Below are 116,081 nucleotides of genomic sequence, written 5' to 3' on the forward strand. Positions count from 1 at the left end.
ATAGATCTCACGTATGGAAAGGCTGTCAGCACAGCCTTATCTGTTGAAGCCAAATACGCAAGTTCTGGGAAGAATAAGGGATTCGGTGGTGAGAGGCCTAATCAGGGCCAGGCGAAGAAGCAACGGTTTGTGATCCGACCTTCAAACCAAAATCGCACTTTTTCTCGTCCACCCTCATTCCCCTTCAAGCAGCCTATCATTATTCGCCCCAACAATACCCCCACTACCCCAAATCAGCCGGGTGCCCCAGGCACTCGATTCCCTGCCTTGCCTAGTTCTTCAACTGGGTGTTTTAATTGTGGCAAGTCGGGACATTTCATCAAAGACTGCCCATATCCTAAGCAAAGTCAATCAAATGCTCCGCAAGGATCTGGGAGATCAACTCAGCCCAAAGGAAATGCTGTGGGGAAAAATACAAAGAAGACAGGGCATGTATATTACACTCAAGTGGCCACTACACCGGAAGGAGAGCCGGTGATGATGGGTACGTTTCCCGTGGCCAGTCACCCTGCAATTATTCTTTTTGATTCTGGTGCTTCACATACATTCATTAGCAAGAAATTTGTGGAGCAACATCATATTGCATGCCATGAATCGAAAGAGGGATTTAAAATTCATTCACCTGGGGGACACATTTTTACTAGAGAAGTGGCCTATGAAGTGCCAGTAACAATGGCCGAACGGAACTTTCCTGCTAACATGATTGTTCTGAAGGGCCAGGATATAGATGTAATTTTGGGTATGAATTGGTTAACCCAACACAAGGCAATTCTCAATACTGAACTCAGAACCGTCAGGTTGAGCTATAATCAAGAAGAGATTCTTTTGACTCTCCCCGTAACCAATCCAGCCAAAGCTTCTGGTAGAGTATATGAAGCCATTGTACCGGAGATCAAGAACATTCCGGTAGTATGTGAGTTTCCAGATGTATTTCCGGAAGATTTGCCTGGACTGCCCCCTGAAAGAGATGTAGAATTCGTAATTGAGCTAAAGCCCGGTACGGCTCCCATCTCCCGAAGATCGTACCGTATGCCCCCTAATGAGTTGGCGGAATTGAAGATTCAATTACAAGATCTACTGAATAAGGGATTCATCCGGCCAAGCTCGTCCCCATGGGGTTGTCCCGCCATTTTTGTTAAGAAGGATCAAACCCTGCGAATGTGCGTGGATTATCGACCCCTGAATGAGGTCACTATCAAGAATAAGTACCCTCTTCCAAGGATCGACATCTTATTTGATCAACTGACTGGGGCGAGGGTATTTTCCAAAATTGATCTCAGGTCGGGCTATCATCAAATCCGTATTCGGCCCGAGGATATACCGAAGACCGCATTTACTACGCGGTATGGATTGTTTGAATACCTGGTAATGTCTTTCGGGCTCACAAATGCTCCTGCCCACTTCACCTATTTGATGAACTCGGTGTTCATGCCCGAGTTGGACAAGTTCGTGGTGGTCTTCATTGATGATATCTTGATATATTCTAAGAATGAAGAGGACCATGCCCAGCATCTACGGATTGTATTGACGCGCCTGAGGGAACATCAGCTATATGCCAAGTTCAGCAAGTGCGCGTTCTGGCTGGAAGAAATTCAATTTTTGGGGCACGTGTTATCGGCTAAAGGAATTGCGGTAGATCCTAGCAAGGTCAAAGATATTCTGGAGTGGAAACCCCCAACCACTGTTCACCAAGTCTGGAGTTTTCTTGGACTAGCTGGATATTATCGCAGATTCATACCAGATTTTTCTAAGCTTGTGAAGCCAATCACAAGTTTACTGAAGAATGACATTAAGTTCAATTGGTCTTCTAAGTGTAATGAAGCCTTTGAGCAATTGAAGACACTATTGACCACTGCTCCGGTATTGGCTCAACCGGACATCACTAAGCCTTTTGATGTATATTGTGATGCATCTGGCAGTGGGCTCGGCTGTGTACTGATGCAAGAGGGCCGAGTAATTGCGTATGCTTCAAGGCAGTTGCGCCGACATGAGGAGCATTATCCAACTCATGATCTGGAGCTAGCTGCTGTGGTTCATGCCCTGAAGATTTGGCGTCACTATCTGCTGGGAAATATCTGTCACATATATACAGATCATAAAAGTTTGAAGTACATTTTCACCCAGTCAGAATTAAATATGAGGCAAAGACGATGGCTTGATCTTATTAAAGACTATGAACTGGAGATCCATTATCACCCAGGCAAGGCCAATGTGGTGGCAGATGCACTGAGTCGTAAGACTTCCTGCCACTGTCTTATGGCGAAGATCTCCGAGAACACTTTGTGTCAGGAAATGGAGAAGCTAAATCTGGGGATAATCCAACAAGGGACTCTAAATCAGCTAAAGCTTGAGTCAATCATTTTGCAAAGGATAATTGATGCTCAAAAGGATAATCTGGGTATGAAGCACATACGAGAAAAGATAAAGGCTGGAGTAGCCAAATGTTTCAAGGAAGACGATCAAGGTGTGATATGGTTTAAAAACCGCATAGTAGTGCCAAAGAACGAAGAACTCCGCCAGCAAATTCTTGATGAAGCACATCTTAGTCGTTATTCTATTCATCCCGGAAGCACTAAGATGTATCAAGACTTAAAACAACATTACTGGTGGACAAAGATGAAGATCAAAATTGCACGCTATGTGGCTAAGTGTGACACTTGTAGACGTGTCAAGGCCATACACATGAAAACTGCTGGTCCATTACAATCTTTGCCAATCCCAACATGGAAATGAGAAGACATCAGTATGGACTTTATTGTGGGACTGCCCAGGACCGCAAAGGGATATGACTCTATTTGGGTTATAATTGATCGACTTACAAAGATTGCTCACTTTCTGCCGGTCAAGACAGATTCCCCGGTTACTGTCTACGCCCAATTGTACATTGCCCGTATTCTCAGTTTGCATGGTGTTCCAAAGACCATTGTGTCGGATCGTGGACCTCAATTTGTAGCCAAGTTTTGGGAAGCACTTCACAGATCCTTGGGTACTAAATTACTCCACAGTTCGGCTTATCATCCTCAAACCAGTGGACAGACTGAGAGAGTGAACCAAATACTTGAAGATATGCTGCGGGCATGTGTTCTGGACTTCTCACCTAAATGGGATGAATGTTTGCCTTTGGCGGAGTTTTCATATAATAATAGCTATCAAGAAAGTATCAAGATGGCACCTTTTGAAGCTTTATATGGACGACAGTGTCGAACTCCGCTAAATTGGTATGAACCTGGAGAAAGATACTTCTTTAGGCCTGATATGGTGAAAGAGGCCGAGGATAAGGTTTAGAAAATTATTTATAATATGAAGAAGGCACAAACTCGGCAGAAGAGTTATGCAGACACACGGCGAAGGCCCTTATATTTCCTGGAAGGAGACTATGTTTACCTGAAAGTCGCACCAATGAAAGGTGTATCGCGTTTTGGGGTTAAAGGGAAGCTTGCACCCAGGTACATTGGTCCATTCCTGGTGCTTGAGCAATGTGGACCAGTGGCATACCGACTTCAACTACCCGAAACATTGTCTGCTGTGCATAATGTGTTCCACGTGTCACAATTGAAGAAGTGTCTTCGGGTTCCCGATCGAACCATTGAAGTGACTGATGTTGTCCTGGAACCAGATTTAACATACTCGGAACATCCTATTCGAGTTCTGGATCAAAAGGACAGGGTTACCCGGAGAAAAACTCTCAAGTTCTACAAGATACAGTGGAACCAGCATTCTGAGGCTACATGGGAAACCCAAGACTTTTTAGATAAGAATTTCCCAGGCTTTTTAGCCTCTTGTAAATAGTAAAGTCTGTATAGCTGTGTAATAAAGAAGTGACCCCCACACCACCCTGCCTTGTACCAGAAATAAGGAAATAAAAATGTGATGTGTTTCCTTTACCATTACCTACCCTAGGATTTTTAATCTCGGGACGAGATTCTTTTATGGGGGGAAGGATGTAACACCCCTGGTGTTACTGTAACTAAAACTTGAGCATGGCATCATAAGCATTGGCATTGCATATGTTTGACACATCTAGAGTGCATTCACTAGGCAAAAATTTCAAACAAGTTGTGTTGTTTTAATGTTTTGCAAATAGGACCCTGGATGGGAAGCTTTAACCCTAAATAGGCATTAAAGGGGTAAAACTTAACCTAAGATGAGAAAACCTAAAAGCTTTAGGGTAAAAGTCATAAAATGACCCTAAGAATAAACTTGAATCACCTTTATACCCCTGGGATACCAGAAACCCTAATTGGAACCCTGGAAAACCCTAAAACCAAATCCTAGGGACTTATGTGCAAAAGTGTTCAACCTTTGGACTAAAGTGTAAAAACTACTATGTTTAAACATATAAAGTCATTTGGTTCACAAATATGTGAATTTGCAAGTTGAACCCTAAGTTTTGGGCTTATTTGCAAAAATCACCTCTTAAGCACTATAGAGCCTAAGTCTGAAATTCAGTTTAGTTGGTTCAACTTTGGAGCCCTGCATCTTCTGAAATATAGGGTTTTTGCCCTAGGTCACCACACCAATTTGTAAAGCAATTATAGGAGAGCAACTTTGTTTAAGGGTTCAAGTCATGTTCTTGTGCAAAATCTAGGGATAATCATGCTCAAAATCTGGCTATCAGGCTGTTAAGGTCTGAATTTTCAGACTAACAGTGCACTACAGGAACTTTGGGCACAAATTCAAGCATGATTTAATTGGAATTTGGCTATAGTTGTTATGGCAACATTGTAGCTGGAACATTGGTCTACAATTTTGTTGCAGAGCCTTGGATGAGTTGCTAAGGAAAATTTAGAGAAAATGTGACCTGAACGTGCTCTGTCAGTCGCTCTGAATGGGGTATTCACCATGGTACAGTAAAAATACCGGATCAGGCTGCCAGCATGGAACTCTCACCGCCGACGATACCTCCGCCGTGATTCGTGCCGTTGCCGGCCCGACTTGTGCTCGGGATGGGCAGATAAGGGCACACGGTAAAAGATCTTCGCCGACGGTGAGCTGGCGATCACTCCGGTGACCCCCGTGGCCCTCTCTCCCTCTTTGCGGCTGAGCGGATTAACTCGCCGGTGACCGCCGCTTCCCGGTTGTGCGCCGCGTGTCCAAGCCTTTCCACCGCGTCGCCATGACTCCCTATACCCGTCCCATCGTCGACGGGGAGGTTGCCACGGCGGTGGACACGAATTCACCGCGCCGCTTTCTTCCTCATCTCCGGCCGCCAGCACAGCTCGGCCGAATTGATCACCACCGCCCGTCCTCCCTATAAATTGAGCCCGTGACTAGCTCCGTGAGGTCGTCAGCTAACTAGCCACCGCTAATCGGCCACAATCATCCACCAGTGACCTCGAATTCGCGTTTTCCCCAAATCTCTTTCTGCCACCGTGAAACAAGCTTCACCGTCGCCAGCCATACTCCGGTTAGCTCCTCCCCTCTGCTCTCTTGTTTAAGCCTTCTTATGCGTCTACAATGCTTGCCGAGCCACTGAATTGAACTAAGAGTCCTCTGGTCGCCGGGAACACGACCGTATAGCCGCCATGCTCACGGCCACCGTGGCCAGAGCTCCGTAGTTGATCATTAGCCAAATTAATTTGGGGGAAAGGCTTAGGGTCGATCCAATTCGGTGTCTGTTGCTCGGAGAACTCAGCCGTTGCCCCATTCGGCCGGTACAGGTGCTCGCCGGAGCACGGCCGCGTGTGAATGGCGTCGAGGACGTGTCGGGTGAAGGAATAGAAGTTGGAGGGTGTTTCTGTAAACAGTCAGCGACTCATAAAAACAGTATGGGAACTTGTTTCCTGTTATCCAGAAACGCGGGGGCCGTTCTGCAAAACCGCCAGGGCGCGGGCGCGCGCGGGCGCCTTTCTGCCTTAGCTGGGCCGCCTGGGCTGGATTCGGCCCAGTACTGCTCATCTGTTTTTCTTTTTCTTTTGTCTCCAGAGCCAAAACAATTATAGAAAATGGTAGAAAAATGCTAAAATTGTGAAACTAATTTTCCTAGGCTTGTTATTTTCCCTATAATTTAATAAAAATAATTTTGTGATTTTTAGTGGAAATAAGAAATTTTAGGGTATTTAAAGTAGTTAAAAGTATTAGTTATGGATTTTTAGAAAATAGATGGTAAGCCCAAAAATGCCCAAACTTTTTGTGGGAACTTAAAACAATATTTAGAAGCCTTGGGTAGAGTTTGAATTGATTTGGACCTTGTTTGATCACCAAACCCAAAACCACCCCCCTGCCCTATGAACTCCTTTACCGACTCCGGAAACCCTAAGTTCCCGGAATTCCGTGAAGGAAAGTTATATTCAAGACATAGATAATAAGTTTATATTATCTTTGCATCCTCATGAGCATCCCATGGCATCCATTCTTATACATATGTATGGTTATGATTAGAACGTGAAGAAGAGATAGAAGTCACCGAAGACAGGACACCACCACCTTCGGATTCGCAAGCAGGCAACTGCTTCTACTTCGATATCTGTGGATCCGAACCCGAATCACCTGTAAACGAAGGCAAGCCCCGGTGCATTTGCCACCTCCCTTGATGTTTTTAAAATCCTTCTCACTTGATTGTTGCATTAGGTGATAGTAGTTGATTGATAAAACAATTCCTGCATTACCTTCCTTGAATTCGATTACCTTCCTTGATTACCTGTTTTACAAAAGATTTTTGATGCTTAGCCTTGCTTTAGAAAAACAAAGGTTTTGTTTTTTACAAAAGATGTTGTGGCAAAAGTGGGAGGGTTGCTTTCAAAAATAAAACTTGATGGTGAATCCATCATGGCCGTGATGGATTCAACATCGGAAAAGATGTACCTCTGCCAGGTACCAAGTTTTTGGGTTAAAAAGATTAAGCTGAGACCGGGCGGGTGACTTGCACGAGAAGAGAGTCTCGGTGTAGTGTCTCCGTCTGAGTCGATTAAGGACCTTGTCGATGTAGGCATGCTGACCGAGGACCCTTTAACTGGTCACATGCCTCGTCATGGGTAAGCCTTGCCTCGGGTAGACTAAGGCCAGAATAAGATAACACGAAATGGGCGTGGAGCGGTGGCGGGAGTAGCGTGTACCCTCCGTAGCAAGAGGCTGGACGGTGGTGTATCTGTGCTCTCGGTTTGCGTGAACCTGATCTGGTCTTAAGAACCCCGGTGGCGGGTTGACATATGCAAGGGTTAAGTGCTACATATGTCGTGTGATTGGAGATCCTCAGCTGAGTATAATCGATTCGGATCGCCGTACCTCCGCGGTTATGGAGACTTGGCCACTGACTTACACGTAGCATTCCACTAAAGACGATGGGTTTCTGTTGAAAAATTGGCTAGTGCAGGACCAATGATTGAACTAGGGTAGAAAGAACTCTAGTGACAGGTAACTCTACTTAACTTGACAAATAAAATTGGATTTTTAAGGATCCACTTTAGTAAGCATTTCTGCAAAACAGAGTCTTTGATTATTGAAAAGCCTTACCTTGACTTCCATATAACCAGCATACCCTTGAGAGTCTTTTCTTTAGTCGGGTAAGACTTGCTGAGTAATTCCATACTCAGGGTTTATCCCTTCGTTGTTTTTAGGTGAGGAAGTAGCAGACTTTTGCTGCTTCTGTGCCAAGGTGGTTCCCAAAGAAGAGAAACAAGACTGAAGTGTGGGAGGACTCGGTCCTCCACATAGGATCTTTTGCTTATAACTTACTGGGAGGAGTTTTGTGCCTCCCTTGGTTTGTATAATATTACTACTCAGCACTCGCCTTTTTAGTTCTGGTCTGTAACAAAATAACTTAAGCTTGCTTTTGAAATAAATGTAATTTATGTAATCGCTTCTGCATTTCTTTATCTCCGATGTTCTGTAATGTCTGCAAGACGGGTGAAACGTTCCTGGTGAGGTAAGGAAAGATACCGAACTTGTCAAGTGACTTAGGAACATCTACAAGGTGTCTGATGTCTGCTAGACAAGGACAACTGTAGGTGGGCCTAATTACTTGGGAGGTTCCGTCACAGAAATGGCCCTTATCATCAAGCGGTTCAAGACGACGCTAAAGGGTCGCAAGGAGCACCCCAACAAGAACAAGACGAAGGGGAAGCGCTCCTGCTTCAAATATGGTAAGATTGGTCATTTTATCGCTAATTGTCCCGATAATGATAGTGGCCAGGAAAAGAAGAGTGGAAAGTGGGAAAAGAAGAAGAACTACAAGAAGGCGAAGGGCGAGGCACATCTTGGAAAGGAGTGGGATTCGGATTGCTCCTCGTCCGACTCCGACAACGAAGGACTCGCCGCCACTGCCTTCAACAAGTCATCCCTCTTCCCCAACGAGCATCACACATGCCTCATGGCAAAGGAGAAGAAGGTATGTACTCGAAACAATACTACTTATGCTTCTTCAAGCGAGGATGAGTCTAGTGATGATGATGAAATAGACTATTCATGCTTATTCAAGGGATTAGATAGAACTAAAATTGATAAGATTAATGAATTGATTGATGCTTTGAATGATAAGAATAGATTACTAGAAAAACAAGAGGACCTTTTATATGAAGAGCATGATAAATTTGTTAGTGCTCAAAATTCTCTTGTTCTAGAAGTTAAAAGGAATGAAATGCTTTCTTGTGAACTATCTACTTGTCATGAAACCATTTCTACTTTAAAAAGTGTTAATGATGATCTAAATGCTAAACTAGAAGTAGCAAATAAATCTAACTCTTGTGTAGAACATGTTATGATTTGCAATAGGTGCAAAGATTTTAATGTTGATGCTTGTAGTGAACACCTAGTTTGCATTTCTAAATTAAATGATGAAGTGGCTAGTCTTAATGCCCAACTTAAGACTAGAAAAAGTGAATTTGACAAGCTAAAATTTGCAAGGGATGCCTACACGATTGGTAGACACCCCTCAATTAAGGATGGTCTTGGCTTCAAGAGGGAAGTCAAGAACTTAACAAGCCATAAGGCTTCCATCTCCGCCAAGGAGAAAGGGAAGGCCCCTATGGCTAGTAGTGCTCAAAAGAACCATGCCTTCATGTATCATGATAGGAGACATTCTAGAAATGTTTATAGAAGTTATGATGCTTTTGATTCTCATGCCATGGTTGCTTCTAGTTCTTCTATTATGCATGATAGAAATTTAGCTAGGAGAAATGTTGATCACATGCCTAGAAGAAATGTTGTTCATGTTTCTAGGATATTAATAAATGAACCTTCTACAATTTATCATGCTTGCAATGCTTCATTTGCGATTTGTAGAAAGGATAGGAAAGTGATTGCTAGGAAACTAGGGGCAAAATGCAAGGGAGATAAAACTTGCATTTGGGTCCCTAAGGATATTGTCACTAACCTTGTAGGACCCAACAAGAGTTGGGTACCTAAGACCCAAGCCTAAATTTGTCTTGCAGGTTTATGCATCCGGGGGCTCTAGCTGGATTATCGACATCGGATGCACAAACCACATGACGAGGGAAAAGAGGATGTTCTCTTCCTACGTAAAGAACAAGGATCCCCAAGATTCAATCATATTCGGTGATGGGAACCAAGGCAAGGTTAAAGGCTTAGGCAAGATTGCAATCTCAAATGAGCACTCTACTTCTAATGTATTCTTAGTTGAGTCGCTTGGATATAATTTGTTATCCGTAAGTCAATTATGTAATATGGGATATAATTGTCTAATCACAAATGTAGATGTGTCTGTCTTTAGAAGAAGTGATGGTTCATTCGCTTTTAAGGGTGTATTAGACGGCAAACTCTATTTAGTTGATTTTGCAAAAGAGGAGGCCGGTCTAGATGCATGCTTAATTGCTAAGACTAGCATGGGCTGGCTGTGGCATCACCGCTTAGCACATGTGGGGATGAAGAACCTTCACAAGCTTCTAAAGGGAGAACACGTGATAGGTCTAACTAATGTTACTTTCGAAAAAGATAGACCTTGTGCAGCTTGTCAAGCAGGTAAACAGGTGGGAAGCTCTCATCACGCCAAAAATGTGATGACAACATCAAGACCCTTGGAGTTACTTCATATGGACCTCTTCGGACCCGTCGCCTATCTAAGCATAGGAGGAAGTAAGTACGGTCTTGTTATAGTTGATGATTTTTCCCGCTTCACTTGGGTATTCTTTTTGCAGGATAAATCTGAAACCCAAGGGACCCTCAAGCGCTTCCTAAGGAGAGCTCAAAACGAGTTTGAGCTCAAGGTGAAGAAGATAAGGAGCGACAATGGGTCCGAATTCAAGAACCTTCAAGTGGAGGAGTATCTTGAGGAGGAAGGAATCAAGCACGAGTTCTCCGCTCCCTATACACCATAGCAAAATGGTGTGGTAGAGAGGAAGAACAGGACGCTTATAGACATGGCGAGGGCGATGCTTAGAGAATTCAAGACCCCCGAGCGCTTTTGGTCGGAAGCCGTGAACACGGCTTGCCACGCCATCAACCGGGTCTACCTTCATCGCCTCCTCAAGAAGACTTCGTATGAGCTACTAACCGGTAACAAACCCAACGTTTCGTATTTCCGAGTTTTTGGGAGTAAATGCTACATTCTAGTGAAGAAGGATAGGAATTCCAAATTTGCTCCCAAAGTCGTAGAAGGGTTTTTGTTAGGTTATGACTCAAATACAAAGGCATATAGGGTCTTCAACAAATCATCGGGTTTTTTTGAAGTCTCTAGCGACGTTGTATTTGATGAGACTAATGGCTCTCCAAGAGAGCAAGTTGTTGATCTTGATGATGTAGATGAAGAAGATGTTTCAACGGCCGCAATACGCACCATGGCGATTGGAGATGTGCGACCACAGGAACAAAATGAGCGAGATCAACCTTCTTCCTCAACAATGGTGCATCCCACAACTCAAGACGATGAACAGGTTCATCAAGAGGAGGCGTATGATCAAGGGGGAGCACAAGATGATCATGTATTGGAGGAAGAAGCGTAGCCGGCACCTCCAACCCAAGTTCGAGCGATGATTCAAAGGGATCATCCCGTCGACCAGATTTTGGGTGACATTAGCAAGGGAGTAACTACTCGGTCTCGATTAGTTAATTTTTGTGAGCATTACTCCTTTGTCTCTTCTATTGAGCCTTTCAGGGTAGAGGAGGCCTTGCTAGATCCGGACTGGGTGTTGGCCATGCAAGAGGAGCTCAATAACTTCAAGAGGAATGAAGTTTGGACACTGGTGCCTCGTCCCAAGCAAAATGTTGTGGGAACAAAGTGGGTGTTCCGCAACAAACAAGACGAGCACGGGGTGGTGACAAGGAACAAGGCACGACTTGTGGCAAAAGGTTATGCCCAAGTCGCAGGTTTGGACTTTCAGGAGACTTTTGCTCCTGTGGCTAGGCTAGAGTCCATTCGTATTTTGCTAGCATATGTCGCTCACCATTCTTTCATGTTGTTCCAAATGGATGTGAAGAGCGCTTTCCTCAACGGGCCAATCAAGGAGGAGGTGTACGTGGAGCAACCCCCTGGCTTCGAGGATGAACGGTACCCCGACCACGTGTGTAAGCTCTCTAAGGCGCTCTATGGACTTAAGCAAGCCCCAAGAGCATGATATGAATGCCTTAGAGACTTTTTAATTGCTAATGCTTTCAAGGTTGGGAAAGCCGATCCAACTCTTTTTACTAAGACATGTGATGGTGATCTTTTTGTGTGCCAAATATATGTCGATGACATAATATTTGGTTCTACTAACCAAAAGTCTTGTGAAGAGTTTAGCAGGGTGATGACTCAAAAGTTTGAGATGTCGATGATGGGCGAGTTAAGCTATTTCGTTGGGTTCCAAGTGAGGCAACTCAAGGATGGGACCTTCATCTCCCAAACGAAGTACACGCAAGACTTGATCAAGAGGTTTGGGATGAGGGACGCCAAGCCCGCAAAGACTCCAATGGGAACCGACGGACACACCGACCTCAACAAAGTTGGTAAGTCTGTTGATCAAAAGGCATACCGGTCTATGATAGGGTCTTTACTTTATTTATGTGCTAGTAGATCGGATATTATGCTTAGCGTATGCATGTGTGCTAGATTTCAATCCGATCCAAGGGAGTGTCACTTACTGGTTGTGAAGCGAATTCTTAGATATTTAGTCGCTACGCCTTGCTTCGGGATCTGGTATCTAAAGGGGTCTACCTTTGACTTAATTGGATATTCGGACTCCGACTATGCTGGATGTAAGGTCGATAGGAAGAGTACATCGGGGACGTGCCAATTCTTAGGAAGGTCCCTGGTGTCATGGAGTTCTAAGAAACAAACTTCTGTTGCCCTATCCATCGCTGAGGCCGAGTACGTTGCCGTAGGACAGTGTTGCGTGCAACTGCTTTGGATGAGGCAAACCCTCAGGGACTTTGGCTACAATTTGAGCAAAGTCCCACTCCTATGTGATAATGAGAGTGCTATCCGCATGGCGGATAATCCTGTTGAACACAGCCGCACAAAGCACATAGACATCCGACATCACTTTTTGAGAGACCACCAGCAAAAGGGAGATATCGAAGTGTTTCATGTTAGCTCCGAGAACCAGCTAGCCGATATCTTTACCAAGCCATTAGATGAGCAGACCTTTTGCAAGTTGCGTAGTGAGCTAAATGTCTTAGATTCGCGGAACTTGGATTGATTTATAGCATACATGAGTTTATGCCTTGATCATATTCCTTAATGCATTTTGTTGTTTATGGTGCTCAAGTTGTACAAGCACTCCCCGGACCTCACAAGTCCATTTGCAAGTGATGCACATATTTAGGGGGAGATGTGCTACAACTTGACCCTTTGAGACTAACCATGTTCTTGAGTTTGCTAGATTTAGTCTCAAAGGAGGTTTGAAAGGGAAAAGGTGGACTTGGACCATGCAAGACTTCCACTGCACTCTGATGAAAGAGTAACTTTTTCCAAGTTCATCTTTGTACTCTTATTGCCTTTTTACTCTTAGTTGAAGATTTTGGTGAGGCAATAGGGTTAAAGGGCCAAAATTGATCCCGTTTTGGTGCTTGATGCCAAAGGGGGAGAAAATAAGGCCAAAGCAATAAATGGATCAGCTACCACTTGTGAATTTTGAAAATAGTAGAGTTAGAGTTTTTGTTTGTCAAAATACTCCTATTTGTCTCTTATTGTCAAGTTAGTCTCTTGTGGGGAGAAGGCTTAATTATGGGAAAAAGGGGGAGTCTTTGAATCCTTGATCAATTTCTCGTGAAATATCTCTCTTTATGTTTCAACATGTGTGTTTGACTTAGAGATAGGAAATTGAGTTTGATTTGCAAAAACAAACCAAGTTGTGGCAAAGAATGATCCATATATGTCAAATTTGAATCAAAACAATTTTGAGTTCTTATTTGAAGTGATTTTGCACTTGTTCTACTTGCTTTATGTTGTGTTGGCATAAATCACCAAAAAGGGGGAGATTGAAAGGGAAATGTGCCCTTGGGCCATTTCTAAGTATTTTGGTGATTTAGTGTCCAACACAAGTGCCTAAGTGTTAAATGGTGGACAAAGTACAAATCAAGTATAAAGGTATGTTTCTCAGACTTAGTACATTGTTTTAGAGACTAATGTATTGTGTCTAAGTGCTGGAAACAGGAAAAATCAAGTTGAAATTAAAGATGGCTTTGTTCAGCCAAAGTCAGCTCTGTCTGGGTGCACCGGACTGTCCGGTGCGCCAGACTGACTCAGGTGAACTTGCTGCTCTCGGAAAGTGATTAACGACGTACGACTATAATTCACCGGACTGTCCGGTGTGCACCGGACTGTCCGGTGAGCCAACGGTCGGCCAGGCCAACCGTCGGCCGCGCGATCCGCGCGAGACATGTGGCCGAGCCAACGGTCGGAAGGGGGCACCGGACTGTCCGGTGTGCACCGGACAGTGTCCGGTGCGCCAACGGCTCCAAAGCGCCAACGGTCGGCTTCGCCAAAGAAGGAAAGAAATCCGCACCGGACAGTGTCCGGTGGTGCACCGGACTGTCCGGTGCGCCAGGCGACAGAAGGCAAGAAATGCCTTCCTGGAATGCACTCAACGGCTCCTAGCTGCCTTGGGGCTATAAAAAGGACCCCTAGGCGCATGGAGGAGTACACCAAGCATTCTCTAAGCATTCCTAAGCACCAAGACTTCGATTCCGCGCATTTGATTCTTTGTGATAGCAACTAGAGCTTCATTTGAGTTGTGAACTCGCCGGGTTGTGTTGTGAGCTCTTGTTGTGACTTGTGTGCGTGTTGGTACTCTGATTTCGTGTCTTGTGTGTGTTGCTCATCCCTCCCTTACTCCGTGCTTCTTTGTGAACATCAAAGTGTAAGGGCGAGAGGCTCCAAGTTGTGGAGATTCCTCGCAAGCGGGATATAGTAAAGTGAAAGCAAAACACTGTGGTATTCAAGTGGGTCTTTGGACCGCTTGAAAGGGGTTGATTGCAATCCTCGTCCGTTGGGACGCCACAACGTGGAGTAGGCAAGTGTTGGACTTGGCCGAACCACGAGATAAACCACTGTGTCATCTCTGTGTTGATCTCTTTGTGGTTATCGTGTTGTGCAAGTTCTCCTCTCTAGTCACTTGGCTTATTCATGCTAACTCCTAATCAAGTTTTGTGGATTAAGTTTCAAGTTTTTACAGGATCACCTATTCACCCCCCCCCCCTCTAGGTGCTCTCAACAGTCCGGTGACCCATCGGACAGTCCGGTGAATTATAGCGGAGCGCGGCCTCAGAAACCCGAAGGTGAAGAGCTTGAAGTCGATCCACCCTGGTGCATCGGACATGTCCGGTGGTGCACTAGACAGTCCGGTGCGCCAGACCAGGGTTCACTTCGGTTTCGTTTGCTCCTTTCTTTTGAACCCTAACTTTAATCTTTTTATTGGTTTGTGTTGAACCTTTGGTACCTGTAGAATATATAATCTAGAGCAAACTAGTTAGTCCAATATTTGTGTTGGGCAATTCAACCACCAAAATCATTTAGGAAAAGGTTTGACCCTATTTCCCTTTCAATCTCCCCCTTTTTGGTGATTGATGCCAACACAAACCAAAGCAAATACATAATTGAGCTAGTTTGCATAAGGTGAGTGCAAAGGTTGCTTGGAATTAAACCAATTCTTACTTTTACTAGATATGTGTGGATTGCTTTCTTTCTTTTAACATTTTGGACCACATTTGCACCACTTGTTTTGTTTTTGGAAAATCTTTTCAAAGTCCATTTGCAAATAGTCAAAGGTATATGAATAAGATTGCAAGAAGCATTTTCAAGATTTGAAATTTTCTCCCCCTGTTTCAAATGCTTTTCCTTTTACTTTAAATAAAACTCCCCCTGAATGAAATTCTTCTCTTAGTGTTCAAGAGGGTTTTACCAATTAAAAGAAGATTAACTATACCAATTTGAAAGATACTAACCAATTGAAAAATCCTCTTTTAAATATTTCATCGTAATATACCAATTGAAAACTTCATTTTTAAACTTTGAAATTGGTGGTGGTGCAGTCCTTTTGCTTTGGGCTAATACTCTCTCCCCTTTGACATTAATCGCCAAAAATGGAGTCTTTAGAGCCCTCTTCTACTTTCTCCCCATTGATACTAGTATAAGAGTGAAGATTATACCAAAGTGGAGAGCGGTGTAGAGTGACGGCGAAGGGTAAATAATACTGATAGAGTGGAGTGGAAGCCTTGTCTTCGCCGAAGACTCCATTTCCCTTTCAATCTACGACTTAGCATGGGAATATACTTGAAAGCACATTAGTCGTAGACATAAAAGAGATATGATCAAAAGTATATAAATGAGCTATGTATGCAAAGTATCAATCAAAATTCCGAAAATCAAGAATGTTTAGCTCATTCCTAAGTTTGGTAAAGGTTTTTTCATCTAATGGTTTGGTAAAGATATCGGTTAATTGTTCTTTGGTGCTAACATAGGCTATCTCGACATCCCCCTTTGTTGGTGATCCCTCAAAAAGTGATACTGAATGGCTATGTGCTTAGTGCGGCTGTGTTCAACGGGATTATCCGCCATGCGGATTGCACTCTCATTATCACATGGGAGAGGGACTTTGCTCAATTTGTAGCCATAGTCCCTAATGGTTTGCCTCATCCAAAGCAATTGTGCGCAACAATGGCCTGCGGAAATGTACTCGGCTTCGGCGGTAGAAAGAGCGACTGAGTTTTGTTTCTTTGAAGCCCAAGACATCAGGGATCTCCCCAGAAACTGACAAGTCCCTGATGTGCTCTTCCTATCAATTTTACACCCCACCCAATCAGCATCTGAATAACCTATTAAATCAAAGGTGGATCCCTTGGGGTACCAAAGACCAAACTTAGGTGTATGAACTAGATATCTCAAGATTCTTTTCATGACCCTAAGGTGAACTTAGGATCGGCTTGGAACCTTGCACACATGCATACGGAAAGCATAATGTCTCGTCGAGATGCACATAAATAGAGTAGAGATCCTATCATCGACCGGTATACCTTTTGATCTACGAATTTACCTCCCGTGTCGAGGTCAAGATGCCCATTGGTTCCCATGGGTGTCTTGATGGGCTTGGCATCCTTCATTCCAAACTTGGTAAGTATATCTTGAATGTACTTGGTTTGGCTGATGAAGGTGCCCTCTTGGAGTTGCTTCACTTGAAATCCTAGGAAATACTTCAACTCCCCCATCATAGACATCTTGAATTTTTGAATCATTATCATACTAAATTCTTCACAAGTAGATTTGTTAGTAGACCCAAATATGATATCATCAACGTAAATTTGGCATACAAACAAATCATTTGCAATGGTTTTAGTAAAGAGTGTAGGATCAGCTTTTCCGACTTTGAAACCATTAGTGATAAGGAAATCTCTTAGGCATTCATACCATGCTCTTGGGGCTTTCTTGAGCCCATAAAGCGCCTTTGAGAGTTTATACACATGGTTAGGGTACTCACTATCTTCAAAGCCGAGAGGTTGCTCAACATAGACCTCTTCCTTGATTGGTCCATTGAGGAAGGCACTTTTCACGTCCATTTGGTAAAGCTTAAAGCCATGGAAGTAGCATAGGCAAGTAATATACGAATTGACTCAAGCCTAGCTACGGGTGCATAGGTTTCACCGAAATCCAAACCTTTGACTTTTGAATATCCCTTGGCCACAAGTCGGGCTTTGTTCCTTGTCACCACACCATGCTCATCTTGCTTGTTGCGGAATACCCACTTGGTTCCTACAACATTTTTGTTAGGACATGGAACAAGATGCCATACCTCATTCCTAGTGAAGTTGTTGAGCTCCTTTTGCATTGCCAACACCCAATCTGAATCTCTTAATGCATCTTCCACCCTGTATGGCTCAATAGAAGACACAAAAGAGTAATGTTCACAAAAATGAGCAACACGAGATCAAGTGGTTACCCCCTTATGAATATCGCCGAGGATGGAGTTCACAGGGTGATCTCGTTGTATCGCTTGGTGGACTCTTGGGTGAGGCGGTCTTTGACCCTAAATTCCTTGATCATCTTCCTTGTCTTGATCATTGTCATCTCCCCCTTGATCATTGTCCTCCTCTTGAGGTGGCTCATCCTCTTTATCTTCATTTTCATGATTTTGAGCTTGATCCTCATTTTGGGTTGGTGGAGATGCTTGCATGGAAGATGACGATTGATCTTGTGCTTGTGGAGGCTCTTCGGATTCCTTTGGACACACATCCCCAATGGACATGTTTCTTAGCACGACGCACAGAGCTTCTTCATCATCTAGCTCATCAAGATCAACTTGCTCTACTTGAGAGCCATTAGTTTCATCAAACACAATGTCACCAGAAACCTCAACTAATCCAGTGGATTTGTTGAAGACTCTATATGCCCTTGTGTTTGAGTCATATCCTAGTAAAATGCCTTCCACAGTCTTAGGAGCAAATTTAGATTTTCTACCTCTTTTAACAAGAATAAAGCATTTGCTACCAAAGACTCTAAAATATGAAACATTGGGCTTTTTACCGGTGAGGAGTTCATATGATGTCTTCTTGAGGATTCGGTGAAGGTAGAGCTGGTTGATGGAGTAGCAGGCGATGTTAATCGCCTCAGCCCAAAACCGGTCTAGAGCCTTATACTCATCAAGCATGGTTCTTGCCATGTCCAATAGAGTTCTATTCTTCCTTTCCACTACACCATTTTGTTGAGGGGTGTAGGGAGAAGAGAACTCATGTTTGATGCCCTCCTCCTCAAGAAAGCCTTCCATTTGTGAGTTCTTGAACTCCGTCCCGTTGTCGCTTCTTATCTTTTTTATTCGCAATCCAAACTCATTTTGAGCCCATCTCAAGAATCCCTTTAAAGTCTCTTGGGTTTGATATTTTTCCTGCAAAAAGAACACCCAAGTGAAGCGAGAATAATCATCGATAATTACAAGACAATACTTACTCCCGCTGATGCTTATGTAAGCGATCGGGCCGAATAGATTCATGTGAAGTAGTTCAAGCGGCCTGTCGGTCGTCATGATGTTCTTGTGTGGATGGTGGGTACCAACTTGCTTCCCTGCTTGACATGCGCTACAAACACTGTCTTTCTCAAACTGGACATTTGTTAGTCCCAAAATGTGTTCTCCCTTTAGAAGTTTGTGAAGATTCTTCATTCCAACATGGGCTAGTCGGCGATGCCAGAGCCAACCTATATTAGTCTTAGCAATTAAGCAAGTATCAAGTTCAGCTCTATTAAAATCAACTAAGTATAGCTGACCCTCTAATACTCCCTTAAATGCTACTGAATCATCACTTCTTGTAAAGACAGTAACACCTATATCCGTAAAAAGACAGTTGTAGCCCATTTTACATAATTGAGAAACAGAAAGCAAATTGTAATCTAAAGAATCTACAAAAAAACATTGGAAATGGAATGGTCAGGTGATATAGCAATTTTACCAAGTCCTTTGAACAAACCTTGATTTCCATCCCCGAATGTGATAGCTCTTTAGGGATCATCATTTTTCTCGTAGGAGGAGAACATCATTTTCTCCCCTGTCATGTGGTTTGTGCATCCGCTATCAATGATCCAACTTGAGCCTCCGGATGCATAAACCTAAAAAACAATTTAGGCCTTGTTCTTAGGTACCCAAATGGTCTTGGGTCCTTTCACATTAGAAACAAGCACCTTGGGTACCCAAACACAAGTCTTGGAGCCCTTGTGTTTGCCCCCAACATATTTGGCAACTAATTTGCCTGATTTGTTAGTAAGCACATATGCAGCATCAAAAGTCTTAAATGAAATGTTATGATCATTTGATGCAATAAGAGATTTCTTTTTAGGCATTTTAGCATGAGTAGAATGCCTAGAACTAGATGTCTCATTTTTATACATAAAAGCATGATGAGTTCCAGAATGAGACTTTCTAGAATGAATTTTCGTAATTTTGTGCTCAGGATAACCAGCAGGATATAAAATGTAACCCTCGTTATCATGTGCCATGGGAGCCTTGCCCTTAACAAAATTGGACAATCTCTTAGGGGCAGTAAGCTTGACAATGTCTCCCTGTTGGAAGCCAATGCCATCCTTAATGCCAGGGCGTCTCCCATTATAGAGCATGCTTCTAGCAAATTTGAATTTTTCATTTTCTATCTCATGCTCATTGGTTTTAGCAGTAAGTTGAGTTATGTGATCCTTTTGTTGTTTAATTAAAGTTAGGTGATCATGGATAGCATCAACATTAACATCTCTACATCTAGTGCAAATAGAAATATGTTCAACAGTAGAAGTAGAGGGTTTGCAAGATCTTAATTCCTCTATCTTAGCATATAAAAGTAGCATTCTCATTTCTAAGACAGGAAATAGAATCATTGCAAACATTTAAAATTTTAGCCTTAGCAATTAATTTATCATTTTCAATCTTAAGGCTAGAAAGTGATTCATTCAACTTATCAATCTTAGCAATTAAACTAGCATTATGATTCTTAAGATTGACAAGAGAATCATCACAAACATTTAATTTCTCAACCTTAGCAGTTAATTTGGCATTTTCAATTCTAAGGTTGGAGATAGTGTCATGGAAAATGCTAAGCTCACTAGTTAATTTTTCACATTTCTCTAATTCAAGAGCATAAGCATTTTTCACCTTAACATGCTTTTTGTTTTCCTTAATAAGGAATTCCTCTTGGCTATCCAAGAGTTCATCCTTCTCATGAATAGATCCTATCAATTCATTTAATTTTTCTTTTTGTTGCATGTTAAGGTTGGCAAAAAGGGCAAGCAAATCATCCTCATCATCGCTAGAGCTACCCTCATCACTAGATGTTGTATATTTAGTGTAGGCTCTAGATTTTACCTTCTTCTTTTTGCCGTCCTTTGCCATGATGCACTTGTGGCCGATGTTGGGAAAGAGGAGGCCTTTGGTGACGGCGGTGTTGGCGGCGTCCTCGTCGGAGGAGGAGTCGGTGGTGCTTTCGTCGGAATCCCATTCCCGACACACGTGGGCATCGCCGCCCTTCTTCTTGTAGTACTTCTTCTTTTCCTCCTCCTTCCCTTCTTGTCGTCACCCCTGTCACTGTCACTATAAATAGGACATTTTGCTATAAAGTGACCGGGCTTACCACACTTGTAGCACACCTTCTTGGAGCGGGGTTTATAATCCTTCCCCTCTTTTGCTTGAGGATTTGGCAGAAGCTCTTGATGATGAGCGTCATTTCCTCGTTGTCGAGCTTGGAGGCGTCGATGGGGAGCCTACTTGATGTAGACTCTTCTTTCTTCTCCTCCGTCGCCCTAAATGCTGAAAGGGAAATAGGCTTACACCTTTTCCTAATTGATTTTGGTGGTCGAATTGCCCAACACAAATAATTGGACTAACTAGTTTGCTCTAGATTATAAGTTTTACAGGTGCCAAAGGTTCACAACAAACCAATAAAAAGACCAAGAAAGGGTTCAAATAAAAAGAGCAAAAGACAACCGAAGTGTGCCCTGGTCTGGCGCACCGGACTGTCCGGTGTGCCACCTGACAGTGTCCGGTGCACCAGGGAATCCAACTCCGAATTTGCCACCTTCGGGAATTCTGGGAGCCGCTCCGCTATAATTCACCGGACTGTCCGGTGCAAAAGCGGAGTAACGGCTACACAGCGCCAACGATCGTCTGCAACGAGCAGTTAATGCGCTACAGTGCGTGCAGAAGTCAGAGCAGAGCCAAAAGGCGCACCGGACAGTGAACAGTGACTGTCCGGTGCACCACCGGACTGTCTGGTGGCCCAGCTGTCAGAAGCTCCAACGGTTAGAGCCCAACGGCCGGGTGACGTTGCTGGCGCACCGGACAGTGTCCGGTGGCGCACCAGACTATCCGGTGTGCCATATGACAGCAGCCTCCACCAACGGTTCTTTTGGTAGTTGGGGCTATAAATACCCCAACCACCACACTTCAATGCATCCAAGTTTTCAGCCTTCACACCTCATACAAGAGCTATAGCATTCAATACAAGACACAAACAAGAGATCAAATCCTCTCCCAAGTCCAAAGATCATTCCAATCAAATAGTGACTAGTGAGAGAGATACTTGTGTTCATTTGAGCTCTTGTGCTTGGATTGCTTTTCTTCTTCCTCTATTCTTGTGTTCAACTCACTTGTAATCAAAACAAGAGACACCAAGTTGTGGTGGTCCTTGTAGCGGACTTAGTGTCCCATTTGATTGAAGAGAAAGGCTCACTCGGTCTAAGTGACCGTTTGGGAGAGGGAAAGGGTTGAAAGAGACCCGGTCTTTGTGACCACCTCAACGGGGAGTAGGTTTGTAAGAACCGAACCTCGGTAAAACAAATCACCGTGTTCATCAGCTTTATTTCTTTGTTGATTTGTTTTCCCTCTCTTTTTGGACTCGAAGTTAATTCTAACACTAACCCCGGCTTGTAGTTGTGCATTGAGTTTATAAATTTCAGATTTGCCTATTCACCCCCCCCCCTCTAGGCGACTTTTAATTGGTATCAGAGTCTGGTACTTCATTAGAGCCTAACCGCTCGAAGTGATGTCGGGAGATCACGCCAAGGAGATGGTGACCGGCGAGAAGCCCGCCACAAGCCATGGGAAGGCTCCATCCGGGGAGTCCGGCAACAAGGTGAAAAGATCCCCTTCACACGACAAGTCGCGTCGGAGCGGCGAGAAGAAAAAGAAGATGAAGAAAGTGGTCTACTACGAGACCGACTCTTCATCGCCATCCACCTCCGGCTCTGACACGCCATCCGTAACTTCTAAGCGTCATGAGCGCAAGAAGTTTAGTAAGATTCCCCTACATTATCCTCGCATTTCCAAACGTACTCCTTTACTTTCCGTCCCATTAGGCAAACCACCCATGTTTGATGGTGATAAAATGAGGCACCATCTAACCTCACTCCACACTAGTATTTGGGATGTTGTTGAGATTGGAGTACAGGTACCATCGCCGGGGGATGAGGACTATGACTCGGACGAAGTTGCCCAAATCCAGCACTTCAACTCCCAAGCCACCACTATACTCCTCGCCTCTCTAAGTCGAGAGGAGTATAACAAGGTGCAAGGTGATAGTCGCCTAGAGGGGGGGTGGATAGGCGAAACCTGAAAATTAAAACTTTATCCCCCAACTAGATCCTTTGATTAGTGGTTAGAACAAGATGAACAATTATCGGAGTATAAAAACTAAGTTCTTGCTAGTAAAGAGTATAGCTTTCAAATAATGTGGAAGTGATAAATCAATACAACTAATAAGTCTATGATAATAAAGCAAGAAAGCTTAGATGAAAAAAGAGCACTAACTCAAGTTCTTTTCTTGCGGAGTGTTGCTTCACTTAAATGAGATTTTAACTTGAAGCAACACCAAATGATATGAGCAAAGAATAGTGCAAGAGAACTTAGAGTAAGGGAAGGCAAACAAATCACAAGCAAAAGCACAATGAACACGGGTGATTTGTTTTACCGAGGTTCGGCCCTCGAAGGCCTAGTCCCCGTTGAGGAGTCCACTTAAGGACGGGTCTTTTTCAACCCTTTCCCTCTCTCCCGATCACACAAGGATCGGCGAGCTCTTCTTCTTCTCAAGGATCACTCTCGATCCCACAAGGACCACCACAATCTTTGGTGTCTCTTGCTAGCTTTTACAAGCCTCCAACACTTTGGAGGAAGTTCGAATGGGAGTCAAAAACTCCACGCGCAAATGAACACAAAGATGTAGCACACACTATCTCTCAATGAATCTCACAAGGCGCTAGGGCTAAACTCAATTGAGTAGCTCTCAATTGCTTGCTCTCTCTTTTGTGACACTTGTGTTGGTTGTAGTGGACTAAATCTTGTGTATAGGATGGATCAATGAATATATGTGGTTGGGAGGGCTTGAGTATGTCAACTAGATGACTTGGAATGTTGCTTGGACTCCCACACCTTGAGGTGGCCGGTTGGGGTGGTATTTATAGCCACCATCCAATTTTGTAGCCGTTGGAGAAGCTGCTGGCGATGGGCGCACCGGACAGTCCGGTGCACACCGGACATGTCCGGTGCGCCAGCCACGTCATCCTAGCCGTTGAGATTGGAGCTGGTCGACCGTGGAGGCTTTGTCCTCATGTGGCACCGGACAGTCCGGTGCAGCACCGGACAGTCCGGTGCCCTTCTGACTTCGGCTCTGACACTCTGAATTCAACTGTACACTTTGCAGAGTCGACCGTTGCGCGCAGATGACCGTTGCTCCGCTGGCACACCGGACAGTCCGGTGTACACCGGACAGTCCGGTGAAATTTAGCGGAGCAGTCTTCGTGAAATCCCGAGGCTGGCGAGTTCCTGAGGCCGACCTCCCTTGGCGCACCGGACACTGTCCGGTGTACACCGGACAGTCCGGTGAATTATAGCCGAGTCGCCCTGGAAATTCCCGAAGGTGACGAGTTTGAGTCTTAGTCCCCTGGTGCACCGGACAGGTACTGTTCACTGTCCGGTGGCACACCGGACAGTCCGGTGCGCCAGACCAGGAGTGCCTTCGGTTGCCCCTTTGCTCCTTTCTCTTGACCCTTGTCTTGTTCTTTTTTATTGGTTTTATGTTGAATCTTTGATACCTGTAGAATATATGATCTAGAGCAAACTAGTTAGTCCAATTAGTTATGTTGGTCATTCAACCACCAAAATCATTTAGGAAAAGGTTTAAAGCCTATTTCCCTTTCAATCTCCCCTTTTTGGTGATTGATGCCAACACAAACCAAAGCAAAAATATAAGAGCATAATTGAACTAGTTTGCCTACGGTAGGTGCAAAGATTGCTTGGAATTAAACCAATATTGATTTCATAAGATATGCATGAATGGTTTTCTTTGTTTTTAACATTTTGGACCACACTTGCACCACATGTTGTAAATCTTTTCAAAGTTCTTTTGCGAATAGTCAAAGGTAAATGAATAAGAGTTTACAAAGCATTTTCAAGATTTGAAATTTTCTCCCCCTGTTTCAAATGCTTTTCCTTTGGCTTAACAAAACTCCCCCTAAATGAGATCCACCTCTTAGTGTTCAAGAGGGTTTTGATATATCATTTTTGAAGTACTACTTTCTCCCCCTTCTTGAACATAATAGGATACCAATTGAAAATTTCTCTTTGAAAGACTAAGTTTTTGAAATTGGCGGTGGTGCGGTCCTTTTGCTTTGGGCTAATACTCTCCCCCTTTGGCATGAATCGCCAAAAACGGAGTCAGCAGAGCCCATTGATAACTTTTCTCTCTCTCCCTTTGGCAAAAAAATATGAGTGAAGATTATACCATAATTGGAGAGCTAGTGTGGAGTGATGGCGAAGGGTAGATAATACCGATAGAGTTTAGTGGAAGCCTTGACTTCGCCGAAGACTCCATTTCCCTTTCAATCTACGACTTAATATAGAGATCACTTGAAAGCACATTAGTCGTAGACATAAAGAGATATGATCAAAAAGATATATTAAATTAAGCATGATCATAGTTCTATACAACATAGATTGCTCCCCCTAAATATGTGCATGGAGAGAAAGAACACATAGTTTGGCCTAAAATGCCAATTGCACATATTTAGGTTAATGAGAACATATCTAAATCATATAGAATGTGAAGTGCATTGTGTCATAGGATAAGTGTGATGCTCATGACAGTTTATGCACTACTGAAAGCATGTTACAAATATTTTAAGCATTTTCCCTTAAGGATTTCAAAGAGGCTTAAGGACCATCCACCTTTGAGACAAAGGCAGCTTATCCTCGTTACAAGGTCAAGCTTTAAGCTCTTTGACAATAAGATTACTTCATCCAATTTTAACAAAAATGCATAAATGCAAGAATGAAATGTTGGAGAGGTTTAAACTAGGTATGAAGCAGGGATAAATGCAAAGGACATGCTTTCTCTTCCTTTTATACAAGATATGCAAAGAGTTTATATAAGAGGAAGATTTAGGTACAAGTGTAAATAATAGGTAGTAGATTTACCCTTTTTGTACTTTTGCTTAGAGATGTTCTCTTCATTGTGCTTTGTCCTCAGTCTTAGATGTTTGAGACCTAAACTTAATGACAATATATGGAAATACTTTGCACAAGAGAGAGTTCTACAACTAGTGATCTTTTTCAAGTTATTGTTAGCATATATCACAAGTTGCATAAATGAATCATGAATTCTCCTTTTTCTTTAGTGCATACCAATTGAAATCAAATTCAAATTACATGAGGCACTAAGAAGCATAAGTGATAATTGAAGTTGTTCAATGATCAACCAATATGCGATCAAGAAAACAACAAAGGCATTAAATTTTCAATCAAGCTTAAAAATAGGAGAATCCAATAAGCATGCTACTTTTAGAAATGAAAGCAACAATCCTTGATAAAAGCGATATTACTTTAACAAGTTTGATTGATGTGAAGTAGCATACTATATGAGAAACATTATTCTCATGCAAAAGACTATATGAAATTACTAAGATAAAGCAATAGTCTCAACATAATCAAAATATAATAATGGACTCCCCCTAAAGATATGCATCAAGTAATTGAAAGAATTGATTTTGATGCATTCACCTTTAAAGACACAAAGGGAGACCCATTACACACCTTGATCGAGGCTTATAAAATTTGCAATAATCAACTTAAGCCTAGTACTTCCATAATGAAAAGGATTTGGAATGCTTACAACCACACCATCGATTGTTGTGAAGACCTTATTGTCCAAGTAGGTGTTATTGTCCTTGATGTTCTTCCTTTTTCATTTGAGTGTCCTCCCCTTGTAGTTGTCTCTTTTTCCTTCCAAGCTCATTGAAAATACTCAAGAGAGATGTTAATAGCGCAAGGGAGTATATGGTGAAAGATGATTACTTTAGATAATTAACATACATGATCTATCATCCACAAGTCACACAGACATGAAGTAAAATCCTTAACATTTGTGCTTATTACTAAAAAGGACTATGCACTATTTAACTATTTGATCAACCATAGGATTTTGCTTCTTCATATTGAATTTTATTAATTATTACTTAGAAGCAAGTCAATATGAGAACATTTATAGCAAAGGTATGAAATAGATTCTAATGGATAAGTGCATTTATGAGAATGTGATTGAATGCACAACAAGACAAATTTAGTCCTCCAAAGAATCTATTCTTCAAGAATGATAATTTAGAGAAAATAACCATTGAAGGGAACTATATTAAATAGATGAGTTCCCATACCTTTGCTTTTACCTTTCTTCCTTTTTGGTGAAGAGTACCCTTTGAGACTTGTGGCTTTAACCTTGCACTTACTTTCTTGAAGATTTTCATAAGTAGACTCAAGAGAAATGTTAGAAGCAGCACAAGCACTAGTTTCCCTTTTTTTGTAATCATTTTGATGAGGAATGAAAAGCTATATTACCAAAAGCATGGAGACTTCATAGCATGAACTAGATTATCCATAGATGATGTTTATGCTCAATTTTAACTCATAAAACAAGCATAAATAATCCTTTAAGATTATGGGAATAAATCTAATTCATGATTTGGAAAGCGATAAATGTGAAAGAATCATATCCAATTTTGTGCAAGTAGAAATACATCATAAAACATTGGATTGATTTTTCTTTTCATGCTAGATTACATGCATCCAAATAGAAACTTATTCTCTACAGGTGAGACTACTTTGGGTTACTTAAATAAAATCAATAGTCTCACTATTCTAGTTATAGAGAGAGTATTCCTTTTACAAGTGCCCTAAGTATTTGAATTCCTTACATGACACCTTATTCTTTTAAGAATCATGAAATATCTCTCTATATCTAGAATCATGGCAATAATAGAATAACTTAGCGAAAAACATGCCATGAGAACTTGCAACAATTTAAAGCATGTAGATTGTCATAATATTGAATTGATAAATACACAATCTACCATATGAGAGGAAATTCTTCAACGAATGGTGACATAATTTTAAAGCATGCTTAGGTGCTTTCTATTTCTATGTGACTACACAAGACACACGACAATTTAAGATAATTGCACTCAAGAATATAAATGTTACCATCCTTTGACTTTCCTCCATGTTGTAGGCTTTGATATTTCCGCACATGATAATTCTTCAATTCCTACAACATATAATATCTTCCTCGAGATGATATGAGTTTAAGACATAGCAATTTGAAAAATAACCTTGGGTCAATCACGGATATAGATTATTGATGATTTATAGCTTGAATGAACTCTCTCAAGCACCCCAAGGCTTCATATCATCTCCTTCTCCTACAAATCTTGTCAAGCATATTTTGGTACCCATCGCTTGATGGGTCCATCATGGTTAGTCAACAAAGATTTAGAAACCCAAAAGTCCTTTGTGTTAGCACTAGGTAAACTCATTACCTTTCTAGCACAAGTTGCAATTTTGGGTTGCCTAGTTATATGAGAATCAATTGACAAGTTAGGAGTGAAATTGTTACCAATGGGACAATCTTTGCATTGATGTCCCTTCTTTCGGCATGTGTAGCATAGGCGTTTTCCAAATTTTGAAGATTTCTTCTTTCCTTGTTTATTGCTTGCTACATGGTTAGTAAAAATTTTCTTTTCTAACCCTATGCCTCTTTGTTTTAAATGGGGACAAGATCTAAGTAAGTGTCCCTTCTTGGAGCATGTAAAACAAAGTCTATCATCCTTGTTAATAATCAAGCCATCAATATAGGGACATGACCTAATCAAGTGCCCCTCTTCAAAGCATTCACTACACCTCTTAATGTGAAGTGTGGCTTGATCATTACCTTGGATGTTACTTTTTGTGAAGGCGTGGTTGAGGCTTTTGGAGGAGGTGTTGAATTTCATCTTTTGTTTCTTCCTCTTGGCAATCCTCAAATCCTTGACATTTTCTTCAAGGGATGTAGTGCATGCCACGGTTGTTCCCGTCTCAAGCTTCTTCACCATGTGATCACGGTTATCTTGAGAAGGTTGAGCGATGCATTTCCCTTTAAGTTGTGTCAAGCTCATCTTTAGCCTCTCATTTTCTTCTTTGAGCTTTTGATATGTATCATCATTTGTTCCTGCAAATTTTAGCTCAAAGGAAGATTTGCTTGTTGACAAACAACAAGCATTAGCACATGGTAATATAGTATCAATTTGAATACATGTGCACGAATGAGGTTGTTGGTATTTTAAGTTCTCTATCACAACCTCATGAGCAATGTTTAATATGATATGATAATCCATAAGATTTTCATGAGAACATAGAAGCATATCATATTTATCTTGAAAAGCTAGATTTTCAACTTTTAGCTTTTCTACTTGGTCCTTGAGCAAGGTATTCCTATTTACTAATTGAGCGATACAATGTAAAGCGTTATCTTGCTCAATTGAGATAGTTTCATACCTTTGGACCAAATCAACATGAGAGCACTTTAGCTCCTCATGTTCTTTAGTCAACTCGTCAAAGTGTTGCATCTTTATGGAGAGAATATCTTCTAGCCTTTGACGAGCTTCGCTTTGCTCTCTCGCTCTTTCTAGAAGTTTGAGCATGACCGCCTTATCTTCTTGGCTTAGGCGAGCGTAGAGATGCACAAAGCTTCTTTCTTCCTCCTCATCCTCATTTGTGCTTCCGCTATCATTTTCATTAGCCACACAACATATGTGGGAATCGAAATGGGAAGACAAACCTTTTGGAGAGGTGGATTCATCGTTTGGTCTCCATCGTTCATTTTCTTCTTCTTCCTTGCAAGGGTTAGTATCACAAATACCAAAGGAAGTAGAGACACAAAATGAACTATCATGTTTGGACTCATCAAATTTACGTCTAATTCTAGTCCAAATATCATGCGCATCGGGAATATGTTCATAATGATTTATTATGAGGGCATGATAATCTTCCTTGCTAAGAGAATTAACTAAGATGTCAAAAGCTAGATAGTTTAAGCGTATACATCTTTGGTCTTCATCGGAAACATTTTCCCTAGCATAGTTAGGAGGAATAATACTCTTGTCTAAAATTTGTTCTAATTGTGGATCTACGGTTCTAAAGGCATTTATAACTCTAGTAGACCATGAATCATAATTAGAACAATCGGAAAGTAATATTTCAAGAGTTACCTCCGTGTTTTCCTTGGAAGATGTCTTCTTGTTCTTTTGGGATCTTTTACGAGCCATCACTTCGAGTTGTTAGACTCAAGATGAAGTGCCTAGCTCCGATACCAATTGATAGTCGCCTAGAGGGGGGGTGGATAGGCGAAACCTGAAAATTAAAACTTTATCCCCCAACTAGATCCTTTGATTAGTGGTTAGAACAAGATGAACAATTATTGGAGTATAAAAACTAAGTTCTTGCTAGTAAAGAGTATAGCTTTCAAATAATGTGGAAGTGATAAATCAATACAACTAATAAGTCTATGATAATAAAGCAAGAAAGCTTAGATGAAAAAAGAGCACTAACTCAAGTTCTTTTCTTGCGGAGTGTTGCTTCACTTAAATGAGATTTTAACTTGAAGCAACACCAAATGATATGAGCAAAGAATAGTGCAAGAGAACTTAGAGTAAGGGAAGGCAAACAAATCACAAGCAAAAGCACAATGAACACGGGTGATTTGTTTTACCGAGGTTCGGCCCTCGAAGGCCTAGTCCCCGTTGAGGAGTCCACTTAAGGACGGGTCTTTTTCAACCCTTTCCCTCTCTCCCGATCACACAAGGATCGGCGAGCTCTTCTTCTTCTCAAGGATCACTCTCGATCCCACAAGGACCACCACAATCTTTGGTGTCTCTTGCTAGCTTTTACAAGCCTCCAACACTTTGGAGGAAGTTCGAATGGGAGTCAAAAACTCCACGCGCAAATGAACACAAAGATGTAGCACACACTATCTCTCAATGAATCTCACAAGGCGCTAGGGCTAAACTCAATTGAGTAGCTCTCAATTGCTTGCTCTCTCTTTTGTGACACTTGTGTTGGTTGTAGTGGACTAAATCTTGTGTATAGGATGGATCAATGAATATATGTGGTTGGGAGGGCTTGAGTATGTCAACTAGATGACTTGGAATGTTGCTTGGACTCCCACACCTTGAGGTGGCCGGTTGGGGTGGTATTTATAGCCACCATCCAATTTTGTAGCCGTTGGAGAAGCTGCTGGCGATGGGCGCACCGGACAGTCCGGTGCACACCGGACATGTCCGGTGCGCCAGCCACGTCATCCTAGCCGTTGAGATTGGAGCTGGTCGACCGTGGAGGCTTTGTCCTCATGTGGCACCGGACAGTCCGGTGCAGCACCGGACAGTCCGGTGCCCTTCTGACTTCGGCTCTGACACTCTGAATTCAACTGTACACTTTGCAGAGTCGACCGTTGCGCGCAGATGACCGTTGCTCCGCTGGCACACCGGACAGTCCGGTGTACACCGGACAGTCCGGTGAAATTTAGCGGAGCAGTCTTCGTGAAATCCCGAGGCTGGCGAGTTCCTGAGGCCGACCTCCCTTGGCGCACCGAACACTGTCCAGTGTACACCGGACAGTCCGGTGAATTATAGCCGAGTCGCCCTGGAAATTCCCGAAGGTGACGAGTTTGAGTCTTAGTCCCCTGGTGCACCGGATAGGTACTGTTCACTGTCCGGTGGCACACCGGACAGTCCGGTGCGCCAGACCAGGAGTGCCTTCGGTTGCCCCTTTGCTCCTTTCTCTTGACCCTTGTCTTGTTCTTTTTTATTGGTTTTATGTTGAATCTTTGATACCTGTAGAATATATGATCGAGAGCAAACTAGTTAGTCCAATTAGTTATGTTGGTCATTCAACCACCAAAATCATTTAGGAAAAGGTTTAAAGCCTATTTCCCTTTCACAAGGGTTGAAGAGCGCCAAGGAGATTTGGGATGTGCTCAAAACCGCGCACGAAGGAGACAAGGTGACCAAGATCACCAAGAGGGAAACGATCGAGGGGGAGCTCGGTCGCTTCATGCTTCACCAAGGGGAGGAGCCACAAGCAATGTACAACCGGCTCAAGACATTGGTGAACCAAGTGCGCAACCTTGGGAGCACCAAGTGGGATGACCATGAAATGGTCAAGGTTATTCTTAGATCACTCGTATTTCTTAACCCTACTCAAGTTCAATTAATTCATGGTGATCCAAGATATAAACTAATGTCTCCCGAGGAAGTAATAGGAAAATTTGTGAGCTTTGAATTGATGATCAAAGGCTCCAAAAAGATCATCGAGCAAGGCGCCTCCTCCTCTGTACCCGAGGCACAACCCATTACATTCAAAGCAACGGAGGAGAGGAAAGAAGACTCTACACCGAGTAGGGTCCCCATCGACGCCTCCAAGCTCGACAATGAGGAGATGGCGCTCATCATCAAGAGCTTCCGCCAAATCCTCAAGCAAAGGAGGGGGAAGGACTACAAGCCCCGCTCCAAGAAAGTTTGCTACAAATGTGGTAAGCCCGGTCATTTTATCACTAAATGTCCTTTGTCTAGTGATAGTGACAGGGATAACGACAAGAGGGGGAAGAAGAAGGAGAAGAAGAGATATTACAAGAAGAAGGGTGGCGATGCCCATGTTTGCCGGGAGTGGGACTCCGACGAGAGCTCCACCGACTCCTCCTCCGATGAGGACGCCGCCAACATCGCCGTCAACAAGGGACTTCTCTTCCCTAACGTCGGCCACAAGTGCCTCATGGCAAAGGACGGTAAAAGGAAGAAGGTAAAATCTAGAGCTTCCACTAAATATGCAACTTCTAGTGATGAGGCTAGCTCTAGTGATGATGAGGATGATTTGCTCACCCTTTTGCCAACTTGAACATGCAACAAAAAGGAAAATTAAATGAATTGATTAGTGTTATTTATGAAAAGGATGAACTCTTGGATAGCCAAGAGGACTTCCTAATTAAGGAAAATAAAAGGCATGTTTAAGTTAAAAATGCCTATGCTCTAGAGGTTGAAAATGTGAAAAAATAACTAGTGAGCTAAGCACTTGCCATGATGTTATTTCCAACCTTAGAAATGAAAATGTCAAACTAATTGTCAAGGTTGAGAAATTAGATGTTAGTGATGATTCTCTTGTCAAACTCAGGAATGATAATGCTAATTTGCTTACTAACATTGACAAATTGAATGGATCACTCTCTAGCCTTAAAATTAAGAATGAAAAATTGATTGCTAAGGCTAAAGACTTAAATGTTTGCAATGTTTCCATTTCCAATCTTAGAGATGAAAATATCATATTACATGCTAAGATTGTTGAACTAAATTCTTGCAAACCCTCTACATCTACCGTTGAGCATGTTACTATTTGCACTAGATGTAGAGACATTAATGTTGATGCTATTCATGATCACCTAGCTTTAATTAAGAAAAAAAATGATCACATAGCTCAACTTAGTGCTAAGATTGATGAACATGACTTAGAAAATGAAAATTTTAAATTTGCTAGAAGCATGCTCTATAGTGGGAGACGCCCTGGCATTAAGGATGGCATTGGCTTCCAACATGGAGACAATATCAAGCTTAATGCCCCTCCTAAAAGATTGTCTAACTTTGTTAAGGGCAAAGCTCCCATGGTTCAGGATAACGAGGGTTACATTTTATACCCTGCCGGTTACCCGAACATAAAATTAGGAGAATTCATTCTAGAAAGTCTCACTCTGGCTCTCATCATGCTTTTATGTATAAGAGTGAGGCATCTAGTTCTAGGCAATCAACCTGTGCTAAATTGCCTAAGAAGAAAACTCCTATTGCATCAAATGAACCTAACATTTCATTTAAGACTTTTGATGCATCATATGTTTTAACTAATAAATCAGGCAAAGTAGCTGCCAAATATGTTGGGGGCAAACACAAGGGCTCCAAGACTTGTGTTTGGGTACCCAAGGTGCTTGTTTCTAATGTGAAAGGAACCAAGACCGTTTGGGTACCTAAGAACAAGGCCTAAATTTGTTTTGTAGGTTTATGCATCCGGGGGCTCAAGTTGGATCATCGATAGCGGGTGCACAAACCACATGACAGGGGAGAAAAGGATGTTCTCCTCCTATGAGAAAAAACATGATCCCCAACGAACCATCACATTCGGGGATGGAAATCAAGGTTTGGTCAAAGGATTGGGTAAAATTGCTATATCACCTGACCATTCTATTTCCAATGTTTTTCTTGTAGATTCATTAGATTACAACTTGCTTTCTGTTTCTCAATTATGCAAAATGGGTTACAACTGTCTTTTTACGGATATAGGTGTTACTGTCTTTAGAAGAAGTAATGATTCAGTAGCTTTTAAGGGAGTGTTAGAGGGTCAGATATACTTAGTTGATTTTGATAGAGCTGAACTCGACACTTGCTTAATTGCTAAGACTAACATGGGTTGGCTCTGTCATCGCCGACTAGCCCACGTTGGGATGAAGAATCTTCATAAGCTTCTAAAGGGAGAGCACATTTTGGGACTAACAAATGTTTACTTTGAGAAAGACAGGATTTGTAGCGCATGTCAAGCAGGGAAGCAAGTTGGTGTTCATTATCCACACAAGAACATCATGACGACTGATAGGCCACTGGAGCTACTCCACATGGATCTATTCGACCTGATAGCTTACATAAGCATCGGCGGGAGTAAGTACTGTCTAGTTATTGTGGATGATTATTCTCGCTTCACTTGGGTGTTCTTTTTGCAGGATAAATCTCAAACCCAAGAGACCTTAAAAGGATTCTTGAGACGGGCTCAAAATGAGTTCGGCTTAAGAATCAAGAAAATTAGAAGCGACAACGGGACGGAGTTCAAGAACTCTCAAATAGAAGGCTTTCTTGAGGAGGAGGGCATCAAGCATGAGTTCTCTTCTCCCTACACACCACAACAGAATGGTGTAGTGGAGAGGAAGAATAGAACTCTATTGGACATGGCGAGGACCATGCTTGATGAGTACAAGACTTCGGATCGGTTTTGGGCCGAGGCGGTCAACACCACTTGCTACGCCATCAACCGGTCATATCTTCACCGAATCCTCAAGAAGACATCTTATGAACTCCTAACCGGTAAAAAGCCCAATGTTTCATATTTTAGAGTCTTTGGTAGCAAATGCTTTATTCTTGTTAAAAGAGGTAGAAAATCTAAATTTGCTCCTAAGGCTGTAGAAGGCTTTTTACTTGGTTATGATTCAAACACAAGGGCATATAGAGTCTTTAACAAGTCCTCTGGACTAGTTGAAGTTTCTTGTGACATTGTGTTTGATGAGACTAACGGCTCTCAAGTAGAGCAAGTTGATCTTGATGAGCTAGATGATGAAGAGGCTCCATGCGTCACGCTAAGGAACATGTCCATTGGGGATGTGTGTCCTAAGGAATCCGAAGAGCTTCCACATACACAAGATCAACCATCTTCCTCCATGCAAGCATCTCCACCAACCCAAGATGAGGATCAAGCTCAAGATGATGAAGATGAGGATCAAGAAGATGAGCTACCTCAAGAGGAGGGCAATGAACAAGGGGGAGATGCCCATGATCAAGACAAGGAAGATGATGAGTGTCCAAGACCGCCACACCCAAGAGTCCACCAAGCAATACAACGAGATCACCCTGTGAACTCCATCCTCGGCGATATTCATAAGGGGGTAACTACTCGATCTCGTGTTGCTCATTTTTGTGAACATTACTCCTTTGTGTCTTCTATTAAGCCATACAGGGTAGAAGACGCATTAAGGGATTCGTATTGGGTGTTGGCAATGCAAGAGGAACTCAACAACTTCACGAGGAATGAGGTATGGCATTTAGTTCCACGTCCTAATCAAAATGTTGTAGGAACCAAGTGGGTCTTCTGCAACAAACAAGATGAGCATGGTGTGGTGACAAGGAACAAAGCCCGACTTGTGGCCAAGGGATATTCACAAGTCGAAGGTTTGGATTTCGGTGAAACCTATGCACCTGTAGCTAGGCTTGAGTCAATTCGCATTTTACTTGCCTATGCTACTTACCATGGCTTCAAGCTTTATCAAATGGACGTGAAGAGTGCCTTCCTCAATGGACCAATCAAGGAGGAGGTCTATGTTGAGTAACCTCCCTGCTTTGAAGATAGTGAGTACCCTAACCATGTTTACAAACTCTCTAAGGCGCTTTATGGGCTCAAGCAAGCCCCAAGAGCATGGTATGAATGCCTAAGAGATTTTCTTATCGCTAATGGCTTCAAAGTCGGAAAAGCTGATTCTACTCTCTTTACAAAAACACTTGCAAATGATTTGTTTGTATGCCAAATTTATGTTGATGATATCATATTTGGGTTTACTAACGAATTTACATGTGAAGAGTTTAGTAGGATCATGACTCAAAAATTCGAGATGTCTATGATGGGGGAGTTGAAGTATTTTCTAGGATTTCAAGTAAAGCAACTCCAAGGGGGCACCTTCATTAGCCAAACGAAGTACATTCAAGACATACTCACCAAGTTTGGGATGAAGGATGTCAAGCCCATCAAGACACCCATGGGAACCAATGGGCATCTCGACATCGACACGGGAGGTAAATCCGTAGATCAAAAGGTATACCGGTCGATGATAGGATCATTACTCTATTTATGTGCTTCACGACCGGATATTATGCTTTCCGTATGCATGTGTGCAAAATTCCAAGCCGATCCTAAGGAAGTTCACCTTAGGGCCGTAAAACGAATCTTGAGATATTTAGTTTATACTCCTAAGTTTGGTCTTTGGTACCCCAGGGGATCCACTTTTGATTTAATTGGTTATTCAGATGCTTATTGGGCAGGGTGTGAAATTGATAGAAATAGCACATCAGGGACTTGCCAGTTCTTGGGAAGATCTCTGGTGTCTTGGGCTTCAAAGAAGCAAAATTCTGTAGCTCTTTCTACCGCCGAAGCCGAGTATATTACCGCAGGTCATTGTTGCGCGCAATTTATTTGGATGAGGCAAACCCTTAGGGACTATGGTTACAAATTAACCAAAGTTCCCCTTCTATGTGATAATGAGAGTGCAATCCGCATGGTGGATAATCCCGTTGAGCATAGCCGCACTAAACACATAGTCATTCGGTATCACTTTTTGAGGGATCACCAACAACGGGGGGATATCGAGATTGCATATATTAACACCAAAGAACAATTAGCCGATATCTTTACCAAGCCATTAGATGAGCGAACGTTTACCAAACTTAGGCATGAGCTAAATATTCTTAATTCTAGGAATTTTGATTGATATTTTGCACACATAGCTCATTTATATACCTTTGATCATCTCTCTTTCATATGCTATGACTAATGTGGTTTCAAGTGCACTTCATGCTAAGTCATAGATTGAAAGGGAAAAGGAGTCTTCGGCGAAGACAAAGGCTTCCACTCCACTCCATCGAATTATTCATTCTTCGTCGTCGCTCCGCATCACTCTCCAACTTTGGTATAATATTCACTCATATATTATTTACCATAGGGGGAGAAAGTAGTTAATAAGGGCTTATATTTCACTCACAAGTATCCATTTTTGGCGATTCATGCCAAAGGGGGAGAAAGTATGAGCCCAAAGCAAAAGGACCGCACCACCACCAATTTCAAAAATGTAGTCTTTCAAATTTGAGTTAAGAAAAGATTTTTCAATTGGTATCTTATTTTTGATATAATTTCAAATTGGTACACCCTCTTCAAAAATAAAATCTAAAACCCTCTTGAACACTAAGAGGAGGATTTCATTAAGGGGGAGTTTTGTTTAGTCAAAGGAAAAGCATTTGAAACAGGGGAGAAAATTTCAAATCTTGAAATTGCTTCTCAAAATCTTATTCATATACCTTTGACTATTTGCAAAAGATTTTTGAAAAGGATTTCCAAAACATTTGCAAAACAAAACAAGTGGTGCAAGCGTGGTCCAAAAATTTTAATTAGAAGAAAGCCATCCAAGCATATCTAGTAGAAATAATTATTGGTTTCATTCCAAGCAACCTTTGCACTTACATTATGCAAACTAGTTCAATTATGCACTTATATATTTGCTTTGGTTTGTGTTGGCATCAATCACCAAAAAGGGGGAGATTGAAAGGGAAATAGGCTTACACCTTTTTCTAATTGATTTTGGTGGTTGAATTGCCCAACACAAATAATTGGACTAACTAATTTGCTCTAGATTATAAGTTTTACAGGTGCCAAAGGTTCACAACAAACCAATAAAAAGACCAAGAAAGGGTTCAAATAAAAAGAGCAAAAGACAACCGAAGTGTGCCCTGGTCTGGCACACCGGACTATCTGGTGCACCACCGGACAGTGTCCGGTGCACCAGGGAATCCAACTCCGAACTTGGCACCTTCGAGAATTCTGGGAGCCGCTCCGCTATAATTCATCGGACTGTTCGGTGTAGCACCGGACTATTCGGTGTAGCACCGGACTGTCCGGTGCGCCAGCGGAGTACCGGCTACACAGCGCCAACGGTCGTCTGCAACGAGCAGTTAATGCACTACAGTGCGCGCAGAAGTCAGAGCAGAGCCAGAAGGCACACCGGACAGTGAACAGTGACTGTCCGGTGTACCATCGGACTGTCCGGTGGCCCAGCTGTCAGAAGCTCCAACGGTCAGAACCCAATGGCCGGGTGACGTGGCTGGCGCACCGGACAGTATCCGGTGGCGCACCGGACTATCCGGTGCGCCATACGACAGCAGCCTCCACCAACGGTTCTTTTGGTAGTTGGGGCTATAAATACCCCCCAACCACCACACTTCAATGCATCCAAGTTTTCAGCCTTCACACCTCATACAAGAGCTATAGCATTCAATACAAGACAAAAACAAGAGATCAAATCCTCTCCCAAGTCCAAAGATCATTCCAATCAAATAGTGACTAGTGAGAGAGAGATACTTGTGTTCATTTGAGCTCTTGCGCTTGGATTGCTTTTCTTCTTCCTCTATTCTTGTGTTCAACTCACTTGTAATCAAAACAAGAGACACCAAGTTGTGGTGGTCCTTGTAGCGGACTTAGTGTCCCATTTGATTGAAGAGAAAGGCTCACTCGGTCTAAGTGACCGTTTGAGAGAGGGAAAGGGTTGAAAGAGACCCGGTCTTTGTGACCACCTCAACGGGGAGTAGGTTTGCAAGAACCGAACCTCGGTAAAACAAATCACCGTGTTCATCCGCTTTATTTCTTTGTTGATTTGTTTTCTCTCTCTTTTGGACTCGAAGTTAATTCTAACGCTAACCTCGGCTTGTAGTTGTGCATTGAGTTTATAAATTTCAGATTTGCCTATTCACCCCCCCCCCCCTCTAGGCGACTTTCAAATGCGACGGGTTGCACCTCGGGTGTGGAGGTGCCGCCTTGTTCAACGATTTGTTTGGAGCCTTTGATCATCAACTCAAAGCTCACAAACTTTCCTATAACCTCCTCGGGAGACATTAGCTTATATCTAGGATCACCACGAATTAATTGAACTTGTGTAGGATTGCGAAAAACAAATGATCTTAGAATAACCTTGACCATTTCATGGTCATCCCATTTGGTGCTCCCAAAGTTGTGCACTTGGTTGACCAAGGTTTTGAGTCGGTTGTACATGGCTTGTGGCTCCTCTCCGTGGTTGAGGATGAATCGACCGAGCTCCCCCTCGATCGTCTCCCGCTTGGTGATCTTGGTCACCTCATCTCCCTCGTGCGCGGTCTTGAGCACGTCCCAAATCTCTTTGGCACTTTTCAACCCTTGCACCTTATTATACTCCTCTCGACATAGAGAGGCGAGGAGTATAGTGGTGGCTTGGGAGTCAAAATGTCGGATTTGGGCAACCTCGTCCGAGTCATATGCTTCATCCCCTACGGATGGTACCTGCGCTCCAAACTCAACAATGTCTCAAATGCTAGAGTGGAGTGAGGTTAGATGATGTCTCATTTTATCACTCCACATACAATAATCTTCACCGTCAAAAACTGGTGGTTTGCCTAATGGGACGGAAAGTAAAGGAGTGCGTTTGGAAATGCGAGGATAGCATAAGGGGATCTTACTAAACTTCTTGCGCTCATGGCGCTTAGAAGTGACGGACGGAGCGTCGGAGTCGGAGGTGGAGGGCGACGAAGAGTCGGTCTCGTAGTATACCACTTTCTTCATTTTCTTCTTCTTATCGCCACTCCGATGCGACTTGACGCGGGGAGGTGATTCCTCCCTTCCTTTGGTGCCGGACTCCTTCGATGGAGCCTTCCCGTGGCTTGTAGCCATTTCCATCTCCCTCTTGGCGGATCCTCCTGACATCACTTTGAGTTATTAGACTCCAATGAAGTACCGAGCTCCGATACCAATTGAAAGTCGCCTAGAGAGGGGTGAATAGGCGGAAACTGAAATTTACAAATTTTAAGCACAACTACAAGCCGGGGTTAGCGTTAGAAATAAAACCGAGTCCGAAAGAGAGGGCGAAAACAAATCAACCAAAGAAATAGAGCGGATGACACTGTGATTTGTTTTACCGAGTTTCGGTTCTTACAAGCGGATGACACTGTGATTTGTTTTACCGAGTTTCGGTTCTTACAAACCTACTCCCCGTTGAAGTGGTCACAAAGACCGGGTCTCTTTCAACCCTTTCCCTCTCTCAAACGGTCACCTAGACCGAGTGAGCTTTCTCCTCAATCAAATGGGTCACTTAGACCCCGCAAGGACCACCACACAATTGGTGTCTCTTGCTTTGATTACAAGTGTTGGAAGAACAAGAATGGGGAAGAAGAAAGCGATCCAAGCGACAAGAACTCAAATGAACACGAAATTCTCTCTCTCACAAGTCACTAAGTGTTTGGGGTGGTTTTAGACTTTGGAGAGGATTTGATCTCTTGTTTGTGTCTTGGAGTGAAGTCTAGAGCTCTCGTATTGAATGCAATATGCTGTAAACTTGGATGTCTTGAATAGAGGTGGTTGGGGGTATTTATAGCCCCAACCACCAAAACAACCGTTGGAGAGGGCTGCTGTCGATGGGCGCACCAGACAGTCTGGTGCGCCACCGGACACAGTCCGGTGCGCCAGCCACGTCACCCAACCGTTAGGGTTCTGACGGTTTCGACCGTTGGAGCTCTGACAGCCTGGGCCACCGGACAGTCACTGTTCACTGTCCGGTGAGCCTTCTGACGCTGCTCTGACTCTGCGCGAACTGTCTGTACACTGTTCACGTTGCAGGCGACCGTTGGAGTCGACCGTTGCGCTTGGGAGCCGTTGCTCCGCTGGCACACCGGACAGTCCGGTGAATTATAGCGGAGCGCGGCCTCAGAAACCCGAAGGTGAAGAGTTTGAAGTCGATCCACCCTGGTGCACCGGACAGTCCAGTGCGTCAGACCAGGGTTCACTTCAGTTTCTTTTGCTCCTTTCTTTTGAACCCTAACTTTAATCTTTTTATTGGTTTGTGCTGAACCTTTGGCACCTGTAAAACATATAATCTAGAGCAAACTAGTTAGTCCAATATTTGTGTTGGGCAATTCAACCACCAAAATCATTTAGGAAAAGGTTTGACCTTATTTCCCTTTCAAATTGCATGTGCAAATCCTACCGCACTAGAATTTGTTTTCCTTGACGTACTCACTCCATTTTAAATTAGAAAATCTTTTAATTTTTGTAGATACATTTTTTAGAGTTAAATGCATCAGCTATGTCTAATTGTCAAAGGGAGTCACTTATGTTCATAAACTTTGTAAATATGTTTTAGGTTTCTAAATTTAATTTATAATATAACACATATCCCTAAATTTATAAAATAGTGCATCATAGATTCGTAGATCTATTTTTGGACTATACCGACCACTGTGATACACCACTTAACAACTTTTGGGGCCTAGAAACGTGGTTTCAAATTTCATGTACCAAAATGGCACCTCTTGACGACTTTAGGGGCTACTAATGCATTTAAATATTAGAAATAATATAAATTATTATATAGTAAAATTTATATTTTAATATACAGTAGAATTTATGGATCTAGAAAAATCCAAAGGCTTTATATTTTAGGATAAAAAGAATATCATACATCTGATTAATAAGAAGATACCAACGTCTTATAATTTAGGATAAAAGAAATATCATACATATGATTTAGTGTGACGATAATCATATGAAGTATCAACTCTCTTTTAGCATACCCTCCCCTCCCCTATAAAATTTAGTCTAATTAAGAGTATTAAATATAGTGCAATTACAAAATTAATTATACAAACGAAAACTAAATGACAAGACAAATTTATTAAACCTAATTAATAAATGATTAGCAAATGTTTAATATAGCATCGTATGAGTGAATCATGGACTAATTATGTGTAATATATTTGTCTTACTGTTTAGTTGTCATCTATGTAATCGGTTTTTGTAATTAGACTATATTTAGTACTTAAATTGGCATTCGATGTGATACGGACTAAACTTTAACTAAGAGAACTAAACAATTCCTAAGACTAGTATAATATAAGTGTGTTACGATGATACATAAATTATTCGATAAAACATATTGTATCATGTGGACTGCTCGAAGCAATTGTGTCGGCCCATTACGTGGGGGTGGAGGAGAGAGTAGACGCACATGACACAAAATAACATTGCTTTATAGTACTCCATACGTCCTAAATTATAATTCATTTAACTTTTTTTGTCAAGTTTGATCGACTCGTCTTATTTAATTTTTTTTTATTTAATTTTTTTGCAAACAAACGAAAAAAATTCTAAGCCTTACTTAAAGTACATTCTATGCTAAACAATATCATATTAAAAATTAACGATAATTATGATTTTTTAATAATACGAGTCGGTGGTAAAAAAAAGTCAAACAAATTACAAATTGAAATAGAGGGTATTAGATATTAGAGCTTGCTGTTACTTTGGACCTATTTGGCTGACTTCAACCTGAAGGAATCGCAGTGTAACGAATCATGCAAGGGAAAAAAGACTCCGAAAACCCGTGTAGCAACAACATACGTTAAGACATAGGAATACTTCATATTTACAACTGATAGGATACAACAAGAAGTCACTCTAGATGACCAATTATTTTATTACAGCATTGAAACACTCTACCTGGAGTCCTAGACTACCAAGCTACTGCTAAATTTTGAGCCTGGCCTACTGCCTAACCTGAAGAGAATTGAGCTTCTTATTTATCTCTCCAAACTTTTCCTTTAAGCGCTTGATCTGAACCCAGCGAAACAATAATAATTATTCCCAACAATCTTAACATGGTAAACACTTAAAACTGCAGTAGTCAGTTGCCCATGCTTTGCTACAGTAGTTATATATCATATAAACAGTTATTGAGATATTTATTCAAATGTAATTCTTGTTTTTTTTTCTTTTCGCCCTCTGGCTGTTGTATTTCGGTCCACTTTGGGTTTTTCCTCTCTTAATATAATGATGTGCAGCTCTCCTGCGCGTTCGAGAAAAAAGACACAAAAGTACGTGTGGTCTGATAATTAGCCTCAAATTCTGGAGCATGAGGTGTGAATTCGAGTGCTCGCTCTGCACTATTTTTTGCGCATTGTGGTAGCTGTGTCGGCAGAGTCGGGTGTTGGGGTGGGTCCAGAGTGTCAACACAGAGAGTAAAGTCGTGGTAGCATCAGTGCCCACATTAGGTTTTTAATAGAGTACTATAGATAGAGAGGCGTACCCGCTTCAGTTCGATCTCCAGCTCGCGCTTCTTCTGCCCAAGTGACTGGCGCAGCTGAGTGACATCAAAGATGCTATCAAGTTCCTCTTCGAAAGCTGACTCAAGGTCTTGTCTTAGAAGTGCTGGTAGTTTGTCAACAATCGGCATGAGGAGAAAGCAATTGAACTGCAATTTCATGATAAACAAAGGAAAACAGCTTAGTAAGAAATATCAGGTGAGTTAGTGCATGACAAGTCTTCGGATTAGGGAGACCTTCAGTTCAGTGGTGACAAGAAAATGCTCTTTGATTCCATGAAAAATCTGGTGAACCAGCGCATAAACAAGCCTTTCAGATGAGGGAACCAGGCGTCTGTTCCAGAGTGTGCTATCCAATAGGTCAACCAGCCTTGTCTCTGGCATAGCAGTGGACGAATTTGTGTCTGGAGAATGGTTTGACTTCGAGTCACCCTTTGCCTTATCCTGTTTGTTATCATTCAACCCAGAAAACCGCTCGTTCAATGTATTTACTGATAGTTGCTCCGGTGCAACAAATGAATCGAGGAAATGTCTCAATCCAGCACGGTTCTGCATCCAATAAAGCAAAACGTCACGCATGCTGACAGCACATATTTAAAATTCCTAAGGTGTAAAAATTGCACCTTGTTGTGAAGGGACCAAGTGACATAACGAGTGGTACTCTCCAAATCTTCCATACACCTGCATTTGAAATAAAAATCTATATTATCCATGTAACAATTAACACAGACTATAGAAGCATATCAGTGGAAACAAGAAGGATGTGATTTAGCAGTGATGACTAAGAGTAAGGAACGAGCATGGACAATCTAGGCTAAAGGAACAAGCAAAACAAAGGTTGGTAAACCCCAAGTTTGTCCACCAATGACATAGTTCAAGCATTGTACACCAAAGATTTTGTACCCAAAATTTCAACATCATTAACACCAATGGCAACTAATCCTTCAAAGGCTTCAACTCAATCCAAGGGCCATGCTTCTCATTGGTCAGAGAACCATAAATGCGTTAACCATGCATAGAGATTCATGGTACCTCCGGACCGTGGCGTCGTGAAGTTTTATCAAGACCGTATGACTTAGATTGATCTAGCTCAGGGTGACCGATGTCGAGGCCGACTTGGTCAGGATGACCAGGTTGAGGTCACCCAAGGCGGTCCAGGTCGGGGCTGACCTGGTCGGTGTAAGTAGAGGGACTCTAACTCTCATCAAGAGGATGACACTATGAGTTGGGGCAATTTTTCTGTTTATTTCCTCAAACACTACACAATGTCATACCCATCTAAGGGTTGGAGACCCATATTTATAGCCCTAGAGGCTGCACTACCACACCTTCTCACACACACTACACAACAGGATTGTCCTCTAGATGCTAAAGAGACTACAGAGGACAGTCAAAAGCGACTGTTGTCCTCTAGATGCTAAAGAGACTACAGAGGACAGTCAAAAAGCGATTGTTGTCCTCTAGATGCTAAAGAGACTACAGAGGACAGTCAAGCTGTCCTCTAGATGCTAAAGGACTACAGAGGACAGTCAAAAGCGACTATTGTCCTCTAGATGCTCAAGACTTATTCCATCATTCTCCCCCTAAGTCTTGGGCGTCGTCTTGTGAGAAAGTTGGGTCATCCCGGACCTGGAGCAAAGCTCAACAAACTTGATCTTCCCAAGGGGCTTGGTGAGCAGGTCTGCAAGTTGATCCTTGGTGTTGATGTAGCACGCCTTGATGCTCCCTTCTGCCAAGCAGTCTCGGATGAAGTGGTATCTCAGCCGGATGTGCTTGCTCCATTCATGGAACACGGGGTTCTTGGCCAATGCCAGAGAGGACTGGCTGTCCACCCTGAGTTCCACCGCTCCAGTGTCTCTCCCGAGGAGATCCCCGAGCAGTCGAGCCAGCCAGAGCGCCTGAGTCGAAGCAGTGGACGCCGCTATGTACTCGGCCTCGCAGCTGGACATGGCCACCACCTGCTGCTTGACCGACTGCCAGCTAATGAGGCACTTGCCGAGGAAGAAGAGGATCCCGCTTGTGCTCTTGCTAGTGTCGATGTCACCGGCGTGGTCGCTGTCGCTGTACCCGACAAGGTGTGCCTCCCCAGGGCACCTCGGGTAGTAGAGACCGTGGTCGAGAGTCCCCGCAACATAGCGGATGATCCTCTTCACAGCCTGCTCATGCTCCGTCGTCGGTCGCTGCAAGAACCGACTAACGTAGCCGACGGAGTATGCCAAGTCAGGTCGTGTGTGGACGAGGTAGCAAAGGCTCCCCACAAGACGCCGGTACTGTGTAGCATCCACCTCCTCCGTCGTGCTGTCGCGACTCAGCTTCAGCCTCTCCTCCATCAGAGTGAGAGCTGGGTTACAGTCGGTGAGCCCAGCCAGCTCAACAATGCGCTTGGCATAGGCGGTCTGGCGAAGTGTGATCCCGGAGTCTCCCTGGTGCACCTCAATCCCCAGGTAGAAGGAGAGATGCCCCAGGTCACTCATTTGGAAGGTGGCCTTCATCTCTTCCTTGAACGCTGCCACCTCTGCATCCTTGGCGCCGGTGATCACCAAGTCGTCGACGTAGACACCCACCAGCAGGGCACTTCCTCCATTGCCCCGCCGATAGATGGTCGCCTCATGCGGGCTTGGCGTGAAACCCATTCCTTTGAGCGTGGAATCCAGCTTGGCATTCCACGCCCTCGGTGCCTGTCGCAGGCCATATAGAGCCTTGCGCAGGCGCAACACCTTGCCCTCCTCGCCAGGGATCGCAAAACCTGGCGGCTGGTGTACGTAGACCTCCTCCTTTAAGTCGCCATTAAGAAACGCCAACTTGACGTCCATGTGATGAACGTGCCAGCCCTGCTGGGCTGACAGCGCAAGGAGTCGCACGGATTCCATCCGTGCCACGGGGGCGAAAGCATCGTCGAAGTCGATCCCCTCCTGCTGTAGAAAACCGCGTGCCACCAAGCGAGCCTTGTGCTTGACGATGGCGCCGGCTTCATCCCTCTTCAGTTTGAACACCCATTTAAGGGTGATCGCGCGATGACCATGAGGGAGATCAGCGAGCTCCCAGGTGCGGTTCGTCTCAACCGCGTCCATCTCCGACTGCATCGCGGCACGCCAAGCCGCATGTTTCTCGGCCTCCGCGAAAGACCGAGGCTCACCATCGTCGCATGCAAGATACAACTCTCATGCCAGAATGCGAGATGCAGGGCCTGGCACCGACGGGTCGATGAGAAGGCCCTCCACCCTTCGATACCGCAACGGCTCGCCGTCGTAGCACGCGTCGACGCGCTCCTCGTCGCGGGACAGAGGGGTCACGAGCTCCACTGGGTCGTGCTCGACACGAGCTGGTGTCGGAGAGGACGTTCCCGGAGAGGGTACCGTCGGTGCTGGAGTACGTGGTGGCGAAGAGCTCGCTGTAGCCGGAGTCGTGGCTGGAGTGCGTGGTGGTGAAGAGCTCGTTGTAGCAGGAGCTGGAGAGTTTGGCGCTGGAGTCGGTGGAGACTTGGAGGCTGGGGGTAGATCTGCTCGGAGAAGAGTTGCCTACTCCCCCGGCTCCCTCAAAGTGGACGTACTCGATGGTGAAGTCGTACGTCGGAGTCGTGCCGTCGTCCACCGCCTTGTCCCACGCCCATCCTCGCCCTTCGTCGAACACTACGTCGCGCGTCGTGCGCACACGCGGTGTTCTTGGGTCAAGGATGTGGTAGGCCTTCGAGCCCTCTGCGTAGCCAATGAACACCCCCCGGGGTGCTCCTATCGTCGAGCTTGCTGATGTGGCCAAGCTCCTTGGTGAACGCGAGGCAGCCGAAGACCCGTAGGTGAGAGACCGCCGGCTTGCGCCCATGCCAAGCCTCGTACGATGTCATCCCGTTGAGAGCCTTGGTGGGCGAGCGGTTGAGGATGTGAACCGCTGTCACCACCGCCTCTCCCCAGAAGACAGCTGGCATTCCTCTCTGCTTGAGAAGAGCCCGAGCCATCCCCACAACCATCTGGTTGCGCCGCTCGACGACGCCGTTCTGATGCGGGCTGTACGGCGCGGAGTAGTGGCGTTGAACGCCCTCATCCGCGCAGTACGACGCGAACTCAGCCGCCGTGAATTCGCCGCCGTTGTCGGTGCGCAGCACGCGTAGCTTGCGGCCGCACTCCGCCTCCGCAGTGACCTGCACACGCCTGATGGCGTTCGCAGCCTCTCCCTTGCTATCAAGGATCATCACCCACATGTAGCGGGAGAGATCGTCGACGAGCAGCAAGAAGTAGCGTCGTCCTCCTGGTGTGGCTGGTGTCACCGGGCCACACAAGTCCCCATGCACGAGCTCGAGCCTCTCCTTGACTCGGAAGCTCGACTGCTGGGGAAAGGGGAGCCGTCTCTGCTTTGTCAACACGCAGACATCGCAGAATTGCTCCACATGGTCAAGGCACGGCAGGCCTCGTACCATCTCCTTGGCACTGAGCCGCTTTAGGGCCTCGAAGTTAAGGTGACCGAAGCGCTCGTGCCACTGCCATGCCCCGTCGTCTCGACGAGCAACAAGGTTGTGCCACCTTCACATTGAGGATGTATAGCCGATTTAGACTCCTGCGTACCTTGGCAAGAAGGCGACGAGAGGGATCCCAGATCCTCATGACTCCGTGCTCGACCTCCACGCGCGAACCGTTCTCATCCAGCTGTCCCAAGCTGATGATAGAGTTCCTCAACGCGGGGATGTAGTAGACTCCAGTGAGCAGCATGTGCTCACCAGACGCGGCGGTGAAGACGACTGAGCCGACGCCCTTGATCTCTACGCCGGAGGCGTCCCCAAACTTGACGGAGCCTCGGACGCTAGAGTCAAGCTCGGTGAAGAACTCCCGTCGGCCGGTCATGTGATGAGTGGCGCCGGTGTCGAAGCACCATCCTTCGATCATGTCCTTGTTGGAGCCGTCGCCGAGGAAAGTGCGTGCTTTCGACTCATCAAGGTGGAGGAGTGCCGCTGCGGCCGGTGCCGCTGGAGATGGCTCGATGCTTGCATGTGCCAGGAGCAGGGCCTCCTCCTCAGCCTCCGCCTGTGCGACGTTGGCCTGACCACGTCGTGGCTGCCGACAGTCCCTAGCCCAGTGGCCAAGCTTGCCGCAGTTGTGACAGCCGTCATCTCGTGCCGGCTTCTTGTTGACGACGGCGCCGCCTTGGGCACCTCCACGTGCACCACCCTCAGCATGTCCTCGCGCCCCGGCCTGGGCGCCTCCACGCGCCTTGCGCTGCTTGCCGCGTTTGCGGCCTCGTGTCGAGGAGGACTCCCCCTTCTTCTTGTCACCCTGGCAGGCCTCCCACTGCTCCCGTGTGAGATGTAGCTTCCCGCCGATAGTGATAGGCCCAGAGGGAGCCTGTGGTTCGTCGCCGTCGACCACCTTGAGACGACCTATCGCCTCTTCGATCGTCATCGTGGAGAGGTCTAGCAGAGACTCGATCGAGCGAACAATTTGCTTGTACTTCTCGGGGATGCAACGGAAGAGCTTCTCAACAGCTCTCTCCTCATCGTAGGTGTCGTCGCCGAACTGCACCATCTTCTGCAACAGAGTGTTGAGGCGGAGAGCAAAGTCATCAACATCCTCACCTGGCTTGAAGGCCAGGTTCTCCCACTCCTTGTGAAGTGCCTGCAGTGTGGTCTTGCGGGCACGATCGCTGCCGATGCGGGTCGCAGCGATGGCGTCCCAGGCCTCCTTGGCAGTTCGCTTCTGGGAAAGCGAAAACTGCATCTCGGGCGGGACTGCAGCAATGAGGGCATCCAGCGCCCGCCGATCCTCGTGGTAGTCGACGTCGTCGTAACGAACTGCTTCCCACATGTGGCGAACCTGGAGCCGTACCCTCATCACCGCGGCCCACTCGACGTAGTTGGTCTTGGTGAGGGTAGGCCACCCACCGCCGGGACCGATGTCCCTGACAATGGCCTGGGCCATGCGGCGACCATGGTACCGATCCGGGGAGGGAGAGCCGCGCCGCCTGTAGAGGCCACGATCTCCGTCGACTCGGTCGCCGCCGCCGGGAGCACCGCCGGCGTGTCTACGCCCATCTGGGCTGCCACCGCGTGCGCCCTCGCCCGGAGCACCGTCAGCGCGTCGGCGCCTATCTGGGCTGCCGCCACGCGCGCCCCCATGGGGATGCGCGGCTGCCCACTGTGCCGCCTGGTCTCGCGCTGCTTCCCTCGCCAGCCTGAGCTCTTCGTCGGTGTTGTCGTCGACAGAAGCAGAGCTGCCAACTCTACTGCCGCGCAGAACCTCGAGCTCTGCTGCCGCCGCACGTGCAGCATCCGCCGCCTCCGCTGCTTCTGCTTCCGCTCTCGCCGCTGCCAGTTCCGCAGCCGCCAACCGTGCTGCCCTCGCCGCTGTCGCTGCAGCCGCTGCTGCTGCTCGCGTTCTTGTGCCGCGGCGACCTCGGCCTCCTGCTGGCGTCGTGCACTCGAAGTGGCCGAGCGTAGGGACATGGGGCCTATTTGGTTCAGCTTTTTTCTGACCAGCTTTTCTGAGAATCTGGCTGTGAGGAGAATCTGGCTGTGGGAAGAATCTGAGTATTATTAGGATTACGTGCGGAGGAAGATAAAGATATTCATAGGGCTCAGGATCTAGAAAGTGACGGATTCCTACTATTGCAACAACTCAACCGATTATATGTTTATGTTGATTTTGAATAGTTTTTACCTAAATGAATTTTATAGAAGCTGACTGAAAAGCTAACGTGTTTGGCAGTCCGCAACAGCTTTTGCTGGCCAGAAGCTGCAAAAAGCTGAAACAAACAGGGGCATGGTGGGCTAGTGAGGGGTCGCTGCGTGTGGAAGAGGATGTCTCAGACGAAAGGCTGCTCGTCTGAGCAGGGGAGGACGGAACAGTTGGAGCTCTTGTTGCCGACTGAGTGTGGGGAGAGGCGCGGGAAGGAGACGAGCACGAGATGTTTAGGCTGCAGGATAGTTTGGCTCTGATACCAATTGTAAGTAGAGGGACTCTAACTCTCATCAAGAGGATGACACTATGAGTTGGGGCAATTTTTCTGTTTATTTCCTCAAACACTACACAATGTCATACCCATCTAAGGGTTGGAGACCCATATTTATAGCCCTAGAGGCTGCACTACCACACCTTCTCACACACACTACACAACAGGATTGTCCTCTAGATGCTAAAGAGACTACAGAGGACAGTCAAAAGCGACTGTTGTCCTCTAGATGCTAAAGAGACTACAGAGGACAGTCAAAAAGCGACTGCTGTCCTATAGATGCTAAAGGACTACAGAGGACAGTCAAAAGCGACTGCTGTCCTCTAGATGCTCAAGACTTATTCCATCAGTCGGGACCATAGTCACAAAGTTCTCGGATCGATAGCGTTAAGGAACGTGGTATGGTACCTGTGATAGATTTTTACATGGTGATAACAAAAATGACCCCACATTTCCGAGTCGGGGACGACATTTCCAGGTCGAGGGTCGCTACCACTGTATCTGTTTCTTGTGACTACGCTCGGGGCGGTTAGGTCACGATCGCTATGGTCAAGGCCGACCTAGTCGGAGTGACCAAGTCGGGTAGTTCTGGTCGGGACCAACCTGGCCGAAGCGACCAGGTCAGGGTTGTTATAGTCAGGGGTTTCCCTAGTTAGGGTGACTAGGTCAGGGTTGTCTTTGTCCATGTATGGTGCTCTTATCTTAAGAGTGTGTTTATGTGACGTCTTGGGGTACCCCTGGTATGGGTACACGTCAGTATCAAACTTCAAGCGTAAAGGAACAGTCCACGAGTAATGAGAGCAATCGTAAGAACCACATCCATGCCTATGCCCCTGGTGGCGACCACGGCCATGGTACCAGCAGCCAAATCCGGGGCAATGAGCCAACAGGAGGGGAAGGGGGAGGCCGGAGGCGATAGCATCGGAGAAGGGAGGCATGCCAGCCATGGTTGCGGTGGTAGCTGCAGGCCCAAGGAGAGGCTCAGGATACCATGAAAGGAGAGATAGAAGATAGAATTGATCGTAGTGAAGATAGATTACATGGTCTAACCCTAATGGGCCTCTTGGGCTAGGCTCTAGACCCAACTCACATAATAGTCTAACTACACTTCATTGATCAATGCAGTTCTTTGATTTTTTTTCCATTGTGACAAACTCAAAACAACCTTCCCTAGAAATAATCACTAGACCAAATAACTCCATCATTACATAAATGTTGTGAAACAAAATACTAGCATTCTAACTAAACAACTCCCTATCCAGCATCGAGAGCAAATGTTGAGAAGGATGCATACACCTTTTCATCAAATATGATATTCCATTCGATCTTAAAGTGTACCTGTTTTTATGTTTTTTCAATTTGACTGGAAACTAGAAAGTGTCAATTGACAAGCGTCATGGTTGTTACGGCATTAAGGCGACCTATGACGGTCTAGGACTTTTTTACCTTTTATGCACCTAAGGTGCGAGGCAAGGCGACCTCATAGACATATAAGTAAGGCGAATAATAACAAAAAAACATAAGTAAATAGATAGATCATAGATATTTATAGGACATGCAAGTCCTAATGCATAGCATAGTTTGCAAAATAACATAGTTGATTGCTCAAAAATAAAAAGTTTGCAGTGCATAGTTCATAACTTCATAAACTAACAAGTCCACGGAAGAACAGAAGACAAGATTAAATTCACATTCTCAATACTCAAGTCATCTCCATCTAGGCATATTCATCCATCAAATAATGTTTGCATTGGTGGTGGAACCTTGAACACCATTTTCAGGCTTTATGGGATCAACTTGACTATCAACATCCTCATCATCATTCACTATCTCATCTTCATCCCCTTCTCACACACTTGAATCACCCTCCTCTTTTAAGACAGACAAAGGAGAGATAGAGGAGAGAGAGCCTAAGATAGAGGCGTGTGTGGTTTACGTGTGTGGTTTACCTGAGACAAATAAAAAAAACTCGGTCGGGGAGGGAAAGACCACCCTCCCGGTATTATATTAAGAAGAGACTGAAACAATGGTCTCGGCCGAGAAAATCCACGAACTCTGGCCCCCCCATCACTAACAGGCTGGCATCAACCATCCACTTTGCAACAACTCAACCGGAGGGTGGCGCGCAAGACATCGTAACCCGAGAGCGGATGGGACAACAAGGGGATTTTTTTAACCAAGCCTAAAAATTCACCCCCGAGGAGGATTGAACCCAGGACTTGGAGGTGTTACCCGGAAGCCCTTAACCACTAGGCTAGAGGCTCTTTCGCTACCTGAGACAAACAGAGGAGAGAGCCCTGAGATAGACAGAGCATGACGGTGGGCAACAGGGTGGAGGCGTGCGTGCGGCGAAGGGGTAGGGCGCACGCAGCGGGCGATGCGAGCAGGGGCGATCGAGCGAGCAATAAGGCATCACGGAGGATGTCATGGACGCCATGGCAGACGTCATGGACGCCATACGCCTAAATGGTAAGGCGTCGCCTGAGGCGTCCTTCCTCGAGCGCCTTAGTGCTTAAACGACACTTAATGGACGTCGTAACGACCATGACAAGCATAACTAAGTAAATGAGTGAAAAAGCATTTTTAACACTTCATAGACAGCCAAATAGCCAGCCTATATTTTCCAAAAGGTGATCCATAGATAGCATAGTAACTGATGACAACAAGAAATATTAGAAGAGGTGTCTGTAGTTTCAACTCAGAGATGCTAGATGCAAGATGTATGGGCATTGCCTTTACAAATAAATTGTATTTTGACTAGATTGCACACAAGCAAATAAGCAAGAAAGCCATTCATATGTATTAGAATCGGGAAAGATATTACCTTTGACGACATGATTGCTCAGTGGATTCAACAAACCTCTTGAATGCTTCCTGGACACGCCTTATGAGCACTTCATGGCTACTAAAGTGCTCACCATCTTTCTGCAACGTCCCATCAGAGTAATTTCTAATTTTTTTAAGACAAAGAAAATTCATATCATTTGAATAACTTAAGGGCAAATTGGTACCTCCAACAGATAAACAGAGATTGGGATCAGCCTCTTCAGTATGTACAAAAGCCTAAAACCCAACTGCATTAAGGTTAAGTAACAGATATCAACCTCAGAAACATAGTAATCAAATCAAGATCAAAACATATCTACTCCTACAAAATAGTGGAACTATTTAATAATTTGGTTGATTATGCTATTGCTACCACTATCTAATGATATCACATGCTTTGGAAGGGAATTTTTTTTCCACAAGCCCAAACGAAAAAGATGCATCTATCATGAAAATTACTATTGCAGGTTTCCAAAACCATAATCACACAGAGTATGACAAATATATCTGGAAATGGAACATGATGAAATTCAAATGGCAGATCAATAATTAGCCTACTTGAGGCAAGCTGACCAACCTGATCAAGGAATGGCTCAAACGTGTCACGTGCTTTTGCCACGGCAATTACACAAGCAGTCCTAACAAAACCAACCAATGTTCAGAATGAAGAAAATATACAGAGTTCAGCTATATTATTTCTGAATGAAAATGTGTTTATTTATATTCAATTAAAGAAAACTAAGTACAGACGTACAGTTTTACTCAGACAAATTTTCAGTCAAGTTGAATTAACTTCAAGTTCCATACAGTTCTAAAAGATTAGCATTTAAAATATCCAATATCAAGATCCCAACTTTAAAATAAAGAAACCACAAAAAACGGTTAAAGAATAGTAGACAGATACAACTTAAATTAACAACACCTACAGAGAATGGAGACCGCTTCGGCTCCCGCTCCCGTCCTCACGCCGACGCACACTCTCCGGGCCTGGTGGCCACCACCACGGCCGTGACCCCTGTCCAGCCGGCTTCACCTTCCACCCAGATGCCAGACTCCCTCCCCCTAGACTCCCTCGATCCCAATTGCCATTTCTTCAAGTCACTTCAAAGCCCAAAGATGGAACAACGCCAGTCCGAGGTCAGGCAACTCCTCCGTCGCTCCAATCTCGTATAAGGAGGCGTTGCTTTCGTCCGTGGCTGTGTCGCAAGACCTGGTGGGCACATCTCCTTCGAAGACCACTTCACCTCCCGCCTTGTTTGTGTGGCTGACGGTGGAGAGCCAGCAGGCTCGTCACTCTCGCCTGCGGTAGACCCAGTGCGTGACCGCCTCCATCCTTGTGGATCTTCAAGGGAAGTGCTTCAACTGTTTTGGGAGGTCTCACCATGCCGCCAATTGCTGCTGACGCATGCAGCGTTTCTACTGCCAGGCGCCAAGGCACCGTTCTAGGAATATCCGCGATGGGCTATGGGCACGCATGTTGGTTCATCTTATCCTCGACAATTGTTGTTTGGCGCAAGGTTGATCAGGCGGTTGCGAAAGCTTCCCCATTGGCAGTTGTACATGCAATGGGTGTCACTAGTAGAGTGCAAAAGGAGCAGGCTAGGAGATCTCAACGCGTGCGCAAGCGGCATCATTCTCAATCTAGCCGTGAACCCCACTAGGACATGGATGAGTAATCCTCCCATTTCCCCTCGGGCGAATTTTCTGACTTGGTTAACAAAATCCCCTCGTTGTATCTCGTCCGCTCTCGGGTTATGGTGTCCTGTGTGCCACCCTCCAGTTAGGTCGTTGCAGAGTAGACGGTTGACGCCGGCCCGTTAGTGATGGGGGGCAGGGTTCGGAGATTTTCTCGGTCGAGACCAATGTTTAGGTCTCTTCTTAATATTATACCAGGAAAGCGGCCATTCCCTCCCCGTCCGAGTTTTTTTAATGAAATGAAACACAATCCTCTTGCGTTTTCGAGAAAAAAATTAACAACGTCTCACATTGTGTTTTGATGCAATTTTCTGTCGATATAATAATCCTAAGCTTAGCATGAGCCTAGAACAATGTTTGCAGATTTAAATCTGTTCCAGTGATGTCCTTTTAATTCAATGTGATCATAAGAATGTAGAATGCTAGGATCCAAACCATGGTGATAACGCTAAGAAAGAGAGTACCTGGAGTAGTTTGTACCATCATGAATATCCTCAACACCACAAGCATTGACAATTTCATCCCTAGTTATTGGAGGGCACCTGGTACTACCAACTACCAGACGAAATTCAGCCATTGCCCGATGGTATTGTGCACCACCATAAAGACGCATGCCACCATTCTGCAAAGGACATTTCAAAGATTTGATAAACGAATTAAAAGTGCACTTAATATAATTGTAATTTATATTACATTCGTAGCCAAGGTAGTAGTATATGGTTTGTGCAAAACAAATAAATTAATACGACTAGATGAGTTGTGGACAAAAAATATGTTTACCCCTTAGCTTCTGTGGAAAACAAATGTTCAATATTCAAAATGTGGTAAAAGATCATGGCTCCATGGAGTCAACTACTCAAGTAGCTGATAACAGTGTGCCACTCCTAAGTACTAATTGAATTAAAGGCTTGCTATTTGTTAGGAAAGCATATTAAACACAAACAGAGAGTAGTAGTTTGTTTTTTTAGTACCCAAAAAACAGAACTTACTGGCATCATCTTGTTCGGGAGCTGGAAATTCTCACTTCCAGTAAATGTTCCTCCATTAATCCTCTCGTTGACTAAAGTTTCTCCTGTGGCCCAACAGTTCAAATAAGTCAACAAAGCAGAATGTAGCAAGAACCTCAAGACCTCCATAAAATAAATCATGGGAGGTTAAACACTCACCAAATTTATCAGGAGGTGCCACCACCATGCCTTTCAATAGCAAAGATAACTGAAATGAAAGAATCCGAAATTAATTTTAAGTCTATTTAAAACAACTTTTATTTCTGATACAACATTCGAACACAACTCATGGAATCAAATGTTGTAGTGCAAGAAGATTGCACCATCTAAGTAATAATGTAGTATTTTCCTTATAATATGCAGTACAAGCACCTTGGTCAAAAATGTGTCATGGAATAGCTGAGCTTTCTCCTTCAGTTTGGTTTCATCCAGATCACTGTTCAGATATAGGGTGACAACATAAATAATACATCTTGAATAACAAATATATTATCATGAGCCTGTAAAGTTGGACATATGAGGAAGAACGTAATCCAGCTTTCCATCAAAGCTTTGAGCTACAGAAACACCACATAACCCACTACAAGGAAGGACCCACTTTATTGAACAGAATAATCAACTAAAAGTCCAAAACATCACCTGAGTTCATGACTGATTTCACGCAATTTACTTGTTGTATTTCGATGTTGCTTCTCAAGAAGTGGAATGATTAATGGAACACTCTTAATGTACCTGTCAGTAACAGGAAGAACATTTGTATCATAAAGATATGAGAATGACAAAAGACATTATGTTGTACAGTTATACACCAGTACCTCTTCTGCAGCAACTCTTCCAAATATAATCTTAAGTTACCCACTCCAATTCTATCTTTCTCCATGGTTGTAAGTGACCTTCCTAACTTGTCTTCAATAGATGCAATATCTTCCAACTCTCTTGATAAGATGGCCTTCATGACGACACAATAAAAAACATTAGAGGCCTTGTGAAAAACTGTCCTGCTTACATCACACACACATAAGAGAAAAGGCCCAAATTTGGATATCTAATGAGCAATGCTAGCAAAAAAGCTGCACTAAAACAAAGGCATTGTGTTCTAAAGCAGTTCAGTTGGAGCATTCCCTAAAAGCACCTTTTTAGTTTTGATGTTATTCCATCCCTTCAGAATAGAATGTGTTTATGATTTCAGTCGTCAAACTCTGTTGATTTTTTTATGAAAAACTTTGGGGAAGTTCATCATAGTATTGTTATAAAACAAATGTGGTTATGTACATAAAACAAGGTTAAATTGCAAACTAGTAACATGATGTAATTGTAATGTAGCCCCTGGAAAGAATAACGTTGATTGTTCTTTATGAGACAGTAGGGCGTACCCAGTGCCGTAGGCTTCCCGCACTGTGCGGGGTCTGGGGAAGGGTATCTTTAAGCGGCAAGCCTTACCCGCATAATATGCAGAGGCTGGGGCTCGAACCCGGGACCTTCCGGTTACAGACGGTAGGCTCTACCGCTGCACCAGGCCCGCCCTTCTCTTTATGAGACAGTACTTTCACAATATAATATCTTTTAAACTTTTCACCAAAATATTACTATGAAAGCTGACCTTCAACATTCTTTATTGTAGATTGTGTTGTTAAAAAAGGCAGCATACATGAACAGGGTACATGTCACTTGATCCTACAAATATGAATTGTAAATCCAATAGCAGCAAACATTTCACAGACATGATAGAAGTGTTGTCGATTACATTCTTAACCTCAACAGGAAGTACAGACCTATCTGTTAGTCACAGGTTATCCCTAGAGTAGACTTTACCCTACAGAAACAAATAGAAATATAGGCACATCCACACATACTCTTGGAGTGGCACCTCGAAGTGGAGTCTGAGAAGCTTCACAAGTCAAAGCAAGCATGTATTTTTATATTTGAGTTAAAAATCAATATGAATTTAAAAAAAACACAGAAAGTAATCCCTCCTTTTATTTTTGTAAGGCATGGTAAATGTCATGTTTTGACCATTATATTTTTTTCTTCTCAAATGCAGTAAAGTTGTGTATCATTTTATCAAGAACAAAAGAAATAGTACATTTTCACCATTAATACACATACATTGTAATGTTCATGAATATTAATTTGACATTATGGAAGTGTTCTCAAATATTTGTATGGCATAACCTACAAAATATAATATTAAGTGCTAATAAAATATTATCAAGTTTGAATCTTATGTTGTGACTTGTGAGTAAACCTTACAAAATGAAATGAGGGGGCATGTGACTTTAATGTGTAAACCTGTGTCCCTAAAAGCTCTTAAAAACTACAGGTTTTCAGTTAGTTGTAATCATTTTTGTAAGGGATTGTACATCATACTGAGTTACACATTCGCTCTTGAGTTTAACCAAACTGCTCTGACAAGTACATAATGAAATCAGATGGCCAGTTGCTTTATTGGCACAGAACAGAAGGAAAAAATTCAAGAGTCTGCTTAATGCTAGAGTGCAAGCATGTTTATGCAGTGTACAATTCGACACTTCACAGGAGGAACCACAAAGCTCTAAAGAATTCAGTCGGTACTAGCTATACCTTCTTAAACTCTCCATTTGACCTGAACACAGCTTCATGGCAAGAGCCAACTCTACCAGAAGGTACTGATGTGAAAAAGGGAGAATCTCCCAATAAGGAAACATCTAGCACACAATTTGGTGGGTGAAGAAACACTTCAACATCAGAGGGACGGGCAAATTGTGGTATTTTTGTGTCCAGTTTTGTGGAGACTAGAACAGTCCTTGCAAGATCAGGATCGACCTGCGGTACCAAAATGGAAAAAAAAAACTTGTTTAGTGGAAACGTTTTATCAGTTACAGAAGGGTTGTGCTAGAACAAGATCTGGTTGAAGGCCTAGAAGTCCATAAAGTAATTTTGTCATTCGATTTTGTATGGAAACCCAATAGGTTATGATTATAACTGGTGGAAAATCATGCAAATGTTAGTCTTAGAGGAATTAGGCATATATTAAAAAAAAGATTACTTAAAAATCCAACCTGCATCACTACTCTCCGTGTAGTTGCATTACTCCAATCACTACAATCTTCAAGGCACAGTATAATGGTCTCTTTATGCTGGATTTTAGCACGAACAAGGCTCTCAACAGCAGAAGCCTGGCTCTGAATGTCACAAGATTGCCAAGGTTGGAGCAGTTTCAGTGCGGAATCAAATGCACCTAAAAAGGTAAAAAAAATGGCTGATGTAAACAGATAGAGGAAAACAAACAAAGTACCTGCAAAACTCTGTTTTTACGGCCAGGAGCTGGAAGGATGAGGCCTGGAGTGTCAATAATGGTGAGATTGGGGGAATGCTTGTATTCTACCTTAATTATGATTTCCTTCTCTGAAAATTGGCAAGGGTCATTCTCCAACCTCAAGTTTTCAGCTTCAATATATGCCTGAAAGTAGTTGAGCAGGGTTTACAAAATAATGTCCTTGTGCAACAAAAGTTTGGTTAAGTTAATGCAACAGTGCTCCAACCTTCTCCTCATTGAAATTTGACAACATAACAAAATGGGGAAACAGTTTCCTAGTTAATCAAGTGATATAATGCAAAAGCTGCATATTCGACATTATGAACAGCCTAATGGTTTCATATATCAAGATGGTTCTTGGTAGCAATTGTCCTATATGCCTCTCCTTTGTCTAGCAAACTAACCTAAAAGTTCATAAACAGTGTAATCTACACAGAACACGAAGTTAGCTACTGGACGCTGGTTGAACTTTCAACATAGATAGATCGAGTTAGCTACCAAATACAAATAGCTTCTCCAACATCCTATAGAAATACAAACAACAACAACAATCACATAAACATACAAGGTGCATTACAAATAGCATCCCTTAAAATGCTCTTCATCGGATTATATTCGTAATGGCTAATCTCATCTGCAGCACCCCACTTATTCTCTCCGGCACAGGACACAGGCAATTATACAAACACAAGGGGTGCATTGCACTTCGCAAATATACATGTAAGAGCAGACGGAGCACACGACACGGCAGTGACATTTCCGTAAAACACTTGGCGCACGCCGTCACGGAGGGTACGCACCTGGATGTCGGCGAGCGGCATGGGGCGGGCGGCAACCCCGGCTTCGTCATGCTCTTCGGCATCGCCGGTTGCAGAGAGGAGGCGGCACTGGGGCTCGTCGCAGCGCGGGTTGAAGCGGAGGTGGAGCGCGACGGGGCGCCGCGTCTTGGTGCCACCGCCGACGTGGTTGAACTGGAACCCCATGAGCGCCTCGACCAGCGCGCTCTTGCCGTCCGTCTGGTGGCCGACGACCACGACCGCCGGCGCCGCCGCCGCGCCGCCCAGCTCGGACGCCAGCGCGTGCAGCTCGTTGTACGCCTCGTAGAGGAGCTCCCGCGCCTCCCCCTCGTCGGCCTCCAGCGGGAACGGCGTCGCCATTGGGAGCAGTGGGTGGAGACGTTGGAATGGAGGAGCGGGCTGGTTTCAAGCACTGCGGGCGGCCGTGCGTTATCTCTTTTTTTTCCTCCCTCTCTTTCAGCTTGACTGCTTCTGCTGGCGAACGAGATTCTCATTTCTCGGCGCTTCCCTACATTTTGCTTTTGCATTTTTTTCATCTTTGTTTTCTTTTGAACAGACCTTCCTGGCGACTGGCGTCGTTCCGTCAGACTCACCTAACATCAAAGATAGAAAATCTATATCTCACCAGTGTTCTAAATCATCTGTCTCCAGCAAACCATTGTATCTCTTATCGCATCTTGTATTTTAAACTCTACTATATAAATATATAGTCTATAGTACAAAACACTAGTGACAACTAAGAGAGAGTGAATTAGGACTTCTAAAAATTATCTCTAAATTAGATCACAATTAAATCTCTAAAGCCAAACCTATGCAAATAAACAATCTATAATGTGTAAACTAGGTTTAGTCTACGTGTTGCTATCTCTACTGCAAAACCTAAGTTTCAATCCTAAATATTCTAACTATAAAAGAGATATTGAAACTTAAGTACTTAATTAAATGCGGAAAGTAAAGAGTAAGGTAGAGATGTAAACTCTCGTGGATAACGCCGGTATTTTTACTGAGTTATCCGGAACCACAAGGTTCCGACTAATCCTCGTTGGTGCCCTACGTAAAGGAGAGCTCACGCGAGGTCAAGCACATCGGTCGAGTAACTCCGTAGAGAGCCACGAGTCTTCTTCACGCGTAAGTGGTGGTCCATTTCCGGGCGAAACGTCGCGTGCCTCGTTCTCTCCGGTACACGGTGGCAGCCGTGACACAACTCAGTTGTCACGATATCGCAAGACTCTCGCCCCACTTGTACAATTACAACGAATCGCGCTAGAGCAGAGGGGTTGTGTGGTTTTTCTAAACTCACTCAACTAACTAGGATTCACCTATACCAAGCGCATAAGCGGTCGAACTAACCTAAGCACTTCACAAAAAACACATACGCTAATTACCGAGTGATTCTATTAAACATTTGGGTGTATGAGCACTTGGAAAGTGTTTAAAATATGTCTTGGTATGTTGCTTGAGCTCCCACACCTCCAAATGCCTGGTTGGATAAAGTATATATAGGTCCCAACTCAGATATAGTCGTTGTAAAGCAGTTCTACAGCTTTCTGCGCCGCACAGGATTGTCCAGTGGTGCACCGGACATACCACGTGTACTAGCCGTTAAAGATAGCCATTAGAGCTTCCGAATATGATGCACCGTACATATGACGCAGACGAACAATCTGGTGTGCACCGGACAGCACATGCTTGTTTGTCGTATTTTTGTCATAACTTTTAGTTTCGATTTCGGATTTTGTTGATATTGTACTTTTTGGAAAGCTTATAAATTCTCTACATCCGAGAGTTGAAGCCATACCATTTTGAGCAAATTTGGCACACCGGTCAGTCCGGTGAACCAACTCCTATCCTGCTGCAGTTTTTTCAGCAATTCCAACTTTGTATTGTAGCATAACTTTTAGCTCCGAACTCCGATTTTAATTTTTAATGATCTTAGACTTTTGGAAAGCTTATAAAATTCTCTACATCTGAGAGTTGAAGTCATGTCAATTCGAGTAGATTTAATATTGTGAAACACTTCCAATTCAGTCAGTCATTCCTCTCAACTTTATCAACTTCATTTTTGTTTTGTGGCTCTGCATTCCACTTCTACTTCTTGATGTGTTAGACTTTTAGCATGAATAAAATATTTTCAATATGACTTTGTAATGTCTTCTATAGGTCTTATAATGTCTTCTTTGAGGTGTGGCATCCTCAGAGCCTCAGTCCAATCCAATTCGCATCATATGAACTATAACACACAAACACTTGGAAAATATTAGTTCATAAGGTTATGTTGATCATCAAATATCAAAATCACTTAGCCAAATGTGTCGGGTCCATTTTCCTTACACACTCATATGGTCTCCTAAAACACTACGTGAGCAAACAACGTAGTCAGCAGTTCACCCATATGATCAAAAAACATTATTTTATATTATAAATTATACTGTTTAGAGAGTGGAGTTAGCATACCATCATTATACATATATTCAAATCTTACTTTACAAATAGTGCAAATTTACAGTAAAAAATAATGTTTTATGTTTTGAGTGACTATATAGGTTTAACCGACACAAGGTCCACTTGTTCTTTACCGGCGTACCGAATCGTCCCGCGCTCATTTCTTCTTCAGCAAAAGGTTCACATGGCCGGTGCACGGCTGCACTGGGTAAAATAGTACTTATAAAGACAGGTTTGGTGACCAGATATTTGGAAGGATCTCTAGGGGAGGAACCCCTTGCTATTCCATGAATAATAAGGGTTTTCTTCACTAGGGATCCGCTCCAAATCAGCCCTAACAAAAAAAAAGACACAAGACAGGATGGGTTATTGCTCTCCGATTGAACATTAAACATGTCTAACGTTAAAGATCTAAGGCTATCTTTAGCAGACTACATATCACACTTTCTATTTCAAACTACATTCCGTAAACCGTGCTTTGCATGCCTGTTTACACAGTCTGATGGAATTGGCTAACAGCTTTGCAATATACATGTTACAGGAAACTACCATCGGTTGCAGGAACCACTATTAATTTATCCCCTACGAACAATTTGGATATTACAACAAGAAGGCCACTGACCATTGCCATCCAATTATCTATAACTAACTGTCCATGTTTCTTCTTGCATTCTGTATCGCCGCTAACTGAGTTATCTAAATATTAATTATGGGCGCCACACAAGACCACTTGACACTCTGAAGGCAATGCTCAGTTTACGTCTGGCACCACCAGACTTCCCATCTGAAGTATTCTGGGTAAGATCTGAAAAAAAATGGTGAAACCAAGTAAATGAAACAGAACAACACGAACAACACTCAAACCACATGCTGTGGTACACGTGCATGAAGCTCAAAGTAAGAGAGGCACTAACCTCTCCACATCTCGCATTGATTTTCAGTGATAAAATGCTATCAGCCCTGGTCTCCCCGATGCTAACTGCAGCTATAGGAGCATTTGCTTCGTGTGCCAGCCTGAATTCGGATTAATCATCGATGAGACGTAATTTAGTCCAGTTTGAGAGATTTTGCCGAGGAAGAAGAGAATCTTAAAACAGATTTGACGACTACCTCTTGATCATGTAGTACAAGAGTGTCAAATGTTATTATATATTTTCTAATGATACCTTGCCAGCCGAAAAGCGGACATTGTCATTAGTGCTGAACCGACCACTAGAAGTGCATCACATGTTCTTGCAGCCTCCTTAGCGCTTTCAGCTCTCTCTTGAGGAACATTATCACCAAACATCACAACCTTCAAACACCAGAAATAACAAGTTGAAATAACTTTCGGTTATGATATTTGTGCGGCTTTAGTAAAATCACATAGCCTTGTGAAAGAATCCCAGGAAATGGAATAGCACATTGACACTGTACATCCCAGTTCTAGTCATTGCTAGGCAGATCACTAAGGGTCAAAGAGATATATAGGATGCTAAATAAATTAACGTTGCTAACTCAAAACAATAGAAGCCTACAGCGGGGATTGCAGCCCCACCCTGGTGCGGATTAGCTCAAAGAAAAAACACTAAACCCAGATGGCTAGGTGTGGCTTACCAGACTTCAACTGAGCATACTTATATACATGAAGAAATTAATCCTAGAAGCATCAGGATGAACGGAATCTCACATCAGGCTTTAGCACTCCACCACATTGATGGCAGCTAGGAATTTCAAAATCTTGCTCCCAGAACTTCTCATCAATCTCAACATCACCATCAGGTCGTTGCTGCATTCCAAAGCTTTTGCCTGAACCTGGTTGTCCTACTTCCAAACTATCGATAGCTTGAGCCCACTGCAGAAACAGTAATCGTCCGTTGTCAGGGGCTACAGAATGATCGGTTTAAATCAAAAAAAGAATAAGCATTACACCACTTTAAAATTTGAGTAGCAAGTGGCGACAATCATCTACATAAAAATGTATTGCTCTTCGAATCAACAATAACATCTAATGTAGAAGCTGACTAAATGATCATTACAGCGGAATCATGTCTGAATGATTCCAAAAGCAAAGGCAACATATACCAAATTATACAATAAGCCAACAACTTCAAAGGAACATGAAAAAAATCACTTTAACTTATTGTATGGCAAATGCATTCTCCAAAGGGTTCATGTCAAACATGTACAATTAAAATGATAAACATAATTGGTATCAAATAGACAACATACCTTTAGGTTTAGGTTCTTCACTTCCTCCTGGAATGATTCTCGGCTGATGGATGTACCACATTCTAAACAAATTACCTCATATACACTCCCATGCAGCTCAAGTGGATTACTCCCAGCACGATGATGCAACCTAAGTTACATGTCCAACAAGTGAAGGTGAAAAATACACTTCTGTTACCTATGAAGAAACACAGGCCCAGCTCACTACCTATCCACATTTTGGGTAACCATTGAGTGAACACGGCCAATCCTTTCTAGAGACGCAAGAGCGTAATGGGCTGCATTTGGTTGTGCTCTCCTAAACCTTCTCCATCCAGCATAGCTCCTAGCCCAGTACCGCCTCTGGGCTCTAATAGAGCGAACAAACTCCTATGTGGTTCAAGTGGTAAGTAACCACGAACAAGATAATGAAAGAGAAAATTGGTGACTGCAAGAATGATTTCATAACGAAAGTTGGTTCAACTAATCAGTAATAACCATAACCGAATTTGCAAAAATCATAAAGTAAAATTATAAAAGAATGCCACAAGTCACAGAACAGCTTACAGTAACAGAGCAAGAAAGAAGAATGATGAGGCCTACATAGACCAAACATCATTGATGAGCATGATATTGAATGATTTCTGTAGGTAAAATGTTTGCTCAAGAATAAAAAAATATATCATTTTTTAGCTTGGAGTCAATACTCCAGATAGTTATACAGCTGAACAAAGGAGAAGAGAACAGAGTTAACCTCTTATGTAATATAGCTGATTGTAACACAAGTAGCCTCTTTTTATGAGTCCTCACACAAAGACAATGTATGCAGATAAACAGAATAAAAACCTTGCTATCTTTAGGATACAAATTTGAAAATTTTGTAAAAGATGTCAGTGTCCCCTTTTAAAAATAGCACCATAATGAAAGAAATGTGTATCAAAAACAGCAAGAGACATCATTTGATAAGCAATGGTGGGCACACCTGATGAGAAAGTGGTTTAAAACCTGTACTGTATGCACCATTAGGACTGCCATAAAATAAGAATTCTGATTGTTAGAATATTAAGATTAATGGGAGGCTAAAAATATGGTTTCATCAGATACAACAATGCACATACCTCCTGTAATCAGGAATCCCAGATTCAGTGCTCATTCCTGCCCCAGTCACTACCATGAGCCTTTTACTAAAAGAGAGAAGGCAATGAAGTTCATTTCACTTCAACTACAGCTCAGAAAAATGACAATTTCGTTCAAATATGGAGGGTCTCACCTCTTATCAATAAACTGATAGAATAGGTCCACATCTTTAGGGCTTGGAGGATCTGAATCAGGAACTATCTGTTTATCTCTCAAAAACTGGATGTAAGTTTCACAGTAGTCCTTAGGTGCCACAGTTGATGAATGGTTATTTCTTGCTTTCAAGGAGCGAAAAGAACATCTCAAGGAGAGAGGATTTTCCCTTCTGTAAAGTAGTGCATTGTTTCCTGATGTTTTGGAAATTACAGAAATGAGTATACGACCCTAAACGAAATCAATTTCAAGTAGTCCTTACAAAAACAAGAATGACATAATAAAACCCCCATAAAGAAAAGTTCCTGTGAAGCAACTTACCTCTAAATGCCACCGACAGAGCACCTGTTAGGCCTGCAATCATCTGAGTTCCATTACATGTGTAAGTCGGTTGCATGAAAACCTCAACCTATTTAGTCAAAGAAATCTGTACTCATAACCCACAAACGTAATTGCATCGGTGCATGTGCAACTGTAACCTAAAGTTGTTCTGAGAGAATTAAACTACAACAGTATGCGGAAAAGGCAGGGGTTATTCTTGGGGTAATCTTTGATCCATGCTACGTCACGGTCTTATTGTCACAGCTAAGCATGGAGTGAACCACATAGTCTTCCATGATTTGACTTTAGATTAATGTTCCAATGTATAATATCATCTCATCTGTATCTATCTATTCTTCGAATTTGCAACATCAATTGGCAACTCATTGAATCAAATGGTTTAAAGTTGCATATCATAAAAAGGCCATCTGGGCATGTTAAACACTCTCCATTTGGGACAAGTATGATCACACACTAACCCATGGTAACGCCAGGTTAAAAACCTTGAGGCCGAGCTCTAGTCAAGCTATAAATCAAAGCTCAGTTTTTGATAAAGGACTTCGTCCACCCAAACAGCATGACAGTCGTCTTCCCCATTCGTATCCCCCTCCCCCCACCAAAAAAAAGGTCCTGTTAGGCCTCAGCTGAGACTACCTTATTTGCTAGACTCCACGATGCACAGAGCAACCATGCCCAAATATTGGGTAGTTTTTTTGACTGATGAGCACTCTCGGACACGAATTCTTCACACGCCTTAGAAAAATTGAAGAGGAGGAAGGAGCGGAAACGGAGCTACGCCAAGGTAGAACGGAGAGTACGAGTAGTTACAGAAGCCGAAGCGCGGTAGGCGTGTGCGGCCGGGGCAACCGCCATCGGGCAGCGGCGGTCTTCTCCGGCGGGCGGTGGCGCACGTGACGTGGAGGCGCGGTCCCCGCGTGCGCGTGGTCCGGACTTCGGAGGCCGCGACCGCGACACCGCGAGGCAGGCAGGGGCGGCCGGACGGCTTCGTTTGGTGGGAAATAAACAAGGGATTCTTAATGCGTTTTTCATATGTCACTAGGTGAATGCCCGTGCGTTGCCACGGAAGTTAAAAATTAATATAGAATATAGAAATATCATCCGTTTGGCAAAATGTTTTGTATCCAGTTATTCCAACTGTGCAAGCTGCAAAATCTAATCACCAGTAAGTTCAAAAGGCATGGTAAAAAAGGTAGCAAAAGTAGATGTAATGAAAGCTTTGCTTAAATGTTTTAACTCCAAAAAAAAGGTTCACAACATGAACATGATCGGTTGGCAAAACATGATCACTGTAACTTTATACACATCTCAAAGACTATCTCCATAGTGAACGAAGTACATAAAATGGCAAAAGTAAGCAACAAAATATGTCAATAAATTGTTGCAAGTGTATGAGGCAAAATGATGTCTGTCAAGGTCGAATGACCTCCACCTGAGATGTTTCATTGGAAAAGGATGGCAAAACATATCCGACCAATCGTTTCCCAACATGCAAATTATACACTAAACACTTTGCCCCCTTGCTGCACTATACGGGGACCTCCTCTAATGCACATGCTAACATCTGTTTGCTTCTAGACATCCTCCAAGATTCAGCTTCTCATTTTGCCTTTCCATAAAATACACCCAAATCATTGGTTCTGATCCTTTGTCATCTGTGACCGCAAGAAGTTATAGCAGAGCTACAGAGGTGGCTGCCTGGAGCACCAATGGGTCAATGGATGTGTCTGTCGGATCAAGAACTCGACACTTGACTGATGTGGATGGTGACTTGTGGGAGGGATCTCCAAAAAGTGAACATATAGGCCACTCATAAATTCAATGGCAAAATATTGATCAAGCTCAGCATCTCCAAGATATAACAAAAATAAAATGACAAAACAGAACGACATTGCATCAGTACACTCATGTTAAAAAATATAAAAAGATGCCTTGTGGATGCATGTACAATGAAATCTCGATCTCATTATATATAATTGTGTCATGGACCAGGCCTCTAATGCATGACTGCTTGTCTCGCTAATACAATTTACAGTCTCTAGAAAATTCTAATGTAGAAGAAAATACACAGGAAGCCTTTGTGGCTGCATGTACAATTGGGCAACAGCTTGACTGAACAATACAATCTATAGACTTAGGGAGAAACATTTTCATTTACTACCAAGGGACAAGTCCTTGTTATAGATGGGCCCAAAAATGGTAGACCGTTATAATAGATGTAAAACATGCCACACTCTAGCTTTCTGAAAATACATGGAACAGTTTCATGCATAAGATAAAGGAATGTGAGACAGTTTTTCTTTTATCTACATTAGTAGTTACAGGTTGTAGAAAACTTGAATTACATCTACAGAAAGGTGTGGTTCGAAACAACAATGCTTGAAGCATTTTTTCACCAACTGGTCATGAACTAAGGATAGTTTTCTAAAAAAACGTTTTCAGTAAGGAAATACATACCTATGGACGCTTTGGTAGCGCAAGTCATATTCTATTGCTCACGAAGGGCCCTAGCAAATGCTTTGAAAGATGTGAAGATTAGCTGTATGGAGCAAGATTAGCTTCAAAAGACTTTTTTTCCCAGGAAGCTTCAAAAGACAATATGGAGCGAGATTAGCTGTTTTGAAGAGAATTTGAATTGACTGGGCAGCAGTATGTACCTGACAGATGTGAAGAGTCATCCTAGAATTCTGTTGTTGAACTGAACAACAAGCTTCGACAAGAATTGGTTAGTGCCTCATTGGATTTTTTTGCTTATTATGCAAACAGTTAACAATTCTGTTACCCTTGACTTTAGGCTACATTCACCTTTTATTTTCTTGGCTAGACAAAGTTATGCTATAGCTCTTTTGATAGCTTTTGCATTTCTGTACATATCACTTTCAGATTATATCCTGGTTTCTTTTGTTACATATGTTTTACATAGCCTTATCCTTTTTATATATTTTGTCCCTTTCTCTCGTTCTATTTTTAATTCCTTTTGCTTTTCATGATTCCATCAAGTGCAGAACTACATGTGCAGGTTCACATGATCCCTCCGTCCACCTTTATAAAGTGTATTTTTATCTGAACATAATCCCTTCATAAGGTTTGACCAACAACTATGTCAAATTATATGCTTGTCTAGTGTACAGAAGTTATATCTATAGATTCATATTTTAAAATGCTTTTGTATGTTTTTTATCCTATAGAAATTAACCTATAATATAAGAGAAATTAAAGGCTCTATGCATGCAACACTCTCTGGATGGATTACTGTTGTATTGCTTCCTGCCACACTGCTACCTGAATACTTGGGTCAATTTCAGTGGTAGGGCAGATTTATTCTGATTATATGTTTACTGGAATTTTGATAGGATCTTCTGAGGCGAGACATCAGCTACGGCTACCTGAATACTTGTTGTATGTTGCATGGGAGGACTCTGAACATCATGAACTCATGGAGGAAGCTCGGACTACCTGCTACGGGGAATGTTCTGGAATGCTCCGTCTGTCGGGATCGCGCCACAAAGGTCATTGTTGGAGAAATCTCTGCAGAAGCACAAAAGAAGAAGAAGAATGTTAAGGCATGGCTGAACTGGGTTCGCCGCAACTGCTACAATCGTCGTAAAGAGCAAAATGCAGCCGCACATCTCACGTAGATAGTACTCACACAATTCCAAGATTGGGCAGCCCAGCAAGCTCCCTTGGGATCGGCCCCGTCAGGCGATTGTGATCCAAACGCCTGCCGACAGAGTTGAAGAAACGTTCACGCAAGAATGGAACCAATGGCAACTGACGAAACTAACCATTGTATTCCCGGACTCACAGGAACTTCAGGGACTTGGCGTTCCCGAGGGCTGCGGGTATAGCTCCTGAGATGCTGTTGCTGGACAGGTCGATAATCCAGCACAATATACATGTCGATAAGCAAAAGCATATTGAAGAAAGTTTTGACTAAACTCACCTTGAGAAACTGAAGGCCGATCAGCAAAAGCGCGGGGAGGGGGAAGAGGCGGTCTTGTCCCTATCGTACACCGCGGAGGAGCAGCCCAGCACAATATGATGTGTTGATGCAGTGGCTGATCGACAGCTCTTCCACCACTGTTCCACCACTGTTCATATGAAATCTGCCATCTTCTAGGGTGATATTGATAGGTGGTACGGTTTTTTTTATGCAAAAGAAAATCCAAATATACAACTATAAAAGCATGATGGCTACCTTACCTGCTGAACAGGAGCGTCAGACATCATCACGCAGTCACACTTAATCCCTAGCAGTTTTTTCATGTGTGTATAATTTGTGGAATTCAAGTCCACAACCCTCATGCTCATGTAACATCATGCAGATCCAGTCTGTCTCCTTCGCCATGTACACTTCACTGCCGGCGGTGGCCAAGTAATGAAGCGAATCGGTGGATTAGGAGAGTAGACAGGTAGAGTAATCACCAGATCGATTAGGGAGGATGGATGGGAGGGGGTGCTACCCGTAGGTGCCCTCGTCGATCTGCTTTCTCAAAGCAGTAGGCGCTGCGGTGGTCCCATGACAGACCTCGTCGAGGTTTAGCTGGACAGGTGCTGCCACCACCATGGGCGCCGGAACCAGGGGAGGCCAGATGACAACCCTCCTTTCAGATCGGCTCAGGTCGGGTTGGGCTCTCGAGTCTATACCATCGAGGAGCCTGGTGTGGTGCGCTATGCCGCGGCGGCGGGTTTGGTTCGTGTAGGTCACAGCGGTTGCCGGGTGGTGGGCTACGGCGGAGTCGGGGCCGCAACGGTCTTTGGCTAAGCCGCCGACGGCCTCGGTGGCGACGATGCCGCGGGTGAGGAACGGAGTGGGGTTTGGTACATTACCATGGGTGTGGAAGGAATGGACGGAGGGTGCGGAGACCGGAGAGGGAGCAGTTGTTGCGTGCCTGCGTCGCGTGAAGGAGACATAGAAGAGACGCGCGCTGACATAGGAGGCCCACGGTCGGTCAGAGAAGGCAGAACGAGGGAGTGGCAGAACGAGGGGAGGCAGACTACCTTTACCTTCTTAATAAGTAGTATAGATTTTCTAGCAATGGTTAGTTAAAAAGGTTGTTTGTTTTCACTATGCCTTTGAGTTTTGAGAAGAGTACATAAGTTCATCTTCTATTTTAAAAATGGTACAGTAGATAAAAACCTCAATCACAACCCTAATCCATTTTGTGACAGGGGCATATAACTGCAGCCATGATTTGTCAGATTTGGAATGCATCAATAGAAATCACAAGGAAGGCAGATCATTATGAAAGAAATTAATTCTCCTATAGTCAGATCAGTATAAGCAGACCTAAAAAGGCAATAAGTAAATACAAAGTATCGAATTCATTATAGGCAGCTGGAGTGCAGGATATGTTTTTAGGGAGTGTTTGGGATGGCTCTAACTCCAGCGTGAAGCTGTAGTTTTAGTTTATAATATCAATTTAAATAGTTTTAAAAATATTTTTAGTCTAAATTATAAACGATATGACTTATCTAAATGTCTTCTAAAGACTTATAGCTCCAACTCCATGTTTTTTTTGAGCACCTAATGACCTGTTACACTAACTCTACCAAATTTCCTGTAGCTAAAGCTATCACAAACATGGTCTTAATAGGTAGCAATAATAAAGAAAATCCATTAAGAGAGAAATTAATTGTCCTATCTCCTCATGACATGTTTGGTTCCATGAGACTATACTTTAGTTCATCTTTTTTAGTCCCTAAATTACCAAAAAAAGGACTAAAGAGAGGGGAGGAAATCTGATTTATTCCCTTTTAGTCCTCATATTTAATAATTTAGGGACTAAAAGAGAGGCACTAAAGTTTCGTTCCATGTAACCAAACAGCCCCTCAATATAGGCATAAGCAACAAGCAGATATAAAAAAGATGTGGGCTGCTTGGCAAACAGTAAATAGAGTATCGAATTCAACAAAGAAAAATAGTAATACATTACTTACTAATCAAACCTTTCATTAATGTCATCATCTTTATTGTTTCATTTGTTAAGTACACCTATAACACCAAAAATACAGAGACATACTTAGAATAACATTAAGCTGAACCTACTCAGCCATTGCTGGAAACAAAACACACTAATATGACCCTACCTGGCTACACATAACACAATATTCGCATGAATAATAAGACCAAACAAGGATACAGATTTCTTAGCCACCCAATCAAACATGGAAGTTTTGTCTCAATAAAACATGGTGAAGAGAATCCCAAAGAACAGGTAAATGCGCTGAATCATCCCTGCAACATTTAAGTGACAAATGTGTTTTACAATAATAAGAAAAAAAGACCACTGCACAGCAGTACCTTCAAACTCTATTGCAGCTTGAATATTTTCTTATATAAAATATAGAAATTTTCATTAGACAGATACACATTAGATTAGTTATCGAATAGCAAATCTGAGCCTAACAATAGAGTTTGTAAACTGCCACCAGATCGCTTTTTCTAACAACAAAATAGTCACTATCCTGCCATTAATCTACACTAAAAGAGAGGCGCTTGCCTTCATAATCTAATAACGAGATAGTCCCCGTACTCCAATATTATGAACTAAAACCCAAATTTAAAATGAATAAAATATGTTTTCATCTCCTATGAGCAATGTAGGAACAAGCCAACCGCAAAAGTTAAGGAAAAACGGATAGATTAATGGGCAGAGGCATAGGTAAGAGAAACAATTTGACCGCAAGCTGCAACAGGGATTGTAAATTACAAATAACATGCTAGATTTCCACATACCTCGTAAGAAAAGGAATTGTCAGCAGTTGATCCCTGCTTCAAGTAGCCATTGAAGAGAGAAAACAACAAAGCAATGTATACAATTATTAACACTATCTGGTAAGGAAAATCACGAGTATAGATTGTAATGCACAGTTCAAAGTAATGCAGAATTGAACAACATGAGTAGCAAATGCCATACTTAACTGTTTCTGTAAGAGCCTCGGAGAGTCGATGCTTCTCATTGTAGGCAGGAACTATCAACGGAATGTATTTATCAGGAGGGTCAAAAACCGACGAGCAGAGAATCTATATAGCAGTCAGTTCAGACAAGCAAATCGGTATGTGGAAGATAATCAACGAAATTTACCAGGCAATCAAACATAAAATAATCATCAGAATAAGAGGTGATTACAATAATCATTAGAACAAGATAATCATCAGAATAAATGGGGAGGCAAGGGGGATCTGGGCAGCTAGGAGCACTCACGGTTCTTGGCGAGTTTGAAGGAGTTCATAGCCTTATCAAAGAGGTCGTCGGGGCGGGGCGGCTGCGGGTGGCAGAATGCAGCAGTGTGGACGCCTACACTGCTAACATATAGAGTAGTAGAGATTTTTTAATAACCATTTTTTTCATATTAATACAATTTGAACTTATGTGCGTAATGGAAAAATGATGTTATTCATTTCTAGAAATTTGTATATCAGGGAAGAGGCCCCCTCACTGGTTCGGTCAACCATTGATGGCAAAGAACCTGTTAAGGATGAAAAGGTGAGAAGTGATAACTAAACAAACATTATGTAAGTGATCATGAGACATGATCTCATAAGATACAGAATAATTCATGTTTCTTCAAGGATCTCCAAAATCACATTTCGGCTTGTTCAGACCATTAAAATCAAATACTACTATTAAATGACTTCAGATTGGGCCACATCTAGTTATAAATATAGTATAAGGCCACATCTAAAACATGTCTGCTCAAGTTATTTCAATACCTCTTGGCAGTTTCTGACTGGCCAATACTTGTAGACCCCAAATCATAGTATCTGCTAATTTGTAGTCCTTTTCAATGAACTGAATAATACAATAGGACAGCTCTTGATGGTTGACCACAACAGATTTGGGTTATGCAGGGGGGTGAGAGCACGGGCATGGATTAGCTTGTGCTCCTCCATTCGCAGGGCAAAGCTCCCTTATGCCATTGTGGCGCTGCGTCTCAAAGATGAACGGATCACCTGAAGAAATACAACTACTTTATGTCCCGATAGCACATAATCACAGACAGACTTACAATTAGTGCAAGAAGGTGAACTTTTGGATTCTTGTGGCCAATTCGTTTCTTCAGTGCCTTGACGATATCTATTGATTGGCGACATCTTTTGAAGGTGAATCAACTTAAATTACCCAGAAATAGTTTAACTGTCACTCTGTGAATAGGTTGGGGATCGCCCACAACTGTTTCTATTTCCCCTTTGTCAACTTAAGCTTCAAACTAAAAAAATTTCACCTACAGCCCGCCCAGTGACTGCCAATAGATTGAGCGTCAAAGCTCCATATGCCAAACAAATTCCAGCCTAAGACCAGCGGAATGATGCCAAAAGGCAAGCATATCACCTGAAGACAACAAAGAGTTCTACCTAGTCTAGCAGTCCCATCCATAAAAGCAGGCCGCAAATGAGGTTGGTTAACTATATATAATTCCCAGTTCACAGTAACCAGGAAGCAGGACTTCAATCCGCTCCCACAACACTAACAGAAGGGGTCCGAAGGGGAGCTCACCGGTGTGCCCTTGCTTGGCGGCGACATGTAAGGCGTCAAGATTGTGGCGTGAGCAGACGGTGGCAGTCTCAAGGTCGTAGAGCAGGAGAAGGAGGCTCACGGCCTCCTCGCAGCTGGCCTCCGTGGCGACGTATAGCGCGGTCTCCCCGACGTCCATTTGTGCAGCCGCGAGCGTGCCCAGGGAGGTGCCCGATGCCTCAGCGTCGGTCAGGAGCGCGCGGACGGTGGCGGCATCAACGGATCGGACGGTCGCGAAGAGCAGGAGAGTGACGGGAGATCCATCGGGGGCTCTGGCTCCAGCAGCCACGTGGGCGTGGTGTTGCTGCCGCTGTCACTCTACGACCTGATTGACTGGCGCGGAGGTCGGGGGCGTCGAGGATAGGCGGTGGCTATCTCGGGGGTTGGAGCTCAGAGCTCAGGGGAGGAAGAGAGGGGCAACACGAGGCAGGGGTTACAGGGCGGTGCGTGGAATCACTTGGATCGGCGGGGGCTGGGCTCACGCGCTGGCGAACACGAGATCAAGGGCAGGGCCACGGCGGTCATCCATGCGCCGTTGGTGGGAGGGAGGAGAGGGAGCTAGGTGGAAGGGGCGAACGGGAGGGAGGAGAGGGAGCTAGGTGGAAGGGGCGAACGGGAGGGAGTGGAGCAGTTGGAAGGGAGATCGTGGGGGATTGCAGGGAGAGCTGGTGCAGCTGTGGAGGTCGTGGCGCGCGGGGGTGGGGAGCCCTGGCGATGACGGCGCACGCAGGTGGAGCGGAGGCGACGGCGCGCGGGGTGGGCTGATGGACACAGCGCGCGCAGGTGGAGCGGAGGCGACGACGCGCGGGGTGGGGAGGCCGCTGTCGCGCTGAGCACTGTGGGCTTCTCTGGGCCACAAGCAGATGGGCCTTCCAGGAAAAGTGTAATTCGTATTGGCAAACAAAAAATAGTACCACATTGTTCACTAAACTGTGCACACACTTGTTTATAAGGTCTAGTGCGCACTACAACATGTGAAGCCTTGGTTGGCTGTGAACTTTAACCCACGCAGCTAGCTTTTTTTGGTAAAAATTTGGTCGCGGTGCACGGGGCACAATTGGGAATGGGAAACGGGTCACATGGCGGGACACAGTTGGGAATGGGAATGAAAACACAAACACACAGAGCGCATGGGAATGGAAATGAAAACACACAGGCGCATGGGAATGGGAATGAAAACACATAGGGCGCATGGGAATGGGAATGGCAGAACCAGGAATGGGGCAGCCTACCCCTTAGAGTCTTAATAAGCAGTATAGATTAGAAAATTAAGTATTCTAAAAATATCATTATAACCGGTGATTGTCATTATTTGATTAGAAAACTTAGCTGATACCATTATCTACGCTCACGGTGTACTATAAGACCAGGTGCACTATAAACCTACGCGCTTCGAATTAAAACGGTCGTTTGCAACCGCAAGAAGTGCTAAAATAGTGAAAACCGGTATGTAGGGCTGAAAAATAATCTCGAGGATCATGAGCCGAGCCTATTTTTCAAGCTTGTTTTTTAGCGAGCCATGTCAAATTAACCAATTTATAGAATAATAATAAATATAAGATAATTTTATGAATAATAATTTATTTTTTAGTCTTTAACGATGAATATATTATAATTATAATTTAAATTACTCATAATATTAATTATAATTCTATATTTCAAATTTATATAATGTTAATTTACTAAATAATAAATAATAAGTATCAAAAAATAGCTCAAGCCAAGTCAAACCAGCTCACGGGCCGAGCATCTTTATCTAGCCAAGTAGATAAGCCGAGCCGTCGTTTCCAGCCCTACCGGTACGGATTGAAGCCGGTACAATACAACCTGCGTAAGTAGCCAGGCCCAATCTCCCAGCCCAAAGTCCCATCCCATTGCTCGTTCTGTCCCTTCGTTCACAACCTCCTCCACGACCAAACGATCCGGGTTCCAGCGGCGGCGGCGGCGGCGAAGATGATCATACCGGTGCGCTGCTTCACCTGCGGCAAGGTAACACGTCCCTCCCGATTCGCTCTACAGTTTGCGCGGCCGGTTTGGGTTAGGTTAGTTCCTCTAGGGTTTGGTTCGAGTCGCGCAGCGACAACTCGGTACCCCTCTGGGCCTGCAGCACTCACCGCGAGCACCGCTTGCTAGGCTGTCAGCCACGTCTCGAGCATGTGGGGAGGATACGTTGTTGTGCTAGCGAGTTGAACTAAGGTGTGTTTGTTTCTCGATATTACAGGTGATTGGGAACAAGTGGGACCTCTACCTCGACCTCCTCCAGGCCGACTACTCGGAAGGGTAAAATCTCCTGTCTTTTCATCTCAGGGCTCTTATATTGTGGTTTTATCACTGCATCTCGAGTGGTGTTTCTGTTGCATCGTGCTGTGGTGTTTTAAGAGGTTTAAAACAAGAAGTTTCTTTTGGTGCTGAGGTAAAGATATGCGATGCTCTGCACAAGTCTGAGTTATGCCAAAGGGATACGGTTTCTATGCTTCTTCTCCCTATATAAATAAACATATCCATTTATAAGTTCTGTCAAAGCAGCCCCTTTCCTAAAATTTGTTATGAATCCTGGCATATGAGATCAATTATGTGTTCTCTTCATTGTGGTAGCTCTTGTTAATTGCAAAACTTTAGTAATCTTTTTTATATTTATAAAATTCGGACTCTATGCTGTTAAGAATATCAATGCAATATGCTGTATATCTTGTTACAGACAAAGATAACCAATAGTGTATTGATCCGTAGTTATTCAATAAGAGATTGTGCGTGTGCATACTGAATTACTGATTTAGCAGCAGTGGCATTGTTTGTGTCCTTGACTATATGCCTGATAACGATTAACAGTTTACTGACCAGAGATCACTGATCTATAGGTAGTTTTCTTTGTACTGCATTAAAAGATTTGTAGCCTCAAAGCTTTAGTTGTATGGTATCAAATTGTCATTGTGTGTCCTCGGTTCGCCTACATGTTATCTTAGTTCAGATTAGCTAAGAATTAAGATGTATATGTCTGTAACTTCAGGGTTTCTCTTTTTGTGCCCTACTAGGATCTCATGCTTAACCTTTTGTTATATTTATACATCCTGAGTGTTGGTGGTTGAAATTAGTCATTACTAATGCTATTTATGTTTAATAGTACATTTTAATTTCATTATTCATGGCAACAGAAATTACCGAAGTTTGTGAAACTTAAACTGTTCTTACCCTGAAACCAACTACTGCCATCCTTACTGAGCGCCCAGGGTTCAGATGAGGCGGCAACCACTGTACCAAAACACCAAAACAAACCTCGAGGTGACATGATACGACCCTGCATAAATGAACAACATGTTTCATAGTACTAAATCCAAATCTATTAAACCAGTGGACACCTGTCGTGGGTGCAGTCAGCTAGGCCATATGGGCTGGGTCATTTAGTATGAAAGGTTCATTAGGATTCTGGTTAGAGATAAGACTAGCCATCTTGCTTGAAACTAGCCTTATTTCTGACACGAGTGCAGATAAGATGGGATAATCCTTTTGAGCTCTGGTCATACTCCAAAACTGCATCTCCTCACTAACTAGTAGCACTCCTGCTAGTTTAGGAAAGAGACCCTAAAACACACACTGGTTGTGGTGGTTACAAATTGGCCATGCTTCTGAGATGACGATGGAGTTGAGCCCCCCTTCCTAGCTTATCCATTCACTCTTGTTTGCAATGTAGCCCATCAATCATTAAAGGAAAACTCATCTATCAACAGTAATCTAAATATACTATAGTATATTACGATTTTGTGCTATGCATCACAGTTGGTAAAGATTTTGACCTACTCAGTTCTCTGAGCATATAAGGTTGTGTCCAGCAGATCGTGCATATGGTCGTGCAGAAACATTATTTTACATTGTAGATAACACTGTTTGCAGAGTAGAGTTTAAAATAGAAGGTGAGATAAGGAACGTGGTAGGAGAGCTGGTGGAGATAGCCTAAGGGCTCCATGTCCTTGTTATTGTGCTTGATTTGTATTTTTCTATCAAGTATCGTTAAAGATTGCCTCTAGTCTGTATTCACAAATTTGTCTTAAACTGGTAGCATTCTCATGATCTCAGTTTCTATGCTTTTCAATTGGCAGGGATGCTCTGGATGCTTTGGAATTGTTCCGCTACTGCTGCAGGCGAATGCTCATGACCCATGTTGACCTCATTGAGAAGTTGCTCAACTACAACAGTAAGTTGAATTATTATTATTTTTTAGCTGCGATTCAAGTTGTGAATTTTCATTTATGGCCGCACCATTTATGGATGTATCGATTTTTTATTTTCAGCACTGGAGAAGACCGAGACAAGTTAAGTGAGCAAGCATATCATGCTCTGAAAGCACTACTGTTTCGCAGTATCATATATATTGTAGGCGGTATGTTGTCTCTTCTCTATCAGGAGAGGATTGTTGTCAGTGTGAACTTGCTTTTGCTCACGAGCATTCAAGGACTGACAGTGCATGTTGCATCTATGCCACGATGTTGGAGATTTTAATCGATATAATAACTGCTAACTAATACTCTCTTTGTCTCTGTCCCAATTTATAATTCGTTTGACCTTTTTACATCAAGTTTGATTGGCTCGTATTATTGCATCGGCCGTATGCATACTCATGTGCTTCGAGGTATACAACGGCCGAAAATGGCCACTCGGTCCGTCGTCGTCGCGAGGTATATACAATGGCCACTCGGTCATGTGCTTCGAGCTAGGCTGTACCTGTACGTGCTGCTATGATTTGATGCGTCCGCATGTGCTTCGCGGTGCAACTTGCGTTGTTCCTAAATCATGCAGCATTTCGCTTCGTTGACTTCCACAGCATTTCGCTTCGTTGACTTCCACAATAGGCTGTACCTGTACGTGCTGCTATTATTCATCTGGGACTGGCATATAGTACGTTCAGATTCTTCATGTTTTGGCCTGATCAGGTGTATTTTTCACCGGATCTCAGTACCCGTTTGGCCTGATCAGGCTATGGCGATATGCAGACGATGTTCAACTTTACTAATCTCTCTCTCTTTTTTTCTGTCCAAACTGTATTATTGCATCCGTTTGTGAATGCACGAATTCATTTGCAAGGAGGAACAAAACTGTGATCAAAGAACAAAGAATCAAAGAGAACGACCGACCTATGTACAGTTGTACACACACACACAAAAATGGCGCGCGATCCCCGCAACTGGGGGATCGAGCAGGCGGCGGATTCGTTCGGCCGCCGGCCGGTCAGCCCTCGAAGCTGGACGAGCGGCTCCATCTCCCCCTGAGGTACTCCTCCAACGACACGGCGGCGGCGGCGGCGAAGATGATCATACCGGTGCGCTGCTTCACCTGCGGCAAGGTAACACGTCCCTCCCGATTCGCTCTACAGTTTGCGCGGCCGGTTTGGGTTAGGTTAGTTCCTCTAGGGTTTGGTTCGAGTCGCGCAGCGACAACTCGGTACCCCTCTGGGCCTGCAGCACTCACCGCGAGCACCGCTTGCTAGGCTGTCAGCCACGTCTCGAGCATGTGGGGAGGATACGTTGTTGTGCTAGCGAGTTGAACTAAGGTGTGTTTGTTTATCGATATTACAGGTGATTGGGAACAAGTGGGACCTCTACCTCGACCTCCTCCAGGCCGACTACTCGGAAGGGTAAAATCTCCTGTCTTTTCATCTCAGGGCTCTTATATTGTGGTTTTATCACTGCATCTCGAGTGGTGTTTCTGTTGCATCGTGCTGTGGTGTTTTAAGAGGTTTAAAGCAAGAAGTTTGTTTTGGTGCTGAGGTAAAGATATGTGATGCTCTGCACAAGTCTGAGTTATGCCAAAAAGGGATACGGTTTCTATTCCTTTTCTCCCTATATAAATAAACATATCCATTTATAAGTTCTGTCAAAGCAGCCCCTTTCCTAAAATTTGTTATGGATCCTGGCATATGAGATCAATTATGCGTTATCTTCAGTGTGGTAGCTCTTGTTAATTGCAAAACTTTAGTAATCTTTTTTATATTTCTAAAATTCGGACTCTAGGCTGTTAAGAATATCAATGCAATATGCTGTATATCTTGTTACAGACAAAGATAACCAATAGTGTATTGATCCATAGTTATTCAATAAGAGATTGTGCATGTGCATACTGAATTACTGATTTAGCAGTAGTGGCATTGTTAATTGTTTGTGTCCTTGACTATATGTCTGATAACGATTAACAGTTTACTGACCAGAGATCACTGATCTATAGGTAGTTTTATTTGTACCGCATTAAAAGATTTGTAGCCTCTAAGCTTTATTTGTATGGTATCAAATTGTCATTGTGTGTCCTCGGTTCGCCTACATGTTATCTTAGTTCAGATTAGCTAAGAATTAAGATGTATATGTCTGTAACTTCAGGGTTTCTCTTTTTGTGCCCTACTAGGATCTCATGCTTAACCTTTTGTTATATTTATACATCCTGAGTGTTGGTGGTCGAAATTAGTCATTACTAATGCTATTTATGTTTAATAGTACATTTTAATTTCATTATTCATGGCAACAGAAATTACCGAAGTTTGTAAAACTTAAACTGTTCTTACCCTGAAACCAACTACTGCCCATCCTTACTGAGCACCCAGGGTTCAGATGAGGCGGCAACCACTGTACCAAAACACCAAAACGAACCTCGAGTTGACATGATACGACCCTGCATAAATGAACATGTTTCGTAGTACTAAATCCAAATCTATTAAACCAGTGGACACCTGTCGTGGGTGCAGTCAGCTAGGCCATATGGGCTGGGTCATTTAGTATGAAAGGTTCATTAGGATTCTGGTTAGAGATAAGATTAGCCATCTTGCTTGAAACTAGCCTTGTCTCTGACACGAGCGCAGATAAGATAGGATAATCCTTTTGAGCCCTGGTCATACTCCAAAACTGCATCTCCTCACTAACTAGTAGCACTCCTGCTAGTTTAGGAAAGAGACCCTAAAACACACACTGGTTGTGGTGGTTACAAATTGGCCATGTTTCTGAGATGACGATGGAGTTGTTGATCCCCTTCCTAGCTTGTCCATTTACTCTTGTTTGCAATGTAGCCCATCAATCATTAAAGGAAAACCCATCTATCAACAGTAATCTAAATATACTATAGTATATTACGATTTTGTGCTATGCATCGCAGTTGGTAAAGATTTTGACCTACTCAGTTCTCTGAGCATATAAGGTTGTGTCCAGCATATCGTGCATATGGTCGTACAAAACATTATTTTAAATTGTAGATAATATTGTTTGCAGAGTGGAGTTTAAAATAGGAGGTGAGATAAGGAATGTGATAGGAGAGCTGGTGGAGATAGCCTAAGGGCTCCGTGTCCTTGTTATTGTGCTTGATTTGTATTTTTCTATCAAGTATCGTTAAAGATTGTCTCTAGTCTGTATTCACAAATTTGTCTTAAACTGGTAGCATTTTCATGATCTCAGTTTCTATGCTTTTCAATTGCCAGGGATGCTCTGGATGCTCTGGAACTGTTCCGCTACTGCTGCAGGCGAATGCTCATGACCCATGTTGACCTCATTGAGAAGTTGCTCAACTACAACAGTAAGTTGAATTATTATTTTTTTTAGCTGCGATTCAAGTTGTGATTTTTCATTTATGGCCGCACCATTTATGGATGTATCGATTTTTATTTTCAGCACTGGAGAAGACCGAGACAAGTTAAGTGAGCAAGCATATCATGCTCTGAAAGCACTACTGTTTCGTAGTATCATATATATTGTAGGCGGTATGTTGTTTCTTCTCTATCAGGAGAGGATTGTTGTGAGTGTGAACTTGCTTTTGCTCTCGAGCATTCAAGGACTGACAAGGGCATGTTGCATCTATGTTACGATGTTGGAGATTTTAATCGATATAACGGCTAACTAATACTCTCTGTGTCTCTGTCCCAATTTATAATTCGTTTGACCTTTTTACATCAAGTTTGATTGGCTCGTGTTATTGCATCGACCGTATGCATACTCATGTGCTTCGAGGTATACAACGGCCGAAAATGGCCACTCGGTCCGTCGTCGTCGCGAGGTATATACAACGGCCATATGCATACCGCATACGCATGTTCTTCGAGCTAGGCTGTTCGTGCTGCTATGATTTGATGCGTCCGCATGTGCTTCGCGGTGCAACTTGCGTTGTTCCTAAATCATGCAGCATTTCGTTTCGTTGACTTCCACACCGTTGGGTTATTATTCATCTGGGACTGGCATATAGTACGTTCAGATTCTTCATGTTTTGGCCTGATCAGGTGTATTTTTCACCGGATCTTATAATACACGGGCAATATTTACTCTCCTGCAAAAGTTGTAGAAGCGGCAGTGATGCGTCTGCGTCAGTCTGGGCAGCGGGTAGGCAGGCTATGCAGACGGTGTTCAACTTTACTAATCTCTCTTTTTTTTTTCTGTCCAAACTGTATTATTGCATCCGTTTGTGAATGCACGAATTCATTTGCAAGGAGGAACAAAACTGTGATCAAAGAACAAAGAATCAAAGAGAACGACCGACATATGTACAGTTGTACACACACACACACACAAATGGCGCGCGATCCCCGCAACTGGTGGATCGAGCAGGCGGCGGATTCGTTCAGCCGCCGGCCGGTCAGCCCTCGAAGCTGGACGAGCGGCTCCATCTCCCCCTGAGGTACTCCTCCAACGACACGGCGCTGCCGACGGACGAGGCGTCGTTGTCGTCGTCGTCCACGATGTCGCGCAGGGCGAGGTTGATGTAGGACTGGATGTCGCCGCCCTTCTCCTCCGGCGAGGTGGCGGCGCCGCAGCCGTGGCGCCGGCCGTCGATGTCGTTGTCGCCGGGCACGCCCACCTGCGACTTCGCCCATGCGACGGCGTCGCCGTCGCCGGCCAGCAGCTTCACCACCTGAAGCCGAAGCGCAGCGGCACGTCAGCGTAATGGACGGGATATATGTATGCGTTGAGTTCGTTCAGAAGTGGGACAGTATATTACATTGCTCATGGTCGGCCGGTGCTGGTGCGCTCGCCGGATGCACAGCGCAGCAGCGAGGGCCATCCGCTCGACCTCGCCACCGTCGCCGCCCGTCGCCGGTAGCGGTAGGTTGGGGTCGACGAGGTCCATGACCTTTCCGCCCTGTATGACGGAGTTGGCCCACATCACGAGGCTCCCCTTGCCCCTGGGCCCGCCGGCGCTCACCGGCTTCCTCCCGGAGACGAGCTCCAGGAGCACGACGCCGAACGCGTACACGTCCATCTTCTCGCTCACCTTGCCGTGCATGAAGTACTCCGGAGCAAGGTATCTGCCATGCCAAGAGAGACATCCACGTTCGTCAGCTGATTATTGTGTTTAGATAGTAGGACCGAAAAGATGACCGAAAAGCGCTGCGCACCCGAATGTTCCCGCGACGTCGTCGCCGGTGACCTGCGCTGCCGCGTCGTCCGCCCATATCGCGAGGCCGAAGTCACACAGCTGCATCATCGTACGAGCAAACAGAACAGAAGAGGGGGCTCAGCTCAAGCCACGCGCGCCAAATTAACAAATACACCTCTTCATTCAGTCGTCCGTCACAGGACCTGAAGAAGAAGAACGTGTGCGTCTGCCGAAACGCCGGATATGCACGCGGGTTCCTCTCCTCACCTTGGGCTCGAAGTCGGCGGCGACGAGGATGTTGGACGACTTGACGTCCCGGTGGATCATGGGCCGGCGGTGCCCTTCGCCGCCGTCGCCGTGGAGGTACTCGAGGGCGCGCGCCACGCCGGCCGCCACCTTGCACCTCTCCGGCCAGCCTAGCGCTACCCCACCACCGCCCTTGCCAGGTGCTTGCACCCCGCCGCCGTGCCCGTGCAGCGCCTCCTCCAGGCTGCCTCGCGGCATGTAGTCGTACACGAGCATCAGCCTGTCCCTGCCGCCGTCGACGCAGAACCCGACGAGGGACATGGCGTTCTCGTGCTCCACCGAGCTGAGGACGTCGACCTCCGACGCGAAATCCTTGACCACGTCCTCCGATGGTTTCAGGACCTTCACCGCGAGCTCCTTGCCTCCTTCGGTACACCCCCTGTAGACCCGGCCGGCGCCGCCTTTCCCAACAAGGCGATCTGCACGGCAAAATCAATTCAAATCAATCCATCATCGATCGCTCAGCTCGATTTATCTGAAAACAAGTTCTTTTTTCCCCAAGTCTCTCGGCATTGCAATGGACGTACGGTCGGTACCTGGAGAGAAGCCATTGGTGATCTTGGCTAGGTCGCTGTGCCTGAACACTGTGTACTTGGACGAGTACTTGTCTCTGAGCGAGGCCAGCTCCTCCGGAACCTGTTTCTCATCGGATCTCTGGTCGGAACAACACCTGGTCGGCAGCTGCATGGCCCACTCAACCACAGATACCTCTGACAGCTCCGGCAACGCAGGCATGCTGTCTTTCTTCAGGAGAGGCCAGCCGGCGGACACCTTAGGTGACGATGACGACTCCTGCCCGTGGCACGACGACCTCACCGTACCCGGCGCCAGCGTCACTCTCGGCGAGACCAGGGCGCTCATCGCCTGGGACATGTTCCGGCGAGCCGACCGGCCGACGTCGCCGATCGCCATGTCGTCCTGGGACTTGTCTCCCGCCGCCGTCCTCGCGTCCAGGATCTTGCGGTACAGCCGCCGCGGCGTCTCGACCACTGCACCGACCAAATGCAAAATGTAAGCGTAAATCCAGATGGAACAACAGAACCATGGCAGCAGCAGTAGCGCGCGCGCGCACACACCTGCGCTGTAGGGGCTGAGCAGCAGCTGGTGGTGGTGCTGCACTGGATCTCTGCGGTACACGACGGCGCCGTTGCTGACCGCGGTGACCATGCAGCTCGGGGGCACTCTCTTGGCGCAGTACCTCGCGACGGCGGTGGCGGTGGCGGACGATCTGACGAAACGTACGCACGAACAGAACAGGGTTACGGCATCTGACTGAGCGTTTTAATCTGCAATGCGGAAGAGGCGGAGCGGAGGAGCGCGTGCGGGTTCGGTACGGTACCCGGAAGGCCTGGAGCTCCTGGTGACGCCGAGGACGAGGTGCGCGGCGGCGCAGGAGGTGGCCTCGGCCACCAGGGCCTTCTTGATGGACGGCCCCTCGCAGAGCTTGAGCTCTAGGTCGATCTGGTTGCGCTCGCAGAACCCCCGGTACGCGCCGAGCACGGAGGCGAGCGAGTCGCTGGCTCTCGTCCTGTCCTCCTCCGCCGCGGCCATTTCTCCTGCGCGGCCGGCGAGCACGAGAAACAGAGCAACCAACCAACCGATGTCAGGAACCGGCCGGCGGGGAGTAAAGTAAAGTAAAGTAAGCGAAGCGAGGGCGGTGTACTGTCGCGGGGAGAGATGCGCGCACCGTCTGCGGCGACCGTGGATACGTGGAGCGCGACGACGCGGTCGCCGGCGGCGGCGGCCTTGACGAGCGCCCAGGTGAGCAGCTCCCTGCCGGCGGCGTCCCGGCGCAGGGCCACGAGGACCGTCCTCCTCCTCCCGCCGCCCATGCCCACGCACCCCAGCGGCGACGGCGCGCACCTCGTGATAGAAAGCGTCCTGAGCTTCATGGCTGGTTGACTCGGTTGATCCCCTGGGAATGGGAGTCCGTTCGTGCGCTGCTCTGCTCGACGCTGCTTCGCTGGACGATGGAGGGAGGGCCGGTGGCGGTTGCGTTTTTATATGAGGGGGGACCGGGGGAGAAGGCCGGCCCGGAAGAGGGAGCTGAAGCTGAGGGGAGGCCCCTGGTACCGCTGCCGTGGCAACCAAGCTGGCTGCGCGGGCGCCGGGAATTTTTAAAGCGCTGCCGCTGCTGGCCGCCCCGCCTCTGGTCTGGCTGGCCTCTGCCGCGGGTGGGGTGTTGGAGTCGGGACGACGCAGGCTGCACGCCGCGCGGCTTGCGGGCGGTCGCATCCACCGTCCAGCAGCCTCCAGCGCTGCCGCCGCCGCGCGCGACCGGCCGTCCGATCTGCGCGCCGCTACTGTTGATTGTGCCGTTATTCTGAATGGGCCCGGTTGACCTCCTATTTATTGGAGGTAAAAGTACAAGTTATGGAATAATCTACCGACACATGCAACCTGACGTGCTAGCAATATTAAAGGCATCTCTAATAGCCTGCTTGCTTAGGGCTACCTTATGATTTTTTGAATCGGATAGGGCTGTCCGCAACGTGGAGGTAAGGCTCTCTCTCCCCCTCGTTCTGGCGTGTGCCTCTCTCTCCCTCTAAACATTGTTCACGTGAGTCCACTTTTAATTGTTAGTAGATAAAAAATTTATAATAGATGAAAAGTATGTATAAAAAATGATATTTTATAGTGTAGTGGGATATAGAGGGAGTATTTAGGGGGAACCGCTGCGGGAGATGAAAAAATAGGGGATGAAATGTTGATGATGTGACCCAAAAAAGTGATATAGAGGAAAAATTTAGGGGGAACGGTTGCGGATAGCCTAAGAGACTAACATAGAGTATAGACATTCTTGCACATTTTGGAAAAATGTATTTCTCTCTCACAACAAGATATCCGGACAGTCTAATAACAAAATTTGAAGCACTTTCTAGATATTGGTTAATTCGTGGGATCCAAACAGGATATGTAGTATTTTTATCAGCTATTCCATAACAACCTTAGCTTTAAATACATACATATGAAAAATATAAATATTAATAACATCAAACAAATATGATTAGATTTTTATAACATATTTTTTTATATTGAATCGATTTGATGTCATTAATAATAATAATAATAATAATAATAATAATAATAATAATAATAATAATGATAATAACCATTTCTAAATGCTTGAACCATGTTCGTTGTGGCTTGCTGCAATTTCTACGATATTTTATCTCTATAGATTGCAGCTGCAACAGTCCGAATAGCTGTTGTAGCTTGCAGCTGTACTGTAGGGCAGCAAAACATGCTGGGTCCAACAAAAGTTATGTTAGTTTAGAATAAAACCAATGCATCACTCTTTGTAGGACAGAGGTAATATTGGAACTCTGAAAAAAAACTTAGGCCACATTAATGTGTTTAGTCGTGGGACAGACCAAAATTGAAAATGAGATGGACTCTGGTTTAAGGGATGAAATGATCTCTAGTCGTGTTTGGTTAGAGGATGAGACAATCACTATTTTTTGTTTGGTTTGATGGATAAGTGAAAGGGAAATGTGCCCTTGGGCCATTTCTAAGTATTTTGGTGATTGAGTGCAAACACAAGTGCTTAAATGTGAAAATATGCACATAGATGAACAAAGTGCAAATCACAAGTAAAGGTATGTTTCTAAGCCTTAGTACATTAGTTTTGTGTACTAACATCTTGTCTAAGTGTTAGAAACAGGAGAAAGAAGAAAAGAAAAGAAGTGGAGAGTGGCTGTGTACAGCCAAAGGTTGCTTCGGACTGGGGCACCGGACTGTCCGGTGTGCACCGGACAGTGTCCGGTGCGCCAGACCAGCACAGAGCAAACCAGCCGCTCTCGGGTTTTTCTCCGGCGACTTCGGCTAAAATTCACCGGACTGTCCGGTGTGCACCGGACTGTCCGGTGAGCCAACGGTCGGCCGGGCCAACGGTCGGCCGCGCGATCGGCGCGCGACACGTGGCCGAGCCAACGGTCGAGAAGGGGCACCGGACTGTCCGGTGTGCACCGGACATGTCCGGTGCGCCAACTGTGCGCAGATCTGACTCAGACAGCAACGGTCGGATGCGCTGTTTAAGGAAACAAATCGGGCACCGGACAGTGTCCGGTGTGCACCGGACTGTCCGGTGCGCCACGGGACAGAAGGCAAAGATGGCCTTCTAGATTTGTTCCCAACGGCTCCTAGCTGCCTTGGGGCTATAAAAGGGACCCCTTGGCGCATGGAGGAGTACACCAAGAATTCCTACAACTCTTCTAAGCACCAAGACATCAATCTCACGCATTCGTTTCATTGTGATAGCATATAGAGCTCTTGTGGAGTTGTGAACTCTTTGTGTTGCGTTGCGAGCTCTTGTTGCGACTTGTGTGCGTGTTGTTGCTCTGATTTTCGAGTCTTGTGTGCGTTGCTCATTCCCACCTTACTCCGTATTTCTTTGTGAACTCAATTGTAAGGGCGAGAGACTCCAAGTTGTGGAGATTCCTCGCAAACGGGAAAAGATCAAAGGAAAGAAAAACACCGTGGTATTCAAGTTGATCATTGGATCACTTGAGAGGAGTTGAGTGCAACTCTCGTCCGTTGGGACGCCACAACGTGGAGTAGGCAAGTTCTGTACTTGGCCGAACCACGGGATAACCACCGTGTCAACTCTGTGATTGCTTTCTTGTGGTTATCGTGTTTTGAGTTCTCTCTAGCCACTTGGCAATTACTGTGCTAACGCTTAATCTAAGTTTTGTGGCTATAAGTTTAAGTTTTTACAGGATCACCTATTCACCCCCCCTCTAGGTGCTCTCAATTGGTATCGGAGCCGTTCTCTTCAAGAAAGGGACTAACCGCCCGAAGAGATGGATCCTAAGGGGAAGGGAATTGTGATCAACGACAAGGAGAAGGAGTCCTTCGTCAACGAGCCAAGGGATGACAAGTCCAACGACTCGGGCGCGGGCCACAGGCACAAAGATGGGAAGAAGAAGAAGACAAGGCGCATCAAGGAGATCGTCTACTACGACAGCGACGAGTCCTCTTCTTCCCAAAAGGACAACGACGATCACGACAAACAAAAGACGGTTAACTCAAACTTTTCTTTTGATTATTCGCGCATTCCACATAGCTCAAATGCTCATTTGCTCCCCATTCCACTTGGCAAGCCTCCTCACTTTGATGGAGAGGACTACGGATTTTGGAGTCACAAAATGCGTACTCACCTATTTTCTCTCCATCCAAGCATTTGGGAGATTGTAGAAAGTGGAATGAAATTTGATAGCTCGGATAGCCCTTCATTTATTAATGAACAGATCCATAAAAATGCACAAGCTACTACTGTGTTGCTAGCCTCTCTGTGCAGGGATGAGTATCACAAGGTGAGCGGCTTGGACAATGCCAAGCAGATTTGGGACACCCTCAAGATCTCTCATGAGGGGAATGATGTCACCTTACTCACCAAGATGGAGTTGGTGGAGGGCGAGCTCGGACGATTTGCGATGATAAGGGGCGAGGAGCCGACACAAACATACAACAGGCTCAAGATCCTTATCAACAAAATAAGGAGCTACGGAAGCACGCGATGGACGGATCACGCCGTCGTCCGCCTAATGCTAAGGTCATTTACCGTTCTTGATCCTCACTTGGTGAACAATATTCGTGAAAATCCTAGGTATATCAAGATGTCGCCCGAAGAAATTCTTGGAAAATTTGTGAGTGGGCGAATGATGATCAAGGAGGCAAGGTACGTGGACGACGCGTTGAATGGTCCAATCCATGAGCCTCAACCCATTGCTCTCAAGGCAACAAGAAGCAAGGAAACGCTACCCAGCAAGGTGGCGCAAATTGAGGCGGCCGGTCTTAATGATGAAGAGATGGCCCTCATCATCAAACGGTTCAAGACGGTGCTAAAGAGTCGCAATGGACAGCCGAGCAAGACTAAGACCAAGGGAAAGCGATCATGCTTCAAATGCGGTAAGCTTGGTCATTTTATTGCTAACTGTCCGGATAATGAAAGTGACCAGGAAAAGGGGAACAAAAGAGAGAAGAAGAAGCACTACAAGAAGGCCAAGGGCGAAGCACATATCGGAAAGGAGTGGGATTCGGACTGCTCCTCCTCCGACTCCGACAATGAAGGACTCGCCGCCACCGCCTTCAACAAGTCATCTCTCTTCCCCAACGAGCGTCATACTTGCCTTATGGCAAGGGAGAAGAAGGTAAGTACTCGAGATACCACTTATGCTTCTTCTAGTGATGATGAATCTAGTGATGAAGATGAAATTGATTATTCATGCTTGTTTAAAGGTCTAGATAGAACCAAGGTAGACAAAATTAATGAATTGATTGATGCCTTGAATGATAAGAACATACTTGTAGAAAAGCAAGAGGATTTGTTGTATGAAGAACATGATAAATTTGTTAGTGCACAAAATTCTCTTGCTCTAGAAATTAAAAGAAATGAAATGCTTTCTTGTGAATTATCTTCTTGCCATGAGACAATTTCTAAATTAAGAAGCATTAATGACGATTTGAATGCTAAATTAGAAGTATCAAATAAATCTAACTCTTGTGTAGAACATGTTGTAATTTGTACTAGGTGTAAGGATTTTGATGTTAATGCTTGTAGTGAACACTTAGTTTCAATTTCAAAACTAAATGATGAAGTGGCTAGTCTTAATGCTCAACTTAAGACTAGCAAAAGTGATTTTGAAAAACTAAAATTTGCTAGGGATGCCTACACGGTTGGGAGACATCCCTCAATTAAGGATGGGCTTGGCTTCAAGAGGGAAGCCAAGAACTTAACAAGCCATAAGGCTCCCATTCCCGCCAAGGAGAAAGGGAAGGCCCCTATGGCTACTAGTGCTAAAAGGAACCATGCCTTTTTGTATCATGATAGAAGACATACTAGAAATGCAAATAGGAGTTATGATGCTTTTGACTCATATGTTTATGATTCTCATGCCATGTTTGCTCCTAGTTCTTCTTATGTGAATAATAGAAATGTTACTAGGAAAAATGTTGTTCCTAAAAAGAATGTTATTCATGCTCCTAGGAAAGTAGCAAATGAACCTTCTACCATTTATTATGCTTGCAATGCACCCTTTGCTATTTGTAGAAAGGATAAGAAGGTAATTGCTAGAAAGTTAGGGATAAGATGCAAGGGAGATAAAACTTGCATTTGGGTCCCTAAGGATATATGTGCTAACCTTGTAGGACCCAACATGAGTTGGGTACCTAAGACCCAAGCCTAAATTTGCCTTGCAGGTTTATGCATCCGGGGGTTCAAGCTGGATTATCGACAGCGGATGCACAAACCATATGACGGGGGAGAAGAAAATGTTCACCTCCTACGTCAAGAATAAAGATTCCCAAGATTCAATCATATTCGGTGATGGGAATCAAGGCAAGGTAAAAGGGTTAGGTAAAATTGCAATTTCCAATGAGCATTCTATTTCCAATGTGTTTTTAGTAGAGTCTCTTGGTTACAATTTACTATCTGTTAGTCAATTGTGCAACATGGGGTATAACTGTCTATTTACTAATGTAGATGTGTCTGTCTTTAGAAGAAGTGATGATTCACTAGCTTTTAAGGGTGTATTAGACGGCAAGCTTTACTTAGTTGATTTTGCAAAAGAAGAGGCCGGTCTAGATGCATGCTTAATTGCTAAGACTTGCATGGGCTGGCTGTGGCATCGCCGCTTGGCACATGTGGGGATGAAGAACCTTCACAAACTTCAAAAGGGAGAACACGTGATAGGATTGACTAATGTAAAATTCGAAAAAGATAGACCTTGTGCAGCTTGTCAGGCAGGTAAACAAGTGGGAGGAGCACATCACAGCAAGAATGTGATGACCACTTCAAGACCCCTGGAGCTGCTGCATATGGACCTCTTCGGACCCGTCGCCTATCTGAGTATAGGAGGAAGTAAGTATGGTCTAGTAATTGTTGATGACTTTTCCCGCTTCACTTGGGTGTTCTTTTTGCAGGATAAGTCTGAAACCCAAGGGACCCTCAAGCGCTTCCTCAGGAGAGCTCAAAATGAGTTTGAGCTCAAGGTGAAGAAGATAAGAAGTGACAACGGGTCCGAGTTCAAGAACCTTCAAGTGGAAGAGTTTCTTGAGGAGGAAGGGATCAAGCACGAGTTCTCCGCTCCCTACACACCACAGCAAAATGGTGTGGTAGAGAGGAAGAACAGGACGCTAATCGACATGGCGAGGACGATGCTTGGAGAATTTAAGACCCCCGAGCGGTTTTGGTCGGAAGCCGTGAACACGGCTTGCCACGCCATCAACAGGGTCTACCTTCACCGACTCCTCAAGAAGACGTCGTATGAACTACTAACCGGTAACAAACCCAATGTATCTTACTTTCGTGTATTTGGGAGCAAGTGCTACATTCTAGTGAAGAAGGGTAGAAATTCTAAATTTGCTCCCAAAGCTGTAGAAGGGTTTTTGTTAGGTTATGACTCAAATACAAAGGCGTATAGAGTCTTCAACAAATCATCGGGTTTGGTTGAAGTCTCTAGCGACGTTGTATTTGATGAGACTAATGGCTCTCCAAGAGAGCAAGTTGTTGATCTTGATGATGTAGATGAAGAAGATGTTCCGACGGCCGCTATACGAACCATGGCGATTGGTGATGTGCGACCACAGGAACAAGAAGAGCAAGATCAACCTTCTTCCTCAACTATGGTGAATCCCCCAACTCAAGACGATGAACTGGTTCATCAACAGGAGGCGTGTGATCAAGGGGGAGCACAAGATGATCTTGTGGTGGAGGAAGAAGCGCAACCGGCACCTCCAACCCAAGTTCGAGCGATGATTCAAAGGGATCATCCCGTCGACCAAATTCTGGGTGACATTAGCAAGGGAGTAACTACTCGATCTCGATTAGTTAATTTTTGTGAGCATTACTCCTTTGTCTCTTCTATTGAGCCTTTCAGGGTAGAAGAGGCCTTGCTAGATCCGGACTGGGTGTTGGCCATGCAAGAGGAGTTAAACAACTTCAAGCGCAATGAAGTTTGGACACTGGTGCCTCGTCCCAAGCAAAATGTTGTGGGAACCAAGTGGGTGTTCCGCAACAAACAAGACGAGCACGGGGTGGTGACAAGGAACAAGGCTCGACTTGTGGCAAAAGGTTATGCCCAAGTCGCAGGTTTGGACTTTGAGGAGACATTTGCTCCTGTGGCTAGGCTAGAATCAATTCGTATCTTGCTAGCATATGCCGCTCATCATTCTTTCAGGTTGTTCCAAATGGATGTGAAGAGCGCTTTCCTCAACGGGCCAATCAAGGAGGAGGTGTACGTGGAGCAACCCCCTGGCTTCGAGGATGAACGGTACCCCGACCATGTGTGTAAGCTCTCTAAGGCGCTCTATGGACTTAAGCAAGCCCCAAGAGCATGGTATGAATGCCTTAGAGATTTCTTAATTGCTAATGCTTTCAAGGTTGGGAAAGCCGATCCAACTCTTTTTACTAAGACTTGTGATGGTGATTTGTTTGTGTGCCAAATTTATGTCGATGACATAATATTTGGTTCCACTAACCAAAAGTCTTGTGAAGAGTTTAGCAGGGTGATGACGCAAAAATTCGAGATGTCGATGATGGGCGAGTTGAACTACTTCCTTGGGTTCCAAGTGAAGCAACTCAAGGACGGCACCTTCATCTCCCAAACGAAGTACACGCAAGATCTGCTAAAGCGGTTTGGGATGAAAGACGCCAAGCCCGCAAAGACTCCGATGGGAACCGACGGACACACCGACCTCAACAAAGGTGGTAAGTCTGTCGATCAAAAAGCATACCAGTCAATGATAGGGTCTTTACTTTATTTATGTGCTAGTAGACCGGATATTATGCTTAGCGTATGCATGTGTGCTAGATTTCAATCCGATCCTAAGGAGTGTCACTTAGTGGCGGTGAAGCGAATCCTTAGATATTTAGTTGCTACGCCTTGCTTCGGGCTCTGGTATCCAAAGGGGTCTACCTTTGACTTGGTTGGATACTCAGACTCCGACTATGCTGGATGTAAGGTCGATAGGAAGAGTACATCGGGGACGTGCCAATTCTTAGGAAGGTCCCTGGTGTCATGGAACTCTAAGAAACAAACATCCGTTGCCCTATCCACCGCTGAGGCCGAGTATGTTGCCGCAGGACAGTGTTGCGCGCAACTACTTTGGATGAGGCAAACCCTTCGGGACTTTGGCTACAATCTGAGCAAAGTCCCACTCCTATGTGATAATGAGAGTGCTATCCGCATGGCGGAAAATCCTGTTGAACACAGCCGCACAAAGCACATAGACATCCGGCATCACTTTTTGAGAGACCACCAGCAAAAGGGGGATATCGAAGTGTTTCATGTTAGCACCGAGAACCAGCTAGCCGATATCTTTACCAAGCCTCTAGATGAGAAGACCTTTTGCAGGCTGCGTAGTGAGCTAAATGTCTTAGATTCGCGGAACTTGGATTGAATTGTAGCATACATGTGTTTATGCCTTTGATCATGTTCATTCTGCATTTTGTTGTTTATTGTGGTGCTCAAGTTGTACAAACACTCCCTGGACCTCACAAGTCCGTTGCAAAGTGATGCACAGTTTTAGGGGGAGATGTGTTACAACTTGACCCTTTGAGACTAACCATATGCTTGAGTTTGTTTGACTTAGTCTTGAAGGAGAATTGAAAGGGAAAAGGTGGACTTGGACCATGAAAGACTTCCACTGCACTCCGATGAGAGGGTAACTAATTCCAAGTTCATCTCATGAACTCTTATTGCCATTTGATCTTAATTGAAGATTTTTGTGAGGCAATGGGGTTAAAGGGCCAAGATTGATCCCGTTTTGGTGCTTGATGCCAAAGGGGGAGAAAATAAAGGCCAAAGTGATAAATGGATCAGCTACCACTTGCGAGATTTTGGAAATAGTAGAATAGAGCTTTGTTTTGTCGAAACTCTTTTATTGTATCTCTTGTCAAAAGTTGGCTTCTTGTGGGGAGAAGTATTGATTATGGGAATTAGGGGGAGTTTTTGAAATCTTTGATCAATCTCTGTTGGAATGACTCTCTTTATGCTTCAACATGTGTGTTTGACTTAGAGATAGAGATTTGAGTTTGATTTGCAAAAACAAACCAAGTGGTGGCAAAAGATGATCCATATATGCCAAAATTGAATAAAACTCAAAGTCAGTTTTTATTTAAAGTGATTTTGCACTTGTTCTAGTTGCTCTATGTTGTGTTGGCATAAATCACCAAAAAGGGGGAGATTGAAAGGGAAATGTGCCCTTGGGCCATTTCTAAGTATTTTGGTGATTGAGTGCAAACACAAGTGCTTAAATGTGAAAATATGCCCATAGATGAACAAAGTGCAAATCACAAGTAAAGGTATGTTTCTAAGCCTTAGTACATTAGTTTTGTGTACTAACATCTTGTCTAAGTGTTAGAAACAGGAGAAAGAAGAAAAGAAAAGAAGTGGAGAGTGACTGTGTACAGCCAAAGGTTGCTTCGGACTGGGGCACCGGACTGTCCGGTGTGCACCGGACAGTGTCCGGTGCGCCAGACCAGCACAGAGCAAACCAGCCGCTCTCGGGTTTTTCTCCGGCGACTTCGGCTAAAATTCACCGGACTGTCCGGTGTGCACCGGACTGTCCGGTGAGCCAACGGTCGGCCGGGCCAACGGTCGGCCGCGCGATCGGCGCGCGACACGTGGCCGAGCCAACGGTCGAGAAGGGGCACCGGACTGTCCGGTGTGCACCGGACATGTCCGGTGCGCCAACTGTGCGCAGATCTGACTCAGACAGCAACGGTCGGATGCGCTGTTTAAGGAAACAAATCGGGCACCGGACAGTGTCCGGTGTGCACCGGACTGTCCGGTGCGCCACGGGACAGAAGGCAAAGATGGCCTTCCAGATTTGTTCCCAACGGCTCCTAGCTGCCTTGGGGCTATAAAAGGGACCCCTTGGCGCATGGAGGAGTACACCAAGAATTCCTACAACTCTTCTAAGCACCAAGACATCAATCTCACGCATTCGTTTCATTGTGATAGCATATAGAGCTCTTGTGGAGTTGTGAACTCTTTGTGTTGCGTTGCGAGCTCTTGTTGCGACTTGTGTGCGTGTTGTTGCTCTGATTTTCGAGTCTTGTGTGCGTTGCTCATTCCCACCTTACTCCGTATTTCTTTGTGAACTCAATTGTAAGGGCGAGAGACTCCAAGTTGTGGAGATTCCTCGCAAACGGGAAAAGATCAAAGGAAAGAAAAACACCGTGGTATTCAAGTTGATCATTGGATCACTTGAGAGGAGTTGAGTGCAACTCTCGTCCGTTGGGACGCCACAACGTGGAGTAGGCAAGTTCTGTACTTGGCCGAACCACGGGATAACCACCGTGTCAACTCTGTGATTGCTTTCTTGTGGTTATCGTGTTTTGAGTTCTCTCTAGCCACTTGGCAATTACTGTGCTAACGCTTAATCTAAGTTTTGTGGCTATAAGTTTAAGTTTTTACAGGATCACCTATTCACCCCCCCCCTCTAGGTGCTCTCAATAAGTAGGGATGGATTGATCACGTCATTTGTTTGGTTAGATGGATGGGAGAGAGACACGAGTAATAAATGTGTATGCCCAATTTTGAGAGACAATTGGGGACGATATCAAATGGTAATATGATGGTCCTGTCCTAACCCTGGCTCTGAACCAAAAAAATTTATCTAAGGGATCGTCTTATCCCATCCTGTTCCACCATTGCAACCATATATCTTTGCGTGTTCTCTTCCATACATTTTTCTGTCACAACACATTTCATACAGTGAAGGAAAGTTAAAGGCATAGATTGTTTGCCATAACATAGTCGATCATCCTATGCTACTGCACGAGACTTTACAAGAGTAATAATGCTAAAACTTAAATATAAGTTAGCACCAAAAAATAACCTTTGCGTGAGTTTTGTGCATTTTCTAATTCAACAAATACACACATACTTTGCAATAATATTTATATACTCGTATTTTGTAACTAGGTCTATAAGATCGACCATGGGATGTTTTTATTTTATTATGTGAGGACTTTTATTATGTAAAAGGGGTGTCCCTAGTAAGAGTGTTGTTCAAACGTAAACAATGTGTTCCCCCCCATAGATGTCTTTTGTTATGTTGCTAAATCGTATAGATATTTGTGGTATATATAACAAATGGAAGGCTGACGTGTATGATTTCTTAAATAACCAACATCCAGTATAAATTTAAGAGGTTTTTACACTTCTCCCATTAGTCTGTATACTTTGCTCAGATCTACCCCTCCCTCATTTCTCTACCCAGTTTTACCCTCCCACCTACACACAGTGCTCAGCATTGACCTTACGGACCTATTCCGTCCATTACCGTCCTTACAAGTGGGACCGCTCGCCTTACAAGTGGGACCGCTCGTTCCTGGCAGTGGCAGCTTACAAGTGGGACCGGTACCTTTCCCCTTCGTGAGCTATTACCCACTCTCCAAACTCCATCCCAAATCGACACCAAATCGACACTCCCACTGCCAGGGACGACGCCTGGCCGTGAGAAGACGACGCTCGATCGTGGCCATCCTCGTCGGCGCCCTGCTCGCTGCATCTCCCTTGGCGCGCGCAGCAAGCTGTATCTGTGATGGCGCACGCGGCTGCTGCATCTTCCCTGGGCGCACACGACTAGATCTCCGGCGTGCGCGCTCGCCGTTGATCCTCCACCCCCACCACGCTGATGGCCCGGAGCTGCTGCGCACTGTCACTCGACAACCTTCTTCCCCGAGCAGCAACGACACCCCCCTCAAACACCGACCGTTGGGCACAGCTCGTCCCCGACCACCTGTCGTCGTTGTGGCCCGGAGAAGCCGTCGCTCGCCAGTAATCTTCCCCAAGCAACACCCCTCCACCTCCTCGAGCACCTTCTGACGACTTCGCGAGCACCTGCATCTTCCTTGGGCGCGCGTCTACAGGTCTCCAATCAGCAATTTTCAACGTCGGCCGACACTTAGTGTGGGGTGAGGTTCTCCAATCAGCACCGCTCCCTCAACATCGGTTCTCCTTCCACTAGTAGCAATTTTCACTCGACCACCATCCCAATCTAGAGGTATGTAGCAATTTTCAGACCCCCTTTTTAGACCCCCTGTTACTTGATGTTGGTGCTAGTTTAACGACTAGAATAATTTTGTTGTCAACTAGGATGGATTTAAATACATCTTTTGTGTTGAATGTGAGAAGAAAAACAAGCAGAAGGTTGGATGACAGTGGTAAAAAAGCATATGTTGGTGGTTATGAATTTCACGTGGGTGCGGATGTTACCTGGACTTTGGAACAGTTTAGCAAGGCTATATGTGATCGGTATGCTTGGAATGTTGATGATGAGGTACAATTCAGTTACTTTGACAAGTTTGAGAATAAATCTATGAAAATTAAGAGTGATTTGGATTTATCTCTGATGTTTGCTATGCATCTTGGAGAAAGGTATGTTGTCGTCCAAAATGATGTGGTTATTGGAGGAAGGGCTAATCAGTCAATACACTCTCAACCATCTTTTAGCCAAAGCCATCCAGTGTTGACACTGGACTATAATGTACCTGATGAGGTTGTTTATGATAATGAGGATGAGAGGTTGTATCCAGATTTGGTTAAAAGCCATCCAACATTATTACTAGATATATAACAGACCTGCACAATTTGTGGACACTGACCAAGAAGAGGAAGAGGAGAACATTGACATGGGGATGTCTGGGCATGAAGATGATGAGGACAGACCAGTGATCGATTATGACAAGGACAATCCTTCCCTAGCAGAAGGCACCATATTTCCATCGATGGTTGATTGTCGACATGCACTCGCTACTTATTGCATTAAGGGTGAATATGACTTTGAAATTGACAAAAGTGAGCCAAGTAGGTTGAGAGTGCACTGCACATATGAGATGTGTAGATGGAGGATGCATGCCTCTAAGATGCGAGATAGCACACTCATTCAGGTCAAAGTGAACCCTTTTCCTCACACATGTCCAAGTGTTGAAAGAAAAGAGACTTTGAAGATAACTAAGAGCAGGTGGTGCGCTGATGTAATGTTGGATTGGGTGAGAGACAACCCATGTATTGGTCCAACTGCATTGATAAAGAAGATACATGAGAAGTATAGAATGAAGGTGCCTTACATGAGAGTGTTTTATGGTAAGTAAATGGCTCTAGATAAGATTTATGGTCCATGGAAGGATAGTTTTAAGTTGATGTACACTTTCAAAGCCGAAGTGGAGAAAGCATGTCCAGGAAGTGTTGTAGAGATTGACAAGCACACTGTGCAGTACAAAGTGAGGAAGATGATTATGGAGAAGGAATGCTTTAGAAGGGCTTTTGTTTCATTTAAGGCTTGTTGGAAGGGCTTTTTAGATGGTTGTAGACCATATTTAGCAGTGGATGCAACTGCTTTGAATGGAAGATTTAGAGGACAATTAGTAGCTGCTTGTGCCATTGATGCACACAATTGGCTCTTTCCAGTTGCATATGGGGTGCTAGAGGCTGAATCAGAAGAGAGCTGGAAATGGTTTCTACAGAATTTGCGACTGGTTATAGGTATTCCACATGGATTGGTGATACACACAGATGCATGTAAGGGTCTAGAAACTGCAGTTGAGGAGGTGTTCCCTGGAGTGGAGCATAGGGAATGCATGCGTCACCTTGCAGTTAATTTTGGCAAGATCTTTAAAGGAAAGGTGTACGATGACAACCTGTAGCCTGCATCACTAACCTACAGCCTCAAGAAGCATAATTATCACTTGAGCCAATTGCACGCAGCGAACCCAAAGGTGAAGGATTGGTTCAAAAAGAGTCATTGAAAGTTATGGATGCGAAGCAAATTCAATGAAGTATGTAAGGTAGAATATGTGAATAACAACCTTGCAGAGTCTCTCAATGCAAAAGTTAGAAAAATCAAAGGGCTTCATTTGGTGGAAATGTTGGACAAGATTTCCATCCATAAATCGACTTTCCCCCCTATGCTCTGAGTTCCAGTATCGATAAGAATTCGAGTTCTTATTGTTCTTATGTTATGGTATGAATATACCATACCAATTCGTTATGTATGGATGATGGATGAGATTCCATGGATAGAGAGCCAATTCCAATAGACCGTTCTCGTTCGCGTGCATCCAGCAGGAATTGAACCCGCAAATTTACCAATTATGAGTTGGGTGCTTTAACCATTCAGCCATGGATGCTTAACAGGGATCATCGTACATCGTAAATAACCAATTTTCATATAGAAAGACATATCATAGAAAAATGAAATCAAAAATATTCGGAGATGGCAAATATTCGGAGATGACTATGAAAACACCTCTCCGGATCCTCGAATTGAAAGAGAGACTGAGAGGGATCAAGAATCCTAATTCTCGCTATTTGGAATGGATCCAATTCTATTGAGTCTGACCCATAGTGATCATTTCTCAGATGTTTATGGAAAAGTTTGAGTTACGTTAGAGAATTTCAGATGCAAAGTTTGTTGGCCACAAAATAATCCCTTCTGTGATGAAGAAATTGCTTATGAAAACTAGGGGTTTGAAGATGAAAATGATAAAGCATACGCCATTTGAGGCAGAGGTGATAGCATACGATAGAGAAAAGAGGGAATGGAGGTACCCAGTGAACTTAGAGAAGAGGACATGTAGTTTTGTTTGCATATGATACTTGAACATCTTACTTGTCTACTTGGTCACTGTGATATGGCTTGGGTTTGTAGTGCAGCGGTGCAGGTTCGAATCTCGCGCCTTTTTTCGTTTCCCAACTTTTTGGGCCTTTTTTGCCAATTGTGTCGCCAGCCCAGCTATATTACACGTCAACATTTTTTTACAGCCATATGAGAGCTTATTTCATCCATAATTCATCTGTAGTGCTTACAGCTTACAACTGAACACAAAAAATTCATAGTTCATCCATAGTGCTTACAACTTATTTCATCCATAGTGCTTAGAGCTTACAAATTTCTAGTGCTTACCACATTGGTTCATAATTAAAAGTAAACCAACAAATATCATAAAAGCACAAATGACTAAAATGTAAATAATTTTGTTGAGGTTGCCATTTATCTTCATCAATTCAATTGCTAGAATGTCCAACTTCACAGACACATCTCCTTTATCTGCACCACATAAATCTTCTCCATAATTAGTCACCATCAATTGCGTAGCACCTTGTTCTTGCTCAAAACTGGACCGTGTCTGTTTAGTCATACCACTCAAGCACAACCATTCGATGTACTCATCCATCCACATAAAAAAGTTGCACTTCTTAAGGATCTAATATAACAACACAAAAACCACATAATTAATCTAAAATCACATGACATAAAGGATGAATGATAAACTACGTAAACAAACAAGGGAAATGATCATGAACCTTGCCGGGTTGTGATTTGCTTTCGCACTTCACGAATTCTCTGCCGTAGTTGCCGTTTTCTGATTTTTTCGTCCTGAGCCTAACCAATGGCTCTGACCGGGTGCAATCAGGACACTGGACGAGAGGGACATGGTTGAAGCTGGGAAAACCTTGCACTCTGTTGGATGAGCTCGCACGCGACATTCTCTATGGATGCGGACACTAGGAGCCGGCCGACGTTTGGGGCTTACTAGAGGATGTTGCTAGAGGACTGCTCGGGGAAGAAGGTGAGAGCACCTAGAGGGGGGGTGAATAGGTGATCCTGTGAAACTTAAACTTATAGCCACAAAAACTTGTTAAGTGTTAGCGCAATAATCGCCAAGTGGCTAGAGAGAAGGTCTTGCACAATACGATAATCACAAAGAATTCAACACAGAGAAGACACAGTGATTTATCCCGTGGTTCGGCCAAGTACAAAACTTGCCTACTCCATGTTGTGGCGTCCCAACGGACGAGAGTTGCACTCAACTCCTCTCAAGTGATCCAATGATCAACTTGAATACCACAGTGTTATGCTTTTCTTTTCTTATCCCGTTCGCGAGGAATCTCCACAACTTGGAGCCTCTCGCCCTTACACTTTTGATGTTCACAAAGAATCACGGAGTAAGGAAGGGAAGCAACACACACAAATCCACAGCAAAATGCGCACACACACGGCCAAGAATCGAGCTCAAAAGACTATCTCAAAGTTCTCACTAGAACGGAGCTCGAATCACTGAGAATGACAAACGAATGCGCAAAGACTGAGTGTGGATGATCAAGAATGCTCTAAGGTTGCTTGGTTTTCTCCTCCATGCGCCTAGGGGTCCCTTTTATAGCCCCAAGGCAGCTAGGAGCCGTTGAGAGCAATTCTGGAAGGCTGATCTTGCCTTCTGTCATCGGGCGCACCGGACAGTCCGGTGCACACCGGACACTGTCCGGTGCCCGATTTCCTTCCTAAAATGGCACAGCCGACCGTTGCTGATCTGGGAGCCGTTGGCGCACCGGACATGTCCGGTGCACACCGGACAGTCCGGTGCCCCCTTCTAGCCGTTGGCTTGGCCACGTGTCGCGCGTAGATTCCGCGGCCGACCGTTGGCCGGGCCGACCGTTGGCTCACCGGACAGTCCGGTGCACACCGGACAGTCCGGTGAATTTTAGCCGTACGTCGTCGGCGAATTCCCGAGAGCGGTCACTTTGCTCGAGCCAGCCTGGCGCACCGGACACTGTCCGGTGCACCACCGGACACTGTCCGGTGCACCAGACCGAAACAGCCTCTTGGCTGTACACAGCCAACTCTTCTCTTTTCTTCTTCTTTCTGTTTCTTATACTTAGACAAGTATATTAGTACACAAAACCAATGTACTAAGACTTAGAAACATACCTTTGCTCTTGATTTGCACTTTGTCTATCCATGGGCCTAGATTCACATTTAAGCACTTGTGTTGGCACTCAATCACCAAAATACTTAGAAATGGCCCAAGGGCACATTTCCCTTTCAATCTCCCCCTTTTTGGTGATTTATGCCAACACAACATAAAGCAACTAGAACAAGTGCAATATCACTTCAAATAAAACCTCAAATTTATTTTGATTCAATTTGGCATATATGGATCATCCTTTGCCACCACTTGGTTTGTTTTTGCCAATCAAACTCAAAATCCTATCTCTAAGTCAAATCCACTCGTAGAGACATAAAGAGAGGTTTTCCAAAGAAAATTGATTCAAGATTCCAAAAACTCCCCCTTTTTCCCATAATCAACACTTCTCCCCACAAGAGGCCAACTTTTGACAAAAGAGACAATGCAAGAGTTTTGACAAACCAAAAGCTCTATCCTACTGTTTTCAAAGTTTCTCAAGTGGTAGCTGATCCATTTATTGCTTTGGCCTTTATTTTCTCCCCCTTTGGCATCAAGCACCAAAACGGGATCAATCTTGGCCCTTTAACCCCATTGCCTCACCAAAATCTTCAATTAAGAGCAAATAGGCAATAAGAGTTTAAAGATGAACTTGGAATAAGTTACCCTCTCATCGGAGTGCAGTGGAAGTCTTTCACGGTCCAAGTCCACCTTTCCCTTTCAAACCTTCTTTGAGACTAAAACAATCAAACTCAAACAAACGGTTAGTCTCAAAGGGTCAAGTTGTAACACATCTCCCCCTAAAGATGTGCATTACTGGCACAAGGACTTGTGAGGTCCGGGAAGTGATTGTACAACTTGAGCACCATAATAAGCAACACAATGCAGAATGAACATGATTAAGGGCATAAACACATGTATGCTATATTTCAATCCAAGTTCCGCGAATCTAAGATATTTAGCTCACTACGCAGCCTGCAAAAGGTCTTCTCATCTAGAGGCTTAGTGAAGATATCGGCTAGCTGGTTCTCGGTGCTAACATGAAACACTTCGATATCTCCCTTTTGCTGGTGGTCTCTCAAAAAGTAATGCCGGATGTCAATGTGCTTTGTGCGGCTGTGTTCAACAGGATTTTCCACCATGCGGATAGCACTCTCATTGTCACATAGGAGTGGGACTTTGCTCAGATTGTAGCCAAAGTCCCGAAGGGTTTGCCTCATCCAAAGTAGCTGCGCGCAACACTGTCCTGCGGCAACATACTCGGCCTCAGCGGTGGATAGGGCAACAGAGGTTTGTTTCTTAGAGTTCCACGACACCAGGGACCTTCCTAAGAATTGGCACGTCCCCGATGTACTCTTCCTATCGACCTTACATCCAGCATAGTCGGAATCTGAGTATCCAACCAAGTCAAAGGTAGACCCCTTTGGATACCAGAGCCTGAAGCAAGGCGTAGCAACCAAATATCTAAGAATTCGCTTCACCGCCACTAAGTGACACTCCTTAGGATCGGATTGAAATCTAGCACACATGCATACGCTAAGCATAATATCCGGTCTACTAGCACATAAATAAAGTAAAGACCCTATCATTGACCGGTATGCTTTTTGATCAACGGACTTACCTCCTTTGTTGAGGTCGGTGTGTCCGTCGGTCCCCATCGGAGTCTTTGCGGGCTTGGCGTCCTTCATCCCAAACCGCTTTAGCAGATCTTGCGTGTACTTCGTTTGGGAGATGAAGGTGCCATCTTTGAGTTGCTTCACTTGGAACCCAAGGAAGTAGTTCAACTCGCCCATCATCGACATCTCGAATTTCTGCGTCATCACCCTGCTAAACTCTTCACAAGACTTTTGGTTAGTAGAACCAAATATTATGTCATCGACATAAATTTGGCACACAAACAAATCACCATCACATGTCTTAGTAAAAAGAGTTGGATCGACTTTCCCAACCTTGAAAGCATTAACAATTAGAAAGTCTCTAAGGCATTCATACCATGCTCTTGGGGCTCGCTTAAGTCCATAGAGCGCCTTAGAGAGCTTACACACGTGGTCGGGGTACCGTTCATCCTCGAAGCCAGGGGGTTGCTCCACGTACACCTCCTCCTTGATTGGCCCGTTGAGGAAAGCGCTCTTCATATCCATTTGGAACAACCTGAAAGAATGGTGAGCGGCATATGTAGCAAGATACGAATTGATTCTAGCCTAGCCACAGGAGCAAACGTCTCCTCAAAGTCCAAACCTGCGACTTGGGCATAACCTTTTGCCACAAGTCGAGCCTTGTTCCTCGTCACCACCCCGTGCTCGTCCTGTTTGTTGCGGAATACCCACTTGGTTCCCACAACGTTTTGCTTGGGACGAGGCACCAGTGTCCAAACTTCATTGCGCTTGAAGTTGTTGAGTTCCTCCTGCATGGCTAACACCCAGTCCGGATCTAGCAAGGCCTCTTCTACCCTGAAAGGCTCAATAGAGGAGACAAAAGAGTAATGCTCACAAAAATTTACTAATCGAGATCGAGTAGTTACTCCCTTGCTAATATCACCCAGAATTTGGTCGACGGGATGATCCCTTTGAATCATCGCTCGAACTTGGGTTGGAGGTGCCGGTTGTGCTTCTTCCTCCATCACATGATCATCTTGTGCTCCCCCTTGATCACACTCCTCTTGATGAACCTGTTCATCGTTTTGAGTTGGGGGATGCATCATTGTTGAGGAAGAAGGTTGATCTTGCTCCAATTGTTCCTGTGGTCGCACATCACCAATCGCCATGGTGCGCATAGCGGCCGTTGGAACGTCTTCTTCATCTACATCGTCAAGATCAACAACTTGCTCTCTTGGAGAGCCATTAGTCTCATCAAATACAACGTCGCTAGAGACTTCAACCAAACCCGATGATTTGTTGAAGACTCTATACGCCTTTGTATTTGAGTCATAACCTAACAAAAACCCTTCTACAGCTTTGGGAGCAAACTTAGAATTTCTACACTTCTTTACTAGAATGTAGCACTTGCTCCCAAATACACGAAAGTAAGATACATTGGGTTTGTTACCGGTTAGTAGCTCATATGAAGTCTTCTTGAGGAGGCGATGAAGGTAGACCCTGTTGATGGCGTGGCAAGCCGTGTTCACGGCTTCCGACCAGAAACACTCGGGGGTCTTGAATTCTCCAAGCATCGTCCTCGCCATATCGATTAGCGTCCTGTTCTTCCTCTCTACCACACCATTTTGCTGTGGTGTGTAGGGAGCGGAGAACTCGTGCTTGATCCCTTCCTCCTCAAGGAACTCCTCCACTTGAAGGTTCTTGAACTCGGACCCGTTGTCGCTCCTTATCTTCTTCACCTTGAGCTCAAACTCATTTTGAGCTCTCCTGAGGAAGCGCTTGAGGGTCCCTTGGGTTTCAGACTTATCCTGCAAAAAGAACACCCAAGTGAAGCGGGAAAAGTCATCAACGATAACTAGACCATACTTACTTCCTCCTATGCTCAGATAGGCGACGGGTCCGAAGAGGTCCATATGTAGCAGCTCCAGGGGTCTTGATGTTGTCATCACATTTTTGGTGTGATGAGAGCCTCCCACCTTTTTCCCTGCTTGACAAGCTGCACAAGGTCTATCTTTTTCGAAATGAACATTGGTTAGACCTATCACGTGTTCTCCCTTTAGAAGCTTGTGGAGGTTCTTCATCCCCACATGTGCTAAGCGGCGATGCCACAGCCAGCCCATGCAAGTCTTAGCCATTAAGCATGCATCTAGACCGGCCTCTTCTTTTGCAAAATCAACTAAGTAAAGCTTGCCGTCTAGAATACCCTTAAAAGCTAGTGAACCATCACATCTTCTAAAGACAGACACATCTATATTTGTAAACAAATAGTTATATCCCATATTGCATAATTGACTAACAGATAGCAAATTATATCCAAGAGACTCTACTAAAAACACATTAGAGATAGAGTGCTCATTTGAGATTGCAATTTTACCTAACCCTTTTACCTTGCCTTGATTCCCATCACCGAATATTATTGAATCTTGGGAATCCTTATTCTTGACGTAGGAGGTGAACATCTTCTTCTCCCCCGTCATATGGTTTGTGCATCCGCTGTCGATAATCCAGCTTGAACCCCCGGATGCATAAACCTGCAAGGCAAATTTAGGCTTGGGACTTAGGTACCCAACTCTTGTTGGGTCCTACAAGGTTAGTCACAATTTCCTTAGGGATCCAAATGCAAGTTTTATCACCCTTGCATTTTGCCCCTAACTTCCTAGCAATCACCTTTCTATCCTTTCTACAAATTGCAAAGGAAGCATTCAAAGCATGATATATTGTAGAAGGTTCATTGACTTTCCTAGGAACATTAACCATTTCTCCTAGGCATATTATGAATAACATTTCTCCTACCAACATTCCTATCATGCACATAGAAAGAACTAGAAGCAAACATGTCATGAGAATCATAAACATATGAATCAAAAACATTATAACTTCTATTTGCATTTCTAGTATGTCTCCTATCATGATACATAAAAGCATGGTTCTTTTTAGCACTACTAGCCATAGGAGCCTTTCCTTTCTCCTTGGCGGAGATAGGAGCCTTATGGCTTGTCAAGTTCTTGGCTTCCTTCTTGTAGCCAAGTCCATCCTTAATTGAGGGGTGTCTACCAATTGTGTAGGCATCCCTTGCAAATTTTAGCTTATCAAAATTACTCTTGCTAGTCTTAAGTTGAGCATTAAGACTAGCCAATTCATCATTAAGTTTGGAAATTGAAACTAGGTGTTCACTACAAGCATCAATGTCAAAATCTTTACACCTATTACAAGTTTCAACAATTTCTACACAAGAATTAGATTTACTAGCTACTTCTAGTCTAGCATTTAAATCATCATTAAAGCTCTTTAACTTAGCAATAGTTTCATGACAAGAAGATAGTTCACTAGAGAGCATTTCATTTCTCTTAATTTCTAGAGCAAGAGATTTCTGAGCTTCTACAAATTTATCATGCTCTTCATACAACAAATCCTCTTGCTTTTCTAGAAGTATATTCCTATCATTCAAGGCATCAATTAATTCATTAATTTTGTCTACCTTGGTTCTATCTAATCCCTTGAATAAGCATGAGTAATCTATCTCATCATCATCACTAGACTCATCCTCACTTGAAGAAGCATAAGTACTAGTATTATGAGTGCTTACTTTCTTCTCCCTTGCCATGAGGCAAGTGTGACGTTCGTTGGGGAAGAGAGATGACTTGTTGAAGGCAGTGGCGGCGAGTCCTTCATTGTCGGAGTCAGACGAAGAGCAGTCTGAATCCCACTCCTTGCCAAGATGAGCCTCGCCCTTTGCCTTCTTATAGTTCTTCTTTTTCTCCCTCTTGTTCCCTTGATCCTGATCACTATCATTGTCGGGACAGTTAGCAATAAAATGACCAAGCTTACCGTATTTGAAGCATGAGCGCTTCCCCTTGGCTTTGGTCTTGCTTGGCTGTCCCTTGCGACCTTTAAGCACCGTCTTGAATCTTTTGATGATGAGAGCCATCTCTTCATCATTAAGTCCGGCCGCCTCAATCTGTGCTACCTTGCTAGGTAGCGCCTCCTTGCTTCGTGTTGCCTTGAGAGCAAGGGGTTGCGGCTCGTTGATCGGACCATTCAAGGCGTCGTCCACATATCTTGCCTCCTTGATCATCATTCGCCCGCTAACGAATTTCCCAAGAACTTCTTCGGGCGACATCTTGGTGTACCTGGGATTTTCACGAATATTGTTCACCAAATGAGGATCAAGAACGGTAAATGACCTTAGCATTAGGCGGACGACGTCGTGGTCCGTCCATCGCGTGCTTCCGTAGCTCCTTATTTTGTTGATAAGGGTCTTGAGCCGGTTGTATGTTTGAGTTGGCTCCTCGCCCCTTATCATTGCGAACCGTCCAAGCTCGCCCTCCACCAACTCCATCTTGGTGAGTAAGGTGACATCATTCCCCTCATGAGAGATCTTGAGGGTGTCCCAGATCTGTTTGGCATTGTCCAAGCCGCTCACCTTATGGTACTCGTCCCTGCACAAAGAGGCTAGCAACACAGTAGTAGCTTGTGCATTTTTATGAATCTGTTCATTAATAAACATGGGACTATCCGTACTATCAAAGTGCATTCCACTTTCTACAATCTCCCATATGCTAGGATGGAGAGAGAACAAGTGACTACGCATTTTGTGACTCCAAAATCCGTAGTCCTCTCCATCAAAATGAGGAGGTTTACCAAGTGGAATAGATAATAAATGAGCATTAGTACTTTGAGGAATACGAGAGTAATCAAAAGAAAAGTTCGAATTGACCGGTTTCTTTCTCTCGTATTCGTTGTGGTCGTCGTCCTTTTGGGAGGAAGTAGACTCATCGCTGTCGTAGTAGACGATCTCCTTGATGCGTCTTGTCTTCTTCTTCTTCCCATCTTTGCGTCTGTGGCCCGAGCCCGAGTCGTTGGACTTGTCATCCCTTGGCTCGTTGACGAAGGACTCCTTCTCCTTGTCGTTGATCACGATTCCCTTCCCTTTAGGATCCATCTCTTCGGGCGGTTAGTCCCTTTGTGAAGAGAACGGCTCCAATACCAATTGAGAGCACCTAGAGGGGGGGTGAATAGGTGATCCTGTGAAACTTAAACTTATAGCCACAAAAACTTGTTAAGTGTTAGCGCAATAATCGCCAAGTGGCTAGAGAGAAGGTCTTGCACAATACGATAATCACAAAGAATTCAACACAGAGAAGACACAGTGATTTATCCCGTGGTTCGGCCAAGTACAAAACTTGCCTACTCCACGTTGTGGCGTCCCAACGGACGAGAGTTGCACTCAACTCCTCTCAAGTGATCCAATGATCAACTTGAATACCACAGTGTTATGCTTTTCTTTTCTTATCCCGTTCGCGAGGAATCTCCACAACTTGGAGCCTCTCGCCCTTACACTTTTGATGTTCACAAAGAATCACGGAGTAAGGAAGGGAAGCAACACACACAAATCCACAGCAAAATGCGCACACACACGGCCAAGAATCGAGCTCAAAAGACTATCTCAAAGTTCTCACTAGAACGGAGCTCGAATCACTGAGAATGACAAACGAATGCGCAAAGACTGAGTGTGGATGATCAAGAATGCTCTAAGGTTGCATGGTTTTCTCCTCCATGCGCCTAGGGGTCCCTTTTATAGCCCCAAGGCAGCTAGGAGCCGTTGAGAGCAATTCTGGAAGGCTGATCTTGCCTTCTGTCATCGGGCGCACCGGACAGTCCGGTGCACACCGGACACTGTCCGGTGCCCGATTTCCTTCCTAAAATGGCACAGCCGACCGTTGCTGATCTGAGAGCCGTTGGCGCACCGGACATGTCTGGTGCACACCGGACAGTCCGGTGCCCCCTTCTAGCCGTTGGCTTGGCCATGTGTCGCGCGCAGATTCCGCGGCCGACCGTTGGCTCACCGGACAGTCCGGTGCACACCGGACAGTCCGGTGCACACCGGACAGTCCGGTGAATTTTAGCCGTACGTCGTCGGCGAATTCCCGAGAGCGGTCACTTTGCTCGAGCCAGCCTGGCGCACCGGACACTGTCCGGTGCACCACCGGACACTGTCCGGTGCACCACCGGACAGTCCGGTGCCCCAGACCGAAACAGCCTCTTGGCTGTACACAGCCAACTCTTCTCTTTTCTTCTTCTTTCTGTTTCTTATACTTAGACAAGTATATTAGTACACAAAACCAATGTACTAAGACTTAGAAACATACCTTTGCTCTTGATTTGCACTTTGTCCATCCATGGGCCTAGATTCACATTTAAGCACTTGTGTTGGCACTCAATCACCAAAATACTTAGAAATGGCCCAAGGGCACATTTCCCTTTCAGAAGGTAGCTGGGTCGTTGATGGGGGTGGTGATGGATCCCCTGCGCCGTGCTGCTCCCGGCAGCGTCGAGCTCGCCTGCGCCGCGCTGCTCCCTCCACGTCGAGCTCGCCTGCGGCGCGTCGCTCCTGACCGAGATCGCCTGCACCGTGCCGCTTACGGCTGCGCCAGCCCGCGTCGACCTTGCCGGCACTGCGCTGCTCTCGGTCGCGCCCCACCCGCCCGCACAATGCCCGACCACGCACAGTTGTGGCCGAGATCCGCCTGCCTGCCTGTGCGGCCCGCGGCGTCCGAAACCCGCGGCAGCCGAGAGGAGCGCTCGCCGGAGAGGAGCGCTCGCCGCTCGAGGGAAGCACGGTGGAGGGGCGGTGGAGGGGAGCCGCTCGACTGCTCGACGGATGGCGCGGTGGAGGGGAGCCGCGCGGTGGAGCAGTGGAGGGAAGGCGCAGTGGAGCCTGGGAGTGTGCTCGCGTGCTTGTCGGAGAACCGACCGCGACGCGCCCGCCCGCGTCGAGCTACCGGCCGCGCCCACTCCGCGTCGAGCTCGCTTGCGGCTAGCCGCTCCCGGCCGCGCCCACCCCTGCGTCGAGCTCGCCCGCGTAGAAGCCACCCACCGGAGCGCACCTGTAACACCTAAATTGTAAGAGATCATATAAAAGCAGAGAAGTGCCTTCCTTTATCTATTTATGTGAATTGCACCTATTTGTCATCATGTGAACACCATCTTTAAACACAAATAATTAATAAAAATATATGCCACTAAAATATGCATCATGCTGGGATTTTCTTTTATGTGCACCTTGTGACAAAATAAAATAATTAATGTGACAAGAAAAATAATAAAGTCCCAAAGGGAAATTTAGAATATAAAAGAAATTATATAAGTTAGAAAAAAATATATGAAGGTCTAAAGATAAAAATAATACATATATAAAAATATCTTCAAATTAGTACTGTTTATAGCACAAAATAATCTGAGGATAAAAGTTGTCACAAGTTTGAATTTAAACTAGGATTGAAATGAGTTTGAATTTGAAAAGGAGAGAAAAAGGGAAACAAAAAAAAGAAAAGAAAAAAGGAAACCACGCCTGGGCCTAAAACTCCCTTCCGGCCCACTCCCCTTTCCTCTATGCGTCCCGTTTTCACGCCTCCGTGCGTGCACCGGCGCCAACAAGTGGGGTCGCGCTGTGAAGCGTCCCGAATCCTCTGGGACTCAAATGTGATACAATTACTAGTCCCAGGAGGCTAGTAAACACATTTATACATCAGATGATACCAAATCTGCTTAAACGAGACAAACCTACAAAGGTGGCGAACAACTTTAAGAGTTGGTCCACAACTCGGGACATATCATCAGAGTGGGGCTGAAGCAGCCCGATATATGCAGCGAAGCAATTCAGCGGTCCAACAGCCACAGGCAAGGTTGGGAACAGTCGTAACTCTTACCCGATCTCCTTTTTCTGAAAAAACAACAAATAAGCAAGGGTGAGTACAAACGTACTCAGCAGCCCACCTTCACCCGCGGAATGGGGAAATCAGATATAATGCATGGAATATGTAGAGCTCAGGATATTTGCAGAAACAGCAATATTTTATGCAGGGTTGTTTTGAAAAACATTTTGTATTTTGCAAAGTGCATCCTCTCCAAAAGGAGCAGGAAGTTTTTCAGTATTATAACAAAATCCCCTGGACTAAACCATCCAGGTATCTCAGCAGTTTCCCACTGGTTTTCATTTTCAAAAACAGCTATTGGACTTCCCGTCCACCATAGCTCACGGCTCAACCGCCGGTCCTTTTAAAAACCACTTTTCTCAAACACACCTTTTTTTTTTTGGAAAAACCAAACACTAATTGCCATACCACACCAGACTCGTCCATTCCTGTGGACACAGACTATTCGAATAGGTTCTCAAACTCTGCGCAGAGGTGTACACTTTACCCACTAGTCCGGCTCTGCGATCTCATGGCCGATGAGATCCGAATCCGAATCTCTTTCTTTCCTCGCACGTCCTAACCTTAACAGTTATACCGGAAGGAGTCAGGCCACCGCCATGTCCAAACCGGACAAAACTTTCCCCCTCCTTATCCTCCCGGTGCTCCCCAGCCTTCATAACCCTGGGGTTGGACCCTACGAGTTCAGATTGAGTGACTGCCCACACAGTCTCGAGTGGTTGTACTTATCATGAGTACAGGTAGTGAAAGATGACAAACCGGTCCTTATAAGAGGGGACAATCCTTCTGCTCACGCCTAAACCAGCTGAGCCATCACCTTAGGCCCTCCCCTAAACCAGGGAGTCCTTGATCATCCCTACTCAAAGGTGATAAGGGTGAAAACCCTTCATCAAACACATTTTGAAAAGCATTTTCTTTTGAAAACTCACACCTTTCCTCAAATCATTTGTAACAATTATATCAGGGATTGATTGCGGCAAGCGGCTGGGTGGCCATAGTAACTTGTCTCAAAATCATATTATGCATAAAATAACAGGCTGAGGGTTGTGGTTGTAAAACATAGGTAATTTATGCATCAAAGGGATCCAGTGAGCTTGCCGTGCTTATTCGGCGAAGGGGGAAGGGGAGCTCGCGGAACTGGCTTCTGGCTCCACCGCCTAGCGTAGACTTGCAGATCTGGCCTCCACGAGACGGCACGAACGCTCCGATAACTATGCAACATGAACAAGCAAACATACAAACCAGCAAGTATACCAACAAATATTTAGTATAGTGGTCAGAATAGCGATATATGGATGGGTAGAGTCTTGAGTAGAATCTGTGTCATGTGGTGTTGTGATATTACTGGTGGTGGAGCGGAGGTGCTTACCAGGAGGGTGGACTGGAGGCGAAGCGACACTATGTGTGTAGCCGGCAGAGCAGAGTAACTGAGTGGGTGGGGTGTTTGCCTTGGCTGAGGGTGTTGAGTGTGTGTGGAGAGGGAGAGGGTAGCTGGGTGTATTTATAGCTGGGTGTATGTGGTGTAGCACAGTGAAGTTCACTGTTGGTGAGAATAGTGACGAATGAATCGTCTGACTTAGTATGAACAGGAGAGTTATAGGCAGAATATGGGACAAGAGTATTTTGGGAGTTTTCTGGAATATGGACCATGCTTAAGGGATGACATGGTTGGGTAGGGAATAGTTTGATAAGAATTTAGAAATGAGATTTATTGGAATCTGAGTTTGGGAGCCTGGTTCGAAGGATTCTCAAAGTTAAGCGTGCTCAACTTGGAGAAACCTAGGATGGGTGACCAGATGGGAAGTTCCCTACTGGAAGAAAAATCACAGTCACCGGAGTTCGTATGACTGGAATATGGGTCTGGCTGGTCTTAGGTGGACTGGACAACATGATGTACGAGTAGTTGAAATTTGGGATGACTAGATGACCGATGAATAGTAACGATGATCAGTAACGATGAATAGTGGCGATGGAAAAGAAATTATAGATATCATCGATGAATAGTAACGATGATGGATAGTAATGATAAATAGTAACGATGATGAACAGTGTATGTGAATAGTAACGATGAATAGTAATAGTGAATAGTAATGGTGAATAGTAATGGTGAATAGTGATAGTGAATAGTTCGTATGAACGAACGATGAACGATGAATAGGAACTATGAACGAACGGACGAACGATCGAATGATCGGACGAACGAACGATCGGAATTTCGGCAGCATAACGACAGGAAAAGATTATTTGGACGAACGAACGGACGAACGATCGAATGATCGTACGAACGAACGATCGGAATTTCGGCAGCATAACGACAGGACAAAGATTATCTAGAAGAACGATGAATAGGGACTATGAACGAACGATGAACGATGAATAGGGACTATGAACGAACGATGAACGATCGAATGATCGAACGAACGAACGATCGGAATTTCGGCAGCATAACGGCAGGACAAAGATTATCTGGAAGAACGATGAATAGGGACTATGAACGAACGATGAACGATGAATAGGAACTATGAACGAACGATGAACGATCGAATGATCGAACGAACGAACGATCGGAATTTCGGCAGCATAACGGTAGGAAAAAGATTATTTGGACGAACGATCGAACGATCGAACGAACGGACGAACGAACCATGAACGATCGGACGAACGATCGAACGATCGGACGAACGAACGAACAAACTAAGAACAGGGGGACGAACGATCGAAGAACGATCGAACGATCCTTGTGCTAGTGTGTGCTTGTGTGGAACATGGAGTGGGTGTGTGTGGGGGGGGGGAGAGAGTTGCCATGAAATGGCTTGGGGTGGGATGAGAGGAGGCCCTTGCCCCTCTATTTATAGCCATGGTGAGGGGATTAGGGGGAGGGATGAGAGGATTAGTGGGAGGATGAGAGGATTAGTGGGAGATTAGCATGTATTTGTCTTGTATAAGTGAGATTTGCTTGTAGAGCTCACCGTATGACACTGGAGGCATACGTATACGTATGAGCATGAGGAAAGTTATGAAGAAAATATTTATAGGGACTTGAAAAATGATTCTGAAGGTATTTCTCAGGAGGAAAATATCTGGAGATATATCGGTGGAATATTTGGGCAGTATTTCTGGAAAGAACTTGAAGAGGATCACTAGGGAAATATCTTGGCAGTATTTCTGTAAACAATTTGAGGGGGATCACTGAGGAAATATTTGTAGGGTATTTTAAGGAGGATTTTAGAGAGAATATAGACCACTATACTTTATTTGTTGATATCAACTCGCAAACAAACATTTTGAAATGAAATTTGAAATTCATTTTGAATTTAGGGCGAGTTTGAGAAAATTTCAGAATTTGAATTTTTGGGATGCTACACGCTGTCAGCCGGCCGTTTACCCCTATTTCTCCGCGCTGCGTCTGCTGACCGATGTGTGGGTCCCGCCTGCGTTCTCACCAGTGCGCGTGCTCGCCGCATGCTATCTCTGGCGCGTGGGCCCGCTTGAGCAGCTCACCCTTCTTCCTCAACCAAAAACGCGATTTCTTCTATGCACGCGCGCGGAATCCGCGGGCGCCTGACCAGTTCGTGGCTGGATAAACGGGTTCCGCCCGGGGTATAAATCCCTGCGCATCTCCCTGACTCTTAGCCCCCCTAATCCCGGGGACTTCTTGGCCACTGCCACTGGCGTCAAGGGAGAGAACCGAGAGGAGAAAGAGGGTGCCTAAAAGGGAAATAGGGTCAAACCTTTTCCAATATGAATTTTGGTGGTTGAATTGCCCAACACAAATTATTGGACTAACTAGTTTGCTCTAGATTATGAGTTCTACAGGTGCCAAAGGTTCACAACAAACCAATATAAAGACCAAGAAAGGGTTCAAATAAAGGGAGCAAAAGACAACCGAAGTGTGCCCTGGTCTGGCGCACCGGACTGTCCGGTGCACCACCGGACAGTGTCTGGTGCACCACCAGACAGTGTCCGGTGCACCATGGAACCCAACTCCGAACTTGCCACCTTCGGGAATTCTGGGAGCCGCTCCAGTATAATTCATCGGACTGTCCGGTGTAGCACCGGACTGTCCGGTGTGCCAACGGAGCAACGACTACTTCGCGCCAATGGTCGTCTGCAAAGGAATTAAATGCGCTACAGTGCGCGCCTGCGCGCGCAGAAGTCAGAGCAGGCGCCAGAAGGCGCACCGGACAGTCTACAGGACCTGTCCGGTGCACCACCGGACTGTCCGGTGGCCCCACAAGTCA

General features: G+C 44.6%; 5 protein-coding genes and 1 long non-coding RNA gene across 7 annotated transcripts; 2 read left to right on the forward strand and 4 right to left on the reverse strand.

The window, feature by feature from the left end:
- Nucleotides 1-42,124: 42,124 nt before the first annotated feature.
- LOC100383294 (uncharacterized) lies at nucleotides 42,125-59,940 on the reverse strand. Of its 2 annotated transcripts, NM_001175954.1 has the most exons (17): nucleotides 59,421-59,802; nucleotides 58,600-58,764; nucleotides 58,364-58,486; nucleotides 57,906-58,127; nucleotides 56,141-56,274; nucleotides 55,965-56,057; nucleotides 55,698-55,761; nucleotides 55,485-55,533; nucleotides 55,308-55,390; nucleotides 54,783-54,940; nucleotides 53,201-53,261; nucleotides 52,809-52,871; nucleotides 52,622-52,722; nucleotides 43,488-43,545; nucleotides 43,102-43,413; nucleotides 42,850-43,014; nucleotides 42,168-42,377 (listed from the first exon to the last, which is right to left on the reverse strand). In NM_001175954.1, the coding sequence occupies exons 1-17, from the start codon at nucleotides 59,775-59,777 to the stop codon at nucleotides 42,309-42,311; spliced, it is 2,277 nt and encodes a 758-aa protein (NP_001169425.1). In that variant the 5' UTR covers nucleotides 59,778-59,802; the 3' UTR covers nucleotides 42,168-42,308. The 2 variants fall into 2 exon arrangements, with proteins under 2 accessions (XP_008662186.1, NP_001169425.1); XM_008663964.3 differs by lacking the exon at nucleotides 57,906-58,127 and having other exon boundaries at nucleotides 42,125-42,377; nucleotides 59,421-59,940.
- Nucleotides 59,941-62,610: 2,670 nt separating this feature from the next.
- Nucleotides 62,611-66,533, reverse strand: LOC103642296 (NAD-dependent protein deacylase SRT2). The gene is given in 12 exon segments (XM_020545278.1): nucleotides 62,611-62,664; nucleotides 62,774-62,877; nucleotides 62,880-62,923; nucleotides 63,026-63,153; nucleotides 63,529-63,693; nucleotides 64,071-64,200; nucleotides 64,279-64,439; nucleotides 65,032-65,077; nucleotides 65,168-65,233; nucleotides 65,320-65,533; nucleotides 65,661-65,748; nucleotides 66,489-66,533. Coding segments are annotated over 12 exon segments (1,245 nt in total).
- A 2,617-nt stretch (nucleotides 66,534-69,150) lies between these two features.
- LOC103640851 (uncharacterized) lies at nucleotides 69,151-69,512 on the reverse strand. Its single transcript, XR_559890.2, has 3 exons — nucleotides 69,484-69,512; nucleotides 69,328-69,399; nucleotides 69,151-69,206 (listed from the first exon to the last, which is right to left on the reverse strand). It is a non-coding gene; the product is annotated as an uncharacterized lncRNA (long non-coding RNA).
- A 6,595-nt stretch (nucleotides 69,513-76,107) lies between these two features.
- LOC113633883 (uncharacterized) lies at nucleotides 76,108-79,060 on the forward strand. Its single transcript, NM_001367353.1, has 4 exons — nucleotides 76,108-76,186; nucleotides 76,419-76,477; nucleotides 78,292-78,386; nucleotides 78,484-79,060. Exons 1-4 carry the CDS (start codon nucleotides 76,151-76,153, stop codon nucleotides 78,507-78,509), a joined length of 216 nt encoding a protein of 71 aa, NP_001354282.1. The 5' UTR covers nucleotides 76,108-76,150; the 3' UTR covers nucleotides 78,510-79,060.
- A 369-nt stretch (nucleotides 79,061-79,429) lies between these two features.
- LOC100281783 (DNA-directed RNA polymerase II 8.2 kDa polypeptide) lies at nucleotides 79,430-82,060 on the forward strand. Its single transcript, NM_001367352.1, has 4 exons — nucleotides 79,430-79,532; nucleotides 79,765-79,823; nucleotides 81,645-81,739; nucleotides 81,835-82,060. Exons 1-4 carry the CDS (start codon nucleotides 79,497-79,499, stop codon nucleotides 81,858-81,860), a joined length of 216 nt encoding a protein of 71 aa, NP_001354281.1. The 5' UTR covers nucleotides 79,430-79,496; the 3' UTR covers nucleotides 81,861-82,060.
- A 477-nt stretch (nucleotides 82,061-82,537) lies between these two features.
- On the reverse strand, nucleotides 82,538-85,924 carry LOC103642297 (probable receptor-like serine/threonine-protein kinase At5g57670). Its single transcript, XM_008665610.3, has 8 exons — nucleotides 85,524-85,924; nucleotides 85,176-85,392; nucleotides 84,913-85,064; nucleotides 84,373-84,825; nucleotides 83,798-84,255; nucleotides 83,550-83,629; nucleotides 83,153-83,459; nucleotides 82,538-83,065 (listed from the first exon to the last, which is right to left on the reverse strand). Exons 1-8 carry the CDS (start codon nucleotides 85,726-85,728, stop codon nucleotides 82,790-82,792), a joined length of 2,148 nt encoding a protein of 715 aa, XP_008663832.1. The 5' UTR covers nucleotides 85,729-85,924; the 3' UTR covers nucleotides 82,538-82,789.
- Nucleotides 85,925-116,081: the final 30,157 nt, after the last annotated feature.

Source organism: Zea mays, chromosome 10 (genome assembly GCF_902167145.1).
Source record: "Zea mays cultivar B73 chromosome 10, Zm-B73-REFERENCE-NAM-5.0, whole genome shotgun sequence".
NCBI lineage: Eukaryota > Viridiplantae > Streptophyta > Magnoliopsida > Poales > Poaceae > Zea > Zea mays.

Excerpts from the sequence above, each read along its gene's own strand:
- LOC100383294 (NM_001175954.1), bottom strand. The coding sequence starts at position 59,777 with ATGGCGACGCCGTTCCCGCTGGAGGCCGACGAGGGGGAGGCGCGGGAG. Across the intron at positions 56,275-57,905 it reads CAAATGGAGAGTTTAAGAAG|GCCATCTTATCAAGAGAGTT; the intron begins GTATAGCTAGTA and ends GTCGTCATGAAG. Across the intron at positions 56,058-56,140 it reads GAAGAGTTGCTGCAGAAGAG|GTACATTAAGAGTGTTCCAT; the intron begins GTACTGGTGTAT and ends TGTTACTGACAG.
- LOC113633883 (NM_001367353.1), top strand. The coding sequence starts at position 76,151 with ATGATCATACCGGTGCGCTGCTTCACCTGCGGCAAG. Across the intron at positions 76,478-78,291 it reads CAGGCCGACTACTCGGAAGG|GGATGCTCTGGATGCTTTGG; the intron begins GTAAAATCTCCT and ends TTCAATTGGCAG. Across the intron at positions 78,387-78,483 it reads GAAGTTGCTCAACTACAACA|CACTGGAGAAGACCGAGACA; the intron begins GTAAGTTGAATT and ends TTTTATTTTCAG.
- LOC100281783 (NM_001367352.1), top strand. The coding sequence starts at position 79,497 with ATGATCATACCGGTGCGCTGCTTCACCTGCGGCAAG. Across the intron at positions 79,533-79,764 it reads GCTGCTTCACCTGCGGCAAG|GTGATTGGGAACAAGTGGGA; the intron begins GTAACACGTCCC and ends TCGATATTACAG. Across the intron at positions 79,824-81,644 it reads CAGGCCGACTACTCGGAAGG|GGATGCTCTGGATGCTCTGG; the intron begins GTAAAATCTCCT and ends TTCAATTGCCAG.
- LOC103642297 (XM_008665610.3), bottom strand. The coding sequence starts at position 85,728 with ATGAAGCTCAGGACGCTTTCTATCACGAGGTGCGCGCCGTCGCCGCTG. Across the intron at positions 84,826-84,912 it reads GCTCAGCCCCTACAGCGCAG|TGGTCGAGACGCCGCGGCGG; the intron begins GTGTGTGCGCGC and ends TGGTCGGTGCAG. Across the intron at positions 83,630-83,797 it reads CCGCCGACTTCGAGCCCAAG|CTGTGTGACTTCGGCCTCGC; the intron begins GTGAGGAGAGGA and ends ACGATGATGCAG.